At 45.6% G+C, this 144,179-nt stretch overlaps 2 protein-coding genes across 7 annotated transcripts; one reads left to right on the forward strand and one right to left on the reverse strand.

Moving 5' to 3' along the window:
- Positions 1 to 34,394: 34,394 nt before the first annotated feature.
- DCLRE1C (DNA cross-link repair 1C) lies at positions 34,395 to 108,658 on the reverse strand. Of its 4 annotated transcripts, XM_077264644.1 has the most exons (14): positions 108,460 to 108,658; positions 100,841 to 100,892; positions 97,928 to 98,012; positions 93,896 to 93,955; positions 73,696 to 73,751; positions 71,925 to 72,026; positions 71,121 to 71,193; positions 67,354 to 67,494; positions 66,845 to 66,946; positions 65,632 to 65,768; positions 61,804 to 61,858; positions 50,735 to 50,823; positions 37,055 to 37,155; positions 34,395 to 35,987 (listed from the first exon to the last, which is right to left on the reverse strand). In XM_077264644.1, the coding sequence occupies exons 1-14, from the start codon at positions 108,566 to 108,568 to the stop codon at positions 35,080 to 35,082; spliced, it is 2,070 nt and encodes a 689-aa protein (XP_077120759.1). In that variant the 5' UTR covers positions 108,569 to 108,658; the 3' UTR covers positions 34,395 to 35,079. The 4 variants fall into 4 exon arrangements, with proteins under 4 accessions (XP_077120759.1, XP_077120762.1, XP_077120760.1 ...); XM_077264647.1 differs by lacking the exon at positions 73,696 to 73,751 and having other exon boundaries at positions 108,460 to 108,629; XM_077264645.1 differs by lacking the exons at positions 97,928 to 98,012; positions 100,841 to 100,892; positions 108,460 to 108,658 and adding an exon at positions 94,757 to 94,811.
- Positions 108,659 to 108,769: 111 nt separating this feature from the next.
- MEIG1 (meiosis/spermiogenesis associated 1) lies at positions 108,770 to 115,395 on the forward strand. Of its 3 annotated transcripts, none has more exons than XM_077264648.1 (3): positions 108,770 to 108,924; positions 111,797 to 112,000; positions 115,243 to 115,395. In XM_077264648.1, the coding sequence occupies exons 2-3, from the start codon at positions 111,842 to 111,844 to the stop codon at positions 115,369 to 115,371; spliced, it is 288 nt and encodes a 95-aa protein (XP_077120763.1). In that variant the 5' UTR covers positions 108,770 to 108,924; positions 111,797 to 111,841; the 3' UTR covers positions 115,372 to 115,395. The 3 variants fall into 3 exon arrangements, with proteins under 3 accessions (XP_077120763.1, XP_077120765.1, XP_077120764.1); XM_077264650.1 differs by having other exon boundaries at positions 108,853 to 108,958; XM_077264649.1 differs by having other exon boundaries at positions 108,913 to 109,051.
- Positions 115,396 to 144,179: the final 28,784 nt, after the last annotated feature.

Here is a 144,179-nt window from a genome sequence, read left to right on the forward strand (position 1 = left end):
GTTACCTTCATTTCATTCATTACCCTGTCTTTTACATCCATGAGGGGCAGCATTAGCAGGCTGCTGGTTTTAAATATATTTAACCCCTTCAGATGGATTTACAGCGTGGGACATGACTGTACGGCAGACAGGTATGGGATATTGCTTTTTTTCCTTTTTTTTTTTTTTTTTTTTTCAGAAGAACGAGGGTCTTCAGGCGGATTGATCGTGCAATAAAGATATTAAAACCCCATGTGTTTATGAATAAAGTATTTTAATGAAATAATGTGTGTATTTTTAACTCTTTACTATTGGATTAATAATTGGTAGGTGTCTTATTGACATCTCTCCATTATTAACCTTATTAACCTTACTTAATGTCACCTTACATTAGCAAGATGACATTAACCCTTATTACTAATGATGAGCGAGTGTACTCATTACTCGGGTTTTCCAGAGCACCCTTTGGGTGACTTCCGAGTATTTGACTGCTCGGAGATTGTTTTCATCGCGGCAGCTGAATGATTTACAGCTATTAGCCAGGCTGAGTACATGTGGGGATTCCCTGGCAACCCCCACATGTACTCAGGCTGGCTAGTAGATGTAAATCATTCAGCTGCCGTGATGAAAACTAAAGGTCACCTGAGCGTGTACACTCGCTCATCAATACTTATTACCCTATATCCCACTGCTACAGGGGAGTGGGAAGAGAGAGGCTAAGTGCCAGAATAGGCCTTTTCTGGGGTGGCTGGGGGCAGATGTTTTTAGAGGGGGGGGGGGGGGCGCAATAACCATGGTTCCTCTCTAGGCTATTAATATATCTGCCTCCAGTCACTGGCTTTCCCACTCTGGCGGAGAAAATTGCACCGGAGCCCACGCCAGTTTTTCCGTGATTTAACCCTTTATTTTAACACCTAGAGCGCCCAAATTTTACACACACACACACACACACACACACACACACACACACACACACACACACACACACACACACACACACACACACTACTAACATTATTAGTGAGGAATATGTAAAAATATAACGGATATGAAATGGTTTACTGTATGTAAACCATGTCTCATATCCTGTCGGGTTTGGTAAGGAGTTAGTAAAAGCTGACAATTGAATTACCAGCTTTTATACTATCTAGCTCTGTATTAAAAAAAAAAAATACATATATATATATATATATATATATATATATATATATATATATATATATATACACACACACTAGATGGTGGCCCGATTCTAATGCATCGGGTATTCTAGAATATGCATGTCCACGTAGTATATTGCACAGTCCACGTAGTATATTGCCCAGCGACGTAGTATATTGCCCAGCCATGTAGTATATTGCCCAGCCACGTAATATATTGCCCAGTGACGTAGCATACAGCACAGAGCCACTCAGTATATTGCACAGCGATGTAATATACAGCACAGAGCCACGTAGTATATTGCCCAGCCATGTATGTCACAGGTTAAAAAAATAAACATACTCACCTTCCGATCCGAGGGCCCCTTGTAGTTCTAACATACTCACCATACTTGTAGTTCTGTCGCCTGTGCGAGGTACAGGCGCCAGCTTCCAGGCCCAGCCTGCTCGCGCAGGCGTGCATGGCCTGTGATGATGTCGCGGTCACATGACCGTGACGTCACGGCAGGTCCTTCTGCCAGACCATCCGTGCCAACGGAACGTGGCGGTTGCATCGCGAGGAGCGGGAAAGGCGGCGTAGGTGAGTATATAATTATTTTTAACATGTTTTTACTGTTGGCGCTGCATAGGCTGCGTCAATAGTAAAAAACTTGGTGACACAGGGTTAATAGCAGCGGTAACGGAGTGCGTTACCCGTGGCATAACGCGGTCTGTTACCGCCGGCATTAACCCTGTGTGAGCGGAAGGGTGTATGCGGGTGTCGGGCAGTGAGTGCTGGGAGTAAGGAGCGGCCATTTTCTTCCGGACTGTGCACGTCGCTGATTGGGCATGGCAGCCATGACAGGCAGCTGGCGAGACCAATCAGCGAACGAATAACCGTTACAGACAGAAGGACAGACGGAAGTGACCCTTAGACAATTATATAGTAGACACTGTATATATGTTTTCATGAATATTTGAGCCCATGGATCCATTATATGTCCATTTTGCAAGCCGGTGAGAAAATCTCACTATACGGATGACACACGGATACTTTTTGGAGGAAAAAAAAAAATTGCATCCTCGCATTGAATATGGATCACTGTTCAGGAACTTTTCTGCGTATCTCGGCCGTAAAAAAAACGGACCATATTTTTATACGTTAGGTCTGACCCCGGCCTTATTCTTGTATAACGACCAGTGTTTCCATGCTGTAAACATCCAGTCGCCCCTCCCAGTGGTATCGTCCAGCTCAGAAGCATGAAGTCTCACAGCTGTCAAAATAGTGAGACCGTGGAAAGGTCAACTCCAGTCTCCCTGGTTTTAGTGACCAGGGCTATTATCGCTGAATTGGGCTACGTTCACACATCTATTTGAGTTTTACGATCTAATCTAATTTATCAGTTAGACTTCATTTTTTTACTGTTTTATGGTTTTCAATAAATTGTTACTTTTAGCTTTGGTGTCCATTTTTCTTTTGGTTTATTTAATACATGTCAGTCTGGAGCGTCATTCCTAATCGTTGTTTGATAGCCTTGGGTCTGTCATTGCGATACGTCTATAAACACCGAACACAGGCGTAAGAGATCGTCATCTCTGCCATACATATCAGTGCTGATGTATAGCATAAGCTATTGGTGATCACTGTTTTCAGTCCCCTAAAGGGACTATTAAATACAGAGAAAAGTAAATAAAAAAAAGTTTAGGCTAGTTTCACATTTGCATTTGTAGGAGCTGCGGACTTCCTCTGTGAAGCCCCGCCCTCGGCAGCACCTCCGCCGCTAGCTCCGCCTACTTCTGCATGCGGCCTGCGTACCTATCTTTAACATTCGGTACGCAGGCCGTGCGGCTGTATGCGGATGTTTCGCATGCGTCGTTTTGACGATGCGGAAAAAAAAATGCTACAAGCTGCGTTCTACGCTGGTCGTCGCATCGTCAAAACGACGCATACGGAAGCATCCGCATACAGCGGCACGACCTGCGTACCTAATGTTAAAGATGGGTACGCAGGCCGCATGCAGAAGTAGGCGAAGCTAGCGGCGGAAGTGCGGCCAAGGGCGGGGCTTCACGGAGGAAGTCCGCAGCGTCTCCAAACGCAAATGTGAAACCGGCCTTAAAATAAAATTAAAAAAAATTCAAATCACCAACAAGAGTATTGTATAGATCTAATTATATATTTGAGAAGTTTTTATCATTTTTTTTTTTTTAATCTATATATATTTTGCCCTCCTTTTACTTCCAAGTTTTCCAGGAGGTGATAGGTGCAGCAGGTGATGTGCTGCTCCTAATATGTCTTACATTGCGCATCTTACTAGACAATTCCTCAATTTTTCCTTACATTGCTTAAAAATGCTTGTTCAGGTGTTGTGGTCTTTCGCCATGGTTTTTTTTTTCTGCGAAAAAGTTTTAGGGTATGTGCACACGTTGCGGATTCTCTGCGGATCCGCAGCGTTTTTGCAGTGCAGAAATGCTGCAGATCCGCAATTGATTTACAGTACAATGTAAATCAATGAGAAAAAAATGCTGTGCACACTTTGCGGAAAATTCGCTGCGTAAACCCTGCGGTTTAAAAGAAGTAGCATGTCACTTCTTTTTTGTGAATCTGCAGCGTTTTTGTACCCATTCCATTATAGAAAACCGCAGTGGTAAAAAACGCACAAAAAAACGCTGCGGAAACGCACAAAAAAACCCTCAGGTGCGTTTTCTGCCAGGAGAGACAGAATCTGCACCAGAAATTCCTAAGCCTAATCCGCAACGTGTGCACATAGCCTTACAGTACCAGCAAAGAGAATGTGCATGAGGTTTCTGAAATCTCATTCTTTTTTTTTCTTCCTTTTATCTGCAGTGTCAATTCTTTCAGGAATTTTTGCGCAGTCATCCTATAAATTAAGGGGAAAAAACACCAAAAAATGACCGTTTCCTGCAGCATTAAGTTTCATTTTTGCCAACCTCTATTGTATGTAGAAGATTTTTCTGCTACAAAGACAAACACAAGGACATACCTTTATTGGCTTACTGCAACGAAACCAGGTAACATGTTGATCAAATAGGGAAATTAGCACTAGATAGTGCAAAAGAACACAAAACCAGAAAAAAAAACACCAACTCCATATTAAATGCCAAAGAAGGAGAATAAGGGAGTATATAGGTATAAAAAAAAAAAGTTAACTTTTATTATGTTACCAATACATTAAACAGTAAAATACAAAAAGTACAAGATCAATAAAGTGTACAAGGATGGAATAAAGAGGACACCCCCGGTGTGAGGCAGTACATGTAGAGGCAGAGAGCTGCTCATTTAGATATTTGCGCCAATCAAATAAATATCACCGCGAGAGCCAAATGGGCATGAAGAGCAGCACTTACCAGTATATAGCAGGCGGCAGACACCGGGTTGGATCCAAAATAGCCCCCAACGTGCGTTTCGCTTCTTATAGTACTTGCTTTCTCAAGGGGAAGTGCATAACAGAGAGTCATAAGGACCTTAAAATATGATTGGTTCCCGTTCACGTGACCAGTCACGTGCTCTGTCTCAACCAATGAAAACGGTTCCATTGGCGCATGCGCATGGCAATCACCAGGTCCTGTGTTAGAAATCAGTGTCACACATCACTGCACATGCACGGGGGGAGGAAGAATCCGAAAATCCCCCGGTCATGTGTGGGAGGCACTATAGACGCTGCATCAATACAGAAGAAGGCAGATGTACAAGCTGCATGCGCACGACCGCTGAGATGTGTCGGAGACATTACTAAGTTGTGACAGCCAGCAGCATGATAAATAACTAATGGATATAGTCAATGATTAATAAGATTAAATGTGTGCCACCATAATAAAAAGTTACAAATATACAAATATAGATCTCAAAATTTAATCAGGAAACATAGTATACAATAAATAAGTACACGGGATAACAAAAAATAATTCATCCCGTATATTCGATTGAGGAATTAAAATATCGCTTGAGATGATATACGGTTCAACCCAACCACAGATGATACAGTGTGAAATAGGTCAGCAGTGACTTGAAGGTAAATATTAAAACTGAAAAGATAAACAAGAAATTATAAAGATAAATCAGAAAAAAATAAAACCAACAATAATAAAAAGGATCCAAAAGGATTGCCCACAAATAAGGTAAAAAAAGGATGAGAAAAGTAGCTCCTTGCAGGAGAAATACCATTAATAACACTAAGGGAATACCTCTCAGGAATGAAGAAAAACTAAGATTCGTTCAACCCCCTAGGCATCATAGTGTTAAGGCGTATGACCCAACTAGCGTCCCGCCGTGCTAAGGTTTTTTTTGTAGTTGCCACTAGCTCCCAGATGTATAATCTCAATCCCCCTGACTCGAAAAGACCCCGCATCACAATTGTGAAATTGTTTGAAGTGGCGGGGGATCATTTTCAAGTCAGAAGGATCAGCCACCGTCCTTGCCGCTCGAATGTCCCTGACGTGTTCCCGGACACGAACCTGAAGCTCCCTAGATGTTAGTCCTATATATATCAGAGAGCATCCACACGTGGCATAGTATATGACATTTGTAGTGCCACACATGATATGCAGTCTGATATGGAATTGTTTAGATTCGTCAGATGATTCAAAGGTTGAGATCCGTAGGACATTCGCGCATGCAAGGCAGTGGCCACATCGAAAACACCCCAAAAGGGGACCCCTGGTACCAAATGGGTTTGTGATGTGAGGGTTACAGTGGCTCCTAACCAGTAAGTTACCCAAATTTGGAGACAATCTAGCGGTCCTGGACGAGAAGTCTCCCAGGGCAGGCCCCATGAAGGGCTCGGTCATCAATATTGACCAGTGTTTAGTCAAAATATCTCTCACATTGGTCTGTTCATGACTATATGTTGCAATAAATCTGACTTTGTCCCCCCTCTACTCCCCCTTTCCTATTTTTTTGTAGTGTACAGGAGATCCTTTCGTTGTGTCCTCCTGGCCCTGTCATAGCCACGTCTGATGCTCCTGTAACTATAACCATGTGTTTCAAAGCGTACTTTAAGGTCGGCAGACTGAGAGAAAAATTTATCTTCAGTAGAGCATTTCCTCCTCATCCTTAGGAACTGTCCGACCGGGATGGCCCTAAGTATAGCTGGATTGTGAGCCAAGCCAGCATGAAGCAAGGCATTAACTGCAGTTGACTTTCTTTTTCCAAATAATTTATTGGAATTTTAAAGTTTAACTGGGAAGGAAAGACAAGGATGGGGCGGAGGGGAAGGGGTGGGGTATGAGAGAAGGAAAAATCAACCCCTATGGTAATAGGGGAGACAAGCAATCATATAATACTTTGGTATAAATATAGTAGCTGAGACTAAATCGTAATTCCTTAAGGATTTGTTCGTATTAACTTGCTTAAATCAAAATCTAAGAACAAACTTGGTATGGTATGTCTACATATAGATAATGCTGTATATAAACATAATGCGATCAACTCTGAAGCTATGTGAAGTGACATAGTAGGTTATGATTAACATGAATAATGCTACATATAAATTTGCTTATTGTAAATATTACTGGGCGTCAACTTCGATGCTACATAAAGTGATGTAGTAAATTTATGATTTAACATAAATGATGCTTCATGTATGAATTAACAAAGTAATGCTACATGTAAAATTGCCTAAATCAGCAGCTAAAGCTAAATAGAGTGATTTACACAGTAGTATAAATAAAACGACGTAATAAACCTTGTAGAACACTGAAATAACCATTATTTGGCATAAGTGTAGGGAATATATGATGGCCTGTCGAATCCGGATCATCAAATGACCCTCAGACTCTGTTGGGTGGCAATGTTCTGTTCATTCACACGCTATAACGTGGAATATATGGAGAAAAAAGAAAGAAAAATATTTTTCAAGATTCTCAACGAGAGTTTGGCTTAAGTTTAGAAGTGGGGCCAGAAGAAGACCAGGGAAGACTTATACCCATACGGTTCAAGAAGGCCGCTGCCTCTGCTGGAGAAGGAGAGGTGTACCATTTTGCCGCAAAGAAGAACCTCAGATTAGAGAACTGGTACCAATTATACTGTATTCCAGCCTGTTGCAGTCTATGGGTAGTGTGCTGGAACATTCTTCGTTTTTGTAAGGTGTCCCTACACAGATCCCTGTAGAAGGTCAAGTGGCCGTATGGAGAAGAGAGGAACCTTGGTTCCCTTGCGATGTCAAGCAGTGAGTCTCTTAGCCAATTGGGATAAAGTGAGACAATAACATCTGCAGCTATATTCGACGGTAGAGAAGATGGTCTGCGTATCCTGAATGTTTTTACAATCAGATTTTTCCCTTGAGTATCGGGGAACAGATGAGATCATAGAGGAGACGTAATCTCCCAATTGAGATTTTTTTACCGATTCCGGGATCCCTCGGATTTTCAGGTTATTCTTTCTTTTGAAGTTCTCGAAGTCAGCTAAGCTATTCTTGAATGAGGCTATATCATTCTTTAAATTGACCAGTGGGTCTGAAAGCACAGACACGCCCCCTACATCTTTAGAACACATCTTCTGATGTTTGCTTGGAGGATTCACTTTTTCTGGAGTATAGGAAAGTTTATCGGAAGCCATATTAAAATCAGAGAGTGGGGCAGCAATTATTCGTGAAAAGGTGTCTGAAAAGCTTTTTTATGAATTTTTCAGATGTTTTAGCTCCGTTTAAGTCCATAGAGATTATGAGAGCTTTGCATAGCTTGGCCATAAATCTTTCTGAAGGGTGGTTGTCAGAAGCCAAAATATTATCTATCAGTGAGTTATTTAAAGAACGCTGCCTTTGTGACAATTTTTTCCCTAATTTACCAAAGACTTATTTTTGTGGAGGCGTTTCGGCGGTCACAGAACCCCCATATCTTATTATGTCATCCAAAGCAGAACCAGAGTGTGATGAGGTTATTGATGATGATGATGATGACAGAGCACCATCAGGCTCGCTCCCCTCTGAGTCCATCTCCTCTGTGAACTCCTCAGAATGGATGCTCTCTAGCTGCTCCGGAGAGCTGAGGGACCCCTTTGACTGTATCAGGTTAATATGTTTTGCGTAGTCAGAAGAGCCAGATGCTGTTTTTGTTAGCAACTCTTCACTCTCCTCTGAACTGCTGCTTTTGGAAGAGTGGAGGAAGGGGTTAAAAGCCGTTATTTATGTCTCTTTTGATTTGTTTTTTTTAGTCTACAGAGGGGGTTGTCCCCAAGTGGATGACCCTATTGCGAGTCTGCGCCTGACCCCTCATATGGGAGTCTATCCCCCTCTGATGGCTCCCAGTTGCTGCAGTCAGTCTTGGCTGAGGGGATTTCCCCCTTTATTCCGGTGTTTGAAAGGCTCCCCTCTGGTGTATCCTGTGCGGGAAAGTTTCAATAGAGTCTGCTGCTGCCCTGAGTCCCTCTCTCCCCTCACCACCGTACCCGGCATCTGCAATCCCCCTCCTCTCTTACTTCCTGGAACGAACTCAGGTGCGTCATACCTGAGCCCGCCCCTTGAGGTCCAGAGCGCTGTGTAGATCCCTCCGCAGCTGCGCCACAATGATGCCGGTGGGTCAGCCTCTGAATCGTCCTGTGGCCGCACGGCACACGGGACGGTGCTGGTCTCTCGGCACTCCACCTCTCCAGCGTCCGGCATTGATGCTTTTGCAGGGACAGGGATTCGCGTCACCGGGGAAGACCTGTCAGAGATATCCTTCCGCCGCGTCGCAGTAAAGTAGTTCCCCGTGTTTTCCCGGCTTCTCCCCGGTACTTCAGTGACCGGCGCCGGAGTTGTAGTAGTAGGGGTCTTCTTCACTGTTGTCCGATCGGTCCATTGTGCTCTTTTAAGCTGCTGGTCTTTCTTTTTTTGGATCAGCACTTGATTTTTTGTGGAGCAGGCCTGTCTACTCCTCCCCCAGAGGCAAGCAGGCCTCCATTAGGCTTCTCCCAGGGGTTTCTCTGCCCCGGTGGAGTTTTCCTATATATTCCAATAGGTTGTGGAGATTTATAATCCACGAAATAGTAGCTTAAGTAGCCGTAAATAGAGGATTAACAGGAGCCCTGCAAATCACATCCACTCCTGTCCCCTGGCAAACCACGCCCCCTGCAGTTGACTTTCTAAAGACATCAGTCTGGATATGCTGACCACTGTCAATCTCCAGCCTGACATCCAGAAGGTCAATGTGATGGAAATCATACTGGTATGTCAGCCTGATGTTAAAAGAATTATCATTCAGCTGACTCATGAATGTCTCAAGCTGCTATGCCGTTCCTCCCCACATAAAAAAGATATCGTCTATGTATCTAAACCAGTACAGCACATGGTCAGCGGCCTGTGTGCCCACGTCGCCAAAAATTAATCTCTCCTAGGAGCCCAAGAAGAGATTAGCGTATGAAGGTACACAGGCCACGCCCATGACTGTGCCGCGTTTCTGTAAGTAATATACATCCTTGAATACAAAGAAATTGTAGGTCAGATTTTTCTGCTACAAAGACAAACACAAGGACATGCCATTTTGTATCACACATAGATGGGAGATGGATAACAAGTCTTTTTTTTCCTATTGAAAGTGGTTTTTGATTTGAAATTCTTATGTCCTTCAGGAAATAAAATATTCTAAAATAAAGACCTTTTACATAATTGTTAGTGCAACTATTTTCATCCTACTTGTGAACCACTCGCAGGACTTATCACTTTCCTATATGGAGTTTTCAGGTGGAGGAGGCACGTGTGTCCTTGGTTAGATTCTGGCTTCAGTAAGTGAGGTTGTATTTATTAGTAATAAGTTCACTTGTTAAAATACCAGGGCAGATTTACTGTAATTGTCCTAAGTATCCCTATGGTAATTGTCCAGATGTGCTAAATTTATCACTGTGGCTCATGCTGGATGAAAATGTGGCACATTATGACTATGGGGCATTGATGACTGTTTTGTCTGTTTCCACTGTCTAAGGTTTAGACAGTTTTAATAAGAGGACATTTTTTTTATAAGAGTTTTATTCCAGGAAAACCTGTGCTAAGGGAAATAATAGATTAGGTCTCATTTACACTGTTCATTTGTCGTTTTAAATTAAAAGCATCTTTTTATGCCAGTTTAAAAACAAATCTGAAAAATCCAATGCATGACACTTTTCTTATCAAGAAATATACTTACTGTATACTACTTCTGGTAGGCATTAAAGGGAACGTGTCAACTTTTTAGTGTGTGAACCAATGCCACCACCTTTCAGAGTGCCTGTACTATATTACACAATTGTATCCATCATCCCCTAATACCCCTGTATACCACAAAAATACCTTTCCTCAGCATCTGTGCTGCCTCCTTACCACCAAAAACCGTCCTCAGGCTTTGATGTGAATGACACATCCAGCCGTCATCCAAATAGCTGAAAGATTTCACGCCTGCGCATTAGCATCATCCGCTCACGCAGGTGGGCAGAGCACTAAACATAACTGCGCATGTGTCCGGGAAACATCAGTCCGACTCCTTTTTACTGGAGCTCATTAGCTGGAATGGTGTTTCCCTGGTGCATGCGCAGTTATGTTTTGCGAGGTGTGCCCACAGTAGGGCAGAGCAAAGTGCACATGCGCAAACCAACAGTGTTAATGCACAGGAGTGATCTTTAGGCTATGTGGATGATGCTGAACATGTCATCCACATCCGTGAAAGCCGGAGGGCGGCTTTTGTGAGAAAGTAAGCAGCACAAACGTCGAGGAAATGATGCCCATTGGACTGGACCAAATAGCATACAACAGTGAAAATAAAAAAGGTATTTTTTGGTGGTATACAGAGGGAGTTGGAGGATGATTCACACATTTTTATAATACAGTACAGATGGTGGAATTGTTTCACAGACTAATAAACTGACTTGCTCCCTTTAAAGCTTGAAAAGCAGTGCAATTTGTGTCCGTATTGGGCACTGTATTTATAAAGGTCAAAGTATATGTATCAAAGATGAAAAATGATTGACTTACATTTGCTCTCCCGGCAAACTACATCCTAAAGGGGTATTGGTGACCACGTTAGGACATAGTTATCTCACTGGGATGGCATAGGAACAGAACCTTTGCCACCTGCAAGGGTAGCTTGGCTGCAATATATATCTGAGCGTGTGCAGGGACTGGCGCTAGTTCCGATCTCCTTATTTTAACCTCAGGTGCGGTGTTTGACGAGGGAAAATGCTCTCTCGGTCAGTCTATCTTTCCCCTGTAAAGTGAACATGGGATGTCAATTGCTTGCTTTGCCCTTGGAGGATATGTGCGCCTCGTCTAAGGCTATGCTCAGATGGCAATATTTGTATTTTACCTCCAGTATTTGTAAGCTAAAGTTGGGAGTAGGTAAAAAAATGAAGTGCTGCAAATGTATCTATATTACGTTTTCCTCTGATTTTTTCCACCCTTGGTTTTGGCTTCTATATACTAACGTAAAAACCTGTTGTGTGAATGTGGACAAACATTGACAGGTTAAATAATGTACTGCACCACAAGTAGTGTATTTTATCTATGTACGGTAATGATTACATGTACAAGCCTCATTGCAGGATTAAAAAGTAATGAATAAAATAAAGTTTTTAGGTGCAGGGGGAAAAAAAACTATATTTTGTAAAATATATTTTTTTTTTTCACAAATAAGCCATATTTTTGTATTGCTTCATTGGTAACAACCAGTACTATACAACTACATTTACACCACTTGAATGCCGTAAATTAAAATAAATCCAATGCCAAAATTGCTGTTTATGCACATCTTAACTTTTTTTTGCATGCTATCAGTCATAGGTTTCCCGTTTATTGGGTTTAACCTCCCAAGGGGTGGTTTGCATGTTACGGACAGGGCCAATTTTTACAATTCTGCCCACTGTCCCTTTGTGAGGTTATAAATCTGGAACGCTTGCACGGATCCCGGTGATTTTGACATTATTTTCTCGTGACATATTGTACTTCATGTTAGTGGTAAAATTTCCTCGACATTACTTGCGTTTATTTGTGAAAAAAATGGAAATTTGGTGAAAATTTTGAATTTTTTTTAGCAATGACCTTTTGTGGAGTGTGTCAATGACTACCTTATGGACATCTGTGAAGCCAGCAGTCTTCCCCATGATTGTGGAGCCTACTGAAACCGACTAAGGGACCTTTTTAAACACTTAGAATAATTAACAAAGAACACCTGCAAAGGATTCCTAATTTACTGAGAATTACTTTCCAGTTCACCAATCCTGACAGCACCATGGAGGACATCCTTCGTATCCTCATTGAGACAGAAAACGAAAGGTTAAAATGACCCTCCCATCTCCACCCTTCAGTGTTTTTCCTGTCCCACTGAGGATAGAAATGATGAGAGGAAGCTCCTATTCCTGGCCGTACCAGGCAGATCGGCATGGATCAGAGGGCCCAGCCTCTCTCTTCCTGCTGCCAAGAGATTTGTGGCTGACACCCTCTAATGGGGGGTCCTTCAGCCTACCTCAGTGCAGTCCTGAGTTATGAGCTGCTTCCCCCTGCCAGGCGTGCTATAAGCCATGCGGGTGCACTTCCGGCTGCTACATCTCTGCAGACCGGCCAGGGCACTTCCAGGTGACGACCGTCGTGCACTCCGGCATGCATTCCACGGCAGCGTCATCTCTGCAGACCAGGCAGAGAACTTTCAGGTCACCGCCGCGGGATGCATTCCAGCGTGTTTTACGATGGAATACAGGAAGAGGATCTGGCAAGGACCTGCATCTTGCATGGGTATCTTATAAATAGGGTGCCTGTGTGTGTGCTTCCCTACTGTAAGCTGGGACTGCATACCAGTAATTCTAACATGGAGGATCCCACTAAGACAGGCAGTGGCTTGGAGCAAAGCCAGGGGCATGTGAATAATCTTACAAAAAGCAAACAACCACCCTTAGCCCTTACCCTACACTTAGAAACACATGGCATATACTCTGTATTCTGGGGGGAACACCTGTCTTGGCAACCACAAAGAAGAATAGCAAGAAGTCACTGAAAAATCAAGAAATGTGCTATCTGTAGCGCTAAACTACCAGAGTCCTGGCAAAAACACCTATGTGAACCCTGCCCTTCAAAGATCACCATGAGGAACAGACCTCTTTGCTGTCTGACATGAGGTCCATAATTAGTGAGGAGGTCCAGTCATCCATCTACGGGATAATGTATCCTCTTGCTTCACAATCTGAATCCCAGGAGGGTCCTGCAAAAGACCAAGTGAAACGGAAGTGCTCTATGAAGATGAGATGTCAGATGAATCTGACCAAGAGGAAGGGGAAATCTTTACTGACCCTCCAGAAGGAGGAAAGAGGTACCTTTTTTCCTCTGAGGACACGGACGAACTCCGGGCGATACGTGATACCATACAGGTGGAGGAAACCCCAAAACCGCTCACCGTACAGGATGAGATATTTGGGGGATTGCATTCCCAGAGAAGTACAGTGTTCCTGATCAACGCCCACATTTGCTTTATGATCATGGAGGAATGGAAGGATGCGGAGAAGAGGCTAGTCATCCCAAGGGACTTTAAGCTCCACCTACCCTTCAAGCCAGAGGACATCAAAGCCTGGGAAGACATCCCCAAGATAGACATCCCAGTAGCCAAAGTGGCTGAAGGAACCCATGGACCGGAAGTCAGACTGTCTCCTAAAGAGGACTTGAGGAACCTTGGCAAGCATAATCCGAGCTAACATTGCGGCAACCTCAGTGGCACAGTCCATGTACTTATGAGTCGACGACTTACAAGAACATTTAAGATCTAAGACTCCCAGGAACACCATACTTAAATCCCTTTCACTCCTAAAACTAGCAACCGGCTTCATCGCTGACGCGTCTGCAGAATCAGTACGGTTCGCAGCCAGGAATGGATCTTCGTCCAATGATGCCTAAAGGCCTATCTGGTTAAAGACTTGGTAGGGGGACACACATTCCAAAAATAAACTTTGTTCTATTCCCTTTTTGGGTAATTAGGTGTTTGGGCTTGTTCTGGATGATATTCTAGAAAAGGCATCAGAAAAAAAGAAGGTTCTCTGAGGAGAAACCAAAGAAATACCAACCCTTTCTCTAGTCACCTTCCACGACAGCAGGATCAGAGGATGTCTCTCCGCCCTAATAGGGGACAGGAAATCAGAGAGGTTAAATACCCTCCCCTTCCTGCAACCACCAGTGTTTTTCCTGTCCCCTCTGGGGCATGAAAAGGTTCTCAGATGGTGCTGCCGTGGCCGGTGATCGGAGCACTATTACCTGAATTGCCGGGCAGTTGAGGTCGGGGGGCTCCGCTCTCCTCCTTGGTGACTGCTCCCATCTCCGCAGCCTCTGCGTGACTTGGGGCCCTCCAACCTGCCCTTCCTGCGCCTCCCTCGTGGGGCAAAGCAGGGCGGTGAAGCTCTCCGGGGTCCTCCTGTAGCTCCCCGGCTCTCCTCCTCCCTGCCGCTGGAGGCCGTGCGACGTGTACTGGAAGTGACGCTTCCGAACTTCCAGTTTAAGCCTCCATACTCCGGAGCCTGCGCGCCGGCCGGCATCCCAAGCCTGCAGCAGCCAGAACAGTAATAAATAGAAAAACACATATAGCTAGGGAGATGCGGCATATTAGCATTTAATGTCATAAATATATATATATATATATATATATATATATATATATATATATATATATATATATATATATATATATACCCCATAGCAAATCACAGGACGTATGCAGACACACTGAAATTCAACTGAAAAAACACCACAACACTATTCAGTGTAATAAAGTCCAAAAACTAAAAATGTATTGCAAAAAATATTTATTAATAATTACAAAAGATTAATGGCAGAAACATAGCTAAAAGTGACAGATCATACCAGAAACAGCGGTAAGGGAGCATGTGACCGCCCTGGGAGACAACACTAAGTTACAAACATTAGTAAAAAGGCTATGAGTAAACAGAAGCCATAGTACACAGTGGCAGCGTCTCCAATCACATACCTGGTGGTGCAGGGACACACACGCTCACTCACCCGCCCTCCCCAACGCGCGTTTCGGAAGTAAGAACTTCCTTCCTCAGCAGCAATAACAGGCGGTTCAATCACAGCACCCCCTACGGACCCTGGGAGGAGGAGGAGCATGAAATTGGCTGGCGACCTCGATGAGTATATATTCCTGGTCGGGGGAAGCCTCCAGGTAAGGCCTCTGTCTGTGTCCCTGCTGACCGGTGACTGACTGACCCTATGGACGGCGACAAACCCCTGCACTCTGCTTCTGCAGAGCCCAGCGTTCACCCTCCTACTGTAAGTAGAGGATGAGGTCCCTTGCTGTCTAGTTGTTTGTTATTAAAAGACTTAGTCAGCCTCCCTCTCTCTCTTTTCTAGGGAGACAAAGCCTCTGCCCCTAAAAAATCCAGCCGCAAGTGTGGTACATGTGCGACCAAGCTTCCCTCGGCTTACACTGTGTTCCAAATTATTATGCACAAAGAGTTTTTGAGTGAAAAGGTTAGAATTTTTTTGTTTGTCATCTAAACTCATTGATGGTGATGTGTGTCAGGGCTCTTTATATCACTGAAAGCAATTGCAGATACCTGTGCAAATTAGTTTGGCGGGTGTGTCCAAATAAAGGCAAGACTACTTAAGAAGGCTGTTCCACATAATTAAGCAGCCTACATTTTTTACCAAAATGGGAAAGAAAAAGGATGTGTCGGCTGCTGAGAAGCAACAAATTGTGGAGTATTTAGGTCAAGGCATGACTACAATCAACATTGCCAAGACACTTCATCGTGATCATCGCACAATCAAGAAGTATGTAGCTGATTCCCAGCACAAGGAAAAATTGAGGACTCTTTCCAACAGGCAATTGCGTAAGGTTAAAAGAGCAGCTGCAAAAATGCCTTGTCATAGCAGCAGACAAGTTTTTGAAGCTGCTGGTGCCTCCAACGTCCCCAGAACAACAAGATGCAGGATCCTTCAGAGGTTTGCAGCTGTGCATAAGCCATCCTGTCGACCACATCTATCTACTGCAAACAAGCAGAAACAGCTCCAGTGCGCCAAACGATACATGAAGACTGACTTCCAAACTGTTTTGTTCACCGATGAGTGCTGTGCAACGCTCGATGGTCCAGATGGATGGAGTGGAGGATGGCTGGTTGATGGACACCCCATGAAAACACGGCTAAGGCGCCAACAAGGAGGTGGAGTAATGTTTTGGGCTGGAATCATGGGGAGAGAGATTGTCGGCCCCTTTATGATCCCTGAAGGGGTAAAGATGAACTCCATAATCTATGTGGAGTTTCTAAAACAACACTTCCTGCCATGGTTCAAGAGGAAGAAGCATGCTTTCCGCAGCAAGATCATTTTCATACATGATAATGCACTGTCTCATGCTGCAAAAAACACATATGCATCTCTGACTGCTATGGACATAAAAGAGGACAAACTTATGGTGTGGCCACCATCTTCCCCTGACCTCAACCCCATTGAGAACCTCTGGAGCATCATCAAAAGGAGTGTCAATGATGGCGGGAGGCAGTTCACATCTAAGCAACAGCTCTGGGAGGGTATTCTGTCCACATGCAAAACAATTGAAGCAGAAACCATCCAAAAACTGACAAATTCAGTGGACGAGAGAGTTCAGAAGCTTCTTTCGAACAAGGGGTCCTATGTGCAAATGTAACATCAAACAGTTTTCAAGTGAAAACTTTATTCTAGGTGATTTCATTTTGTAATAAGCTGACAATGCTTATAACTTCACAATTGACCATTTTTTTTGTTCAAAATAAAAAAAAAGGTTGAAAACTCTGCTGTGCATAATAATTTGGAACATGCATTTTGAGTGTTTCTTTTTTTTTTTTTAAAGATACTGTTTTCATAGGCAGTTTGTTCCAAAACATTGCAATTATACTTGAATAGTAGATGACTGGAAAATAACAATGACTGCAATTCAGATAGGTAATTTATAGAAAATATGAGGAAATATTATTTGCATAATAATTTGGAACACAGTGTATAAGAAAAAGCTTTGCCACCATGCACGGATGAAGTGCTGCGTAGTGAACAGCCATCCCTCCTGGACAGCATCAGAACCCTCATCAAACAAGAGGTTCAGTCCTCTATGGCGGCCCTGTCCCAGGCCCAGACTCCACAGCCCCCTCCTCCTAAGAAAAGGAAGATGGCTCCTACTGTATCTGATTCTGGCGAGATTCATACCTCGGGTTCAGAGGACGTTTGGGAGAATGAGGGTTCTACTTCCAACCCCAGAACGGACAATAAAAAATATCTCTTCTCTTCCGAGGATATGGAAGAGCTGATCTCCATGGTGAGAGGCACTATGGGGGTGGAAGAGGAGGTAGCAAGTCATTCCGTTCAGGATAACATGTGTGGAGGGTTAAAACCTAGGACCCCGAAAGGTTTCCCCATCCACGAGAATATTGAGAACCTTATCCTTCATGAGCGGGGCCTACCTGAGAAAGCTTTGAGTGTCCCATCAGAATTGAAGAATCGTTTCCCTCTTGAGGGGGACTGTTCTTTATGGGAGATGCCTAAGTTAGATGTACAGGTGTCCAGGGTGACATAAAAAAGGCTCTACCCTTCGAGGATTCCTCACAGCTCAAAATCCTATGGATCGGAAAACTAAGAGCTTACTGAGGAAATCCTGGGACACATCTAATCTGCTGAAGACAAACGTGGCCTCCACATGTATTGCCAGATCTCTATTTCTCTGGTTACGTACCTTAGAAAATCACCTCTCATGGGACATCTAGGGAGGAAATTTTAAATTCCCTACCATTACTCCAGAAGGCAACGATGTTCCTGGTGGATGCTTCCGCTGAGTCTGTACGGGCAGCTGCTAGGTCCGCAGTTCTCTCCAATTCCGCTAGGAGAGCTCTATGGCTTAAGTCCTGGAGAGGTGATTTAACTTCTAAATCCAAGTTATGTGGTCTTCCCTTCCAAGGACATTATATGTTCGGGCCAGCCCTCGATGACATCCTAGACAAAGCTACGGATAAAAAGAAAGCTCTTCCGCAGCAAAAAAGCTCGAGGAAACGCTTTTTTTGCCCCAACCCCCGTGAACAGGTCCCCCAGAGGGATTACAGGGGTAAAGGTAAAACGGGTCGGTGGAGTTACCCCAAAGGGGGTAAAGCTAGGAACATCCTTGTTCCTCAACCCCAGCAGACCCCTGAGAAACAATGACTGCTCTCCAGTCGGAGGCTGACTCTCAGGTTTTCTTCCTTAATGGCAGACCATCACCACAAATCAGTGGGTCATGTGTACCATTCGGGAAGGATTAAGGTTAGAATTCGAGAGTCCTCCTCCTCACTGTCTAACAATTACATCCCTACAATCTCCACACCTTCGGGGATGCAGACATTCTCGATCTGCTTCAGATAGGGGCAATCTCCCGGGTACCTCCTCAGGAAGTAGAAGGCCACTATTCTCACATTTTTGGTGGAAAAAACCCTCTGGGAAACACCGAGTTATCATAAACCTGAAACCCCTGAATCAAGTAATTAAATACCACAGATTCAAAATGGAATCGATCAAATCAGGAATCCCGCTGATTGGCCAGGAATGGGTAATGGCTACGTTGGATCTGAGGGACCCTTACTATCATGTGCCGATACATCACGACCACAGAAAGTTCCTCAGATTCGCGGTGACCCAGAACCATCAAACCAGCCATTATCAGTTCAACATCCTCCCATTCAGGGTCTCATCAGCTCCATGAGTTTTTACCAAGATCATATCAGAAGCAGTGATCTTCATCTGGCATCAAGGGATCTGTATCATCCCAACATGGATCTGTTTGCCAACAGCCAGAACACGAAGTCGAGCACTTTCTTCTCCCTCAACCTCTCAGGCGGGGCTCAGGGATTGGATGCCTTCTCCCATCCTTGGAAGTTTGCCCTGGCATACGCCTTCCCACCAATTCCCATGTTGCCAAGGATGTTACAGAAGATCCGGACGGATCAAGTCACAACAATTCTGGTAGCACCAATGTGGCCAGGAAGAAGCTGGTACGGCGCACTAACAGACATGGCTCTGGAAGGCCCGATACTTCTACCTCAGATAGACCTTCTTCAACAGGGACCACTGCTACACCCAGACTTACACAGGCTGAAACTGGCAGCCTGGTTACTGAGGCCGAGATTCTGAGAGCTAAAGGTCTCTCAGATGACGTCATTAAAACCCTACAAAGTAGGAAACCTATAACTAATGCCATTTATGGCAAGGTCTGGAAAAAAATTTCTTCTTGGTGTTCCCCAAACAAACCTGATCCATTCCATCCCAATATCGCTCAGATATTAGAATTTCTCCAAAAGGGTCTGGTGCTAGGTCTCTCACCTAGCACCTTAAAAGTTCAGGTGTCAGCACTAAGTTCCTTCTTTGATCAGGATTTAGCAGGCCACCGATGGGTTAAACGTTTTATGGTATCCGCAGCTAGAATTCATCCCAGGCTCCAGGATCTGAACCTCATACTAAATAGTCTGACCAGGGACCCCTTATCAGCCATTAGTCTAAAAATCCTGACCCTCAAGACTGTCTTCCTAGAAGCAATCACTACCGCTAGGCGAATAGGAGAGCTGCAGGCCTCATCAGTACAGGAGCCATACCTAACAATAACCATGGATAGCATAATCCTTAAGCTGGACCCTGCCTTTATGCCGAAAGTAGTCTCAGACTTCCACAGAAGTCAAGATATTGTCTTACCCTCATTCTGTCCAAATCCCTCTAATCTGAAGAAAGAGACCTTTCACACCCTGGATGTCCGCAGGGTGGTCCTCTTCTACCTCCAACAAACGGAGGGTTGGAGGATAGACCAAAACCTTTTCGTCCAGTGGTCAGGACGAAATAAAGGCAAAAAAGCGGCTAAAAGTACAATCGCTAACTGGATCAAGCAGGCCATCTGTCTTGCATACTCAACCCGGGAAATTGCTCCCCCAGCATCACTGAAAGCTCACTCCACCTTTTCAGTCTCAACATCCTGGGCAGAGAGAGGCAACGCATCATCGGAGCAGATATGCAGAGCTGCCACCTGGTCGTCAACTACATTCACCAGGCATTAGACTAAATTTCAATAGGGATCTATCGTTTGGCAGACGTGTTCTGCAGGCTGTTGTCCCTCCCTAAAGAAATTAGCTGTTGGTATCACTCCGATCCTGCTGTCGTGGAAGGTGACTAGAGAAAATAGAATTAGTCTTACCGGTAATTCGGTTTCTAGGAACCTTCCACGACAGCACTAATTTCCCTCCTATCTGATATTCTTATTGGATGATTCCTGCACTTAAGTGGTAACTATACATGCTACTGTGTCCAGAAAAAACACTGGTGGTTGCAGGAAGGGGAGGGTATTTAACCTCTCTGATTTCCTGTCCCCTATTAGGGCGGGGAGACATCCTCCGATCCTGCTGTCGTGGAAGGTTCCTAGAAACCGAATTACCGGTAAGACTAATTCTATTTTCGTAGGCCCCAACCAAGCCAGAAGTCAGGCTATAAAAGGGAAAACAGGCAGCTGGAGTTACCCCAAGGGAGGGGGTAGAAACTCTATTTTTGGTTGAGGCTCAGGCAGGAAATGATGCCATGAGAGTAGGGGGATGGCTAGATCGGTTCCTAGGGGGTTGGCAGATCTCTCAAAATCTATGGATCTTGCAGATAGTCTCTCAGGGCTACAAGATAGAGTTCTCCCATCTACTTCCAAAAAGGTTTGAAATCAAGAACTCCGGCTTCACTCAGTCGCCTCCCCCATGTGGACAGACATCCAGGACTTACTAAAGATCGGGGCAATAGTTCTGGTCTCTGAGCAGGAATAATGCAGGGGCCATTATTCCAACCTCTACTCAGTAAAGAAACCCTCAGGAGAGATCAGGACAATAATAAACCTCAGTCCCTTAAACAAATGGATCAGATACAAGAAATTCAAGATGGAATCCAAGTCTACGGTTCCTCTTCTACACAGATATGGTGATGTGTACCCTAGATTTAAAGAACGCATACTATCATGTGCCGGTCCACGCATCTTACCAGAGATTCCCAAGGTTTTCTCTGAGGGTCCGTCACTACCAGTTCCGGTGTCTTCCCTTTGACCTAGCCTCAGCACCCAGTGTATTCACCAAGCTGGTGGCAGAAGTAGTTGCCTACCTAAGGAAATGTGACATTATCATAGTACCCTATCTAGACGACTTCCTGATAATGGCCAGCTCCGAAGAACAGATCAGGCACCATTGCCAGTTCTCGATCTTCATACTTCAGAAGCTGGGATGGGTCATAAAGAAGAAAAACAACACGCCATGGTAGAAATAATTCACCAGTTTTCAAGAAGCCGCTGCTCCATCAGGGGAGCGATGAGAGTTTTTGGGTCTAATGACATCTTGTATTCCCTGTGTAAGGTGGAGTCCGCTCCACTCCCGGGAACGTCAAGGTAGGTCAACTTGGACTCACTGGGGTGCCAGTGCCCTGTTAATGGAATAGGATGTAAGCTTATTTGATCCGGAGCTGGACGCGGTGTCCACCGCTAGTCTGTGCGTGCATGCCAGAGTCCGCAGCTCCGGGTCAAATAAGCTTACAGCCTATTCCATTAACAGGGCACTGGCACCCCAGTGAGTCCAAGTTGACCTACCTTGACGTTCCCGGGAGTGGGTCATTTTTGGGTCATTAGACCCCAAAACTCTCATCGCTCCCCTGATGGAGCAGAGGCTTCTTGAAAACTGGTGAATTATTTCTACCATGGCGTGTTGTTTTTCTTCTTTATGACCCATCCCAGCTTCTGAAGTATGAAGATCGAGAACTGGCAATGGTGCCTGATCTGTTCTTCGGAGCTGGCCATTGTCCAAGTTGACCTACCGACTATACTCACGAAGTGACAGGCTACCTACTCAAAACACGTAACTGAAGGTCATGTGAGACCGAAACGTTTTTGTTGGTTCTACACAATAAAATCCCAAGCTACTAGCATAAAGTTGAGTGCCGGGTTTATTTACACAGGTGGTCAAGGGCAGACACATAACAATCCTGTCTGACATGATGACAGTAGCATTCCTACATCAACAGGGGGGACCAAAACACCCTTCACTGCAACATCTGGCCAAGAGGATCTTCAGATGGGCGGAGGCGACAGTCCTATCCATTTCTGCGGTACATCTGGGGGGATCCAGAAACCAGGTAGCAGACAGAAGTTATCTCCCACGGAGAGGAAGTGTTCAGTATGCTGTGCCAATGCTGGGGGGTGCCACGAGTGGATCTGTTCACTACCAGAGAGAATGCAAAGGTCAAAAGATTCTTCTCCCTAAATCCTCTAGACGGTTCAGCGAAGGTCGACGCACATAACAATCCTGTCTGACATGATGACAGTAGCATTCCTACATCAACAGGGGGGACCAAAACACCCTTCACTGCAACATCTGGCCAAGAGGATCTTCAGATGGGCGGAGGCGACAGTCCTATCCATTTCTGCGGTACATCTGGGGGGATCCAGAAACCAGGTAGCAGACTTCCTCAGCAGACAGAAGTTATCTCCCACGGAGAGGAAGTGTTCAGTATGCTGTGCCAATGCTGGGGGGTGCCACGAGTGGATCTGTTCACTACCAGAGAAAATGCAAAGGTCAAAAGATTCTTCTCCCTAAATCCTCTAGACGGTTCAGCGAAGGTCGACGCACTGTCTCAGCCATGGGGAGAAGGTCTGTTAATATGCGAGGGTGCTCAGGAAAGTACAGGAGGAAAGAGCAAAGATGGTCTTGGTGGTGCCCTTCTGGCCGAAGAGAAGTTGGTTCCCTCTGCTGAGGAAGATAACAGAGGAAGACCCCATCCTCCTTCCAAGAAGAAACGATCTCCTCCACAAGGGCCCAGTTCTTCACCATGACCCAGACAGTCTTCAGCTTGCAGCATGGATCCTGAGAGACAGGTCTTGAAGTAAAAAATGTTATCTGATGAAGTAATTTTTACCCTTCAAGCAAGTAGAAAGCCGGTGACCTCCGCTATTTACAACAAGATTTGGAAGTGGTTCTGTAGCTATTGTGGAGAGACAACAATAGACACTTCCCTCCCGGACATTCCTAGGATCCTTGACTTCCTGCAGTCAGGTTTCAAGAAAGGCCTTAGATCAAGTACTCTGAGGGTACAGATTTCGGCCCCTAGTGTATTTTTTGACTCTCCCCTATCTTCTCATCCCTGGATAACTAGGTTTTCTAGGGCTATGCAGAGACTGAAGCTTTCTGTAAGAAAGTCGGTCCCACCAGGGGATCTAAAGTTAGTGCTAAACGCTCTGTGTAAACACCCATATGAACCAGCAGGAGAGTTGGACATTAGTAGACTCTCAATCAAGATTGCCTTTCTAGTAGCGATCACATTGGCAAAAAGATTAGGGGAACTACAGGCCCTATCTATTCAGGACCCATACTTATAGGTGATTGAGGATCGCCTAGTCTTGAGGCTCGACCCAGAGCTTCTCCCTAAAGTTGTTTCAACTCCAGACATGAATCAGGAGGTTGTTCTCTCCCTTTCTGCCAGCACCCTAGAAACCTGAAGGAAAGACTCTTTCATTGCCTAGATGTTAGAGAGACAGTTCTTAAAGGGAACCTGTCACCTGAATTTGGCAGGACAGGTTTGCGGTCATATGGGTGGGGTTTTCGGGTGTTTGATTCACCCTTTACTTACCTCCTGGCTGCATGCTGACCACAATATTGCAGTGAAGTTCATGCTGTGTCCTCCGTAGTACACACCTGCGCAAGGCAATCTTGCCTTGCGCACGCGCAGTATGCTTTGCCCAACTGCGGGCAAAGCCGAAAAGCATTAGTGTGCATGCGCCGGCGCACTATGTTCCGGAAGTATTTTGCTGTGTTCCGGGACATAGTGCGCCGGCGCATGCGCACTATTGCTTTTCGGCTTTGCCCGCAGTCGGGCAAAGCATACTGCGCGTGCGCAAGGCAAGATTGCCTTGCGCAGGCGTGTACTACAGAGGACACAGCATGAACTTCAATCCAATATTGCGGCCAGCATGCAGCCAGCGGGTAAGTAAAGGGTGAATCAAACACCCGAAAACCCCGCCCATATGACCGCAAACCTGTCCCGCCAAATTCAGGTGACAGGTTCCCTTTAAATACCTAGAGGCAACTAAGGACTGGAGGCAGGACACATTTGTTTCTGCAGCACGGGTTTACAAAGGGTAAAAGGGCGACCAAATTCACAATAGCTAGGTGGATCAGATCCACGATCGCTCTAGCCTACGAGGCTCAAGGAAGATCTCCCCCGGATACTCAGAGCACATTCAACTAGAGCCATAGCTACTTCATGGGCTGAGAAAGGGGGGGCTTCAGCGGACCAGATTTGCAGAGCTGCAATTTGGTCTAGTCTAAATACTTTCACAAAACATTATAAACTAGATGTAGTCTCAGGGCAACTAGCCTCCGGTAGAAAGGTTCTTCATGCAGTAGTCCCGCCCTAGATTATCATACTTTGGTATTCTCCATGGTGCGGTCAGGATTGGTGAACTGGAAAATGGTAATTAGACCTACCGGTAATTGTATTTCCAGGAACCCCTCCTGACAGCACTACTAGTTCCCTCCATGCTGAGAAGATTCTATATCAATGTGACATAATATTTGTATAAAGAATGTCTAATAAAATTTTTGTTGCATCCATCCATATAAGGTACTTTGAAAAGACAATTGTGGGTGAAGATGGAAGGGTCCTTTTAACCTGTCGTAGCTTCCTGTCCCAATGAGTATAAGAAGGACATCTTCCATGGTGCTGTCAGGATGAGTTACTGGAAACACCAATTAGACCAGTAGGTCTAATTACCGTTTTGGGGTTTTCAACAGCTGTAAGCCATAATCATCATTATCAGAAATAAACACTTGAAATAGATCACTCTGTTTGTAATGACTCTATAAAATATATGCTATTCACTTGTAATTGAAGATCTGAAAAATTAATTTTTTGATGATCTTCTAATTTAGTTAGAAGCATCTGTATATATTTTTGTCCTCACAACTGCTTCCACAGCACAGTACTCATGATGATATATATATATATATATATATATATATATATATATATATATATATATACATATATACTCCTCAACATTGCAACTACCAAGAAGGAAAAGATGTGAAATTCTGGAAATCAGAGGCTATATAGACATGTTATTCATATGCAAATGATGAAATAATGTGAACAAAATCTTTGAAACATCTCCGTTTATTCAGTATCGAGTAGGAGTACCATGTGCAGAAATGTACGCATTGACACACTTTTGGCATGCTGTCAGTGAGGTTATTAATGGATGTCTGAGGAATGTTCTGCCACATTAATTGCAATTGGGCACACAAATCTTTGTTTCGCTGCTAACAGTTCCCTTTGTAATTGTTGACAATGACAGTTCAGATGTGCTAGATGGCCTGCAGAGTCTCTGGACTTGTCCCCATGTCAGCAGGTTGAGAAAGCTGCAAGGTCAAAAACAGCACAAGGCTTGGCATTTTTGAAATACTGTTCCTGGGACACTTTGATTTTGTCATGTAACCAGTGGTATGGCCACTTTTCCAATGTAATGTTGAGCTTTTGGTGTACTGGGAATGAAGATCAGAGGTGTCTGCTTCCGTACATCATGCCACAACCCCCCCCCCCCCCCCCTTCCATGGTTGATATGTCTTAGGCTTCAAATCAGTCTACACAAATCATCAGAAGGCATTTGCACGACATTGGGGCTGCAAGTCAAATGTCCAGCTACATGTTCAATTGACCTCATGCCACCGCTTTCAAATGCAACCAACATGCATTGAACGGCAATGGCGGCTGGAATGGAGGCCTATCCTCTTCCGTGAAAAGTTCTATTTTTGCCTTACACACTTCAGATATTGGTCCGAAAACCAGAGGCAAAGCATTCCTCCAACAACCATTAATAACTGCATTGATAGAAGGCCAAGCCATGCAAATGCATGTATCTCTGCGGTGCTCATATTTAACTGAATAATTCAAGTTGTTTAGAAAATATTCTTTTCATTTTTTTTCATCATCAACTTGCACCCGAATGATGGGGGGGGGGGTGTGGAGAAAGCTTGGAAAGGAACACACTCCAAAGCTTACCACATCCTCTGCAATAAATTGACTTTTTAAGGCAAACAAGTGGAATATTCTGTAATGGCCGATTCAGTCATTCAGTCACCATATTTCAACCCCATCAAGCATGCATTTTACAAGACAAAACTTAGACGGGTTTTTTTCACTAGCAAGGATAATATTAATAGATCTTTAATAACTTCCACAATTGGATGTGTTTTTCAATCTCAGCACATGAACATTTAATTTAATCTTATACATGTGCCCCTGCTGTTTACTGTGTAATGGCTGTGTCTGACCGTACAGGAACATGGTCTGATCATATCACAGCTCCTGGGGAAGAGAATACAGTAGAACACGGCTGATTCTTTCAAGGTAAAACATTGTTCAGGCAGTGAAATGCTTTGCCTCACAGAAAGAAATCAGCTGCGATCCCATGCGATATTTTATACAACACACCAGTTTTCCGTATGGCCATGACAAGGACTCGATTTGAAGCAATCTAAATACATTTGCATGATAATGGGAAATGATCCCAATTTTGATTGTCTATAAAAAATTCGGCCAGTAATTGACCACTTTAGCAGAATATTTACTGAGGTATACAACCCCCAAATTTACATATGTATAGATAAATGTCTAATTTCAAAGGGAGGATAATATTCTGACAATACTTGCTTAGTAAGAGGGCCAGGTATGGAATTAAACTATACAAGTAGCTCAGGGTACACCAACAGACTTAGGGTTTATGAATGGAGGAACACGTGGTGACTCCCCCGTGTCCTTGGAAAGAATAGGAAAATTGTGTGGGAGTTGGCCTACATCAGCATTCCACTCTTCAAGACCCTCTCTGCCAGTGGTACAGTTGTAAGCGTCACCATGCAAAAAAAAAAAAAAAATCAGAAAGGCCACCTGTGAAGGATGACACTGGAGAGATCACACAGAATGCCACCACATGTGAGGAACCCGCACCCCGCCTGACATCACTTTTCCATCAGAAGGATCATGCGGTATGGTCTCCTCACTTTTACCAACATGATGTTCCGCATCCCTGGGGACACCTAAGGTCAGAATAGCACAGTTTTACCCAGACACCCCCTGTTCACACGAGGAGTGAGGGAGGGCGGTCTACTCAGTCGCTGACTGTTAGGCAATCCATGCACGTGTTGCGGCTGTTGGACAGCCAAGAGACATGCAGATGCTGGAACTCGAACATATTATTTAAGCACGCCGAAGACACCCGGATAGCACACAAGCATGCCCAACAAATAACACCTTATCCAATCATGTTCGCTCATCACTATTTGGCAGTTAGGAAGTTGAAGGTCCAAGTACTTCTCAAACTGAAGGTACCGATATTGTACCAGTGTAACTTTTTCTTGGCGAGGTTCCCAAAACTACAAGGGAAAAACACAGAAAATGTTAAGAGTATGCTCCAAAAGGACACAATTTACCATCGTGAAACCTGGCCTGTTCATTGAGGATTGCTTCAAATCATGTACCACATATCGAGAAATTGTTACCATTTGGGTTGTTTTTTTTTTTAAGACAGGACCCTTTTATAGCTTGACATACTCGGTACAACTTGCAGATACCATCACATTATAAATTCATACACCAGTAAAACCACAAGCAATATCATAATTATGCCCCAAGATAAATTGCTTGAGGGGTGTAGTTACCAAAATTGGGGTAGGGTAGTTTCCTCTATTTAGGCACATCAGGGGCTCTGCACACAACATCTACCTATTCCAGCCAATTTTGAGCTGCAGAAGTCAAATGGTGTTTTTTTCAAGCCCTGTCATGCGCTCAAACAGTAGTTTTTCTCCACACATGAGGTATCTGTGTACTCTGGAGAAAACGCACATCAAATTTTGGGGGTCCAATTATTCCTGTGGCCCTTGTGGAAATGAAAATTTGGAGTCTAAAGCAATATTTTTGTGGGGAAAAAAATTAAAATGTTTTCCTTCCACATTGCTTTAATGATGCCCCTAAAGGGTTAATAAACTCATTGAATGTGTTTTTTGTACTTTCAGGGGTGCCATTTTTAAAATAGTGTAAGTTTCAGTATTTTCTATCACATAGGCCCCCTCAAAGTCACTTCAAATGTGAGGTAATCCCTAAAAAAAAAAAATGGTTTTGAAAATTGTTGTTGTTAAAAAATGTGAAATTTCTAATACACTTTAAAACCTAACGGAAAACAATGTATATGTTTCAAAAACTATGGTGATGTAAAGTAGACATATGGGAAATTCTATTTATGATCTATTTTGGGTGCTATAACTATCTGGTTTAACCCCTTCATCCCCAGCCTGTTTTCACCTTCCTGACTAGGCCAATTTTTCAATTCTAACCAGTGTCACTTTATGAGGTATGCAAATTGTCTCATCAGAGAGGAAGAGGAGTTGGAACTCTAGTGCCACCTATTGAAAATAGCGATCCTACAAGTCAATATTGACACTTTAACAAGTCTAAAGGTACCTTCACACGAAGTGACGCTGCAGCGATAGCGACAACGATGCCGATCGCTGCAGCGTCGCTGTTTGATCGCTGGAGAGCTGTCACACAGACAGCTCTCCAGCGACCAACGATGCCGAGGTCCCCGGGTAACCAGGGTAAACATCGGGTTGCTAAGCGCAGGGCCGCGCTTAGTAACCCGATGTTTACCCTGGTTACCAGCGTAAAAGTAAAAAAAACAAACAGTACATGCTCACCTGCGCGTCCCCCAGCGTCTGCTTCCTGACACTGACTGAGCTCCGGCCCTAACAGCACAGCGGTGACGTCACCGCTGTGCTTTCACTTTCACTTTAGGGCCGGCGCTCAGTAAGTGTCAGGAAGCAGACGCTGGGGGACGCGCAGGTGAGTAAGCTGTTTGTTTTTTTTACTTTTACGCTGGTAACCAGGGTAAACATCGGGTTACTAAGCGCAGCCCTGCGCTTAGCAACCCGATGTTTACCCTGGTTACCAGTGTAAAATATCGCTGGTATCGTTGCTTTTGCTTTCAAACACAACGATACACGGCGATCGGACGACCAAATAAAGTTCTGGACTTTATTCAGCGACCAGCGACATCACAGCAGGATCCTGATCGCTGCTGCGTGTCAAACGAAACGATATCGCTAGCCAGGATGCTGCAACGTCACGGATCGCTAGCGATATCGTTACAAAGTCGTTTCGTGTGAAGGTACCTTAAGGCTAGGTTCACATTGCGTTAGCAGGAGCCTGTTCAACACATGCGTTAACGGGCTGCTGTTAACGCAAGTGCCAACATTATTATTATTATTATTATTATTGTTTATTTATATAGCACCATTAATTCCATGGTGCTGTACATGAGAAGGGGTTACATCAAAATACAAATATCACTTACAGTAAACAAAACTAACAATGACAGACTGGTACAGCGGGAAGAGGACCCTGCCCTTGCGGGCTTACAATCTACAGGATTGTGGGGAAGGAGACAGTAGGTCAAGGGTTGCAGTAGCTCCAGTGGTGTTGAGGTGGCCGTGTAGTCTTTACAGGCTGTAAGCTTCTTTGAAGAGATGGGTTTTCAGGTTTCTTTTGAACATGCCATCGTGCTAGCGCAGATAGAGCTAGCAGATGCTCTATCTGCGCTAGCAGTGACGGACCCGGAAACGTTGCAGCCCGCGTCCCAGGGTCCGTCACTCAATGACGGCACATCGCTAGCGCACGCCCATTGTGGGCATGTGCTAGCGATGCGTCCGACATTGGACTCAATGGCGGCGTTAATGGACTGCGTTACACCGCATTATGCCGCGATGTAACGTAGTCTGTCTAACGGACGCCTGCAACGCAGTGTGAACCCAGCCTTAGTCTTGTGACTTAGCCAAATCAGATCTATGTACTTTGCACTGATGAGGAGCAAAAGCCCGAAACGCCATGTCTGCAAATGGAGATTCTGATAGGATAAAAGCTATAAGTCATATTGCAAGGCGTTAAAGGGTTGATATTGACTTGTAGGATTGCTACTTCCTATGAGTGGCACTAGAGTTCAAGTTCTCTTCTTCTCTAAAGACAGTTTGCATATTTAATTTCCCAGAAGAGCATGCAGGGCGTTTAAGTCTCCTCATACTGGCCTGCTAAATCTGGCATGTCACTCTCCACAAGGAGAAACCTTAACCCTTTATGAGGTAGTAACTCTGAAACACTTCAACATATGCCAGTGAGGTTGTTTTTCATGACACCGTTGTACTTCATGTTAGTGGTAAATTTTGGTTAATAATGTGTTTATATATGAAAATACACACTGAAGCTTGTTTTCACCTTCCCGACCAGGCCATTTTTTTCAATTCTGACCATTGTCGCTTTACGAAGTAAGAAGTCTGGAACACTTCCACATATACCACTGATTCGAAGACTGTTTTCTTGTGACATATTGTACTTCATGAAAGTGGTAAAGTTTCTTTGATATGACTTATGATTATTTGAGAAAAAAATTGGAGCCATTTAGCTTTTAGAGTGCCTTTGTACTACCAGTAACATTGAAGCCCTCTATATTTCTATTAACAGATGACGGGCCGTAGTGGTGACTTTTTTTTGTGTGGATTGAGTTGAAGCCTTTATTGGGAACATTTTACATAACATTTAGGATCACATTTATCCAGCACTCTACACTGAGCACTTACACTTACTTTGAGGTTTCCATCTAAATCTCCGAGTGACGTGACAGAAGAAATCCTTTCACAGAGTTACTTTGGACTTCATCTGGCCTCTGTTCAGCGTTGTCCTTTTCAGAAGTGCATAAAATTGGTCGACTGCGCTTTTATGCACTCCTAAAAAGACATAGCCAGATCACAGGTCCTACAGTGTCCACAGTGCCTCCATCTGCCTAATTTTAGGGGATTCCATCTGAATCATGTATTTCAGAGAATTACACGGAAACCCCAGTGTAAGCGCTCAGTGTAGGATAAATGTGAGCCAAGTCTTACTGCGATCTTTGGGGGCCAAAAGAACAAATCAACAGCAAGTGAAGAATTGGTTTTATTTTTTATGCCGTTTGTCAAGCGGTGTAAGTGGCTAAACGACTTTATTTTTTGGGTTACTGCGATTACAGAGATCCCAGATTTATATCGGGTTTTCATATTTGGCAACTGTCACACACTGAAAGACACTTTTATTGCAAAAACTAGGTTTTGCATCCCCATATTGACACAGCTATAATTTGTCCATATTTTGGCCAACAGTCTTGTTATTTTTTGCGGGACGAGTTGACATTTTTATTGGTACCATTTTCGGGCACATTATATTTTTTTATTGCTTTCTATTCCCATTTTTGGGAGGAAGAATGAACAAAGACCAGCAATTCAGGAATTGTTTTTATGCTGTTCCTCATTTGATAAAATTGATAAGTCCGCTTTATTCTTCAATTCAGTACGATTACAGCAATAACCCATTTTGTTTTTTTATGTTTTGCCGCTTTCACACAATTTTATAGAAAAAATTATTATTTTTGCATCATGTTACTCTGAGAGCTCTAACTTTTTTACTTTTCTGCTGAGAGTTATATGACGGCTTGCTTTTTGCAAGACATGATGACGTTTTCAGAGGTACCATTTTTATTTAAATTTGTCTTTTTGATTGCGTGTTATTGCAGTTTTTAGAAAAAAAATTGGAGTCCTGCTCAACAGGACTGGATTTTCCTTTTCTTTTTCAAAAGAAATTATAGTGCATACAAAAGAAAAATGTACATGGTCGACATGACCCAGTCGACGCGTTTCGGCTGCACTAGGCAGTCTTACTCATGAGTCATGAGTAAGACTGCCTAGTGCAGTCGAAACGCGTCGACAGGGTCATGTCGACCATGTACATTTTTCTTTTGTATGCACTATAATTTCATTTGTAAAATGAAAAGAAAAGGAAAATCCAGTCCTGTTGAGCCGGACTCCAATTTTTTCTATTTCCCTTGATGTGAGGCCAGGGCGAGGCCGGAGTCTGGTTGAGGTGGATGAGCATGGAGCAACTGGGTGAGTTGGAATCAAGTTTCTATTATTGCAGTTTTTGTATGGCGGTATGATAAAGCATATTTTTTAGCCCTTTTTCTTTTTACGGTGTTCACTGAAGGGGTTAATCAGTGGGACAATCTTATAAGTCGGGTCGTTCCAGATACGACAATACCAAATATGCTAACTTTTTTAGTTTTCTTACACAAATTATTTATTCAAATTAAAAAAAAAAATATATATATATATATATATATATATATATATATATATATATATATATATATATATATATATATATATATATTTTTTTTCATCTTTATGGTGATCTGACGCTCTGCAATGCTTCTGCACTGCAGGGCATCAGAGCAGTGTCTGACAAGCAGGTAGGAGGCGTGTGTCACAGGGCATCTTCCTTGAAGGACCCCTCGGCCATCTTGCGGCCCACGGTCACCATGGAGACCATCAGCACAACGTGATCACATCACGTGGAACTGATGGAAGCAGACAGAGTTCGCTCCTTCTGTGATGCTCCTTGATGTTGCTGTCACTTGATAGCAGCATCAGAGGGGTTAAACATCTGCGATCAGTGCTAGAGCTGACAACCGCATTCAATCAGTGTGAGCCCACACAGTCGAGAAGAAGTAAACTTACAGCGGTTTGCGGGAACGCAGTTCAGTACATATACAACACATATCGGGGAACAGTTATATCAGATAGTTAGGTCACACAAAATAGTTAATAAATAACCTATAACCTTTACCATATGTCTAATTCACATCAGTATAATTTGAAAACATATTTTTTGTTAAGAAGTTAGAAGGATTAAACTTTTATTGGCATTTTTTATTTTTTCCAACAAATTTAACAAAACTATGCATGTTTGCAGGTTAATAGCGTTCCTAGCCTGCCTGGCGCTTGCATGTAGCCAAACGCTGAGGGGAGAAAATTAAAGGGAATCTGTCACCCCAAATTTCACCTATAAGCTAAGCCCACCGGCATCAGGGGCTTATCTATAACATTCTGGAATGCTGTAGATAAGCCTCCGATGTAGTCTTAAAGATGAGAAAAACAGGTTATATTATACTCACCCAGGGGCGGTCCCGCTGCGGTCCGATGGGCATCGCGGTCTGGGTCCGGCGCCTCCCATCTTCATACGATGACGTCTTCTTTGCTTCCTGCCGTGGCTCCGGCACAGGCGTACTTTATCTGCCCTGTTGAGGGCAGCGTAATGTACTGCAGTGCGCAGGCGTCGGGAAAGGTCAGAGAGGCCCAGCACCTGCGCACTGCAGTACTTTACATTGCCCTAAAGTACGCCTATGCAGGAGCTACGGCAGGAAGCAAAGAAGAGGACGTCATCGTATGAAGATAGGAGGCGCTGGAGCTGAACCGTGACGTCCATCGGACCGGACCAAACCTGGGTGAGTATAATCTAACGTGTTTTTCTTATCTTTCAGGTTACATTGGGGGCTTATCTACAGCATTCCAGAATGCTGTAGATAAGCCCCTGATGCCGGTGGCCTTAGCTTATAGGTGAATTTTGGGGTGACAGATTCCCTTTAACTTTATTCCCCCAGCAGCATGCATTTCAGTCACGGTGGCGGCGCTGGCTCAGTTACCACTCTGAGTATACAGAGCGGACGTCGTATGCGAGCCCCCAGCCCTGACTGACACTGGCTCAGTACTGGGGTTCAGCTGTTACTGAAAACAAATGTTGTTGGGGGGAATAAAGTAAATTTTCTCCCAGCAGCATTTGGCTATGCGCAGGCACCGAGCAAGTTAGTCATGCTATTAACCTGCAGCTTAACCCCAAATTTGTAGGTTATTAGTGTTTTTGCTGGTGACAGGTTCCCTTTAATAAATCCTGAGCATGTGACAAGTGGTGTAGTCCTCAGTGCTCCTCACCACAAATCTTACTCCTGTCGGTGACTAGAGTATGCTTTTTGATGTAAGGAGTGTCTCAACTTCTCTAATCAAATTTTGCTGTAGCAGGACAAAACTGATGTGAAAACAAATGCCAAGAATAGCAACATTTTGAGCAACTCCGAGTTGTGCAAACATTTTGCAACTTTTCAAAGCTTCTTTAAGAGCTTTCGCATGCCACTTGCCACAAATCTGAGACTAAAGCAAGATTAGTGGGGTAAAGAATGCTGCCGCTCATCATGAATTGGACTACTGGGGGATACTGCATCCCCATCCCTCTCTGGCCAGTATGTAGGAATTGGGCGAAAATAGCGTAAAAACTCACACTGTGCAAAAACTGTGATGAATTGGGGCCCGCGCTCAAAATTTTTGCTAAGCGCTAAATCCTAAAATACACACCTTTTATGTAAACTTTTTTTTTTACTTGAAACAGTAACAGAAATGGATGAGCATCGTAGTCGGATTTTAGCAATTACAAAACTTGGAATATAAGATACTGCATCAAACTCTGACTGTTTTCAGGATCTCCACTTGCTGTCATTCAATAGGAAAAGTCATTGTTTACTTGTGGATTGAAATCTGTCCTGGTCATGTGAAAAAGGTGCATAGTGGACAGTGTGGCCATCAGGACAGTGCTCAGCCGAGCAAAGCACTTGAGTATCCATCATAACCATGCATGGTCAGATCTTTGGCCTCGGAGAGGAAATTTCTTTCTGAATGACTGCAAGTTGAGCCCTGGAGGATTATGAGCAACTGACGCAGAACATATATTGGAACATTGTGTGAATGTTCGCTTATACAATAATTATTTGCTGATCCAGTATTCCCTGAGCGGTGGCAGATAATTGCACACCTTTGTCTATATCCGAGTCTCCTGTGTAGAGCGCTGCTCCTTGCTTCAGAAATATACACTTCATTTTACTATTTTCATGTAACAAATGTGATTGTCATTACTATGTCATATATTCACAGGAAATTAAGGCACAAAAACTATAAAGTAACTAAACGCTTGAGAATTGTATGGCCCCACATATATAAGCATTTTCCCCAGCCGGAGATGAAATAACAGTACTGAATGATAAAGTGATAGACACAATCTCAGAATGGCTAGGGAATGAACGGCTTACACGGAAGGCACAAGTGCACTTCCCCTGAAGCCAGGCGCTCATACAGATGGTGCAGTTTCTCAGGATGTGGCTGCTCAGCTTCAGGCGTGCATGGAATCTCAAAGTCAGAAGAACTCTGAGAATCTGCTCCGCCATCAGCAGGACGTGCTCCTTGGTCCCCTGGTTGTAGGCTCCGCTTACAGTCTCGGGTGTGACTTGTTCCTCTCCTTTCTCCGTTCTCGCCGTCGCCTTGTGCTCCTTGTGGATTGCCTTCTCCAGGCAGTGTAGCAGCGGTGAGCAGAGAAGCCCCTCCAGTCATACAGTACGGGTCAGCAGCTCTCCGCTCTTGAGATGACAGGAGCACGGTGTCCGCCTGGTTGTCCCATCCTTGGCTACCTTGCTCAGAGATGTGGGTCGACTGGGAGGAGTTTACAGACGATATATGAGTTGAATCATCAGAATCACTGAATATTTTTGGTGACTGAGAATTTTTGTCCCTTTCATCCTCAGAAGTTTCTGGGTTGTCTCCTTCAACAGGGGGTGAATTAAAGAAGAAATTCCATTGAGGCAAAATGTTTTCTGCTATGGTGGTAGTTGCTGGCAATTGTTCCGGTATTCTATTCATTTCATAGTGATCTGTGGATTGTGATGGTGCCCTTGTACCTGTATTAACCAATTTCAGGTCCTCAGCTTCTTCCTCCTCCTCCTCATCCTCTCCATTGGATTCCTCACACTCTAAGAATTCATCCATTGCACCAGTAGGCCCCGGGGTAGTCCTGCAGATCGCTGAGGGCTTATCACCGCAGCTTACAGACACATTTTCCCATGTCCATTTGTCGTCTTTTAGAATTTTGTGCTTCAAATGATTCAATGGATAATCATCAAATAATCCATCAGCACAGTCTTCATCTGCAAAATATGAATGTACAATGTAATTTATTTACTAGAAAAAAAAACAAAAGTGTATGTAAGATCATCAGTATACACATAAACCAGAGAATCCCTACAGCCGGTCCAACACCCTAAAGGAGCTGGCCCATCAGTGGTGTATACCACAACAATCCGAATTTTATTTCCCCTCCCGGATCCCCAGCGCTGCCTCTCTGGTCCCTGTTAATCGGCTGCAGCACTGATGTCGTGTGGGCAGCGCTGCAACCAATCAATACGTTCAAAGGCAAAGCTGCTAACTTTAGTGATCGGCTGCAATGCTATCGATGTGAGACCAGCGCTGTGGCCATTGATTGATAGTCAGGGCTCAAAAGAAAACTTTTCCACGCAGAGATAATTAACCCACATGAGTGGATCTACATATATTATTAGAGTAGAATTTAAATGCATAGCGAACAGCATCATTTCTCACAGAACGGCAGCTGTGCTTTCCTATTAACATTGAGGAGTAAAAGGAGATGGACGTTTCTGGTTGACAACAGCAGCGCAGTCCACCAGAAACATCCATCTCCTTTTACTCCACAATATATCTGCAGATTAAGCTTTCCTTTTATCCGTGGGTGAGACTGCAGCAGCTGTATACTCGTGGGGGTGTGACATGCAGAAATTGGTTAGGTGGCACCCCCCACCTCACCCCAACTTCCTCTACCCTATACTGTATCACATAAGTTCACTTGTCTCACTTTAATCTCTTTCCTATTAACATTAAAGGGGTTGTCCAAGCCAGTGACAGATCCGGAGGTGACATATTGGTGTGGTATCCGACACTGGGGACTTCCAACTGATGAACCATTTTCAGTTCTGACACCATTTACATTCAGTATGAGACCGGAATAGCAAGTCTTCATACAACCGTGTACTGGCCATTCCCAAGTACTCAGCTCTTATTGAAGTGACTGGTAACAGATGATCGTTGGGGGTGCCTGTCAATAACACAGTTTTGGGCAACCCCTTTAAATAAAAAATAAATCATATTAAAAAAAAAAAAACAACTTCCAAGAAACATGCATTACTATGAACAGCCTCACCTGTCGCATTGATACTTAAGTTTCTCGATCTTTTCAGGCTACCCAGTGGCTTGTACTTGACTTCTGTGCTTTCTGAATAAGATCTACAAAACGGCTTCAAGCTGTAGGACACATGACACAAGATAAATGCACAAAAGCGCTACAACAGCACACAACATACAGACATCTAATGGTCAGCACATTTATTTTTTTATTTATTTATTTTTTTTTTTAAGGCCGGCGTCACACTAGCGAGTTTTAACCCCTTCATGACCCAGCCTATTTTGGCCTTAATGACCTTGCCATTTTTTGCAATTCTGACCAGTGTCCCTTTATGAGGTAATAACTCAGGAACGCTTCAACGGATCCTTGCGGTTCTGAGATTGTTTTTTCGTGACATATTGGGCTTCATGTTAGTGGTAAATTTAGGTCGATAATTTCTGAGTTTATTTGTGAAAAAAACGGAAATTTGGCGAAAATTTTGAAAATTTTGCAATTTTCACATTTTGAATTTTTATTCTGTTAAACCAGAAAGTTATGTGACACAAAATAGTTAATAAATAACATTTCCCACATGTCTACTTTACATCAGCACAATTTTGGAAAGAAAATTTTTTTTTGCTAGGAAGTTATAAGGGTTAAAATTTGACCAGTGATTTCTCATTTTTACAACAAAATTTACAAAACCATTTTTTTTAGGGACCACCTCACATTTGAAGTCAGTTTGAGGGTTCTATATGGCTGAAAATACCCAAAAGTGACACCATTCTAAAAACTGCACCCCTCAAGGTGCTCAAAACCACATTCAAGAAGTTTATTAACCCTTCAGGTGTTTCACAGCAGCAGAAGCAACAAATAGGGGAAAAATTAACATTTAACTTTTTAGTCACAAAAATGATCTTTTCGCAACAATTTTTTTATTTTCCCAAGGGTAAAAGGAGAAACTGGACCACGGATGTTGTTGTCCAATTTGTCCTGAGTACGCTGATGCCTCATATGTGGGGGTAAACCACTGTTTGGGCGCACGGCAGGGCTCGGAAGGGAAGGAGCGCCATTTGACTTTTTGAATGAAAAATTGGCTCCAATCTTTAGCGGACACCATGTCGCGTTTGGAGAACCCCCGTGTGCCTAAACATTGGAGCTCCCCCACAAGTGACCCCATTTTGGAAACTAGACCCCCCAAGGAACGTATCTAGAAGCATAGTGAGCACTTTAAACCCCCAGGTGCTTCACAAATTAATCCGTAAAAATGAAAAAGTACTTTTTTTTTCACACAAATTTTCTTTTAGCCTCAATTTTTTCATTTTCACATGGGCAACAGAATAAAATGGATCCTAAAATTTGTTGGGCAATTTCTCCTGAGTACGCCAATACCTCATATGTGGGGGTAAACTACTGTTTGGGCACATGGTAAGGCTCGGAAGGGAAGGAGCGCCATTTGACTTTTTGAATGAAAAATTATCTCCATCGTTAGCGGACACCATGTCAGGTTTGGAGAGCCCCTGTGTGCCTAAACATTGGAGCTCCCCCACAAGTGACCCCATTTTGGAAACTAGACCCCCCAAGGAACTTATCTAGATGCATAGTGAGCACTTTAAACCCTCAGGTGCTTCACAAATTGATCCGTAAAAATGAAAAAGTACTTTTTTTTCACACAAAATTTTTTTTAGCCTCAATTTTTTCATTTTCACATGGGCAACAGGATAAAATGGATCCTAAAATTTGTTGGGCAATTTCTCCTGAGTACGCAGATACCTCATATGTGGGGGTAAACCACTGTTTGGGTGCACGGCAAGGCTTGGAAGAGAAGGCGCGCCATTTGACTTTTTCAATGGAAAATTAGCTCCAATCGTTAGTGGACACCATGTTGCGTTCGGAGAGCCCCTGTGTGCCTAAACATTGGAGCTCCCCTACAAGTGACCCCATTTTGGAAACTAGACCCCCCAAGGAACTAATCTAGATGTATAGTGAGCACTTAAAACCCCCAGGTGCTTCACAGAAGTTTATAACGCAGAGCCATGAAAATAAAAAAATATTTTTCTTTCCTCAAAAATGATTTTTAGCCCGGAGTTTTTTTATTTTCCCAAGGATAATAGGAGAAATTGGACCCCAAATGTTGTTGTCCAGTTTGTCCTGAGTACGATGATACCCCATATGTGGGGGTAAACCACTGTTTGGGCGCACGGCAGGGCTCGGAAGGGAAGGCACGCCATTTGGCTTTTTGAATGGAAAATTAGCTTCAATCATTAGCGGACACCATGTCGCGTTTGGAGAGCCCCTGTGTGCCTAAACATTGGAGCTCCCCTACAAGTGACCCCATTTTGGAAACTAGACCCCCCAAGGAACTAATCTAGATGTATAGTGAGCACTTAAAACCCCCAGGTGCTTCACAGAAGTTTATAACGCAGAGCCATGAAAATAAAAAAATATTTTTCTTTCCTCAAAAATGATTTTTAGCCCGGAGTTTTTTATTTTCCCAAGGATAATAGGAGAAATTGGACCCCAAATGTTGTTGTCCAGTTTGTCCTGAGTACGATGATACCCCATATGTGGGGGTAAACCACTGTTTGGGCGCACGGCAGGGCTCGGAAGGGAAGGCACGCCATTTGGCTTTTTGAATGGAAAATTAGCTTCAATCATTAGCGGACACCATGTCGCGTTTGGAGAGCCCCTGTGTGCCTAAACATTGGAGCTCCCGCACAAGTGACCCCATTTTGGAAACTAGACCTCCCAAGGAACTAATCTAGATGTGTGGTGAGCACTTTGAACCCTCAAGTGCTTCACAGAAGTTTATAACGCAGAGCCATGAAAATAAAAAATTATTTTTCTTTCCTCAAAAATGATTTTTTAACCCACAATTTTTTATTTTCCCAAGGGTAACAGGAGAAATTGGACCCCAAAAGTTGTTGTGCAGTTTCTCCTGAGTACGCTGATACCCCATATGTGGGGGTAAACCACTGTTTTGGCACACGTCGGGGAGCGGAAGGGAAGTAGTGACGTTTTGAAATGCAGACTTTAATGGAATGCTCTGCGGGCGTCACGTTGCATTTGCAGAGCCCCTGATGTGCCTAAACAGTAGGAACTCCCCACAATTGACCCCACTTTGGAAACTAGACCCACAAGGGAACTTATCTAGATGTGTGGTGAGCACTTTGAACCCCCAAGTGCTTCACAGAAGTTTATAACGCAGAGCCGTGAAAATAAAAAATGTGTTTTCTTTCCTCAAAAATATTTTTTTAGCCCAGAATTTTTTAATTTTCCCAAGGGTAACAGGAAAAATTTGACCCCAAAAGTTGTTGTCCAGTTTCTCCTGAGTACGCTGATACCCCATATGTGGGGGTAAACCACTGTTTGGGCACATGGCGGGGCTCGGAAGGGAAGTAGTGACGATTTGGAATGCAGACTTTGATGGAATGGTCTGCGGGAATCATGTTACATTTGCAGAGCCCCTGATGTGCCTAAACAGTAGAAACCCCCCACAAGTGACCCCATTTTGGAAACTAGACCCCCCACGGAACTTATCTAGATGTGTGGTGAGCACGTTCAACCCCCAAGTGCTTCACAGAAGTTTACAACGCAGAGCCGTGAAAATAAAAAATAATTTTTCTTTCCTCAAAAAAGATGTTTTAGCAAGCAATTGTTTATTTTCACAAGGGTAACAGGAGAAATTGGACCCCAATATTTGTTGCCCAGTTTGTTGTGAGTACGTTGATACCTCATATGTGGGGGTAAACCACTGTTTGGGCGCACGTCAGGGATCGGAAGGGAAGTAGTGACATTTGAAATGCAGACTTTAATGGAATGGTCTGCGGGCGTCATGTTGCATTTGCAGAGCCCCTGATGTGCCTAAACAGTAGAAACACCCCACAAGTGACCCCATTTTGGAAACTAGACCCCAAAAGGATCTTATCTAGATGTGTGGTGAGCACTTTCAACCCCCAAGTGTTTCACATAAGTTTATAACGTAGAGCCGTGAAAATAAAAAATAATTGTTCTTTCCTCAAAATTATGTTTTAGCAAGTAATTTTTTTTTTTTGCAAAGGTAACAGGAGAAATTGGACCCCAATAGTTGTTGCCCAGTTTGTCCTGAGTACGCTGGTATCCCATATGTGGGGGTAAACCACTGTTTGGGCGCACGTCGGGGCTTGGAAGGGAGGGCGCACCATTTGACTTTTTGAACGCAAGATTGGCTGGAATCAATGGTGGCGCCATGTTGCATTTGGAGACCCCTGATGTGCCTAAACAGTGGAAACCCCTCAATTCTAACTTCAACACTAACCCCAACACACCCCTAACCCTAATCCCAACTGTAGCCATAACCATAATCACAACCCTAACCCCAACACACCCCTAACCACAACCCTAACCCCAACACACCCGTAACCCTAAATCCAACCCTAATCCTAACCCTAATCCCAACCCTACCCACAACTGTAACCCCAACACAACCCTAACCCTATCCTTAACCCTAACCACAAGCCTAATCTTAACCCTATTTCCAACCCTAGCCCTAATTCCAACCCTAAGGGTACCGTCTCACATAACGATTTACCAACGATCACGACCAGCGATACGACCTGGCCGTGATCGTTGGAAAGTCATTGTGTGGTCGCTGGGGAGCTGTCACACAGACCGCTCTCCAGCGACCAACGATGCTAAGGTCCCAGGTAACCAGGGTAAACATCGGGTTACTAAGCGCAGGGCCGCGCTTAGTAACCCGATGTTTACCGTGGTTACCAGCGTAAAAGTAAAAAAAAAAAAACGTACATACTCACATTTCGGTGTCCTTCAGGTCCCTTGCCGTCTGCTTCCCGCTCTGACTGAGTGCCGCCATACAGTGAGAGCAGAGCGCAGCGGTGACGTCACTGCTGTGCTGTGCTCTCACTTTCCGGCCGGCAGACAGTCATAGCGGGAAGCAGACGGCAAGGGACCTGAAGGACACCGAAATGTGAGTATGTACGTTTTTTTTTTTTTTTTACTTTTACGCTGGTAACCACGGTAAACATCGGGTTACTAAGCGCGGCCCTGCGCTTAGTAACCCGATGTTTACCCTGGTTACAAGTGAACGCATCGCTGGATCGCTGTCACACACAACGATCCAGCGATGACAGCGGGAGATCCAGCGACGAAAGAAAGTTCCAAACGATCTGCTACGACGTACGATTCTCAGCAGGGTCCCTGATCGCTGCTGCGTGTCAGACACAGCGATATCGTATGGATATCGCTGGAACGTCACGGATCGTACCGTCGTAGCGACCAAAGTGCCACTGTGAGACGGTACCCTAACTCTAATTCCAACCCTAACCCTAAGGCTATGTGCCCACTTTGCGGATTCGTGTGAGATTTTTCCGCACCATTTTTGAAAAATCCGCAGGTAAAAGGCACTGCGTTTTACCTACGGATTTACAGCGGATTTCCAGTGTTTTTTTGTGCGGATTTCACCTGCGGATTCCTATTGAGGAACAGGTGTAAAACGCTGCGGAATCCGCACAAAGAATTGACATGCTGCGGAAAATACAACGCAGCGTTTCTGCATGGAATTTTCCGCACCATGGGCACAGCGGATTTGGTTTTCCTTAGGTGTACATGGTACTGTAAACTTGATGGAAAACTGCTTCGAATTCGCAGCGGCCAATCCGCTGCGGATCCGCGGCCAATCCGCTGCGAATCCGCGGCCAATCCGCTGCGTATCCACTGCCGATCTGCTGCGTATCCGCGGCCGATCCGCTGCGGATCCGCTGCATATCCGCTGCCGATCTGCTGCGTATCCGCGGCCGATCCGCTGCCGATCCGCTGCGTATCCGCTGCGTATCCGCTGCGGATCCGCGGCCGATCCGCTGCCGATCCGCGGCCGATCCGCTGCCGATCCGCTGCGGATCCGCTGCGTATCCGCTGCCGATCCGCTGCGGATCCGCTGCGTATCCGCTGCCGATCCGCTGCGGATCCGCGGCCGATCCGCGGCCGATCCGCTGCGTATCCGCGGCCGATCCGCTGCGGATCCGCTGCGTATCCGCTGCCGATCCGCTGCGGATCCGCTGCGTATCCGCTGCCGATCCGCTGCGGATCCGCTGCGTATCCGCTGCCGATCCGCTGCGGATCCGCTGCCGATCCGCGGCCGATCCGCTCTGTGTGCACATGCCATAACCCTACCCCTAACCCTACCCGTAACCCTAACCCTACCCCTAACCCTACCCCTAGTTCTAACCCTAGTTCTAACCCTAACCCTAGTGGAAAAAGAAAAAAAAAAATTTCTTTATTTTATTATTGTCCCTATGGGGGTGATAAAGGGGGGGGGGGGGTTATTTATTATTTTTTTTATTTTGATCGCTGTGATAGAACCTACCACAGCGATCAAAATGTACCTGTAAGGAATCTGCCGACTGGCAGATTCGGCGGGCGCACTGAGCATGCGCCGGCCATTTTCCAAGATGGCGGCGCCCAGGGAGGAGACGGCCGGACACCGGGAGGATCGGTAAGTATGAAGGGGTGGTGGGGGGGGTGATCGGAGCACAGGGGGGGTAATCGGAGCACAGGGGGGGTGAATACTAACAAGGAGGGAGCGGACAGGAGGACGGGGGAGCCGGCAGGCGGACGGAGGGGACCGGACCCCATAACAGAGGCCTGGGGGGGCGATCGGTGGGTGTGGGGGGGGTCACGTGAATATTTCCAGCCATGGCCGATGATATTGCAGCATCGGCCATGGCTGGATTGTAATATTTCACCAGCTTTTTAGGTGAAATATTACAAATCGCTCTGATTGGCAGTTTCACTTTCAACAGCCAATCAGAGCGATCGTAGCCACGGGGGGGTGAAGCCACCCCCCCTGGGCTGAAGCACCACTCCCCCTCTCCCTGCAGATCGGGTAAAATAGGAATTAACCCCTTCACCCGATCTGCAGGGACGCGATCATTCCATGACGCATACGCTGCGTCATAGGTCGGGAAGGCACAGACTTTCATGACGCAGCGTATGCGTCAAAGGTCGGGAAGGGGTTAAGGACGTATGAGCGCAGAAAACACATCCGTAAAATACGCATTACACACGGCCCAATGAATCTCTATGGGGCTGCTCCTATCAGCCGTATATTACTCATCCATAATATATGGTATTGTACGGCCGTAGAAAATCGCAGCATGCTGCGTTTGTCAGCGTATTGCGCCAAAAATACGCCAATGAAAGTCTATGGGGGCGAGACAAATACAGATTACACACGGAGCAGCAGTGTGACTTGCGAGAAATATGCAGCGTGTTCTATAGAAAAGCCGGTAATTCAATTGCCGGCTTTTTCTTTCTCCTTCACAAACCCGACATGATATGAGACATGGTTTACATACAGTAAACCATCTCATATCCTTTTTTTTTTTGTATATTCCACACTACTAATGTTAGTAGTGTGTATGTGCAAAATTTGGGCGCTGTAGCTTGTAAAATAAAGGGTTAAATCGCAGAAAAAATTGGCATGGGCTCCCGCGCAATTTTCTCCGCCAGAGTGGTAAAGCCAGTGACTGAGGGCAGATATTAATAGCCTAGAGAGGGTCCATGGTTATTGCCCCCCCCCCCTGGCTAAAAACATCTGCCCCCAGCCACCCCAGAAAAGTCACATCTGTAAGATGCGCCTATTCTGGCACTGGCCACTCTCTTCCCACTCCCATGTAGCGGTGGGATATGGGGTAATGAAGGGTTAATGTCACCTTGCTATTGTAAGGTGACATTAAGCCAGATTAATAATGGAGAGGCGTCAATTCTGACACCTATCCATTATTAATCCAATAGTACAAAATGGTTAAGAAAACACACACGTGATTACAAAGTCCTTTAATGAAATAAAGACACAGGGTGTTGTAATATTTTATTAGACTCTTAATCCACCTGAAGACCCTCGTTCTGTAAAAAAGGAAAAATAAAAAATCAACAATATCTCATACCTTCCGTCGCTCAGGTCAAGTCCCACGAAGTAAATCCATCTGAAGGGGTTAAATAATTTTACACCCAGGAGCTTTGCTAATGCAATTGTGCTCCTGTGTGTAAAACCCCGGGGAATTAATGAAATGCAGGGGAATGTCCTGTAGTTACCTTGAGTTGCGGTGAGGCGCCCTCTGCTGGATGTCCTCATATGAACTCGAGCGTGGGAACTTTTCCCAGGTAACTGCAGGACATTCCCCTGCATTTCATTCATTCCCCGGGTTTTTACAGGCAGGGGCGGCTGCATTAACAGGCTTCTGCTTGTAAAATTAGTTAAGCTTTTCAGATGGATTTACAATGTGGGACAGAACGACGGAAGGTATGGAATATTGTTGTTTTTTTTTTTAACTTTGTTTCAGGTGACAAGGGTCTTCAGGTGGATTAAGAGTATAATAAAATATTACAACACCCTGTGTCTTTATTTCATTAAAGGACTTTGTAATAATGTGTGTGTTTTCTTAACCATTTCGTACTATTGTATTAATAATGAATAGGTGTCAGAATTGACGCCTCTCCATTATTAATCTGGCTTAGGCTACGTTCACATTTGCGTTGTGCGCCGCAGCGTCGGCGCCGCAGCGCACAGCGCAAACAAAAACGCGGCAAAACGCATGCTAAAACGCTGCGTTTTGCGCCGCATGCGTCGTTTTTGGCCGAAAGTTGGACGCAAAAAAAATGCAACTTGATGCGTTTCTTGCGTCCAACGCTTGCGGCCATGCGGCGCAAAACGCAGCACAACGCATGTCCATGCGCCCCCATGTTAAATATAGGGGCGCATGACGCATGCGGCGCCGCTGCGGCGCCCGACGCTGCGGCGCTGACCGCAAATGTGAACGTAGCCTTAATGTCACCTTACAATAGCAAGGTGACATTAACCCTTCATTACCCCATATCCCACTGCTACATGGGAGTGGGAAGAGAGTGGCCAAGTGCCAGAATAGGCACATCTTCCAGATGTGCCTTTTCTGGGGTGGCTGGGGGCAGATGTTTGTAGCCAGGGGGGCCAATAACCATGGACCCTCTCTAGGCTATTAATATCTGCCCTCAGTCACTGGCTTTACCATTCTGGCGGAGAAAATTGCACGGGAGCCCACGCCAATTTTTTCTGCGATTTAACCCTTTATTTTACAAGCTACAGCGCCCAAATTTTGCACATACACACTACTAGCATTAGTAGTGTGGTATATGCAAAAAAAAAAGGGATATGAGATGGTTTACTGTATGTAAACCATGTCTCATATCCTGTCGGGTTTGTGAAGGAGAAATGAAAAGCCGGCAATTGAATTACCGGCTTTTCTGCTATATCGTGCTGAATTAAACACACACACACACATATATATATATATATATATATATATATATATATATATAGTATATATGTGTCTCAATGACATATCGTATATATGTTTTACCGAACATTTGAGCCCATAAATCCATTAGATGTCGGTTTTGCAAGCCTGTGAGAAAATATCGCAGTACGGATGCCATATGGATTACATACGGAGGATGCCATGCGCAAAATACGCTGCCACACCCTGCCTACGGATGACATACGGATCAGTATTTTGGGAACATTTCTGCGTATTACGGCCATAAAAAACGGACCGTATTGTCTTACGCCTAGTGTGTCGCCGGCCTAAGAATTTAAAGTATAATAGATTTTACAACAATGCGGTTATTAGATTTAAAACTGATCTGGCAATAGGATTACCCAGGTCACTATGACTACACAGATATCAAACATGTATAGTTTTTTTTTTTTAATTTAAGTGGTGAAAAAAAAAGAAATAAATAAACTGGAAACTTGTAAGAAAAAAAACTGCTTTGTTGCCATATTTTCGAGATATAGTGCAGTGTGATGACATTTTTGAGCGCTTTTTATGACATTTTATTCCAATGTTGCGGTGGCAAAAAATATTTATTCTGAAAAAAAAAATGTTTTTCTTGTTACGCAGCAATACCAAATATGTGTATGTTTTATTTTTCATTGTTTTAATGGGGCAAAAGGGGAGTGATTTGAACTTATTTTTTTTATTAAAAAAATATATATATATTTTTATTACTGCACTTAATAGTCCCTTTAGGAGACTTGAAGCTGCGATTGTCTGATCGCTTGAGCTAGACAGAAAACATGACAATCTATGAATGTCAGTCATGGCGACCCACGATCACGTCACAGGCGCGCCGATGGGAGCGTGGAACGACGCGCTCTCTGCCGATACATATTAAAAGCCTCTGTCAGAGATTGAGAGTGGCATTTAACAGGTTAACAGCCTTTTAGAAGCACTTGATGGCTGATTAAATCAGCATGCAAGCCCAAATCAAAGGCAGGGACACAACGTAAGATGTAAGTTTACGTCATATCATGAAGGGGTTAAAATGTATCCTTTATTAGTAACAATTAAAAATACCCTCCCCATTGGTAACAGAATTGCATAAACATTACATATATAAAATTGATAACGTTCAAATAGTGACCTTCTACCACATAAATTGATTTGCAACCCACCAAAGATAATTACTAAAGAGATCCATCTGTCCCTATAAATCCCTTGGTAGATCGCTGCCTTGCCATGGAGGTTGGCACCCTACAATAAGTGTAAAGTTACAGTCACTCTCGGAGTCCTTTCTCCCTCTTACAGCCATAGCTTCCCTTCATGACACAGATGCTGCTGCCACTTTTTATAACACCACAATAACAGCAACACTTGATTCAGCTGCCCCCCTCTCTCATAGCAAAACTCATATAATCAGCAGGCAGCCCTGGCTGACCAGCCTGAACAAAGAACTGAGACGGGCTTCCAGGGTCGCTGAGCGGAGATTGAAGCGATCCCTCTCTGCCGAACACTTCATCGCATACAAGCAGTCCCTCACCAGCTTCAAGTCCACACTCACTGCCGCAAAACAAACTAAGGCTATGTGCACACGTAGGAAATGTGGTGCAGAATTTTCTGCACTAAATCTGCATCTCCTGGCAGAAAACGCAGGTGCAGATTTGATGCAGTTTTTGTGCGTTTTTGTTGCCGTTTTTGTGCAGATTTGATGCAGTTTTTGTGCAGATTTTACTACTGCAGATTTTTATCATGGAGGGGTGCAGAAACGCTGCAGAACTGCACAAAAGAAGTGACATGCACTTCTTTGAAATCTGCAGCATTTCTGCATGGATTTTTCTGCACCATGTGCACAGCTTCTTTTTTTTTTCACATTGATTTACACTGTACTGTAAATCACAGTGCAGATCTGCAGCGTTTCTGCAGCAGAAAAAAACGCTGCAGATCTGCACTAAATCTGCATCGTGTGCACACAGACTTACTTCTCATCTCTCATATCCTCCCTGTCTCACAACCCTAAACAGCTTTTCAACACTTTAAATTCTCTACTCCATCCCCCAGCACCTCCTCCCTCTCCTCTCATTTCTGCAGAAGACTTTGCCTCCTTCTTTAAGCAGAAGATTGATGCGATCAGAGAAAGCTTTGGCCCGCAGCCCCCAATGCCACTCTTAGCTGCTCAGCCCTGTTCCTCCAAAACCAGCTTCTCCACCATGACAGAAGATCAGCTCTGCACCCTCCTGTCAAGATCACATCTCACCACTTGCACGCTTGACCCGCTCCCGTCCCATCTAATCCCTAACCTCGCCAGTCTTCATCCCAACCCTAACACACCTCTTCAACCACTCATTTACAAATGGTGTCTTCCCCTCATCCTTCAAGCATGCCTCGATCACACCCATGCTCAGAAAGCCCTCCCTCGACCCATCCTCTGTATTTAGCCATCGCCCAATATCTCTTCTCCCTTATGCCTCAAAACTACTGGAACAGCATGCCCATCTTGAACTGTCCTCCCACCTCTCCTCCTGCTCCCTCTTTGACCGGTTACAATCTGGCTTCCGACCGCATCACTCAACTGCAACTGCCCTATCTAAAGCCACCACCAACCTACGAACCACGAAGAGCAAGCGACACTACTCTGTCCTTCTTCTCCTGGACCTGTCTTCTGCCTTCGACACTGTCGACCATTCCCTCCTGCTACAGATTCTTTCATCTCTTGGCATCACAGACTTGGCCCTATCCTGGATCTCGTCATATCTAACAGACTGAACATTCAGTGTCTCCCTCTCCCACACCACCTCCTCACCTCGCCCCCTGTCTGTCGGTGTTCCCCAAGGCCCAGTCCTAGGGCCCCTGCTCTTCTCCATCTACACCTTTGACCTGGGACAGCTCATAGAATCCCACGGTTTGCAGTATCATCTCTACGCCGATGACACGCATATATACCTCTCTGGACCTGACCTCACCTCCTTACTGACCAAAATCCCACACTGTCTATCTGCTATTTCAGCTTTCTTTTCTGCTCGCTTTCTAAAACTGAACATGGCCAAAACAAAATTCATCATCTTTCCCCCATCTCACTCTACCCCTCCACGAGACCTATCCATCAATGTCAATGGCTGCTCACTTTCCCAAGCCCCACACTCTCGGTGCCTCAGGGTGATCCTTGACTCTGCCCTCTCTTTCAAGCCACATATCCAAGCCCTTGCCTCCTCCTGCCGACTCAAACTCAAAAATATGTCCTGAATCCGTGCATTCCTTGACCATGAAACCACAAAAACGCTAGTGCACGCCCTTATCTCCCGCCTCGACTACTGCAACCTCCTACTCTCTGGCCTCCCATCTAGCACTCTGGCACCACTCCAATCCATCCTACACTCTGCTGCCCGACTAATCCACCTGTCTCCCCGTTATTCCCCAGCCTCTCCTCTCTGCCAAGCCCTTCACTGGCTTCCTATTGTCCAGAGGATCCAGTTCTAAACCCTAACTATGACATACAAAGCCATCCACAACCTGTCTCCTCCATACATCTGTGCCATGGTCTCCCGATACTTACCCACACGCAAGCTTCGATCCTCTCAAGATATCCTTCTCTACTCCCCTCTTATCTCTTCTTCCCACAACCGCATACAAGACTTCTCCCTTGCTTCCCCCATACTCTGGAACTCTCTACCCCAACATATCAGACTCTCGCCTAACACGGAAACCTTCAAAAAGAACCTTAAGACCCACCTCTTCCAACAACCCTACAACCTGCAGTGATCCTTAGTCTGCTGAACCGCCGCACGACCAGCTCTACCCTCTCCTAGTGTATCCTCACCCATCCTCTGTAGACTGTGAGCCCTCGCGGGCAGGGTCCTCCCTCCGTCTGTACTTGTGTGTGCCTTGTTTTGCTCATGTTTATTGTACTTGTCTATATTTGCCCCTTTCACGTGTAAAGCGCCATGGAATAAATGGCATTATAAAAATGTATAATAATAATAAAAATGGCGCCACCGCACACTGAGAATTATTCCTCTGTCTCTTAGTAAATGCAGGATCAATCTTAAATCAACATGAAGAACTGTAAATCCACATCTAGAGACATAAAGCTAAATTACCCAGCTACATGGATAAAAATATAGGGTTACAATCCAGGCTAGAATGGGACAGAAAAAAAAAGTGGGTTATTCATATCCTAAACTACTTCCAATGAGCATGTGTCCATCAGTGCACTGCTCTACTCATCTGACTTGCATGCTGTGTCGCTACGCGTTTCCCTTCCATCATTCACTTCATCAGGAGACTCTTAGACAGCTGGCATCAAATCATAACATCCTTTGTAAGATAGTAGGGTCTCTGTACTGTTTGTCGGACACAATTTCAGACATCTTAAAAATAAAAAAAAACCTAATTTTTTATTTTTACTCACATTTCCTCAACATATGCTAATGTTCTCCCAACTGGAATCACACTTGGATACACATTCATAGGTTTTATGTGATGCAAAAAGTCTTTAATCTAAATAGAAGAAAAAAGAAAATCAGGTTGTTGAATACAATATTTTTATATTAGGTGCCTATAAGGAAATAATGGTCCAGTTAGAAATAATGTAATTGCAAAAAAAAAAAAAAAATAATGCCCGCTGAACACCCTTAACTTTTTAATTTTGACAATAATGTAGTTGCAATAAGGTGATTGATTGTTGCGACCAAAATGTATTATCCAACGGCATTAATTTGGCATTCATCCAATTTATTGATAAGCTTTTGTTAATAAAGGCAATAAAGTGTGTGAGGCTGTAGCCTCTGATACAGCTAGGGGGCGCTGTTTGTTCTCCCCAGAATGTGCATGCAGACGGATGAAGTCCATAGGTGTGCATGAGAGTCACGGATTTCCGGTCCGGGTTTTCCAGGTGGCTGAAGGCCACAGGTTTGTGTGTGTTTAAAAACCCTGCAGTAAGGGGTTTGGGTTTGTCAGGACGTGTCAGGTGTCCGGCCAGGTGCACGTCAGTGTCAGTTTGGTGTGTGCTGGTCTGCAGAGTGCATGGAGGCCAGCAGAGCCAGCACCCAGGGCAGCTGAATAGCCTGGCACCCGCAGCGTACAGAGATGCAAGTCGTCCATGTTACTGGTCTCGGATGTGGACAGTCCTGTGCCCGGAGGTGGATGTCCTGTACCTGAAGGAGTCGGATGTGGACAGTCCTGTGCCCGTAGGAGTCGGATGTGGACAGTCCTGTGCCCGGAGGTGGATGTCCTGTACCCGAAAGAGGACTAGCATGTGCAACGATTGCAACCAGGTGGATATGGTGCCCGGCTGCTATCCGGAGGATATCCTGAACTGTGTACGACTGTGTGAGTAAAGAATCTGTAAGAGACTGTGATACAGAGATGCAGGACACCCACGAGAACAAGTCAGAGGAGGGCTGGCGTGTGTTGTGTCTGCAACATATGAGGCTGTGTGTATGGAGATGTATAGAGACCGTGAGATGGTTTGCGGTCGCCCAGGGAAACTGGACAAGGGAAGTCTGGCCTGCTTAGGGACCACAAATCTAAAGCCATGTGATATGTATTGCTTTGAACTGGTGTAAACTGGTCACTGATAATATCCACTGAAGTTATATGCATTTATGTGAACTGGACTTTAATGCTGTGAAGAAACATATTAAAAGAGACTTTTGTGTTTGAATTTGTGGGTCACTGCTTCTTCACTGCGTACGATGCTACTGCAGCTTTACAAGTGGGGCAACAATAGTTTTCTCACTGTTTTCCCCATGTGGTATAAAGAAAATGTTAATTTTATTCTCCTTATCAGTACGAATGTAGCCGTACCAAATATATGTGTATATGTGTATATATATATATATATATATATATATATATATATATATATATATATATATATATATATATATATATATATATATATGTATGTATGTATGTATGTATGTATGTATGTATGTATGTATGTATGTATGTATGTGTATATATATATATATATATATATATATATATATATATATATATATATATATATATATATTTTAGTACTTTTGTACAATAAAACACTCAGTTAAAGTAGTTATATGAGGGCTGTGATTTTTGTGAGTGGAGCTTTGCAATTTTTTTACATTAATTTTTATACTTTTTCTTTTGATGCGGAAGAGAGGGGGAGAGGAGGGGGAAAAGAGACAAATCACCCTCATATTTTTGCCCTTTTTAGTTACAATATGTAGTACAAAAAAAAATAGGTTAACTTTATTCTAAGGGTTGCTGGGATTGAGGCGGCTATAGATAGATATATTTATTTATATACAGTTGTGGCCAAAAGTATTGACACCCCTGCAATTCTGTCAGATAATACTCAGTTTGTTCCTGAAAATGATTGCAAACACATTCTTTGGTATTATCTTCATTTAATTTGTCTTAAATGAAAAAACACAAAAGTGAATGAAGCAAAAAGCAAAACATTGATCATTTCACACAAAACTCCAAAAATGGGCCAGACAAAAGTAGCCTAATACTTGGTTGCACAACCTTTAGCCAAAATAACTGCGACCAACCGCTTCCGGTAACCATCAATGAATTTCTTACAATGCTCTCATGGAATTTTAGACCATTCTTCTTTGGCAAACTGCTCCAGATCCCTGATATTTGAAGGGTGCCTTCTCCAAACTGCCATTTTTACATCTCTCCACAGGTGTTCTATGGGATTCAGGTCTGGACTCATTGCTGGCCACCTTAGAAGTCTCCAGTGCTTTCTCTCAAACCATTTTCTAGTGCTTTCTGAAGTGTGTTTTGGGTCATTGTCCTGCTGGAAGACCCATGACCTCTGAGGGAGACCCAGCTTTCTCACACTGGGCCCTACATTATGCTGCAAAATTTGTTGGTAGTCTTCAGACTTCATAATGCCATGCACACGGTCAAGCAGTCCAGTGCCAGAGGCAGCAAAGCAACCCCAAAACATCAGGGAACCTCCGCCATGTTTGACTGTAGGGACCGTGTTCTTTTCTTTGAATGCCTCTTTTTTTCTCCTCTAAACTCTATGTTGATGCCTTTGCCCAAAAAGCTCTACTTTTGTCTCATCTGACCAGAGAACATTCTTCCAAAACGTTTTAGGCTTTTTCAGGTAAGTTTTGGCAAACTCCAGCCTGGCTTTTTTATGTCTCGGGGTAAGAAGTGGGGTCTTCCTGGGTCTCCTACCATACAATCCCTTTTCATTCAGACACCGACAGATAGTAAGGGTTGACACTGTTGTACCCTCGGACTGCAGGGCAGCTTGAACTTGTTTGGATATTAGTCGAGGTTCTTTATCCAACATCCGCACAATCTTGCGTTGAAATCTCTTGTCAATTTTTCTTTTCCATCCACATCTAGGGAGGTTAGCCACAGTGCCATGGGCTTTAAACTTCTTGATGACACTGCGCACGGTAGACACAGGAACAAGGTCTTTGGAGATGGACTTGTAGCCTTGAGATTGCTCATGCTTCCTCACAATTTGGTTTCTCAAGTCCTCAGACAGTTCTTTGGTCTTCTTTCTTTTCTCCATGCTCAATGTGGTACACACAAGGACACAGGACAGAGGTTGAGTCAACTTTAATCCATGTCAACTGGCTGCAAGTGTGATTTAGTTATTGCCAACACCTGTTAGGTGCCACAGGTAAGTTACAGGTGCTGTTAATTACACAAATTAGAGAAGCATCACATGATTTTTCGAACAGTGCCAATACTTTTGTCCACCCCCTTTTTTGTGTTTGTTGTGGAATTATATCCAATTTGGCTTTAGGACAATTCTTTTTGTGTTTTTTTTTCATTTAAGACAAATTAAATGAAGATAATAATAACAAAGAATTTGTGTTTGCAATCATTTTCAGGAAGAAACTGAGTATTATCTGACAGAATTGCAGGGGTGTCAATACTTTTGGCCACAACTGTATACACACCGTAGATTTTTTTTACTGCCTACTATTTTTAAACAAAAATCCTACGGTGGTCAATATTTGCCTTTAGGATTTCTAAATCCAATAGATGGCGTTAAAGTTCCAGTCCTCTTCTTCCTTGAAGACCTTTTTTGCTTATTTTTAAACAGTCCCTTTTTTAATGTAAAATGAGTTGTATTTTTTTTCTTCTGGCGGGGAGGAGTAGAGTGGGGAAATTTCTTTTTTTTTTAATTTAAAGTACATACCGTACCTAGACAGACAGATATATCTATGGGAAAACGTGATTGTTACCATTTCAAAGCATTAATGGCTTGTTATACTTGCAGACAATCCATTACAGGGGTTGTCTGGCCTTAGGCCACAAGTCTGCAATTACTTTTTGTGACTGCAGACTTGTGAATGCTCAAATAGCGCACTTTGTGCGCAGTGAGGATTCTCTGGTGCCAGGAGCGGACAGTCATGTAACTGCAAGTATTTGATTTTTATCCTTCCTACCACATTCTTACTAGACTGTATCTCGCCTCGGCCAATACTCTTGAATTGACAGTCCACAGCTGACCACATGTATGCAAATCACACACTTGTGGTTACATGCCCGCCACCAGAGAATCCTTGCAGTGGGTGCAATGTGAGGATTCACAAGTCTGCAGTCACAAAGTGATGGCAGACTTTTAGCATATCCCCTTTAAGCTACTTGTACACCACCTTATAGACAAAGTGAGTTCCTTAGATGTGACAATTGCGGACCACCAAAAAGTCAGGAGTGGAACACCGGAAATATGTATTGGCACATCTTCTGTACTTTGGCTGAAAATAGACTTAAAGAGTCACCGTGAAAATGCAGTATCCTCTGCAGGCAGCATGTTACAGAGCAGGAGGAGCGGAGCAGATTGATATATAGTTTTGTGGGAAAATATTCAGTACAACCTGTGTATTAATCATTAAAACTTCTCCTCTTTAGGGATTTTGAGTCCAGTAGGCGGTCCTATCCATGACTGACAGCTTTTCTTGTATGAGTGCACATACAGAGACAGCTTTCAGTCACTGACTGAACTGCCCACTGGACTGAAAACCCCAGAAATGGCAAGAGTTTATCGTATTAAAACACAAGCTACACTACATTTTTTTTCTGACAAAAAAGGAGATTTTTGTGTACTCACCGTAAAATCTCTTTCTCTTAGCCTCTAATTGGGGGACACAGGACCATGGGTGTTATGCTGCTGTCCACTAGGAGGCAACACTATGCATAATCTGAAAAAGATTAACTGTGGCTCCTCCTGTGCAGTATACACCCCTGGACGGCATCAGCCTTCTCCAGTTTTGTGCAAAAGCAGTAGGAGGAACGTAACATGAATAACATAATTATGCCTGTAAGAAGGCAACTATGTACGAGCTCAAGAAAACAATATGAGAACTCAACAGTTACAACGGCCCGGAAAGGGCAACAGGGTGGGAGCTGTGTCCCCCAATTAGAGATTTTAAAAGAAAGAGATTTTACGGTGAGTACACAAAGATCTCCTTTACTCTGTCGCCTCATTGGGGGACACAGGACCATGGGACGTCCTAAAGCAGTCCCTGGGTGGGAAGCAATGGACGAATATTGTGCAGACAGGCCCCTATACTTAGGGCACCGCCGCCTGCAGGACACATCTACCCAGGCTCGCGTCCACTGAGGACTGGGTATGAACCCTGTAGTGTTTAGTAAACGTGTGTAAGCTAGTCCAAGTGGCCGCCTTACACACTTGTTGTGCCGAAGCATGGTGCCGAATGGCCCAGGAGGCCCCTACCGCCCGTGTAGAGTGTGCCGTAATGCCGGCTGGAAGAGGAGAATTCTTAAGGTGGTAGGCCTCTTGTATGGTGGATTTGATCCACCTGGCAAGGGTAGCTTTGGAAGCTGGCAGACCCTTGTGGCCGCATTCCGGAAGGAGGAAAAGAGAATCAGACCTCCGGAAGGACGCAGTCCTAGACACATATATACGCAATGCCCTGACAAGGTCAAGCGTATGCAGAGCCTTCTCCACTATGAACCGGAACCGGACAAAGGGATGGTAGTGAAATTTCCTCATTGAGGTGGAAGTCGGACACAACCTTCGGAAGGAAGGATGGGACCGTACGAAGAACTACCTTGTCCTGGTGAAAAGCCAGGAAGGGCCATCTGCAGGAGAGTGCTGTCAGTTCAGACACCCTGCGTAGCGAGGTGATTGCCACTAGGAAAACAACCTTCTGGGAAAGAAGGCGGAGCGGGACCTCCTTAAGGGGTTCGAAGGGTGGTTCCTGCAATGCTGTCAGGACCAGGTTGAGGTCCCACGTTTCTAGTGGTCGTCTGTAGGGGGGAACCAATCGGGAAACCCCCTGAAGGAAAGTCCTTACTTGCGGCTTGGTAGCAATGTGCCTTTGAAAAAGCACTGAGAGGGCTGACACCTGGCTCTTAAGCGAGCCCAATGACAGCCTGGCCTCCAGACCCGATTGGAGAAAACCAAGTACTTTGAGTAGGGAATAAGGGAGTGGGATCTGGCCACGAGATTCGCAACAGGTAAAGAAAGCTTTCCAGATACGGTAATAAATCTTGGCAGAGGCTGGTTTCCGTGCTCTGATCATGGTTCCAATGACGTCCATCGAGAGCCCTGCCTGGGTTAGAACCCAGGTCTCAAGGGCCACGCCGTCAAATTGAGAGCCCCTGAGTTCTTGCGGTAGAACGGGCCTTGTGATAGAAGATCGTGGCGGTCGGGGAGACGCCAGGGGGCGTCTGCTGTGAGTTGTACGATGTCGGCGTACCATGTGCGTCTGGGCCAGTCCGGTGCAATTAGGATGGTTGGAACTCCCTCTTGTTTGATCTTCCTCACCACTCTGGATATCAGGGGGAGAGGTGAAAAAATATACAGAAGCTGGAACTGGGTCCAGTCCTGAACCAGAGCGTCTGCTCCGAGCGACCGCGGATCGTGTGTTCTGGCCATGAAGTTGGAGACCTTGGCATTGAAGTGGGATGCCATTAGGTCCACATCCGGGGTCCCCCAGCGGAGACAGATCTGTTGAAAAATTTCGGGATGGAGAGACCACTCTCCCGAGTCTATTCCTTGTCGGCTGAGGAAGTCTGCTTCCCAGTTGTCCACACCCGGAACGTGGACCGCCGAAAGAACCGACCCTGTGTCCTCCGCCCAGCGGAGGATGTGTGACACTTCTCCCATCGCCTAGGTACTGCGGGTCCCCCCTTGGTGGGGCATTGTCCGACTGTATTCTGATGTGAGAGGCTGCCAGTAAGTGATGGAAGGCCCTCAATGCCAGAAGGATGGCACGAATTTCCAGGATGTTGATGGGCATGGTCGCTTCCACTGGGGACCACTTGCCCTGTGCCCTGTGGTGTAGGTGCACCGCACCCCAACCAGTCAGGCTTGCGTCGGTGGTCAGAACCTTCTATTGACCTGAGAGAAAGGATTTCCCCTTAGCTAGCGAGGTTGGCTTGAGCCACCAGTGCAGGGACCTCCTGGTTGACGACGTTAGCTGGAACTCCCTGTCGAGAGAAAAGGGATTCCTGTCCCAGGACTTGAGAATGGCTAGTTGGAGAGGTCTGAGGTGAAACTGGGCAAATGGGACAGCTTCTATTGCTGCTGCCATCTTGCCGAGGACTCTCATGGCAAACCGGAGAGATCGAGGGGGTTTGCGGAGCAGGGTGCGAACTGCTAGTCGGAGAGCCAGTGCCTGGTCCTTGGGAAGGAGCACTAGACCCCTGGAGGTGTTGAATAGCATTCCCAGGAAGGTCAGGGACTGACTCGGGGTTGGTGATGACTTTTGTAAGTTGATTAACCAGCCCATGCGACAGAGTATCGGTTGTGATTGAGACGCTGAGCTCGCAGTCCTTGAAGGTGGGAGCCTTAATGAGTAGATCGTCCAGGTATGGAACGACTACTATGCCTCTGGAGTGCAGGACGTCCATGCTGGCTGCCATGACCTTGGTGAACACTCTGGGAGCCGTGGCGAGTCCAAAAGGGAGAGCCACGAATTGGTAGTGGTCCTGGCCTATTGCGAACCTGAGAAACCTCTGATGGGCAGGTGCAATGGGTATATGCAGGTATGCGTCTTGTATGTCTATGGAGGCGAGATATCTCCCTTCTCCATGGACGCAATGATGGACCGAAGGGACTCCATGTGGAAATGACAGACCCGTACATATTTGTTGAGCTGTTTTAGGTCTAGTATGGGCCGTACGCTGCCTCCTTTCTTGGGAACTACGAACAGATTGGAGTAGAACCCTCGGAAGCGGTTGGTCGTGGGGACCGGTACTATGACTCCTGCTTGAAAAAGCGAGTAGACAGCTTGGTGGTAGGCACGAGCCTTGGCTGGCAGATTTGGGGGGACAGAGAGGAAGAATCGGTCTGGTGGGTTGGAGGTGAAGTCTATTTTGTATCCGGAAGACACTAGTTCCATGACCCACCTGTCTTCTGTAATAGGCAGCCAGACTTGATGAAAGAGCAAAAGTCGGCTGCCTACTGGTGTGGTATCTTCCGGAGTCCGTGAGTCATGATGAGTAGAAAGTCTGAGATTTTCCTCCTCTGGGCTTAGGCTGGCCTGCTTTTGACTGCCAGGTCTTGTCCGACCTTTGCGTCGATCGTGAGTTGTCCCTGCGTGGGGAACGGTTACGATTTTGTGGTGGACGCAAGACGGACCAGCCGGAGGAATTCCGAAAGGATCGGAATCGAGTTTGGTTACGCTTCTTGTAAGTGCGTTTAAGTTTCAGTTGGGGAAGAGAAGTTCTCTTACCCCCGGTGGCGTTGGATAGCATAGCATCCAACTGTTCACCGAAAAGTCTCCCACTGAGGTAGGGGAGGTGCGTGAGGGACTTCTTTGAGGCTGCGTCCGCTTTCCATTCCCGCAGCCAGAGGATACGCCGAATCGTGATGGCGTTTGATGCTATCCCCGCTTCTTTGCCCAGGCCAGAATGGCCTTGGCGGCCCAAACTGAGGCGAACGCGGGAGCCAGGGATGCCCCTGCTGCCTCGAAAATTGAACGAGCCATGCGTTCTACCTGCCGGTCTGCTGCGTCCCTGAGGGTTGAGCTATCTGGCAGTGAAAGGAGGGTCTGTGCTGCTAGCCTAGAGACTGGGGGGTCCACTTCAAGTGGATCTGTCCATTCCTTGGTGTCCTTCTGTGGGAAGGGGTACCTCGCCTCCAGATATTTGCGATTAGTGAATTTTTTCTCAGGCTGTGAGAGCTGCTTTTTAAGGACCGTCTTAAACTCTGGGTGGTTAGAGAAAACCTTAGGCGGCTTCAGAGGTCCTTCAAAGGAAATCTTATGTTCTGGGGCCTCTGGTGGCGGATCAGAAATGTCCAGCACCCGATGGATGGATGAAATTATGTCTTCAACTAGCGCTGTATTGCTAGGAGGGATTGGGATCAGGGACCCCTCTGTTTCTCTGAGTCAGAGTCGCAGATGCCTTCCGAATCCTTTGTATCACTGAGGCGTCCCCTGCTGAGTGGGCTGGGGCTCCTGCCCTCTCTGGTCGGGGATTGCGGAGATCTGATTGTCTGTCCCTGGAATGGGACGGTCTAGATGACCTGGAGCTACGGTGTCTCTCCCTAGAGGGGGATGACTGTGTGCTATGGGATGACGCAGATGGACTTGATCTATGGGTCCGCTTGCGTCCTGACCTAGACGTGGATGTGCCAGGGTCATCTTGTTCCTGAGTCAAGCTCTCCCTTTGCTGGGTAACGGTCATAGCCGGGGCATGACACTGCAGAGCCTGAAGCAATGTGGAGGTTAGGTTATCTATAGACTGCGTCATAGATTGCGATATCTGAGTAGCCCATTCCGGCGTGGCATTAGACACCGAGGCATTGGCAGGGGCTTCTTGGGGCTCTGACACATTAGTTTGTATACAGTTCTGACAATGCGGGTACCTGCTACTACTGGGGAGAGCGGTCCCGCAGGCTGTGCAGAATGCATAATAGCAGTTCTGCCTGGTTCTCTTGGACCTTGAGCCCGGCATACTGCACAGAGTGCAGAAGTGCTGCCAGCAGAGGACCTTACAGGGGTAGAGAAACCTATAAGGGAGCCTTATAGGTAATATGGATTCACAGCTGAGTAAAAAACCCAGCTGTGATCTTACCCCACCAGTGTGCCCCTAGGTCCAGCGCCAAAGATCCACAGTCCTGTGCCCCCCGGAGACTGGCTGCCTGGTCCTGGTCCTGCAGACCGGGAGATGCAGGGTTAATCTGCAGCCGAAAATGGCTGCTGAGAAAGAGAGGAAAGGAGGAGAAGGGGGCGGAGAGCTGGAAAAAGGCGGCAAGGCTGTGTAAAAACACGCCCTTTCTGTCTCGATCCACCCCCTTTATGACACTGTAGAGTGTCATATTTGTCATCCGGGGGGCGGAGAGGAGGCGGCAGCTTCAGCTAGGCCGAAGCCGGGGCCTAAATTAGATGCCTGAGGCCCAGAAGGGCTCCAGGCCGGCGCGAAAGTCCGGGAGGGGGTCGGATCTGAACCGGACCCCCTCCGGATTTAAAGGCAGGATGGCGGTGGGGCTATAAGCGGAAGGGGGAGCCCAGTAGGGGTCTCCCTGAGGCAGTATAGAGCTGGTGCTGCCGCAGAGACAGGGGCGCAGGGAGCCCTGTGTCTGTATGTGCCATGCCTGCCTGCACCCCCCCCGGCCCCAACAGGAGCCCGCAGCTGGGCTGGGGTCCCTGGATGCAGGCGCAGTGTGCTGGCCCATTGCTGGGAGCTGTAGAATGCTGCCTGTACAGGCCCTACCTGAGGTGTCTCAACCTAATACCCCCAGAGGGGGATAGGGAGGGTGCTGTTGTCACCTTCAGGGGCCTTTATCCTCGCCTCGACCTCAACCCAGAAACCAAAAGGAATTGGGGAAGGAGGGGGGGTCTCGACTTCGAACCAGCACCCGAGGGACTGGGGAAGGAGCAACATGGGGAATAGCCATCTCTACTTCAACTGGGCACCCCATAATAGGGGGCCGAGGAAGGAGCCATGCCGGGAGTCTCACAGGAGACCCTCTTTTCTTCATCTGTAATCCCGTCGGAAAAAACGGAGTAAAAATCTTTTAGGTGTGCCTCCTATGCGACACTAAGCAAAAACTGGAGAAGGCTGATGCCGTCCAGGGGTGTATACTGCACAGGAGGAGCCACAGTTAATCTTTTTCAGATTATGCATAGTGTCGCCTCCTAGTGGACAGCAGCATAACACCCATGGTCCTGTGTCCCCCAATGAGGCGACAGAGTAATATATATATCAACCTGGTCAGCACCCCCTGCTCTATAACATGGCGCGTGCAAATTAGACTGTTTTCATGGTGACAGTAACAATGATGACAAATAAGCCACTTTAAAGGGAGCCTAACATAAGGGTTGTCACCTAGTCGTACAAATTGCGTAACAGCATTGATAAATCCCCCGCCTCTGGCTACCATACTGATGCATTACTAGACTTATTTGCTGTCATAGTAGGAAACATTGGTTAATGAGGGAAGACACAAATAGAGGAACAAAGCCTGACAGGACAAGGGCACATGTAAAACTGGAATGTTTAGGGAAAATGCTAAAAAGAGAAACTTTATCAACATACCTCGCTAAATGATGAATGGAAGGAAAAGCATGCCCGATAGGAGCTGTCTCCTGCTCTAGTAAGGAAAAAAGGACAAGTGATTTACCCGGAGAACAAGAATTTATCAAACTTGATGCGTGACCCCGAATCCTTACATAAGGCAAATATAGCATTGCTTTACTAAATGAGAAAGTGAGAAATACAGATCCAATACGGAGCTGTGCACTTATTCACCACCAGTTTAATATTATGTCCTGATCCCCAGCTCCAAAGCTTATTAGATTCTAGGGTTGCACAGATAATCCTGTACATTGCCATTATGAACAGATCACACACTAAGGCTACGTACACACATTCAGTATTTAGTCAGTATTTTACCTCAGGATCTGTCAGCCAAAACCAGGAGTGGGTTATAAATACAGAAGTGGTGACGTCTTTCTATTATACTTTTCCTCTGATTATTTATAAGCCAAAACCAGGAGTGGAACAATTAGAGGAAAAAGTATAATAGAAACACGTCACCACTTCTGTACATATCACCCACTCCTGGTTTTGGCTTACAAATACTGATGTAAAATACTGACCAAATACTGAACGTGTGAACGTGGTCTTATCATGAGAAACCTAAACGATAAGTTTGGGTTATACTCTCAGCATATCTGTTAAGGAAATGCTCTTGAAATCTATGTATAATGTGTCTGTATACCACCAGCAGATAAATGTGCCCTTTTGCCATACATCTCTATATCTCAACTGTATTCACAATCAAAGTCAATTGAGCGTTTCAATATTAAGGTATAGAAAACAAAGAATATTCGGCCACCAAAGATATTTTCCCGAACTGTGTGTGTACCTATCCCTTAGAGGGTCCAGCCCCAATGAAAACATTATGAAATAGTTTTTAACCCCTTAATGACTGCAGATACACCTTTTCACGGTGACAGTTAAGGGTACTTAAACCACAGCGCCGTTAATTAACAGAGCTGAGGAAAAAAAGTGTATAGTGCCCCCCAGAGTCGGATTTTCTCCAAAGGTGTGATTTGCAAATTAATTTCGCTGTCCTCTGATGTGATCGCACATCAGAGAGAGAAATAGGGTCCTCGATCCCCCCCCAGTACTTCTGTCCGCCTTCTTCTTCTGGGAGAAAATGGCGGGCGCATGTGCAGTGTGCCCGCTGAGATCTGCCAGCCGGCACCTAACAACAATAGGGAGATTTTTCCTATTGGTTCATTTTGGTCACTGTGATAGACCCTATCACAGTGATCAAAATAAAAAAAGAATAGTAAAACAACCCCCCTTTATCACCCCCTTAGTTAGGGAACAATAATAAAATGTAAAAAAAATATTTCCATTTTTCCATTAGGGTTACAGTTGGGCTAAAGTGAGTTGGGCTAAAGTTAGGGTTAGGGTTGGGGCTAAAGTAAGGGTTATGGTTGGGATTAGGGATAGGTTTGTGGTTATGGTTAGGGTTGGGATTAGAGTTATGGTTAGAGATGGGATTAGGGTTAGGGGTGTGTTGGGGTTAAGGTTGGAGTTAGAATTGGGGGGTTTCCACTGTTTAGGTACTTCGGGGGTCTCCAAACGCGACATGGCGCCACCATTGATTCCAACCAATTTTGCGTTCAAAAAGTCAAGTGTAAAAATTTGGGGACGAAAAGATAATTTTTGTGGAAAAAATATTATTTTTTTTTATTTTCACGGCTCTATGTTATAAATTTCTGTGAAGCACTTGGGGGGTTCAAAGTTCTTAAAACACATCTAGATAAGCTCCTTGTGGGGGTCTAGTTTCCAAAATGGGGTCACTTGTTGGGGGTTTCTACTGTTTACATCAAGTGTTGTGCAAAAGGAACATGATGCCCTCAGACCATTCCATCAAAGTCTGCATTTTAAAATCTCACTGCTTCCCTTCAGAGCCCGGAACAGTCGTTCCCCCCACATATGGGGTATCAGTGTACTCAGGACAAACTGGACAACAACTTTTGGGGTCAAATTTCTCCTGTTACCCTTGTGAAAATTGGGGGCTAAAAAAAATCATTTTTGAGGGAAAAAAATGATTTTTTAATTTTTACAGCTCTACGTTATAAACTTCTGTGAATCACTTGGGAGTTCAAAGTGCTCACCACACATCTAGATAAGTTTCTTAAGGGGTCGAGTTTCAAAAATGGTATAACTTGTGGGGGTTTCCACTGTTTAGGCACATCAGGGGCTCTAAAACGCAACATGGCATCCAATCTCAATTCCAGTCAATTCCGTATTGAAAAAAAATCAAACGGCGCTCCTTCCCTTCCGAGCTCTGCCATGCGCCCAAACAGTGTTAATGTTATTTATTAAGTATTTTGTGTGACATATCTCTCTGATTTAAGGGCATAAAAGTTTGAAAATTGCAAAATTTTAAAAATGTTCACCATATTTCCGTTTTTTTCATAAATAAACGCAAGTAATATTGAAGAAATTTTACCACTATCCTGAAGTACAATATGTCATGAAAAAACAAACAATCTCAGAATCAGCGGGACCTGATAAAGCGTTCCAGAGTTAACCTCATAAAATGACAGTGGTCAGAATTTGTAAAAATTGGCCTGGTCATTAAGCTGCAAATTGGCTCGGTCACTAAGGGGTTAAATAACTCAATTCGACATATTCATTTGCTCTCACCGTTGTTGATCCAGTGTAGGCCGCTCCGGCTGTCTGTGCCAGTACAATGATGTTACATTCATTTGGTCCCTTGATCACTGAGGCCAGTGATTGGTTGATCAGACTAAATTTCAATGTTGTCCCATTAATGTCATCTGACCACTGCAGCCAGTCACAGGCCTCAGCAGTCAGGGGATTGCAGACTGGGAGATATCATGACTTCCATTACAGTCACTGACCACAGGAGTGGCCAGAGCTGGATTCATGGGAATGACAGCAGGTGAGTATATCTCATTTTATACGTTTGAACACATCCACTCATCTGTAAAGTTTGCTGGGACCTGAGAACCCCTATAAAGAAGACCTTTAACTAGTTATTGCTCGTTAAACTGGCCACATAATGGAATAGTGGCAGCAAAGCTAAATGAAATATCTTTTTTCATTTCTCATATCCATTCTGGAGATATTCACTTGTAAAGTTTAGTTTATAATTTATGTTCTAGTTGAACTGGGCGTTACCAGAGATTTGTCTCTGGGGGCATGTACTTTTTCTCCTGCAATAGATTGACCAATCAAAGCAGGTAGCAAACACAGTGGGGTAGGGGGGGAAAAGCCCCCAGAATTACTTAAAACAAGCTTTGTCTGTGTGAGATATGTAATGAAAGACAGTCTGCTTTCCTCTTTATGTACTTTGCAGATCCTCCCAGGGATCATAGCCAGAGGCCAGACTAATCTGGCCGTTGCCCTTAGCCATATCTCTCTAGCGCTGCTCCAGGTGATTGACAGGTCTTTCCTTATATAAATGCTTGGGAGAGAACTATCAGGCACCTGCAGTGTCACTGGAAAGAGCCATCCAGGGGCGGAGAAGGACTAATCTGCTCACCAGCTTTGGTCTTTAATGTGTAGCATCTCTGAAACGCCAGAGCGTTTCAGTATATATTATACCGGGGCTGCAATCATAGAGCCAGGCTGCGTTTCATGCTACCTACGGTCTGGCCAGCATGAATTGCCAAACATTTCCTTAAACTGATCTAAAATTTGTTATTCTGAAAATGAGCAAAAAGAAGAAAAGATCTGTAGATTCCTTGGCTGCTTCCTTTTTCATTCCTAAAAGGCTCAACCAACCATCCAATCTTCTGGTGCTAGTATATGGACTCTCTCAAATAATATCAGGTAAAAAATAATAAAACTACAAAAAAATGCAATAGCACTGACCTCACAATGACATTGGTTTTCCTGGACCTCTCACCAAACCACATAGTTGATGGTTTAATACTGATGATGCGCAAAGGGACCCCATCAGAGAAAAACATTCCACAAGGTAGTCGGTTACCCCTCAGAAATTCTTCATTCTTCCAAATAAACAAAAATTAGTATATATGATGGAACCCCTCACACGCCCCTCCAAAAAACAAACCTCTTTAATGAATTATTATGTTGGTCATATAAAAAACAGCTGTTCACCAAGTTATAAGATTTCTTATGCTTAAAAAGTGCGGGTAAGCATATAGAAATTTGGGAGTAGAAAAATGATTATTAATAACGTGAAATTGACAGGTGGCTTAGCTATAGGTGGTGAAGATGAGACAGTCGTACCAATGCTAAGGAGACACAAAATTCCACACACAACAGGTATAATGTAAAATTAGGAGGAGACAGTGCAGTCATATTTCTGGCATTTGCAGCATGTACTTCACACCACCCACTGTAAATATATATCTACATTTGCTCGTATATTACATTCATTAGTCTGCTGCTGATTGTGCCCTCCATAGAAGCCCCAAGAGCAGTATGTACACATACACTTTACAAAAATAAGTTTTTAACCGCTACATAGGCCATTCTCACACATTAAACCAAAGTATGGACCAACTAGGGGTTTAACCACTGATCGTGAATACTGGATGTCTGAAACTAGGCTTCTAATGGGCTGATGGTGAAGATCTCACCTTTTTGGTTGACTTTTGATGGCACTTTTCATTGGAGTAACATGGACCAAATTCATTGAAAGACATGCACCTCTAATTAATTTGGCACATATCTCAACTACCGCATGCCACCACCAGAAACATATACCAATCAGGGGCTGGCATACAATCCAGTTGTAATATACGCCTCTTTTGGGGTGTAAGTTATGATGAATTTGTTAGTTGACCACAGATGAACCAGGGGTCTTTATATTTTTACCCCGGGCCTGCCCCTTTCCCGAGTTGGCATCCCTCACCAAGGGGGGAACTTGGCCAAATAGATCCACTATGCTTTTCCAGAAAGTGGTGTACACTAATGTAGAAGTCCCCTCAGCTCATGGATTGCATAGATTTGATTGTGGTGCACACAGCCAAAGATAAGCTGCATTTAAAAAAAAGGAAAAACTTCTAACTGGTAACAATTATTACAATCAGTTTCAAAACCACAGCAATGCATTTACCACAGGGTGTCGACACGCATGTATCTGCGTCCGCCTGTCTGTCGTCACGTGGCAGAGAATCTCAGGCATATTCCGGAACATATCTAGCTTATTCACATGAACCTGGAAACAAAGAGTTAATGCACATGTGTGGATCTGATAAAATGTACAAAATACATCGTCAAGTACATTCAAAGGTTTTCCATCCCACCATCGTGACCGCTAAAAATCCCAACAGCAAATGCACAAGATTGTAATGGGCAACTGTATACAGGTATTATGTTCGGCTGTGTATTTTCTCATTAGCCATAGCGGAACACTACCTGATAAAGCTCCGATTGGCGATGTACTATTCCTATGGTACAAGACTGACCTGGTCTCAGCATGGAATGCAAAACAAAGTGGTCACTATCGAATACATCTATATCTAATACAATACGTGCGAGAAGGTGCAGGAACTGAGCAGACAAGACATGGAGCCCAGGCATAAATCAATGGCGAGAGGGTCACTTACAATGCATTCACCTTACCTTTGCTCCAAATTCCTCACTCAGGTTTGTGAATAGATATTCATATCCATAAGCTGCTTTGCAGTTAAGCCAGACAACATGGTAAGGACTCAGTGTTATCCAGCTGCGCACCAATTCCAAAATCCCAATCAAGCATTCTTCCTAAAGTAAACCAAAAAAAGAAAAATCAAACACTGTCCAGTGCTTCATAGTGATGTGACATCACATAAACGGTGAGCAATTATACAGAAGATTTGTTTTGGACTTAACAAGTTCAAAAAATTTTTTTTTAACAGGATATTTCCACTGACCAGATGTAAGGCTATAGATAAAAATATTAGGTCAAAATACAATCAATAATCAAATCCACGTAGCTAATGAGCGGCACTGCTCATTATTACTGGTTACGTCACCATCACACCAGTAAATGTAGTGAGCAGGGTTGTGGAGTCGGTAAGCCAAACCTCCGACTCCTCAAATTCCCTGACTACACAGCACTGGTCACTACTGAGCATGTACGTAAAGTGCAGCACAGATTAATCTCAGGTAAAAGCCGAGATCCTTAGATCATGAATAGAACAGACATTTATAGGACATTTCAGAACTTTCCAGAATTCTTATGAAAACATATACAGCACTCTACTACTGTGCCCAATGTATTATAGATTTAAGGAGTCGGTCCATTTTATTCTGACTCCGTGACTGACTCCACAGCCCTGGTAGGGAGGACCACTATTGCAGATCTGCCTTTCCCTGTGCAACTACAGCTTTTCCGGTGTTGCTGCACAGAGTGAGCACGAGCAGCGTACACCACACACCGTCTGCTTACAGAATCTCTGGCTATCAGCAGATGCAGCAAGTAACAGTCATAGCCGAGCGTGCAGTGAAGAAAAATATTCTTGGACGTTCAAGGGGGACTTCTCTAAAATTGTGTATTTAAAAGTACAGATGGGCGGACACCTGGATGTTCGGGTTCGGCCGAACAGTTACAAAAAGTTCGGGTTCAGGTACCAGAACAGTACCCAGACCCAATTCACTTGAATGGGGGGCCCGAACATCCAGTGTTTGCCACGCTGTCATGCACATGACAGCGACAAACCCGAACAGTAACATGGACTTCCTGGTGAGGTCCGTGTTCGATGTTCGTGCCCAAACAGTAGGTATTGGTACGGACGCTGATCTTAACTGTTTGAGTTCACCCATCTCTATTTACAAGTAGAAAAGAAAAAAATCTTAAATGCAAACTTTCACTACTGTGAATGTACACTGCCACTAATGTCACAGAGCAAGGCACAAACCCCAGCAGAACACAAAGCCAGACAGGGTGATTCGGAAGGATGAGAGGGCCCCACTAAATCAATGTACAATGAATCAAGGAGCGAAAAATATTAGAATATAGTGTATTGCAAACGTATGTAGGTAAAGAGTTTTCTATAAAAAAAAAAAAAAAACCACTACTTTTGGGATAATCCATTACCTTTGCTTATTTCAAAATAATTTGGTGGAAATACACAGGTAAGAGAGAAATTTACTTTATGGGAAGTGGGCATGTGAATAAACGCTATTCGTCTCCAGATAGGGGTTACCCTGCTGGTTAATAGCATTCTGAAGCCATACAGCCACCTTACTAAAAGCCCTACTGCTGGGAAGAAATTAACGTTATTCCTCCAAGTAGCCTCCGGCTTTCAGTCATAGACACACAGCCGGTGTGGCTTCAGTCTCCTCTTCCAGCATGTTCCAGCACTGACCGATAGCCGGCTGGACGTTGCACGAGTGCTGAGCCTGCTATCAGTCAGTGAATGGAGGTGGTTAGTCACTCTTCACTATGTACTGAGCGGAGACTAAAGCCGTGCTTCTGACTGAAAGCTGGAGGCTGCTGGGATGAATCAAGTTCATACCTTCCTGGTAGCTGGGCGTTCAGTGTAGCGTTCACACCACTTCAGAATGCCATTAACCTACAGATTAATAGAGTTTTTGACATAATAGGTTCCCTTTATAAGCATAAAAAGAGAAACCCCACCCCCCATTAATCAAGTCCCACAACTCTCTAATATTTTTTCTTTTAAAGGGACTGCCAGCACAGAATGACTGTTCAAACCAACTACAAGTCCTTCACGGCGGGGCCAATCATTTATATGCCATACACTTTCCCACCTACTTGGTTTCCATCTATTTCCATCCTATCTTCTGTGGCTCTATGAAGCCAGAGCTGTCAATCAGAGAAGGGCAGAGATATATGGAAACCAAGCAGGTGGGAAGGTGTATGGTGTATATAATTGTTCGGCCCCGCTGTGAAGCACAGAGCGCCTGTACCTGGTTTGAACATTTGTGATGCCCCAGGGTCCTGGCTGTCACAGTGGCATTGCTTTCCTCACGGGGAGAGTGATGTCACGCTTGGAAGCGAAGGAAGATCTCTTTCACCAGGTAAACACAAGCATACAACATGTTCACACTCCAGGCCAGAAGGGGGAGCTCTGAACCAGGTTTTCAGGGGAACTCCCCTAGATATAAATATTCTGGTCCGGAGGGAAAAGTAGTGGAGTTCCTGTCAGAGAGACAGAGAGGAAGGAAAGCAGCAAGATGTGCTAGAGAGATTGCCAGAAGGGAGCTTGTCGAGGAACTTCAGCTAGCCAGAGCTGGTACGAGAGGAGTAAAGCTGAGCAGACATGGGAGTCTGCAGCTCCTGGCAGACAGTGAAGAAAGATAAAGGACTGAGGGGCCGTGCAGCCAAGAAGGCGCTGCAGCTCCTGAAGGATAGAGACAACACAGAAAGACGAACAGATTTGTAGTGAGGGTGCAGGAGAGCGAAGTACAGGCGAGTGACAACTGAGGAGGACAGCTGCGATTGGGCTACCTCCCTGCAGAGAGCAGACACCGGTAGTATGGGACTAAAACACCACCGTGCTAGTAGGAAGGCTTCTAACTCCACCTGGTAAAGGGGACTCTAAACTCGCTTCCAAGCCGGCCGGACCCTGCCTGTACCTGTGATCTGGTGCCCTGGACTTTGGCTGCCTGAAGTCTTCAGTAAACCAGGTAAAGAGACTGCAAACCTGTGTCCTCCGTTCTTTACTGCACCACTCACCATCTTCACCTATACACCGGGAGCCCTGGGGATATACTTCACCTGTGGGAAGTTATACCATCTAGCTGTCATAACATCACCCCAGAGGACCCCTTTAAGCAGCGTTGGTTACTACTGACTGAATACCACAGGTGGCATCACAAACACAAACTTTATTCATAAAACCCCTTAAAGACTTTTCCTTTAATTGGGCGCCCAGGGCCACGGACCGGGTCTCAGCCACTGTGACATCCCCTTTAAGTACCGGACCCGGTAGTGAGTACCCCACGGCCCTGGCAGGCGACTCACATTCATTCTCTCAAGAATTTGCTCAAAGTTTATATCCCACATTTTGGCCATAACACAAATATTTTATACAGTCCAATACACTGTAGCAAACTAATGTGGACAGGAGAAAAAGAAAAACCTGCGCAGCTGTGAGATGTACTAGATCTGCACGGCTTTTCAAACCTTGAATGAAAACAAGAGTTTCTAATTACTGACAAGAAGCAGAGAATTTGAAAATAGAACATCACTGAAGCACCGAAGAATAGAACGCTATGGAATTTTTATTGTTCATTGATTAAGTTTTATTTATATAAATTCAGAAACACATTTGGCAGTCACAGTACGCGGCCACTTGTTTTTATCTGGCAAACCCAAGGATTCCAAGCCTAAACTGCTAAGGCAAAACAAAACTGCAGGACCCAAAGTAACAACGACTTACCCTACTGGGAATCTGGAAAAATTTAGGGTCACAGAATGTTGTGTCTAAATAAACGCTTTCAATGTCTTTCACTCTGAAAGGAAAAGGCAAATAGGAGTATAGAAGCAGAACACCAGGCCAGGCCCGTCTTTGGTGGGAATACACGTGTACAGACACATCCTCTTACAGCAGGCTCACAGTAAAACATTATTACCGTATTTGTTATTACTTATTTTTAAAGCAACTTTAAAATATATTCACAATATATAGAATATTTATAGAACGGTCACTTCTGGCTAAACCATGGCTGCCCTGGCACACTTGTAAGGATAACTCACCAGGCCTTATTCCACTGTCCCTGTATTCAGTAGTTATCTGTGCTGTATGAGACCTGTCACAGATGAAGCGTTCTGCAGATGTATGACGGTAAGAGAGCGCTGCACTCAGATGTTCCCACTACAGCATCAATTAACAACTTTAATCACATAATAAAACTAAAACTCCTAATTAAATTAAGTGGATCACCTACTGAAAAATACAATCAAACAGCAAGTAATCCCAAGCGACAGTTGCCAACAAATATTATAATTATATGCTGGTGGTTAGGTTACATTGTCGTATAGTACATGTTAAACAAGAACGTACATGTGCAGGACGACGACACATTGTAGGAGACCAGCCATACCTCTAAACTGTACAAAGGAGGCCATGCTTAGAGAAGCAGATCGACTATAGCGGTGTACATCCAGGAACGTATGCACAACTGGGTGAGCCTTACCACACAAGGGATTGCATATGACCAGACTATATATATATGTTACATACCTGCTTCCTGAATGCAAAAGCTCCATACGTGCCACTTCTCCTTTTGCTAGTCTGAAGTCCCCAGTATAGAGAACAGTGCCATTTTGTCCTTGGAACAAAAACCTAAAGAAAAAAAACATGCAACAAAATAAATATTGAACACCTGTGGAGAGACCTTAAAATTGCTGTTGGGAGAAGGCACCCTACAAATATGAGAGACCTGGGGCAGTTTGCAAAAGAAGAGTGGTCCAAAATTCCAGATGAGAGATGAAAGAAGCTTGTTGATGGTTATAGGAAGTGCTTTATTGCAGTTATTTATTCCAAAGGTGTGCAACCAAAGATTAAGGTGAGGGTGCCAACAATTTTTGTCTGGCCCATTTTTGATGTTTTGTGTGAAATTATGTCCAGTTTGCCTTTTTTTTTCCCTCAGTTCTTTGTGTTGTTCCAATACACAGAAATGAAATAAACATGTTTATAACATGTGTAATTGCAAAAATTCTCTGGGAGAAATACTCATTTTTTGAAACAATTACAAGGGTGCCAACACGTTTGACCATGACTAAGTATTACCCTCATTTCACCATCCTGATGCATGACCAGCTCTATCCTCACCCATCCCTTGTAGATTGTGAGCCTTCGCGGGCAGGGTCCTCTCTCCTCCTGTACCAGTCGGGACTTGTATCATTTAAGATTATTGTCCTTGTTTTTATTATGTATACCCCTCCTCACATTTAAAGCGCCATGGAATAAATGGCGTAATAATAATGATAATAATAAATAATAATAAAGCAGACACTAAGGCATGTGCAGGCCTGGCCACGGATAGCGCCTCAGTGCAGCGTCTAGCAGGCAGGCATTCCGGACAGCGATTGCTTGCTGTCACAATCTTTCACATGTCAGTTTACAGTGTAGCCTACAAATAATAACTGATCTTCCAGAATTACCCACACGCCTTTCTCCAGGTTTCTGAGTTTTCACCGTGTCACTAATATATTGTGCAGACCTTAGATACAACACCTGCAACTGCAGCCGTTTATTGTGGCTCTATGAGGACGTTTCCCTTGCTGAAAAGTAGCTAGTTCCTCCTCATTGGGGCCTCTTCCTGCTTTTACCGCCAACCCAACTGACAGAGGGTAGAAAGCTGCACTCTCACCACCAGACTGTCATACAACCCAGGCAGATTATAGATAGATAGAATTTTCTAGGTGCCAGAACTTTTTACATTTTTCAGTGAAAGTAGCTGTATTAGGACTTTTTGGGGGGAGAGGAGTCTTATGCCACCATTTTGTCATTGTTTTTAGGAGCTTATGTGATTCTAGTTTTCCACAATATATTGTTTTCAATTATATTTTTGAAGCACCTTATTGCGATTTTATATACAATTAACAGAGTTTTAAGAAACCTGATAGGGCCCAATAAGCTTACACACAAGAAAGATCTGTGGCCTTTTTTTTAGGCTCCCTGCTGCCATGATAACCCATGATCACTTAGCCGATTGGGTGACAGAGCTTCCAACCTCTGTCTAACCATTTAGATATCATGACCACTATTGACTGTAGCACCTAGATGGTTAAACAGGATTAACATTATATCCAAGCCTCGCTATTCCCGCAGCCTCCATGCCTATTCCCATGCAATCTCTGTATTATATACATTATCAGAAATGATGTGCTGACTGCCTGTCGATCAGCTGTAATGTTTCTAACACACGTTGGAACATAAAGCAATGCTTTCATTGTCAATGTGGTCTACACACATGAAACAAAGTAGTAAGAATTATGGTGTATATTACATTACTGAACCTGGACAATGGCCCGCTGGCAAGAGTGTGATCAGAACATCTTCTTTCTGGAAAAGGAACATATAATATATAATGTATACACACACAGTTAAAGCCTTGGCATCCATGTAACAGTGAAGCTTACTGCCTTCATATACACAGTGCTAATCCTTGTATCTAGCCTAGAAAATCTCATGCACTCGGTAGCAATGAACATTTTACTCCAAGGCACATACACTTTTTACACAAATGCACAGACAACGCTCTAGAGCAGGGGTGGGCAATTCATTTTCCCAGAGGGCCACATGAGAGACGGTAACACTGTTGTGGAGGGCCAAACTGTGAAGGAAATATAATAATATATATATATATATATATATATATATATATATATCAGTAAAATAACTAGCTAAAGGTACCGTCACACTAAGCGACGCTGCAGCGATAGCGACAGCAATGCCGATCGCTGCAGCGTCGCTGTGTGGTCGCTGGAGAGCTGTCACACAGACCGCTCTCCAGCGACCAGCGATGCCGAGGTCCCCGGGTAACCAGGGTAAACATCGGGTTGCTAAGCGCAGGGCCGCGCTTAGTAACCCGATGTTTACCCTGGTTACCAGCGTAAAAGTTAAAAAAACAAACAGTACATGCTCACCAGCGCGTCCCCCAGCCTCTGCATCCTGACGCTGACTGAGCTCCGGCCCTAACAGCAGAGCGGTGACGTCACCGCTGTTGCTTTCACTTTCAGTTTAGGGCCGGCGCTTTAGTGTCAGGAAGCAGAGGCTGGGGGACGCGCAGGTGAGTATGTACTGTTTGTTTTTTTAACTTTTACGCTGGTAACCAGGGTAAACATCGGGTTACTAAGCGCGGCCCTGCGCTTAGTAACCCGATGTTTACCCTGGTTACCAGTGTAAAATATCGCTGGTATCGTCGCTTTTGCTGTCAAACACGGCGATACACGGCGACCTAGCAACCAAATAATGTGCAGACCTTCTAGCAGCGACCAGCAATTTCACAGCGGGATCCAGATCGCTGCTGCGTGTCAAATACAGCGATATCGCCATCCAGGTCGCTGCAACGTCACGGATTGCTGGCGATATCGCCTAGTGTGACGGTACCTTAAGCCTGATCCACACGACTGTTTCTACACAACAGGACATTAAATCTGTCTACTCTTATCGCAGGAACTCCAATCCACAAAGGGGGGGGGGGGGGGGGGGTGTCCTCCAGGGAGAATACTGAGAGATGTCAAACATAGCACCTTGGCTCCTGGACCCTTAGCATCAAAAAAACCTAGCAGATGGTTTGCAACATGACAGAATATTCCCTATTGACTGTATAGAGAAGAGTGGGGGAGATGCAGGATCTATAAAATGCAAGGCCACAACTTAGACCAACGTCCAGTCACAAACAGCAACTTTTAAATGTGCCAATCTGGGTCATCCTGGAAATATGAGCCTATGGTCAGGACTATAAAAGTCTCAGTGGCACAAAAGAAAGTTGTTCACATGTGGTCGCTGCCTATACTGCTGGTGTGATCCATAATTCATTTTCTCCTGCCCATGAGGAAACAGAAGAATGATAGGTATTTCTGTGATTTCTCTATTTTTATTTTAGAACTGGTTTCCATATTGGTTTTGTTTTATTTTTATCTTTATATATCTGTTATTATAAGCACTATTTTTATATTAAAGCTTAAAATCTCTATATATCTATGTAAAACTCAAAATCTGTAGCAGCCCGCTCTATACAAATCCACAGTTCTCGCCCCATTTAGGTGAAATTTGGCACGCCCCCTCTCCACCCACAGGAGCAGAATACTGCGCACGTTACATCTCGCTAACATCCCCGAAGTTAGGCCCTATACATATAATGGAGAAATGTGAATGTGAAAGTAAAAGTGCTGAAGGGAAAACAGTTGTGACTGACAGGGACAGATTATAGCGATGGCGCCAAAGAGTCGCTGCTAAAGGGGCTGCACCAACACACACAACCCACAAACATTTCACAAACACCACACAGACAGCACACATACACCAACCCACAAGCACAACACCACACAAATGCCACAACACACCACACAAACACCACCCCACACATACCACAACACCACCCCATAAATACCACACACCAGCGCACGCAAGGACCACACACGCATGCAAACACACTCAGATAGATGCACCCTATGCACACGGACGAACATTACTAAGCAGCAATACTGGTCAGGCGAAAAATGCCTCTTGGTAAGATTGTCATTATTGCTTACTATACAGGGAGCTTTCATTATACTAACGCTGCTGAGGTAAAGTGAAAGCTGAACTCTGATTGGTTGCTATGGGCAACTAGACAAGTCTGCCTGTGAGGCAGTTTTCCTTACTGAGATGTGAGCTCCTTCAGGTGATACTGAAAATGTTACTTTAGCTTCCATAACCAACAATTTAACATGTTTTCCGTGAGCGAAGCCGCGGGTATTCTACTAGTCTTTAATAAGTTTTATCCTAGTATGCTGTAAAAATTCCATAGCCTTTCAGGGAATGTGAGACCTTTTGATAGTCTGACAGTAACATATAGCTCTGGCAAAAAGAGGGATTTTTGGTTCTTACCGTAAAATCTCTTTCTTGGAGCCTTCATTGGGGGACACAGGTATCCATGGGTGTATGCTGCTGTCACTAGGAGGCTGACACTATGCAAATAAAGAAGTAGTAACTCCTCCCCGGAAGTATACACCCTCCGACAGGCACCAGGCAACTCAGTTGGTGCAAAAGCAGTAGTAGGAACAGGTAATATAAAACTCAACCTATGTACCAACCCACAACAACGGCCCGTTGGCCAACACGGTACAACTTCAAGGGAGGGTGCTATGTCCCCCAATGAAGGCTCCAAGAAAGATTTTACGGTAAGAACCAAAAATCTCTTTTTCTTTCTCGCTTCATTGGGGGACACAGGTAACCATGGGACGTCCAAAGGCAGTCCCTAGGGCGGGATATTCTGCAGAAAAAGAGGAGTTAGGTCGGCCGGTGAGAAACCGCCGCCTGCAGTATCCTCCTACCCAGGCTCGCGTCCGCAGAAGCCTGAGTATGCACCTTGTAGAATTTGACAAAGGTGTGAATGGATGACCACGTTGTGGCCTTGCAAACCTGCGAGGCCGAAGCTTGGTGAAAAACTGCCCAGGAAGCTCCCACAGCTCGGGTAGAGTGAGCCTTGACCCCCGAAAGGAGGCCGTTTGTCTTGGACACGGTATGCCTCCAGAACCGCCGAATGGATCCAACGAGCAATTGTGGACTTGGAGGCGGGGAGCCCCTTTCGCCGCCCTTCCGAGACGATGAACAGAGGATCAGCCTGACGAAAAAAGGCAGTTCTGGTGAGATAAATCCTGATAGCCCTGACCACATCCAACTTGTGAAGAGATTTCTCCAAGGGGTAAACCGGGAAAGGGCACAAGGAAGGGAGGACAATGTCCTCATTGATGTGAAAAGCCGAAACTACCTTTGGTAGAAAAGAAGGAACCAGACGAAGAACCACTTTGTCCTGATGCAGGACTAGAAAGGGAGAACGACAGGATTAACGCCGCCAGCTCCGACACTCCTCTAATGGAGGTGATGGCGACCAAAAAGGCTACCTTCCAGGATAGAAGCGAGAAGGAAATGTCCTGAAGCGGTTCAAAGGGCGCACGCTGGAGGGCGTCTAACACGAGGTTGAGATCCCAAGGCTCAACAGGAGGACGATAAGGGGGAGCTATATGAGCAACCCCCTGGATGAAGGTCCTCACCTGAGGCAGGGAGGCCAGGTCTCTTTGAAAAAGAATGGACAGAGCGGAAATCTGACCCTTCAAGGTGCTAAGGGAAAGACCCGAATCTAGACCCGCTTGCAGGAAACGGAGAAGGGATGGAAGGGAAAAGGTCATAGGAAACAGATTGTTGTCCTGACACCACCGGAAAAAGGCCTTCCAACATCTGTAGTAAATACGCGAGGAAGCCGGTTTTCTTGCTCTTATCATAGTCTGGATGACGCTATGAGAAAAACCTGCGTCCTTCAGGACCGCGGCCTCAACGGCCATACCGTTAAATTCAGAGACCGAGGATTCGGGTGGAAGAGGGGCCCCTGCGAAAGACGGTCCGGACGATCCGGAAGCCTCCACGGAACGTCCGATAGCATGTTCACCAGTTCCGCATACCAGGCCCTGCGAGGCCAATCTGGAGCTAACAGAGTACGGGGACCCCTTCTGTCTTGATCTTTTTTTATGACCCTTGGGATCAAGGGGAGGGGTGGGAACAGATAGGGCATCTGGAACTGGGTCCACGAGATCACGAGAGCGTCGCATCCGACGGCCATCGGATCCCGAGATCTGGAGACGTATAGGGGAACCTTGTGGTTTGCCCGGAAGGCCATCAAGTCGACGTCTGGGACACCCCACCGCTGGCAAATCTGTCTGAAGATTGCGGGAAGAAGAGACCACTCGCCCGCCACGATGCCCTGGTGACTTAGAAAGTCGGCTTGCCAATTGTCCACCCCTGGGATGTGGACGGCTGACAGAGAGGGAACGTGACCCTCCACCCAACGCAGAATTTTTGCCACTTCCTTCATGACTTGTCTGCTGTGAGTCCTTCCCTGATGGTTTATGTAAGCCACAGCTGTGGCGTTGTCAGATTGAATGTGGACCGGTTTTCCTGAGAGGGGAGACTCCCAGCGGATGAGGGCTAGGAAGATGGCTCTGATTTCCAAGAGGTTGATAGGGAGGCACACCTCCTGAGCTGTCCAGCGGCCCTGGGCCGTGAGGTGGAGAAAAACAGCTCCCCAACCTTGGAGGCTGGCGTCGGTGGTGATAACCTGCGGGGGGGAGAAATGACCTCCCGCGCAGAATGGAGGTGGACAGCATCCACCAAGAGAGAGACTGTTTCACCCTGGGAGAGGCAAAATGGCCAATCCAGGGAGAGTGGGTCCCTGTCCCAGGCAGACAGAAGGGCGAGCTGGAGGGGACGAGAGTGGAACTGGGCATAGGGGACCGCTTCGATAGAAGCGACCATTTTCCCCAGAACCCTCATAGCGAGGCGGAGAGACAGAGGCTTTGGGCTCTTTAGTGCTCTGACACGACGAAGAGAAAGGAACTTCTCCTTGGGGAGAAAGACCTGAGCCTGAGAGGTGTCGAATTCCATGCCCAGGAACTCCAGACGCTGAGTTGGAATCAAGGAAGACTTCTGGTAATTGATTATCCAGCCAAGGCGAAGAAGCGTGTCCAGAGTAAACTGGAGGCTCTGGCTGCAATCCCGACGGGATGGACCCTTGATCAAGAGGTCGCCGAGGTATGGGATTACCAGAATCCCCTTTGAACGTAGAATGGCCATGACAGCTGCCATGACCTTCGCAGACGCCAGACCGAAAGGGAGAGCCGTGAACTGATAATGATGTTCTTGGATCGCGAACCGGAGGAATCTCTGATGCCATACGCAAATAGGAACGTGAAGGTACGCATCTCAGATGTCCATGGAACACAGAAACTCTCCCGGTTCCATGGACGCGACCACAGAGCGTAGAGATTCCATCCTGAAGCGCCGAATCCGGAGATGGCGGTTCAACCGCTTGACATCCAAAATTGGACGGAGAGAGCCGTCCTTTTTTGGAACCACGAACAGGTTTGAGTAAAAACCCGAAAACATCTCGCGATAAGGCACCGGAACTACGACTTCTGAGGCGAGGAGCGAATCGACGGCCTGGAGAAGCCCTGGGAGATGAGAGGGCTGTTTGGGAGGACGAGAGAGTAGGAAACAAGTTCCTGGGGGCGAAGAAAATTCTATTTTGTAGCCTGACGTGACGATCTCCCTGACCCAGGCGTCGACTACCGATAGCCAAACCTCTGAGAATAGAAGAAGCCGGCCTCCTACCCTGGAGGGATTTCCAGGTGGGGGCGACCCATCATTTATTAGAAAAGCTGTGGCCCCGAGATCCAGATGGTTTCGCGGGGTGGCTCTTAGCTCTCCAGCGCGGTGGAGGCCTGAAAGAAGGTTTCCTTCGGTCCCCTTGTGAGGAAGAACGGTCCTGGTTGGGGTTTCCTGAGGAGGCGAAGGACCGAAAGGGACGAAAGGACTAGGGGCCCCTCCTGTTGAAGGAACGTTTAGGCTTGGACTGGGGTAAGGAGGTACTCTTACCACTTGTAGCGTCCGAGATCATTTGATCCAGCTGCGTGCCAAAGAGTCTAGAACCCTGGAAGGGCCGACCAGTGAGGAATTTTTTTAGAAGCGGGGTCAGCGTTCCACACTTTTAGCCAAAGAATCCGGCGAATGGCCACAATGTTGCTGTTAACCCTGGTGGAGCAGGCCGCCGCATCAAGGGAGGCATTCATGAGGTATTTACCCGCAAGAGAAATCTGATCCGCCAAATCAGACAGTTCCTCAGCAGGAGCAGAGGCCAAAATGCCCCTGCGCAGGGTTTTGGCCCAGGCTGCCACCGCCTTGGCTACCCAGGAGGAGGCGAAACTAGGGCAGAGGGAGGCTCCGGAAGCCTCAAATGCCGATTTTGCTAATGCCTTGATTTGTCTGTCCGTGGGGTCCTTAAGGGAAGCCACATCCGGGATAGACAGAACCGTCTGAGAGGATAGCCTGGACACAGGCGGGTCGACCTTAGGAGACTCGGACCATATGGAGACAAGGTCGGAGTGAAAAGGGTATAACATGTCTAGCCTTTCCTGCCCGGGAAACGCTTACCAGGGTTTTCCCAGTGTGTAGAGGTAGTGTTGTTGAACTCCCTGTGATTAGGAAAAACTCTAGAGGGACGTTTAATCCATTTAAACGCAACGGAGAAGTCCTGAGAACTTGCCTCATCCTCTTTAAGTTCAAGCGTCTGAATGATAGCTGAAATAAGGCTATCGACCATCTCCTGTGTTCCGGAAGTCTGATCTGCATCAGAGTCAGATTCCGACTGAGAGGATAGATCAGACCCGACGTCTGCCTGCAAGGAGGGGGAACGGACTGAGAGGATAGATCAGATCCGACGTCCGCCTGCGAGGAGGGGGAACGGGCAGATAGGGGAATCCCGGGGTGGTCCGGGGAACTGGAAGAGGATCCAGATAGGGTCCTTTTTCTGTCTCTTTTGTCCAGTCTGCCTCTGTGAGGGTCTTGGACAGGTGCGAGCGAATCGCCGTGTGAGGCGTTCGTGGCACTGGTGGCATTAGACAGAAGCGGGATACATTCAAGTGCCTGGACCAGGGACCGAGACACCTTAGTCAGGTCAGACACTGATTGAGACATTGCAACAGCCCACTCCGGGGGAGGGGGGGTGCACTCATCCCGAGACCTAGGAGCTTCCTGAGGGGCTGACATGATGGGAGGAACGCAGGACAGGCAGAAAGGAGAAGACTGACCTGAGGCCCACTTTTTCTTACAGAGAGCGCAGGCGTAATGGATGGCCGTAGTGGCAAAGGCCGAAGTGGGGTCGGACATAGGTAGAGATATTACCTTGTCCAGGAGCGGAAAAGTACTGCCGGGAGGAGTAGAGCCCAAAAGAGCAGTAGTGCTGAGCCTGGTGACAGAACAGCAACAGCAGTAGCCGCAGGAGACTGTGCCTGTGTTCCCCCGAGATCCTCGTGTCCCACGCGGTGAGGAGACGCTGACGGGAGCAGGAACAGCGCGACGCTGTGGGCGTGCACAAGCGCCGAAGGGGGAAGCAGAAGAAACACCCCCAATAGCGCTGAACTCCCGGACGCGAAATGCAGGGCGCCGCAAGGGGGCGTGTAAGCCGGCGCCGAATGAAGGAGAAATAGCCGGGAGAAAAAAAAATGGAGGGCGCGTGCGCCCGCAGGTTTGTGTAAAAGGAGGGAAAAAAGAAATGCCAGCGTGCGTTGATAGCGCATCCTGACGCCAGAAAATATCGTAGTTACTCACCGATAACGGTATTTCTCTGATCCCATGACGGCACCACGGAGAGAGAGGGATCCGCCCTCAGGGACAGGAAACCCACAGGTTAAAAAGGAGGGACCTCTTCTCCACCCCAGTTGGTTTACAGAGCCTTAACAGGACTTCAGCTGTAATTTAATTTGGTTATTTCCATTATACATTATACATATGTATCTATTTTTTATTTTTTTTGCGCACCGCGTACCGCACTAAAGCAATAGTAGTGTGCACACCCACACGTGAAGGGAGGGAATATACGGGTGCCGTCATGGGATCAGAGAAATACCGTTATCGGTGAGTAACTACGATATTCTCTTACCCCCATGATGGCACCACGGAGAGAATTTCATAGTATGTATATTAGGGTGGGATTACCGCCTCCAGAACTCTCCTACCGAAGGTTAAGTCTGAAGAGGAAGATAGGTCAAGTTGGTAGTGCTTAAAAAATGTGGAAGGTTAGGACCAAGTGGCTGCTCTACATATCTGATCAATAGATGCTCCAGCTCGCTCTGCCCAAGAAGTTGCCACCGATCTGGTCGAGTGAGCCTTAATTGTGTCTGGAACCGTTTCCTTAGATGAGGTATATGACAGGGTGATGGCGTCCCTTACCCATCTTGCCAGCGTGGCTTTGGATGCTTTCTGCCCCTTGTTTGGCCCCTGAAAACAGACAAACAGAGCCCTCCCTTTCCTACACTCCCTCGTGGCTGATATATAATGGGTCAGACACCTTTTCACATCTAGGGTGTGCAGTGTCCTTTCTTTTCCATTTTTGGGATTTGGGCAAAAGGATGGTAATGATATTTCTTGGTTTCTATGAAATTTTGACGCCACTTTAGGAAGGTAGGCTGGGTCAGTTCGGAGGACTACTCTGTCTTCTAATATCTGGGTTAAAGGTGGATAGGCTGATAAAGCCTGTAAGTCACTAATCCTACGGGCTGAGGTTAGTGCTACTAGCAGACAAGTTTTCAGGGAAATTATCTTTAGGGGTGCTTGTGATAAGGGTTCAAAAGGCGCCTTAGTTAGTGCCGAAAGCACCAGATTCAGATCCCAGGGAGGAGAAGTGTGATGTATGACGGGTCTAGATCTGGATGAAGCCCTAATGAACCTTTTTACCCAGTGGTTCCCTGCCAGGTCCTGGTTGTAAAGGGCCCCTAATGCCGCGATTTGGACTTTTAGGGTACTAGTTGCCAAGCCTTTTTCTAGCCCTTTTTGGAGGAATTCTAGAATCTCCTGAATTGGGATCTCTTCCGATAGACTGACACCAGAACTAGAGAGGAATTTTTTCCAGACTTTGCCATACGCCCTTGTAGTTACCGGCTTCCTACTGGTCAATAGTGTTGAAACTAGATTTGGAGAGAACCCCCTCCCAGTTAAAAGTTCCCTCTCAAATTCCATGCTGTCATGTGTACATTTTTTATTGGTGGATGGTTTATTGGTCCCTGGTACAGGAGATTTGGAATATCTGGGAGAACCCAAGGCTCTGATATGGACATTAGACGCAGCCATGGGAACCACGTTCTTTTTGGCCAAAACGGGGCTATAATTATCACTCTTGCTCTGTCCTCCCTGATCTTCTTCAGAACTAGCGGAACTAGAGCTAACGGAGGAAAGGCATAAGCCAGTTGGAAATCCCATGGAATTAGAAAAGCGTCTAGGGTCACTGGATTCCCCCGTGGATCTATTGAGCAGAATGCCTGAGTTTTTCGGTTTTGACTGTTCGCGAACAGATCTATATCCAGGGCCCCCCAACGATCTATTATGAGATTGAATATCTCTTGGTTTAACTCCCATTCCCCCTGTTTTAGTCGTGTTCCGCTTAAAAAATCTGCCTTCTGATTTTCTGTCCCTTTGATGTGAAGGGCTGTCAGGGAGAGCAGGTTGGCTTCTGCTTGTGACAGAATGGATTTCGTCACTTTCATCAGAGGTTGTGACTTTGTTCCCCCCTGATGATTCAAATAGGCAACTACTACCCTGTTGTCCGTCAGAACCCTTACGTGATGTGAATGGAGGGAGGTTAGAAAGTGGTTGAGGGCATATTTTACAGCTAATAGCTCTTTCATATTTGAAGTGAGGGGATTCTCTTCTGCTAACCATGGATTTTGAGCCACTTGGCCTTTTAGGTGAGCTCCCCAACCCCATGGGCTTGCATCTGTGGTCAGGATTATTGAGACTGGCCATACCCATGGTACCCCTTTTTTGAGATTGGCCGGGACTGTCCACCAAACTAAAGAGGCTATTGTTTGAGAAGATATTTTTAACTGCTTCTCTAAATCTCCCTTTAAGCGGTATTCTGCTTCCAAGATTTCCCACTGGAGTTCTCTGGAATGACCCTGAGCCCATTGGACCGCCGGAATGCAGGCTGTCATTGACCCTAGTACGGACATGGCTTTCCTCAAGGTAACTACTGGGGAACGTCTTAAATTGTCCACTAGTTTTATTATGTTGGACACTTTTACTTCCGGAAGACGACATTCTTGTTTTATTGAATCTATTATTATCCCCAGATATTGTTGTATCTGAGTTGGGATAATTCTGGATTTTCCCAGATTCAATAACCACCCCAGACTTGATAGGGCTGCCATCACTTTGTCTAGCTGCTGACTGCAATGGAGATGAGATCTGCCCATCACTAGGAGGTCGTCCAGATAAGGGACAATCAATACATCTTGCTCCCTTATGTGGGCCATTACTTCTGCCATTCGTTTTGTAAACACCCTCGGGGCTATGGCAAGGCCGAATGGAAGCGCTCTGTATTGGTAGTGTTTCAGCTCTCCATGCATCATTACTGCCACTCTGAGATATTTTTGAAAATCTGGATGGATCGGCACATGGTAGTATGCGTCTTTCAAGTCTATGACAGTCATGAAGCAAGACGGATGAAGGGTTCTGACACATGATTTTATTGTTTCCATTTTGAAACTTTCTGTCACTAGGTATTTGTTCAATTTTTTCAGGTTTATTATCATTCTGAAACTCCCATCCGGCTTCGTCCAAAGAAAGAGAGGGGAGTAAAAACCTCTTGCTTCCTCTTGTTGTGGGACTTCCTGGAGGACATTCTTTGTTAGGAGATTGTGGACTTCTTCCTGGATGCTCAGCTGTTCGATCTCGGACTTCCTTTGCGGAGTTATAACGAATTGATGGTGTGGCCTTGTATGAAATTTCAGCCTCAAGCCCTTCTTTATTATGTTCAAAGTCCAGTTGCTCCCTGATATTTTTTCCCAGGCTTGGAGGAAGTATGTCAGTCTCCCTCCTACCTGGGGCGCACCTTCATTGGGGCTGTTTTTTATTATCTGGCTTGTTGAACATGAAGCCTATGCCTTTGAATTTTTTATCTTCCCATCCATCTTTTTGATTCTTTTGGCGGACGTCTTTGCATAAATTTCTTCCCTTGAAAGGGCCGCCTATAGGATTGGTTGGGAAATCCTGGGAAAGCTTTTTTCCTGTCTACGGCTTTTTCAAGTATATCATCAAGTGTAGGTCCAAACAAAAATTCCCCTTCACACGGTATGGAACACAATTTTGCTTTTGTTTGTAAATCACCCGGCCAGCATTTCAGCCATAGTGCTCTTCTGGCTGCATTGGAAAAAGAAGCTGATCTCGCAGTTAGCCTGACCGAATCTATGGAGGCGTCCGCCAAATATGCTGCAGCTCCTCTCATGACTGACACGGAATCTAATATGGACTCCCTTGGGGTTTTATTTTTAAATTGGGTGTCCAGGTGATCCAGCCACACCATTAAGGCTCTTGCTGTGCATGTGGCAGCTATCCCAGGTTTTAATCCTCCGCTAGCTGCCTCCCAGCATCCTTTTAAAAAAACGTCAGCTCTTTTATCCATGGGGTCTCTAAGGGTTCCCATGTCTTCAAAGGGTAGAGCGAATTTTTTCAATGCTTTTGCAATAGCGACGTCCAACTTTGGCGCTTTACCCCACGAGGAACAGGCTGGATCATCAAATGGATATTTCCTCTTAGGGGTTAAAAGGACTTTTTTATCTGGTCTTTTCCACTCTTTCTTTATTAGCGCCTGTATTTGGTCATTTAACGGAAATACCCTACGCTTCTTTTGTTCAAGGCCCCCAAACATGAGGTCTTGTGCGTTTTTTTTAGTACGAGTATCTGTCAACCCCATGGTGGTTCTAACCATTTTAATTAGCGCATCTGTTTCCTCAATAGGAAAACAGTTATGGCCCCCTTCTGAGGATGTAGATGATGAAGCCGAGGAAGACGTAGAGCTATCTGAACTACAATGGATACTATCTTCCTCACTGGAACTATAATTTGGGGATTTATACCTGCGTTTTCTCTTACCACTTTTAACCCCTTTTAGCGCATCCTCTACTTGAGTTTTTATTAAGTCTTTGAGTTCAGATGCGAATCTTGGAGTCTCTTCATTTATAGTATCCTGTATGCATACGGCACAGAGTTTTTTTGTCCATGTGGCTGGTAAATCTGCCTCGCAGAGTGGGCACACTTTATTTGTGGTTTTCGCCTTGCACATCCTCCCCTAAAAATATACAATAAACCACTATTTAGTGTATATACATTCACGGAGGTCACTTACCCTCCTAACGTGAGGGAGATACCGGTTCTGGTCTTGGGGATGCCTCCTCCATCTGAACCGCTGTTCTTCTCCCGGATCCACCAGAGCCTCGGCTGCGCTGGGATCCTGAGCTGAGGCGTTGTGCTGGTTGGTCCTGCTTCTTTGTGCGACGGCGCTCCTGCAAATCTTTTTTCCGTGGGGTCTGTGGAGTCTCCTCCACCGACTGCTCTTTTCCACTCATGTTGGTGGTTTTTTTGAGCAGCGGTGACAGGCTCCCCGCCGTTTTTATCTTGAAGAGTGCGGCGCAAGGCAACTTCGGGTTTACCCAGAGGTGCCCTGCGCCTCCCCGGAAGTGACCCCTACGCCTGCGCATTAAGCGCCGCCGGACCTCGCGCACGTCCTCAGCTGCCGGCACCCAGGAGAGACGGAGGGATCGCTGCAGCCGCCGCTGCTGCTCCTTTCTCGTGCCTCCCGTAGGTGACCGCCGTCACCACCTCCATGGGGCCCAGAATCGGCGGTGCTACACCAGGTAGCCGCCGCTACCTATTACCGGTAGCTTTTGAAGGGGAGAGGCAGGCTTGGATCCCCTTCACTGCTTCTTCCCCGTACGTATCTACAGGGCCCGCCGACCCCGGAACCGTGCCTTCAGGGCTGTCATCCATCTGGGACCGCGGCAGGGCCCCCCGCTGCCTGGATTCGGCCCGAAGGTCCCTGGTATCCCGCGACGATCTGGTAAGCTGTGGGTCCCCCCGTCAGGGACAGGAAACCGAACTGGGGTGGAGAAGAGGTCCCGCCTTTTTAACCTGTGGGTTTCCTGTCCCTGAGGGCGGATCCCGCTCTCTCCGTGGTGCCGTCATGGGGGTAAGAGAAAGAAGTGTTGCAGTCCACTCCCCTATTAAACAGAGGCCCTGGTAAGCTCTGACACCCTGAGGAGATCGCTTGCAGGGCGGGAGGGGGAGGAGAATCGTCCTGTACTGTTGCTTGAAGATTCCCTACCTGCAGTTGAGGAACACATCAGGATCCCTTGTAGAGTAGAGGGTCCTGGAAGAAGTCCTCCTTCCCGCGCCATGAACTCCGGCGCAGAAGACGGCGTCGACCCCTAAACAGGGGGAGAGGGTCACTGGAAGTGACCGCCGTCTTCCTCTCAGCCCTCTCCAAGGAGAGGGATGAGGAGGGGAAACGGGCAGGACTGGCCACCGAGGAAAAGTCACCCTGAACAACCGAATGGGTGACAGGGGATAAAGTCCTGCCCAGCGGGTCCGAGAGGGTGCGATGTGGGTGATACCACACTGCTCTCTCGGTCACTCAAAGTGGGGAAAACAGGGTGAGAAAAAAACTGCACCGTTACCCTGAAGAAAAGTATCTGAAAAAGAAAGGGGAAAAGGTTAATAAAACACAACAAATCCCTGTAAAAGAAATGCGGATCTGGTGTTAGATCCAGGTCCGCTTCCTACGGACACTAAGCAAAAACTGAGTTGCCTGGTGCCTGTCGGAGGGTGTATACTGCCGGGGAGGAGCTACTTCTTCTTTATTTGCATAGTGTCAGCCTCCTAGTGACAGCAGCACACACCCATGGTTACCTGTGTCCCCCAATGAAGCGAGAAAGAAATTAAGAGACCACTGCAAAATGTTCAGTTTGTCTGACTTTTCTCTTTATAGGTATATTTGAGTAAAATGTTAATTTTTCATTTATTCTATAAACTACTGACAACATGTCTCCGAATTTCCAAGCAATACATTTTGTATTTTTTTTTCTGAAAAGGAGAAATGGTCAAAATAATAAAAAAAAAAAAACCAAAAAAAAAAAAGTGCTGTCAGACCTCAAATAATGCAAAGAAAACAAGTTCATAATCATTTAGAAACAACAATACTAATGTTTTACCTCAGGAAGAGTTCAGAAATCAATATTTTGTGAAATAACCATGATTTTTAATCACAGCTTTCATGCGTCTTGGCATGCTTTCCACCAGTCTTTCACACAGATTCTGGCACAAGAATGTAAGCAGTTCTTCTTTGTTTGATGGCTTGTGACTATCCATCATCCTCTTGATTACATCCCAGAGGTTTTCAATGGGGTTCAGGCAGTGGCGTAACTACAAAGTGAGGGGCCCCGGTGCGAACTTTCAAATGCCCTCCCCCCCCGCACCAAAATATTTCCCACCGAAACTCACATTTTCCCTATTCATTTCGCACACTATAGTTTTGCTGCAATGTTGTATAGTCTAACCTAATACTGCCCTGTAATCGCTGAGAAAAATGATTTTTTAACTAACATGTCCCTATACTAATTAGGGTGATGTCTTCGGAAGTGCAGACTCTGGGCGTTCATGTCCTTCCTCGCTCTAATTCCAAGCGCACTCCCGGTGTTTGACATCTGTGTGCTGTTTCTTCCTGGTTTGACGCTGCAGTGCATCATTTCCGGACCTGTGCAGTGTGGGGGTGTATTGGGTGTACTGGTCGGCTCCGGAGCATACGCACTGCACATTCTGACGCTGGCGAGTACACCCAATACTCCCCCACAGTGCACATCCTGGGCTCTGCCCACAGCCGTGTACCATTCTTCCAGACTCGGAAGTTTACAGCCCGTATACACACGGCTTCGCTCCGTGAACCCCGTACACACACACGGCTCTGCTCCGTACGCCTTGTACACGCGGCTCCGCTTCTTACACCCACGGATCTGCTCCGTACACCTCACACACAGCTCCGCTCCATACACTCCATACACACGCGGCTCCGCTTCGTACACTCCATACACACGCGGCTCCGCTTCGTACACTCCATACACACACGGCTCCGCTCCATCCACACGCAGCACCACTCCATACATACACGACTCCGCTCACCTCTTTCACACTCGGCTCAGCTTTGTACACTTCGTACACACCTGACTCCGCTCCGTACACATTGCTCCACTCCACACATACACGGCTCCGCTCTGTACACCTTGTACACACACTGCTCTGCTACATCCACACTGTAAACCCCTCCTGACCCCACACATAAACTTCCCCTCATTCAGCACCATGAAAATCAGAACAGCAGAGTCCCGCATACACTGAGGCCACTGATAATGTGACCACTGTGTCGAGATGTGATTTATGCTCACTTTACAGCCTAGAAGAGAAGTTAAATGCGAGGAGATAGGGTGCACCTGAAGGGGTTAATCTGTTTCATGTGCTGAGAAGTGTGTAATTGATAACTTTTACTCCAAGGCATATACACTTTTTACACAAATGCACAGACAACGCTCTAGAGCAGGGGTGGGCAATTAATTTTCCCCAAGGGGCCACAGAGACAGAGCGAATAGGCTGAAATGAATTCTGCTCAATATAAATAGTAACATGTTAATTATAGTTATGGTAGTTTATATTAATATTGTACCACTTAATATTGAACAGAATTAAGAGTATTATCATCTCAGAGATTGTATCCCAATATGTAGCAGGTGTAATAATAATAATAATAATAATAATAATAATAATAGCAAATACTTCCAATTAGAAATGCAGTATAATTCTTCTGATAAGCCACGCTACTTACCCCATATGCAGGGCACTGCAGTTGCTTACGACCACTAACAACTAACTAAGGCTAGTTTCACATTTGCGTTTAAAAACGCAGCGTTTAAAACGCAAACGCAGGTGGTGAAAAAACGCATGTAAACGCGTGCAAACGCTGCGTTTTTTTAGACGCATGTGTTTTCGCATGCAGTAAAAAAACGCGGCGTTTTGCTGCGTTTACATGCGTTTTTTCCTGCGTTTGCGTTTTTGAAACGCATGCTGAGAAGTGTGTGACAGCTGCCAATCATCAAAATCAACTAGAAAACCCACTATAAATAGAAATAGCTAGGGTTTGGGTTAGGGTTAGGATCCCTAGGGGTAGGGTTAGGGTTAGGATCACTAGGGTTAGGGGTAGGGTTAGGATCACTAGGGTTAGGGGTAGGGTTAGGATCACTAGGGTTAGGGGTAGGGTTAGGATCACTAGGGTTAGGATCACTAGGGTTAGGGGTAGGGTTAGGGTTTGGATCCCTTTATCACCTTGATGGTGGGGGGTGGCTTATCAGTGTGTATTCTTGTTTTTTTCTATTGAAACGCATGCGTTTAAAAACGCAACCAAACGCATGTGCTTAAAAACGCATGCGTTTACATAGACAGCAATACGTTTTTTTGCGGCAAAAAAACGCATGCATTTTTTTGCGGCAAAAAAACGCCTCTAGAAATTACTACATGTTGCATTTCCGCAACAAAACGCAAGCATAGAAAAGACGCATGCGTCGTCAAACGTGGCAAAACTCATACAAAAAAAACGCATGCGTTTTTAATGTTAAATATAGGGAAAAAAACGCATGCTTTTTTGTGCTAAAATGCAGCGGCAAAAAACGCAAATGTGAGACCAGCCTTACACTGCATGAGTGGTCGTAACCATGGATACCTAAGCTACTGCAATGCTCTGCACATGGTTTAAGTGACATAGCGAATCAAAAGAACTACCAAATTTTCAATTGTAGACATTTGTAGATAATTGTACTACATATTGGGATAGAATCCCTGAGATGAAAAATACCCCTTTAATTATGCCGATATCCCTCTATAAACCGTATGAGCCCCCCATAGCCTCCTGTATACAGCATGTGCCCTCACATAGCCTGCTATGTACATACAAACATGACACACACACACGAAAAAGACAAAACAAAACCACAACACCACATACACATCTTGCTCCCGTTCCTCCACCGCTCTGCCTCCGTTCCTGACCAGTGCACAGCTGACGTGATTAAATGAAGTAATCGTGTCAACCATGTCACATGCTGATTGGTGGAAGAATTGGTCGGAAGCCCTGTCCTCCACCAATGTTTTCCCTGCTGTCTGCATCCAAATGATGCACATGGAGTGACGGTGGGTGGGGGGAGGGCATGGTGCGGCACGTGGGCCACAGTTTCAGCCCTTCGGCTCTGTCCACAGGCCGGACTAGGACAGCTAGAGGGTTGGATGTGGCAAGCACTTTGCCCAGGTCTGCTCTAGAGACATTTTACATGAAAACATACAGGTGCTTCTCACAAAATTAGAATATCATCAAAAAGTTAATTTATTTCAGTTCTTCAATACAAAAGTGAAACTCATTATATAGAGTCATTACATTTTAAAATCTGAAATGTTGGCCTACTGAAATGTATGTTCAGTAAATGCACTCAGTACTTAGTCGGGGCTCCTTTTACATCAATTGCTGCATCAGTGCGGCGTGGCATGGAGGCGATCAGTCTGTGGCACTGTGAGGTGTTATGGAAGCCCAGGATGGTCTGATAGCAGCCTTCAGCTCATCTGAATTGTTGGTCTGGTATCTTTCATCTTCCTCTTGACAATACTGCATAGATTCTCTATGAGGTTAAGGTCAGACGAGTTTGCAGGCCAGTCAAGCACACTGTTGTTTTTAAACAAGGTTGTCACGATGTGACTGTCCTGGTGTGACACGACCTGGCGGGTCGGTCACAAAACGGCGAAACACACAAGGGTACACCGGGGACACTTTAACAACGGTGGGCCCTGTCGGTAGGGAACGGGGAATGGGCACCTCCTGCACTCTCCGGAGGCTGTTCCCTGATCTTGCTACCGTCCCTATACGGGTTCTTTCAACCCGTCGCCGACCAGGATACCTTGTCCCTCACTTGCCCTGCTCTAATCCCTATGTAGGGAACTGGCAGGTGAGCCCACTGGTCCCACCGCTGCACTAATACAACACAGGGGAAGTTACAAACAACAAAGAAACAATAACACCACACTTTGCTGTGTGGTGCATTGGAGCAGAGAAAGCTGAGTAGGCACCAGGAAAGAGTATTCAGCTGTAGAACCACAGCACTCAGCAAGCTCCTATTCCAGCAAGGTTGGTATCCAAAGGAACTGTATAACCAACAGTCAGCTGATGCACCAGGTGACCTTTTAAAGGAAGGTGGGAGTGGTCACCACCCACATCAGCAAAACAAGCAGCAATACAATTACACCAGCGGCCACCGGGGAAAAAACTGCATTAACCCCCGATGACCTGAAAGGAAAAAAGGTTTTAATCTGAGGGAAACCAGATCTGCTACAGATCCAAACATGGATAGTGACAAAGGTATTGGTACTTTTGGCAGTGTGGGCAGGTGCCAAGTCCTGCTGGATAATGAAATTTCCATCTCCTAAAAGCTTGTCAGCAGAGGGAAGCATGAAGTGCTCTAAAATTTCCTGATAGACGGCTGGGCTGACTTTGGTCTTGATAAAGCACAGTGGACCTACACCAGCAGATGACATGGCTCCCCAAACCATCAGTGATTGTGGGAACTTCACACTAGACCTCAAGCAGCTTGGATTGTGGCCTCTCCACTCTTCCTTCAGACTCTGGGACCTTGATTTCCAAATGTAATGCAAAATCTACTTTCATCTGAAAACAACACCTTGGACCACTGAGCAACAGTCCAGTTCTTTTTCTCCTTGGTGCAGGTAAGACGCTTCTGGCGTTGTCTATTGGTCATGAGCGGCTTGACACAAGGATGTGACACTTGTAGCCCATGTCCTGGATACGTCTGTGTGTGGTCGCTCTTGAAGCAATCACTTCAGCAGCAGTCCACTCCTTGTTAATCTCCCCAAAATTTTTGAAAGGTATTTTCTTAACAATCCTTTCAAAGCTGTGGTTATCCCTTTGCTTGTGCACCTTTTTCTACCACACTTTTCCCTTCCACTCAACTTTCCATTAATATGCTTGGATACAGCACTCTGAACAGCCAGCTTTTTTAGCAATGACCTTTTGTGGTTTACCCTCCTTGTGGAGTGCGTCAATGACTGCCTTCTGGACATCTGTCAAGTCAGCAGTCTTCCCCATGATTGTGGAGCCTACTGAAACAGACGAAGGAACCTTTTTACACGCTTAGGAAACCTTTGCAGGTGTTTTTTGTTAATTATTCTAACTTACTGAGATAATGACTTTTGGGATTTAATTGGCTGTAAGCCATAATCATCAACATTAACAGAAATAAACACTTGAAATAGATCACTCTGTTTGTAATGACTTTATAATATATGAGTTTCACTTTTTGTATTGAAGAACTGAAATAAATTAACGTTTCGATGATATTCTAATTTTGTCAGAAGCACTTGTATCAGCAGAAAAAAAAGGAATTAAAAGCTATGTTCACACTCCCCTGAAATGTACATCAGAAACGAGTCTAAATGGAGTTTCCAACCCATTGATTGGGGCTACAGTGAATGTGCAGCATACATTTCTACCCTGGCAGTAGTTAGTTATAAAATATCAAAGTGTGCTGTACTCACCTTCCCCGCATCCACCAAACAGTCTCTACTGTTGTTCCCAGTGTCTGGAATTGGCTGTGGAGGGCATCGGACTTTCAGTGTGCCGACTGGCTCTGCCAGTCTAGACAGGACACCCCCTTCAGAACCAATGAACTCACAGATTGACTGCAGAGCTTTCAATTGGACGTCAGTGTCGCGGCCAATGCCAGGTACGGAGACTCACTGATAGAGCTAGAGGAAGGGGAGTACAGTACGGTTTGTCATTTTAGGACAATCTTCAGCCAGGCTACAAACTTCTTTTAAGTATCATAAAAAATGCAGCACAATGCTTTATATGATTTCTGGCTAAGGACTACTACAGTAATGATCTTGGGCAGCCAATAAAGTCTCAGTGGTGCCCAAATAGAAAAAGCAGACTATATTATTAGCAATATGGGGATGGTATTGTAGCATTTCTGTATTTCTTCATGCAAACATTTGCCATATTCAGGTAAAGTGATACTCACATCATCGGTAGCTTCATCGATCAAAGATATCTGTGTTGGCGTGTCCACTTCAATTGCTCTCTGAACACAAATCATAAAAGGAAAAATATGAGAAATTCTGGTGCTAATTCTATGCCATATTTACAGTTAGGTCCAGAAATATTTGGACAGCGACAAGTGTTAGCATTTTAGCTGTTTACCAAAGCAAATTCAAGATATAATTATATTATCAATTTGGGCTTAAAGTGCAGACTCTCAGCTTAAGGTGACGTTCACACTTTTAGTATTTGGTCAGTATTTTACAGTATTTGTAAGCCAAAACCAGGACTGGGTGCATGTGTTTCTATTATACCTTTGCTCCAATCCTGAATTTGGCTTACAAATATCAATCTAAAACACTGACCACATACTGAACATCTGAACAAGGCATACATTCAAGGCTAATCACATCCTAATTGGAGTAAAGGTTTAGGAATTACAAGTCTTTATTATGTAGCTGCCTCTTTTTAAAAGCACCAAAAGTAATTGGACAATTATGTGAAAAAAAACAACTCTTAAATGGGCTATTCCCTAGTTAATTCATCATCAATTAAGCAGGTAAAAGGTGTGGAGCCGATTCCAGGTGAAGCATTTGCATTTAGAAGCTGTTGCTGTGAACCCACAACATGTGGTCAAAGGTTCTCTCAATGGATGAGAAATAAACAATCAATAGGCTGAAAAAAAAAATATGAAGAAATACATCAGAGAGATAGCAGAAATGTTAGAAATGGCCAAATCAACAGATTGGTACATTCTGGAAAAAAGGGCAGTGGTGAGTTTGTGACTTCATAAAGGCCTGAATGCCCACGGGAGACCACAGTGGTGGATGATCACAATCCTTACCATGCTGAAGAAAAACTCCTTCACAGCCGCCACCCAAGTGAAGAATGTTCTCCAGAAAGTAGGTGTTTCATTATCTAACTCTACCATAAAGAGAAGACTTAATGAGAGCAAATACAGGGGGGGGGGGGGGGGGGGGGGGGTTCAGCACAAGATGCACACCATTAATCAGCCTTAAAAATAGAAAGGCAACATCTAAAGAAGCCAGCCCAGCTCTGGAAAAGCATTCTTTGGACAGATGAAACTGAAAATCAACCTGTACCAGAATGATGGGAAGAAGAAAGTATGGAGAAGGCTTGGAATGGTCCATGACCCAAAGCATACCACACCCTCTGTAAAACACGGTGGAGGCTGTGTGATAGCCATGCTTGCCCAGGCTTCTAATGACACTGGGTCACTAGTGTTTATTGATGATTTGACTGTACACAGAAGCAGCTGGATGAATTCTGAAAAGTACAGGGCTATACTTTCTTTTCAGATTCAACCAAATGCAAGAAAGTTGATTGAATGGTGCTTCACAGTACAGATGTCCCAAAACATACTGAGAAAGCAACCCAGGAAAATTTTAGGGCAAAGAAGTGGAATATTATGAGAGTCAACCACAGATACCAACCCCACCAAGCATGCATTTCACATGCTTAAGACAAAATCTAAAGCAAAAATACCCACAAACAAGCAGCAACTGAAGTCATCTGCAGTAATGGCCTGGCAAAGTATCACAATGGAGGAAACCCAGAATTTAGTGATGTCCATGGCTTCCAGACATCAAGCAGTCATTGCCTGCAAAGGATTCCCTACAAAAGATTAAAAATGAACATTTTATTTATGATAAAGTTAATTTGTCCAATCACTTTTGAGCCCCTGAAATGAGGAGGCTTTGTAGAAAAATGGTTGCAATTCCTAAGCGTTTCACAGGATATTTTTTCCAACCCCTTTAATTAAACCTGAAAGTCTACACTTCAATTGCATCTCAGTTGTTTCATTTTAAATTCAAATTAGCAGCATGCAGAGCCCAAATCACGAAGATTCGGTCACTGGCCAAATATTTCTGTATCTACTGTAACTGTAGCTTATGTATTCTCTCTATATATTCCAAGGTCTTCTTTAGGCCAGGCAAAATGGTTGTACTATGAAAACAATGCCTGTCTAGGTGTCCAGCTCCACCTGGGACCCTCCACTAGAAGCCAATATAGAAAACCAGTCCGGTGGCTCAGTGGTTAGCACTGCAGCCTTGCAGCACTGGGGTCCAAATCCCACCAAGGACAACATCTGCAAGGAGTTTGTATGTTCTCCCCATGTTTGCGTGGGTTTCCTCTGGGTTCTCTGGTTTCCTCCCACATTCCAAAGACATACTGATAGGGATTCTAGATTGTGAGCCCCATCAGGAACAGTGATGATAATGTCTGTAAAGCGCTGTGGAATGGCGCTATAGAAGTGAGTAAAATAAATAGATATTAGGGTCCTCCTATTTTGTCAGTCTTGGTATTACCGCTGATCTGCATGAACACCATGTACCACTACATCTCCCCTACATGTAACGTCTGGCTGGCCATGAACTCCCATAGTAAAATCAGCTGTTTGCTGGGTGCCGATCCTGCAGCCGATTTAGGCTACGTTCACATTTGCGTTGTGCGCCGCAGCGTCGGCGATGCAACGCACAACGCAAACAAAAACGCAGCAAAACGCATGCACAACGCTGCGTTTTGCGACGCATGCGTCCTTTTTTTGGTTGATTTTCGACGCGGCAAAAATGCAACTTGCTGCGTCCTCTGCGCCCGGACGCGTGCGCCGCAGTGACGCATGCGTCGCAAAACGCAAGTGCAACGCATTTCCATGCGCCCCCATGTTAAATATAGGGGCGCATGACGCATGCGGCGACGCTGCGGCGCCCGACGCTGCGGCGCAGACCGCAAATGTGAACGTTGTGTTTTGATCTGCAGCGTTTTAGCGCTAAAAAATGCATGCGTTTTTTTCCCTATACTTAACATTAAAAGACGCATGCGTTTTTTAGCCTGCGTTTTGGCGCGTTTTCGGCAACGCATGCGTTTTTTGACGCGTGCGTTCATTTGCAGAAATGCAACATGTAGTAATTTCTAGCGGCGTTTTTTTGCCGCAAAAAAACACATGCGTTTATTCGCGGCAAAAAAATGCATTGCTGTCTATGTAAACGCATGCGTTTTTAAGCACATGCGTTTGCTTGCGTTAAAAACGCATGCGTTTTTACCGAAAAACACAAGAAAAAACAAGAAAACCCTAACCCTAAACACAAGAAAAAACAAGAAAACCCTAACCTTAAACACAAGAAAAAAAAACAAGAAAACCCTAACCCTAACCCTAGGGTTACTAGGGATCCTAAACCTAACCCTAAGGTTAGGATCCCTAGTAACCCTAGGGATCCTAACCCTAACCCTAGGGATCCTAACCCTAACCCTTAGGGTTAGGTTAGGATCCTAACCCTTAGGGTTAGGCTAGGATCCTAACCCTTAGGGTTAGGCTTAGGATCCCTAGCGTTAGGGTTAGGGTTACAGTTAGGATCCCTAGGGTTATGGTTAGGGGTAGGGTTAGGGGTAGGGTTTGGATCCCTAGGGTTAGGGTTAGGATCCCAAGGGTTATGGTTAGGGTTAGGGGTAGGGTTAGGGTTTGGATCCCTATGGTTAGGGTTAGGGTTTGGATCCCTTTATCACCTTGATGGTGGGGGGTGGCTTATCAGTGACCTGGTGACCAGGACATTCTAATAAAAAGCTACCCCTAACCCTAACCCAAGGGATCCTAACCCTAACCCTAGCTAATTCTATTAATAGTGTGTTTTCTAGTTGATTTTGATGATTGGCAGCTGTCACACACTTCTCAGCATGCGTTTCAAAAACGCAAACGCGGGAAAAAACGCATCTAAACGCGGGAAAACGCCGCGTATTGCCGCGGTTTTTTTTTGGCGCAAAAACGCATGCGTCTAAAAAACGCAGCGTTTGCATGCGTTTTTTCACCACATGCGTTTTTTTTAAAAACGCTGCAGATCAAAACGCAAGTGTGAAACCAGCCTAACGCTAATTTGATCAAAGGCCAGCTCTGGTATTCGTGGATACAAGGGGCTTCCCTAGTATCATTTGCCTTAAATACATGGCACTGATGTTATATTTGTAGCACTTAAGCTTTACTTGAAGGATAAACACTTACAATGCGTTTTTCCCAAAACGCATACTTAGGACTTGTCAACAGCAATTCCTTAGTGACTGGAGAACAGTACAGGAAAACTTTTAGGCTGTAATATAGAAAGTAAAAGAGAATTTTAATTCTTATGGCCATTATACAAAATAATTTCTGAACATTCAGTGTAAAGGACAATGTGCCGCATCTACACAGAGTATTGAGGTCGATGAACTCAGAGCACACAAGTGCATTCCTGGAAATGTGACCCTTGACCACCAGCTACAACCAAGGAGGGTACAGTCATGGGACTCCACTGAACAAGGTGGTCAATTACACAGTGCCAACTTACCTAGGCCAGGAACATAATGCACTTTTGAGCCACAGTAAGTCCCGTTCTGCAGATAGATGTAAGGCTGGGTTCAGACAGCCATATTTTCAGGCGTCCGTATTCTCAATGGACAGCACATGCATCCAATAATAACCAATGTGTCTGTGCATACCAGTGATTTTTCAGATGGTCCGAGTTAAAGAAGCACTCCTCCCATCAAAGTTTTTATCCTCTTAATACACTGCTCAAAAAATAAAGGGAACACTTAAACGAAACAATGTAACTGCAAGTCAATCACACATCTGTGAAGATAACCTGTTCATGTAGCAACACAGATAGTGAATAAATATCCTGCTAGTGTGCAAATAGAATAGACAACAGGTAGAAATGATAGGCAATTAGCAAGACAACCCCTATAAAAGGAGTGGTTCTGCAGGGGGTGACCACAGACCATTTTTCTACTCATCTTTTTTGGCTGTTTTGGTCACTTTTGCATTCTGTCATTGCTCTCACACTAGAGGTACTATAGCAACCCACAGAAGTACCTCAGGTGGGACAGCTCATCCAGGATGGCACATCAATGCGAGCTGTGGCAAGAAGGGTAGCTATGTCTGTCAGTATAGTGTCTAGAGCACGGAGCAGATACCAGGAGACATGCTAGTAAACCTGGAGACGTCAGGGGGGGGCGCAGGAGGGCAACAATTCAGCAGCAGGATTGTTACCTTCTCCTTTGTGCAAGGAGAAACAGGAGGAGCACTGCCAGAGCCCTGCAAAATGACCTTCAGCAGGCCACTAACATCCATGTGTCTGCTCAAACTGTCAGAAATGGACTCCATGAGGATGGTATGAGGGCCCGATGTCCACAAGTGGGTGCTGAGCTTACAGCTCAACACCGTGCAGGGCGATTGGCATTTTCCAGAGTACACCAAGATTGGCAGATTCGACATTGGTGCCCTGTGCTCTTCACGTTCTGCTGCCTGCAACATCCTCCAGCATAATGAGTCAGTAATGGTGTGAGGAGGGATTTCTTTGGAGGCCCGCACAGCCCTCCATGTGCTAGCCAGAGGTACCCTGACTGCCATTAGGTATAGGGATGAGATCTTCAGACCCATTGTGAGAGGCCATATGTAGGTGCACTGGGCCCTGTGTTCCTTCTGATACACGACAATGCTAGACCTAATGTGGCTGAAGTGTGTCAGCAGTTAGTACATGATGAAGGCATTGATGCTATGGACTGTCCCGCCCGTTCCCCAGACCTGAATCCAATCAAGCACATCTGGAAATCATGTCTTGTTGCATCCACCGCCATGTTGCACCATAGACTGTCCAGGAGTTGACTGATGCTTTAATCCATGTTTAGGAGGAGATTCTTCAAGAGGACATCTGCAGACTCATCAGGGTGTGCGTGCGTGCGTGCGCGTGTGTGTGTCATACAGGCACTAATGAGCATCATTTCTTTGTCTTGATGCATTTCCACTGAAGTAGGATCAGACTGTAATTTGATTTTCCACTTTGATTTTGAGCATCATTCCAAATACAGACCTCCATGGGATATTAGTTGTGATTTACATTGATCATTTTTATGTTTTATTGTTCTCAATTCATTCAACTATGTAATGAATAAAGATTTGCAACTGGAATATTTCATTCAGTGATAGCTAGGATGTGGTATTTTAGTGTTCCCTTTATATTTTTGAGCAGTATATACTGCAATCATCATATTATATAGCTCTGTGTACTTACAAGTTCTCATTTTCCCTTTCTTCCCATCTAATTCTTCCTCTTTCCCTTTAGGTCTATGACATCCCGTTACTAAAAACGGACTAACTGAATCCTTCTAAGCTCTATGTAGAAATAGGAGATCAATTTTCCCTGTTTGAGTCGTAAATCATTGCAAAAATCTGTGGCCGGTGGGGGGGTTTACGGAGCAGCTGGGGTCGGGAGTTGAAGAGGGAAATTATTTTTTGCGGGGCAGAGAGACTTCCTGTTTTTACATAGAGCAGAGAAAAGAGAACAATTAGCTGGGTAGAAAGGCAAAATGAGCAAGTACACAGAGCTATATATGATGATTGCAATATATTAAGAGAATAAAAACTTTGACGGGAGTGCTTAAGTGTTTGGCCACGCAAGTGTGCACCGAGAACCTGTGCTTGGTCTGAGAAGTCATTCTGTTCTGACAGGTTCCCTTTAAGTGAATATCCCTGGTCACAATGCAAGGATTGTCAAAGGGTTGGACAATGACTTATAAGATGGTTATCTCCAACTAGTGAAATTCTTTTCTGCCTTTTGGGAGTCAGTCATTTTTTTTTTTTGTTTGTTTTCTCAGTGGAACATTGACAATTGTATCCCATGTTCTACTGGTCTCCTCAATGAAGGACAGTACCACCAAAACCTGTAAGAGACTGTCGTGAACAGAAATCTTCCCCTGGTGCAACTGTGTACATTAAATAAAGTATAACGAGAAACATACAAAGTGGAAATCTGTCACACGTACGGATAAACACTAAGGCAAAGAAATCTATCGGTATAATACATGAAACTTAGTGATACGTCTTTCATTTTTAGTATGAAGGACACAGACTATACAGTCTACATGGAGGCATTTCACGTACCACGACTGCAGTTTTCGTTTTAAAAGAGGAGCTCGAAGTCCTTTCATATGATCTACAAAAGAAGGAAAACAAAAACAAAATCATGTTTTTGTTTGTTCATAATATTTGTTTTCAGACACGTTCCAGTATAGGCAGAATGCTATAGTCATGAACACAACGCTTTAGCCATAAGTGCATCTGTTGGAAAAAATGAGCATGACTTCAATGGGTGACATCTAGACAGGTGATAATTTATAGATCAGTCTGGGTCCTACTGGTAGTATGGTCACCACTCACCAGAACCCTCTCCATCCTCAGGACTGCCGCTAGTAAAAGGGGAAAAGAGCAGTGACCATTGGGCTTCCTGGAGGTGGGATCTACCCTGATATAACACTGTATCTGTTGAGTAACCTGTACAGACACGAAGCCATCTTCAATGGTCTTTCCAAGAAGGAGTTATGAAAAATCTCCTCCCAAAGAAAACATGACAGTACCATCTTAGCAGTAACATCTTAGCACGGTGTATTGATAAATCGCTCTCAAGTGTTATGGAGCTACCCTTTAAAATTTCAAATGTGTGCCAGGAATAATTACAGAGAACAGGACAGCGGACCCATGCTGTCCAATCCATGGGCAACATATCAGAAGATGGATGTGTGATCTCAGAGTCAAACATACTTGGCGGAGTTCATATAGCCAGAGCCTGACACATGATAGCCACAGATGGGGCAGCATGGATCAGCTGTTCGTTCACTTTAAAGCAAACCTGTCAGCAGGATTTTGCTAAGTAAACTACAGACATTGTCATGTTGCTGCTGTTACAATGATTAAAATGATACCTGGGATGAAGAAATCCGTCCTGTGGTTGTTGTGTAATCGGTGTAAGAAGTTTTCAGCTAATGATATGCCCTGGCTCAGGGCGGCTGCAGGCAGAGTCTTATCTTCCTGCTCTAAAGGTACCGTCACACTAGGCGATATTGCCAGCAATCCGTGACGTTGCAGCGACCTGGATGGCGATATCGCTGTATTTGACACGCAGCAGCGATCTGGATCCCGCTGTGAAATTGCTGGTCGCTGCTAGAAGGTCTGCACATTATTTGGTCGCTAGGTCGCCGTGTATCGCCGTGTTTGACAGCAAAAGCGACGATACCAGCGATATTTTACACTGGTAACCAGGGTAAACATCGGGTTACTAAGCGCAGGGCCGCGCTTAGTAACCCGATGTTTACCCTGGTTACCAGCGTAAAAGTTAAAAAAACAAACAGTACATACTCACCTGCGCGTCCCCCAGCCTCTGCTTCCTGACACTAAAGCGCCGGCCCTAAACTGAAAGTGAAAGCAACAGCGGTGACGTCACCGCTGTGCTGTTAGGGCCGGAGCTCAGTCAGCGTCAGGATGCAGAGGCTGGGGGACGCGCAGGTGAGCATGTACTGTTTGTTTTTTTAACTTTTATGCTGGTAACCAGGGTAAACATCGGGTTACTAAGCGCGGCCCTGCGCTTAGCAACCCGATGTTTACCCTGGTTACCCGGGGACCTCGGCATCGCTGGTCGCTGGAGAGCGGTCTGTGTGACAGCTCTCCAGCGACCACACAGCGACGCTGCAGCGATCGGCATTGCTGTCGCTATCGCTGCAGCGTCGCTTAGTGTGACGGTACCTTAAGCCAGAGAAACCAAGGAGAGGCCTGCCCACAGGCCGCCTGAAGCTCAAGCATGTTCCTCATCATAGAGACAGACTGTTTGGGCTTTAGAGTGGCCTGTGGACAGGTCTTTCATTGGTTTCTATAGCTTAGAGCAGGAAGATAAGACTCTCCCTACAGTCCCACCCTGAGACAAGGCATATCATTAGCTTAAAACTTCTACCACTGATTACACAACAATTACAAGACGGATTTCTTCACCCCAGTTATCATTTTAACCAGGTAAAACACTGCTAACCTGACAATGCCTGTAGTTTACCAAGCACAATGCTACTGACATGTTCACTTTAAGTGAAGATACTACTTTGTCACACTTTGTGTTCTTTTTCAAAGGATGAGTGTACTGCTGTGAAGTACTGAAATCACTACAAAACAAGGCATACAGTACAGACCAAAAGTTTGGACACACCTCATTTAAAGATTTTTCTGTATTTTCATGACTATGAAAATTATACATTCACACCGAAGGCATCAAAACTATGAATTACCACATGTGGAATTATATACTTCACAAAAAAGTGTGAAACAACTGAAATTATGTCTTATATTCTAGGTTCTTCAAAGTAGCCACCTTTTGCTTTGATGACTGCTTTGCACACTCTTGGCATTCTCTTCATGAGCTTCAAGAGGTAGTCACCGGGAATGGTCTTCCAACAATCTTGAAGGAGTTCCCAGAGATGCTTAGCACTTGTTGGCCCTTTTGCCTTCACTCTGCGGTCCAGCTCACCCCAAACCATCTCGATTGGGTTCAGGTCTGGTGACTGTGGAGGCCAGGTCATCTGGCGTAGCACCCCATCACTCTCCTTCTTGGTCAAATAGCCCTTACACAGCCTGGAGGTGTGTTTGGGGTCATTGTCCTGTTGAAAAATAAATGATGGTCCAACTAAACGCAAACCGGATGGAATAGCATGCTGCTGCAAGATGCTGTGGTAGCCATGCTGGTTCAGTATGCCTTCAATTTTGAATAAATCCCCAACAGTGTTACCAGCAAAGCACCCCCACACCATCACACCTCCTCCATGCTTCACGGTGGGAACCAGGCATGTAGAGTCCATCCATTCACCTTTTCTGCGTCGCACAAAGACACGGTGGTTGGAACCAAAGATCTCAAATTTGGACTCATCAGACCAAATCACAGATTTCCACTGGTCTAATGTCCATTCCTTGTGTTCTTTAGCACAAACAAGTCTCTTCTGCTTGTTGCCTGTCCTTAGCAGTGGTTTCCTAGCAGCTATTTTACCATGAAGGCCTGCTGCACAAAGTCCCCTCTGAACAGTTGTTGTAGAGATGTGTCTCCTGCTAGAACTCTGTGTGGCATTGACCTGGTCTCTAATCTGAGCTGCTGTTAACCTGCGATTTCTGAGGCTGGTGACTCGGATAAACTTATCCTCAGAAGCAGAGGTGACTCTTGGTCTTCCTTTCCTGGGGCAGTCCTCATGGGAGCCAGTTTCTTTGTAGCGCTTGATAGTTTTTGCCACTGCACTTGGGGACACTTTCAAAGTTTTCCCAATTTTTTGGACAGACTGACCTTCATTTCTTAAAGTGATGATGGCCAATCGTTTTTCTTTACTTAGAATTTGCATTATGGCAAGCTGCTTTTTTCTTGCCATAATACAAATTCTAACAGTCTATTCAGTAGGACTATCAGCTGTGTATCCACCAGACTTCTGCACAACACAACTGATGGTCCCAACCCCATTTATAAGGCAAGAAATCCCACTTATTAAACCTGACAGGGCACACCTGTGAAGTGAAAACCATTCCCGATGACTACCTCTTGAAGCTCATCAAGAGAATGCCAAGAGTGTGCAAAGCAGTCATTAAAGCAAAAGGTGGCTACTTTGAAGAACCTAGAATATAAGACATATTTTCAGTTGTTTCACACTTTTTTGCTAAGTATATAATTCCACATGTGTCAATTCATAGTTTTGAAGCCTTCAGTGTGAATGTACAATTTTCATAGTCATGAAAATACAGAAAAAACATTAAATGAGAAGATGTGTCCAAACTTTTGGTCTGTACTGTAAGCTCGGGGTCCAATCTCACACACACACACACACACACACACACACACACACACACACACACACACACACACACACACACTGTAACATACGCTCGGGCTCCGAACACACACACACACACACACTGTAAGATACGCTCGGGGTCCAATCACACACTGTAAGATAAGCTCGGGATCCGTTCACACACACACTGTAAGATAAGCTCAGGGTGCGATCACACACGCTGTAAGATAAGCTCGGGATCCTATCACACACACTGTAAGATAAGCTCATGGTCCGTTCACACACACTGTAAGATAAGCTCAGGGTCCGTTCACACACACTGTAAGATAAGCTCATGGTCCGTTCACACACACTGTAAGATAAGCTCAGGGTCCGTTCACACACACTGTAAGATAAGCTCAGGGTCCGTTCACACACACTGTAAGATAAGCTCAGGGTCCATTCACACACACTGTAAGATAAGCTCAGGGTCCGATCACACACACTGAAAGATAAGCTCAGGGTCCGATCACACACACTAGAAGATAAGCTCAGGATCCGATCACACACACCGTAAGATAAGCTCGGGGTCCGATCACACACACACACACACACACACACACACACACACAAACACAGATAAGCTCGGGATCCTATCACACACACTGTATGATAAGCACAGGGTCCGATCACACACACTAGAAGATAAGCTCGGGGTCCGATCACACACACACTGTAAGATAAGCTCGGGGTCCGATCACACACACACACACACACACACCCTGTAAGATAAGCTCAGGGTCCGAACACACACAGGGTAAGATAAGCTCGGGGTCCGATCACACACACTGTAACATAAGCTCGGGGTCCGATCACACACACTAGAAGATAAGCTCATGGTCCGATCACACACACTGTAAGATAAGCTCATGGTCCGATCACACACACTGTAAGATAAGCTCGGGGTGCGATCACACACACTAAGATAAGCTTGGGGACCGATCACACACACACACACACACACACACACACACACACACACACACACACACACGCTAAGATAAGCTCAGGGTCCGAACACACACACTAGAAGATAAGCTCAGGGTCCGAACACACACACACACACACGCTAAGATAAGCTCAGGGTCCGAACACACACACACACACACACTAAGATAAGCTCAGGGTCCGAACACACACACACACTAGAAGATAAGCTCAGGGTGCGATCACACACTGTAAGATAAGCTCAGGGTCCGATCACACACACTAGAAGATAAGCTCGGGGTCCGATCACACACACTAGAAGATAAGCTCAGGTGTTATGAACCGGTGACCTTGGAGCCGCATGAAACTTTCTCTGGAGTCGGTGGAACCTGTACTGACCGCAATCCTGAACTAACACCGCAACTAGAAGTAGCCGTGGGGTGTGCCTAACAAACCCTAGACACCTCGACACAGCCGGAGGACTAAATACCCCTATAGATGGAAATAGGAATGCTACCTTGCCTCAGAGCAGACCCCCAAAGGATAGGCAGCCCCCCACGAATAATGACTGTGAGTAGGAGAAGAATAGACACACGCAGGTAGAAAACAGGATTTAGCAAAAGAGGCCACTCTAGCTAAATAGGAAAGGATAGGACAGATTACTAGGCGGTCAGTATTACAACCCTTCCAAAAATATCCACAGCAGATAATACAAAAAGTTCCACAATCTAACTAAAGACATGGAATGTATATCTGCCACTCCAGAGAATCCAACAAGACTGAGAAAATACTGACACAATCTAAGCTGGACAAGAAAACACAAAGAATAGCACTGAACTGTTAAGCACACAGCATGTGTGCCACAGAAAAAAAAACCAGACACTTATCTTTGCTGATTTGGCAGAAAGGCAGGAGGAACCAGGCAGAGGTCCAACACCTCCCAACAACAATTGACAACTGGCAAGGACTAATGAATCCTGCACGCCTAAATACCCCAGTCAGAACTGCAATCAGCAGACACACCTGACCAGGACTGCAACCCAGGGACAATTGCATTACCACCTACTACCACCGGAGGGAACCCAAAAGCAGAATTCACAACACTCAGGGTCCGATCACAAACACACTGTAAGATAAGCTCAGGGTCTGATCACAAACACACTGTAAGATAAGCTCGGGGTCCGATCACACACACACTGTAAGATAAGCTTGAAGTCCGATCACACACACCGTAAGATAAGCTCAAGGTCCGATCACAAACACACTGTAAGATAAGCTCGGGGTCCGATCACACACACTAGAAGATAAGCTCAGGGTCCGATCACACACACTAGAAGATAAGCTCGGGGTCCGATCACACACACACTGTAAGATAAGCTCAGGGTCCGATCACACACACTAGAAGATAAGCTCAAGGTCTGATCACACACACACACTAGAAGATAAGCTTGGGGTCCGATCACACACACTGGAAGATAAGCTCGGGGTCCGATCACACACACTAGAAGATAAGCTCGGGGTCCGATCACACACACACTGGAAGATAAGCTCGGGGTCCGATCACACACACACTGTAAGATAAGCTCGGGGTCCGATCACACACACTAGAAGATAAGCTCGGGGTCCGATCACACACACACTAGAAGATAAGCTCGGGGTCCGATCACACACACTGTAAGATAAGCTCGGGGTCCGATCACACACACTAGAAGATAAGCTCGGGGTCCGATCACACACACTAGAAGATAAGCTCGGGGTCCGATCACACACACTGTAAGATAAGCTCGGGGTCCGATCACACACACACTAGAAGATAAGCTCGGGGTCCGATCACACACACTAGAAGATAAGCTCGGGGTCCGATCACACACACTGTAAGATAAGCTCGGGGTCCGATCACACACACTGTAAGATAAGCTCAGGGTCCGATCACACACACTAGAAGATAAGCTCGGGGTCTGATCACACACACTAGAAGATAAGCTTGGGGTCCGATCACACACACTGGAAGATAAGCTCGGGGTCCGATCACACACACTAGAAGATAAGCTCGGGGTCCGATCACACACACACTGTAAGATAAGCTCAGGGTCCGATCACACACACTGTAAGATAAGCTCGGGGTCCGATCACACACACTGTAAGATAAGCTCGGGGTCCGATCACACACACTAGAAGATAAGCTCGAGGTCTGATCACACACACTAGAAGATAAGCTTGGGGTCCGATCACACACACTAGAAGATAAGCTCGGGGTCCGATCACACACACACTAGAAGATAAGCTCGAGGTCTGATCACACACACTAGAAGATAAGCTTGGGGTCCGATCACACACACTGGAAGATAAGCTCGGGGTCCGATCACACACACTAGAAGATAAGCTTGGGGTCCGATCACACACACTGTAAGATAAGCTCAGGGTCCGATCACACACACACTATAAGATAAGCTCGGGGTCCGATCACACACACTAGAAGATAAGCTCGGGGTCCGATCACACACACTGTAAGATAAGCTCAGGGTCCGATCACACACACACTATAAGATAAGCTCGGGGTCCGATCACACACACTAGAAGATAAGCTCGGGGTCCGATCACACACACTGTAAGATAAGCTCAGGGTCCGATCACACACACTGTAAGATAAGCTCAGGGTCCGATCACACACACTATAAGATAAGCTCGGGGTCCGATCACACACACTAGAAGATAAGCTCGGGGTCCGATCACACACACTAGAAGATAAGCTCGGGGTCCGATCACACACACTGTACTCGGGGTCCGATCACGGCCGTCATGTTGTGACGCCAGACAGTCCGTACTTGCTGAGGAAGCACCGTGCCTGTCAGCCTTCCCAGGAATAGCAGCTCCCCCTGCTGGTCACTAGGTGCTAGGATCCCGTCCTAGGACAGTGCAGACACATACAGAACCGTGGGCGCCGCTTACCCTTGTGGCAGTGGGAGAGGAAATACGCTTTTGCGGAGAGATTCTCTCTATCAAACCTATCGATGGAAACAGAGGGATATTCCTTCATCCGGCCCTGGAAGGAGCTCATGTTATCAGCACAGGCAGGAATCAGGAGAAGCTGCGGACCAGGCAGCCGGAAGAAGCTGTGCAGTGTGCACAGCTCTGCATGTTACTCCATCATTTGAAGCCTAGCCAATCACCGCGTTGCTGTGCGGACTCAGCAACCAATCAGCTTTGAGCGCCGCTGTATTCTCAGGCCAAAAGAGCAGAGGGGCGCGGTCTCCGCTGTGCGGCTCCTCCCAGGGAAACATCACATCGGCCAGCTACAACGTCTGGTTCCGCCTACAAGCCTTGGGTGTGCAGGTTTGGCCTTTTCTACTGAGACAGCGCGTCAGCTGTTGCTAGGATACCGGAGCTGCCACTGCTGCTGATCGGTGCTTGCCGGTAGGTCGGGGGTAACACTTCCCGGACAGGAAAGGTTAATGACTGTCAGCCTTACTCTCCGTGTTACAGCAGTAGTGTGTGCGGGGGGACAGGGCGAGCGGTGTTTTCAGGACCCCCCCAGGGGAAGGTGAGTCTGTGTATGTAACCGCAGTGCGCACGGCTTTCTCCCTCCCGGTGACTTTCCCATGGAGACGTATGTGATTGTGTCCATGGGTTATTCCCAGAATCGCAGCTTATTCCCTATCTGCAGGGATGGCAGGTGTGTACTGGTCCCTGGGGATCAACATTCTAACCAGGATGAAGGCCATAACCACCACCCATCTGCAGGGACTGGCACTAACTATCATTGCCTGAGCGCACAGCTGTGAGTGAACTGTGGCTGGGACCCCCAGTGATCCCAGGACCCTCCCCCAGTGATCCCAGGACCCCCCAGTGATCCCAGGACCCTCCCCCAGTGATCTCAGTATCCCCCCAGTGATCTCAGGATCCCCCCAGTGATCTCAGGACCCCCCCAGTGATCTCAGGACCCTCCCCCAGTGATCCCAGGATCCCCCCAGTGATCTCAGGACCCCCCAGTGATTCCAGGACCCTCCCCCAGTGATCCCAGGACCCTCCCCCAGTGATCCTAGGACCCCCCAGTGATCCCAGGACCCTCCCCCAGTGATCCTAGGACCCCGCCCCCAGTGATCTCAGGACCCTCCCCCAGTGATCCCAGGATCCTCCCCAGTGATCTCAGGACCCCCCAGTGATTCCAGGACCCTCCCCCATTGATCCCAGGACCCTCCCCCAGTGATCCTAGGACCCCCCAGTGATCTCAGGACCGTCCCCCAGTGATCCTAGGACCCCCCTAGTGATCTCAGGACCCTCCCCCAGTGATCCCAGGACCTTCCCCCAGTTATCTCAGTATCCCCCCCCAGTGATCTCAGTATCCACCCCAGTGATCCTAGAACCCCCCCAAGTGATCTCAGGACCCTCCCCCAGTGATCTCAGGACCCTCCCCCAGTGATCTCAGTATCCACCCCAGTGATCCTAGGACCCCGTAGTGATCCCAGGACCCTCCCCCAGTGATCTCAGTATCCCCCCCAGTGTTCTCAGTATCCACCCCCAGCGATCCCAGGACCCTCCCCCAGCGATCCCAGGACCCTCCCCCAGTGATCCCAGGATCCCCCCCAGTGATCCAAGGACCCCCCAGTGATCTCAGGACCCTCCCCCAGTGATCCCAGGACCCTCCCCCAGTGATCTCAGTATCCCCCCCAGTGATTTCAGTATCCCCCCCAGTGATCCCAGGATCCCCCCCAGTGATCCCAGGATCCCACCCAGTGATCCCAGGACCCCCCAGTGGTTCCAGGACCCTTCCCCAGTGATCCCAGGACCCTCCCCCGTGATCCCAGGACCCTCCCCCCAGTGATCCCAGGATTCCCCCCGGTGATCTCAGGACCCCTCCCCCGTGATCTCAGTATCCCTCCAGAGATCCCAGGACCCTCCCTCCAGTGATCTCAGGACCCTTCCCCCAGTGATCCCAGGACCCCTCCCCCAGTGATCTCAGTATCCCCCCAGTGATCCCAGGATCCCCCTAGTGATCTCAGGACCCTCCCCAAGTGATCCCAGGATCCCCCCCAGTGATCCCAGGACCCCCCAGTGATCCCAGGACCCTCCCCAGTGATCTCAGTATCCACCCCCAGTAATCCCAGGATCCCCCCAGTGATCCCAGGACCCTCCCCCAGTGATCCCAGGACCCTCCCCCCAGTGATCTCAGGACCCTCCCCCCAGTGATCCCAGGACCCTCCCCCCAGTGATCCCAGGACCCTCCCCCCAGTGATCCCAGGACCCTCCCCCCAGTGATCCCAGGACCCTCCCCCCAGTGATCCCAGGACCCTCCCCCCAGTGATCTCAGGTCCCCTCCCCCAGTGATCTCAGTATCCCCCCCAGTGATCCCATGATCCCCCCAGTGATCTCAGGACCCTCCCCCAGTGATCCCAGGACCCTCCAGTGATCCCAGGACCCTCCCCCCAGTGATCTCAGGACCCTTCCCCAGTGATCTCAGGACCCTTCCCCAGTGATCTCAGGATCCTTCCTCAGTTATTCCAGGACCCTCCCCCAGTGATCTCAGGACCCTCCAGTGATCCCAAGACCCCCCCAGTGATCCCAGGATCCCCCTAGTGATCTCAGGACCCTCCCCCAGTGATCCCAGCACCCCCCCCCAGGGATCCCAGGACCCCTCCCCCCAGTGATCTCAGTATCCCCCCCAGTGATCCCAGGACCCCACCCCCCAGTGATCTCAGTATCCCCTCAGTCATCCTAGGACCCCCCCAATGATATCTGCCCCATCCACTGTCTATGAGATCACTGGAAATAGCCGAATGCTGAGCTTCACTTTCTCCAGCAGTTCCATAGTCAATAATTGGAACAAGCACCCCTCTGCTCAACTCAGGGTGGTTTGGGAACCAAGACCAAGATTCATTCTGGGAATACCCCTTTAAAGGGAATTTATCACCAGGTTTTTGCAGCCAAATCTGATAGCAGCATGATGTGCGAGCAGAGAACCTGATTCCTGTAAGATTTGTGGCTGCATTGCCCATGGTACGGCCAATCTATGCGCTAAGTACCTTTTTTTTTTTTACTGTGTTTTTCATAGCAATTTTGCGGATCAATATTTCATATATACACTATATATCGCTTTTTTCCCATTTTCTATGGCAGTAGTGCAGTTTCAATGCTCTAGAATATAATCATTCTTGTATATATTCGGATAGATACGATATAATAACAATTCATGTTTCTCTGTATTTCATGATCGTCATCCTTGCTTGATACATAAAATATGTGAAGTGCAGCAAAGCTGCTTTTCCCACGTTCTCACTTCTCTCTTCAGAGATCAATCTGACATAACTGAATCCGGCCAGGAGCTCTTAGTACGATGTCGGAAGCAGAATCTGGTGCCATTAGCTCTGAAGTTACACCAAGATCAATGACTCGTGCCAAGAAGTGGTCGGATGAGATCGAAAACCTGTACAGATTCCAAACCGCTGGCTACAGAGATGAAGTGGAGTACAGACATATCAAGCAAGTGGACACGGTGAGAGCTGGGCGCAGGTCTGAGGGAATGCAGCCTGCTAGAAGATGAAGCTGGAACTGGGGTAGAAACACTATTCGCCTAGCACCCGAAACATAAGGGCAGATTACCGGAGTAACTGACAACCAGATCACAGTAACCAGTCTGTGGGTGGGATGTGGCATCAGTCTGTGGGTGGGATGTAGCCCAATCTGTGGGTGGGATGTAGCCCAATCTGTGGGTGGGATGTAGCCCAACCTGTGGGTGGGATGTAGCCCAACCTGTGGGTGGGATGTAGCCCAATCTGTGGGTGGGATGTAGCACCAGTCTGTGGGTGGGATGTAGCCCAATCTGTGGGTGGGATGTAGCCCAATCTGTGGGTGGGATGTAGCACCAGTCTGTGGGTGGGATGTAGCACCAGTCTGTGGGTGGGATGTAGCACCAGTCTGTGGGTGGGATGTAGCACCAGTCTGTGGGTGGGATGTAGCCCAATCTGTGGGTGGGATGTAGCACCAGTCTGTGGGTGGGATGTAGCCCAATCTGTGGGTGGGATGTAGCGCCAGTCTGTGAGTGGGATGTAGCATCAGTCTGTGGGTGGGATGTAGCGCCAGTCTGTGGGTGGGATGTAGCCCAATCTGTGGGTGGGATGTAGCATCAGTCTGTGGGTGGGATGTAGCACCAGTCTGTGGGTGGGATGTAGCATCAGTCTGTAGGTGGGATGTAGCGCCAGTCTGTGGGTGGGATGTAGCGCCAGTCTGTGGGTGGGATGTAGCACCAGTATGTGGGTGGGATGTAGCAGCAGTATGTGGGTGGGATGTAGCAGCAGTCTGTGGGTGGGATGTAGCACCAGTCTGTGGGTGGGATGTAGCGCCAGTCTGTGGGTGGGATGTAGCGCCAGTCTGTGGGTGGGATGTAGCGCCAGTCTGTGGGTGGGATGTAGCGCCAGTCTGTGGGTGGGATGTAGCGCCAGTCTGTGGGTGGGATGTAGCGCCAGTCTGTGGGTGGGATGTAGCGCCAGTCTGTGGGTGGGATGTAGCGCCAGTCTGTGGGTGGGATGTAGCGCCAGTCTGTGGGTGGGATGTAGCGCCAGTCTGTGGGTGGGATGTAGCAGCAGTCTGCGGGTGGGATGTAGCGCCAGTCTGCGGGTGGGATGTAGCGCCAGTCTGCGGGTGGGATGTAGCGCCAGTCTGCGGGTGGGATGTAGCGCCAGTCTGTGGGTGGGATGTAGCGCCAGTCTGTGGGTGGGATGTAGTGCCAGTCTGTGGGTGGGATGTAGCGCCAGTCTGTGGGTGGGATGTATTAGCCAACAAGATAAAATTCAATTCTTGAAGTCAGTGTGTTGGAATCAGGAAACATGGGTAAGTGTAAAGATCTGGGTCACATTGAGCTAAATTGTGAAGTCTAGATACCTCGGTCTGGACACCTCCAACAGAGCAGTGTCACGATTCCTCCACTCAGTGAATGATTGCTATGCTGTTCTGCGGAACTGTCTTGCTGAGCTTTCTGTGTCTTGATTGACAGCTTGGTTGTCCAATCCTGTGATGGGCTTGCTGGGCTGTTGGTGCCTTGATTGATAGCTCAGCTATCCAATCTGTGACTGGGAGGTGCTGGAATTTCTCCAGGTGTCCTGGTTATTGCCCAGCTACATAACTGAGCTGTCTGCCCCTGATCCCTGCGAGACGTAGTTTGTGCTTCTTGGTGAGAGTTAGCCTGATTCTGTTATTCTGAGTTCTGATCTTCTGCTGCCTGACCCTTTGGACCATGTTCTGACTACCCCTTTGTCTTGACCTTTGATCTGCTATCTCTAGTTATTGACCTTAGGCCATGTGCACACGTTGCGGATTTCTTGCAGAAATTTCCTGAAGAAAACCGGAAATTTTCTGCAAGAAATCCGCATTTTTTTTTTGCGGTTTTTTTCAGTTTTTTTCGCGTTTTTTTAGCATTCTGCAAGCGTAATTAGCTTGCAGAATGCTAAAGTTTTCCAAGCGATCTGTAGCATCGCTTGGAAAACTGACTGACAAGTTGGTCACACTTGTCAAACATACTGTTTGACAAGTGTGACCAACTTGTTACTATAGATGCTGCTTATGCAGCATCTATAGTAAAAGATAGAATGTTTAAAAATAATAAAAAAAATGCTTATACTCACCCAGACATCTCATCAGCGGCGTCCGTTCGTCTTCCTATAGCTGGTCTGTGCGCACAGGGCCTTCCGTGACGTCACGGTCACGTGAGCGGTCACATGACCGCTCACGACCAATCACAGGACAGTGACGTCATCGGCAAGGTCCTTCGCCGCACATCAGCTACAGGAACCGAACGGCAGCGTGCAGCGGTGAGGCGGGAACACTGCGCGGGACATCGAGGGTGAGTATAGGACTATTTTTTATTTTAATTCTTATTTTTTATCACTTATATGGTGCCCAGTGCGTGGAGGAGAGTCTCCTCTCCTCCACCCTGGGTACCAACCGCACATAATCTGCTTACTTCCCGCATGGTGTGCACAGCCCCGTGCGGGAAGTAAGCAGATCAATGGACTCCTAGGTGTGCGGAATCCCTGCAATTCCGCATTTTTAATGAACATGTTGATTTTTTTTCCGCTATGCGATTTTTTTCGCGGAAAAAATCGCAACATTTGCACAAAAAATGCGGAATACCTTGTAAATAATAGGAGGCATATGTTAGCGTTTTTTTTCGCGTTTTTATCACGTTTTTATAGCGAAAAAACGCGAAAAAAACGCTAAAAATCCTGAACGTGTGCACTGCGACTTGACTTGCGCTTTCATCTTTTCCCTTGGCTATCTACGTACTTTCTTGGTATTGACCCTGGAACATCTGACTCTCCTACCTCACGGTCTGTCCGTGAGTAGTGATTAGCATCACCAGCAGGTCTTTGGTTTTTCCAGCTATGCAAAGGTTTAGACCGGCTAAAAGTGCTTCAAAGAAGGACAACTGGTGAACCAATGGCAATAAAATTTGATGATACATGTGGAGAGCAAAGGCTTGCGCAGTGGTGTGTCTAGGATTTATGGCAAGAATTCAGTTTGCAGTATGGCAGATCCCATAGTAACCTATGCGGTCAGTGCAGGACAGCTGGATACGTTGCTGTGACTGCACCACCCTGTTCTCGTTGTCCCCCATCTTTTGTAATTGTAGCCCAAACGTGACATAAAATGAATATCAGGACTGCTGCTCAGACACAGACTGTATTGGCACTGACTCTCCAGATTTGATAGTAAGAAACAAGTAATTTTTTCTTTTCTTAGGTGGATCGCTGGCCGGATACTGGATTTGTAAAAAAGTTGCAAAGAAAGGACAATACATTTTACTACTACAACAAGAGCAGAGAATGTGAAGATAAAGAAGTCCATAAAGTAAAAGTGTATGCCTACTGAATAAATGTCCTTGCATTGCCCTAATCTATTCTTCTTGGTTTATTTATGCATTTATTACATCTTAGGTATGTGTGCCAGACTTCATTATGACAGGTATACCCCATACCCATGCTCAGGTTTGTATTATGCATAGCGGCAGACCATGCGGCTGTGGTGGGGCCTGGGCCGCTCTGCACTGAGCCCCCTACTCCTGTCATCACAATTTCAGTCATATCCTCTCCCTGATCCACCATTTTGCCTGTTCCTGTGAGTCTGAGATTCCCCCTGTATAGAACAGAATGAGGCAAGGTGAGTAATGTTTATTTTTCTTTTTTAAATGTCACTAGTTGTAGGTCTCATTATACTGAGTGAGGCGCTATGGGGGCCATCATACTGTGTGAAGTGCTGTTGAGGTATTATATTGAGTTGGGGACTTTGGTGCCACCATATTGGGGGACGTTAGGGGCCATCATACTGAGTGGGGGCTGGGGAGCATCATACTGATGAGCCATCGTGTGGTGGGATGTAAACAAAGAGGACAGCAAGTACAATGAAACCCGTTTTTTAAAAATTACAAAAATCTTTTATTAAATAATAGCAATATCATAGCATCATGATCAAAATGACTATGCCACATACTGTATATGGACAAAAGGAATTAAACATGAAGGACTCGAGCAATGAAAGATCTGAGGCAAGCACAAACTGTATAAGGACCAGGAGATCCTAAAAACGCTGTCACAATAGTACATATCATAGTAATCCCACATAAGTACAACTACGGCAGTATATACCGTAAACTTCTATATACTGAGCATGATTCAGCATGAAGGCAAAAATGCCTCTAGTTCAACGCCGCATTTAGAAGGGGACAAATTAGATCTAATGAAAAAATGACAGTGCAATAGGAGAGATCCTTACCCATGTAACTCCCTGTGAGATGTCAGACCACTCAGCCCCAACGCGCGTTTCACATGGGCTTCCTTCCGTGTGTGGGAGGATGTGCAGTCCATGATACTCTGTTGTGGAGACATCATACTGAATGGGGACTGTTGGGGTACCAAACTGAGTGGAGGGATTTTGGGGTACCATACTGAGTGGAGGGCTGTTGAGTTATCATATTGGGGATATCTGGGGACCATTATACTCAGTGGGGGCTGTTTGAGCATAATACCGAGAGGTAATTATACTGTGGCTGTGTTACTGTGTGGAGTGCTCTGGGGGTGTAATACTGAGTGGGCAATGTGGGAACATCATAGTGAGCGGGGGCCATTATACTGATAGGTCATCATACTGTATGGAGGCTATGATACTGTGCGTGGGGGATCTTTGGAACCATATTTATCCATATTAACTTCCTGTTTGGGAAAAACCCTTTATGTGTATTATAGATATAACTGAAACCTGTGACCTGTCCTTTGTTTTTGTGAACCAAACTTAAAGCATCTACGGTGCTTTGATTTAATCTCCACAATAGTCCCGTATGGTTGGGGCCTAAGGCAGAGCCTACATGGACGCTTCGGCCCTGATTCATCAAACCTAACATTTTGAACGTCAGTCTTGATGGGTGACTTGTTCACTGGACTAAGATTTACCAAATAAGAGTATAAGTATTAAGCGGTGTGCATCTCCTAATGCATTCACATTTCATTGGGTTATATAATTATATGCAGCAAATAGAACATTTCAGTTGACTCAAGAGAATAATCAGAGCGTAATGAATATAAAACAAGGGCAATTAAAAGCTAACAAAGGCATATAGGGGGTAAAAAAATAGAAAGAAGTGAGTAGGAGTGGAAGGAAGTGGGGGATTTCCAAAGATAAATGAGTAGGGATGGATGGAGGCAACTGGGGAGACTTCCAAAGATTATCTCAGTACAATACAAAAATTAATTATATCACAGAACCGTAAGTCCATCCGCTTTTTATCTAAAGGTCATAAGAAACGAATGGCACTATATAACTGTAAAGTAAAGCTCAAAAGTGTAGACTATCTGATTGTAGTGAAAGGCATAGGTCAGCCAAGGCATCCATGTCTTAAGAGGCCATGGGTTCTGCAGGACCAGCTACAAAAATCCTCCAGTCTATGAATCTCATGTACATTGACAGACCATTTTTGTGGTGATGGGGGGGCCTCCACTATGCGCTTTAGCTGCCACGTGTGTAATAAGCTTCTCCCTGGATGGTTTCTAAGTGGGATAAGGTCTACTGAGTGCAGTCATTTCTAATAAATCCTTAAAATCAGATTTTGTGATCTTGGTTTTTTTTTTTCAACAAAGGTCCAAAAGGATTTAATAAATATGGTTTTCCACTACTTGGACAACCCCCTTCTCAATCCCTGTAAAATAACACCTATACTCACCTCCAGTTCCAGCTCTGTGCCAGCAGTGTTAGCATCGGCCCTCCCGGGTATTGTGTCACATTGTGATGTCACCCAATCCATACCGCCACTCTGCCCTGGCTTCACTTTCCTTCAGATAAATCAGACATCCGGAGAAAGCGAGAGCTGCTCTCACACTTCCTCCAGATGTCCATCACATACGAATGAGTGGAGAGTGAAGCCAGACTGGCCTCAATGAGCCATAGGAGAGCTAGTGCCAACACTGCTGGTACGGAACAAGAGGTGAGTATGGGTGTTATTATTCTACGGAGGGAAGCATAGGGGTTGTCTGAGTAGTAGACAGCCCCTTTAGGGGACAATGTCACTAAATATGGGAAAGAGGGCCAACTTAGGAGCAGCCCCTCCAACAAAGATATGAGTTGGATATTTTGTAAACATATCGTCTGGGGTTTTATAGGATTTGGCGCCTCTTTCAGCTCCTCTACAGCATTGCCAGAATTGTATGCCACTCCAGGGCTGGAGGACGTTTCTGTCATAGTATTTGCCCCTTTTGTAGGCTACATTATGATTTGTTGAGTGTGCTCGTGCGTGGCCATGGATTGTTTTTAAAAATGTTGTAATTGGCCAGGATTGGTGAAAATAAAACGCCAAAAGTCACCACATTTTTGCAACGTTTCAAACTATTTTATGCCAGAAACCTACAGTGAACTGCTTGATGAATCAGTTCCTTGGTCTTTAGCAACTTTCCAATTTTGTAGAAAGTCTTGCCATCTCCGTGTGCTGTTTCACCATTACTCCCAAGCACCATGCCCGCTGCCTTAGGGTCATACTTGATTCCAAGCTTTCATTCACCCCCCACATCCGATCACTGGCTCGCTTTTCTTATCTGCATCTCAAAAACATTTCTAGAATTCGCCCTTTTCTTACTTTCGACTCTGCAAAAACTCTTACTGTTTCACTCATTCATTCTCGTCTGGACTATTGTAACTCTCTACTAATCGGCCTCCCTCTTACCAAACTCTCCCCTCTCCAATCTGTCCTGAATGCTGCTGCCAGGATCATATTCCTCACCAACCGTTACACCGATGCCTCTACCTTGTGCCAGTCATTACACTGGTTACCCATCCACTCCAGAATCCAGTACAAAACTACTACCCTCATCCACAAAGCACTCCATGGCTCAGCTCCACCCTACATCTCCTCCCTGGTCTCGGCCTACCACCTGTTGTGAATTCTGCTCTTGGGCTCCCTCCGGTGGTTATAAGTGGTAGTGCTGCTGTCTTTGGATCGCAGCATTCATCAGGTGTGTCCACTTATTGCAATTCTGACTGGGCTATTTAGTCTTGCTTGACCCTTTAGTTAGTGCCAGTTGTCCATTGTTTCCTGGAGGATTCATTTCCCTGCCTGGTCTCTCTTGCTTGCTGTTCATTTCAACAAAGATAAGTTCTGGCTTTGTTTTTTGCAGTCCACATGCTGTGGGCCTGATCGTTCAAGTTATTTTCCATGTTTTGTTTTGTCCAGCTTGGTCTGTATAAGGATTTGCTCAGCCAAGCTGGTATCTCTGGAGATGCAGATATACCCTCCATATCTTTAGTTAGATGTGGAGATTTTGTATTTTCTGTGGTGGATATTTTCTAGTGTTTTAATACTGACCGCATAATACTCTGTCCTATCCTTTCTATTTAGCTAGAAGTGGCCTCCTTTGCTAAATTCTGATTTCAGTCTGCGTATGTTATTTCCCTCTCCTCTCACAGTCAATATTTGTGGGGGGCTGTCTATCCTTTGGGGATTTTCTCTGAGGCAAGATAGTTTTCCCTTTTCTATCTCTAGGGGTAATTAGTCCTCCGGCTGTGTCGAGATGTCCAGGGAGTGTTAGGTACATTCCACGGCTACTTCTAGTTGCGGTGTTAAGTTCAGAGTCTGCGGTCAGTACCGATACCACCTTCTCCAGAGTACGTCTCATGCTGCTCCTAGGCCACCAGATCATAACAACCACCCTACCAGTGCCCTCCGCTCTGCTAATGATCTGTGGTTAGCATCCTCAATAATCAGAACCTCCCACTCCCGTCTCCAAGACTTTTCACGTGCTGCGCCAATTCTTTGGAATGCACTACCTAGGGTAATATGATTAATCCCCCATCCCCACAGCTTTAAGCGTGCCCTATAAACGCATTTGTTCAGACTGGCCTACCGCCTCAATGCATTAACCTAACTATCCCTGTGTGGCCCATTCAAAAAACTTAAACCATAATCAGGTTCCACGCATCATGCTCTCATACACTTTATACAGTTAATAGCCCTCTGTGTCTGTACTGCTACATACTTAGGCAGTTAACTGGTTCATGCAGCTTTACATGAACACCTGATCCTTACACTATGGCTGGTCCGAACAACGAAAGCAATTGTTACCATCCACCTCTCGTGTCTCCCCTTTTCCTCATAGTTGTAAGCTTGCGAGCAGGGCCCTCATTCCTCCTGGTATCTGTTTTGAACTGTGATTTCTGTTATGCTGTAATGTCTATTGTCTGCATAAGTCCCCTCTATAATGTAAAGTGCTGCGGAATATGTTGGCGCTATAGAAAGAAAATTATTATTATTATTTTTTCCCAGAGAAGTGGAAGCTTTTACAGCTGCAAGCTAGTAATACTTGTAGATTTATTATTGGATGTGATAGAAGCCCCTCGGTGTAATGTGTAGGGGTCCCACCTCTTGTGTCCAATCACTGGCATCTACCATGTCATGTAGGACAGGGCATTTCTTAATGAATATACTTTCTGAAGAGGGGAATTTTTATTATAAAAACGAAGACACTGGCGCTCCTAACCAAAAATTAGAAGTTTGGAAAAAAAAAGAGGTAGTCCTTTGTGTAGAATGCTGCTGGTGAATGCCACAGGTTCTGTGTGCGCCTGTTAAAATGAATGGTGGGTTACTAATTGGAATAATATTCACCTGCGCTGTCTACAATAAAGTAAGAATATGGAGATAAATATGGGTTCAAAAACACTTACAATTTGTTATCATTGGAGAAAGTATGGGTAAACTCCGGATCCTATATGGTGCCCGTTGCAGGTGGCGTTGAAGTTATTAGTGCCAATATGGGTGCCGTGCTACTTGCAGATACTCAGATGTTTGGGAATGTAGGTTCCCGTATCGTCTTACGGTTCTGTTGTGAATTCCGTTCTCGGGCTCCCTCCTGTGGTCATGAGTGGTACTGTGTGAGTTTGTTCTTGGGCTCCCTCTGGTGGCCTTTAGCGATATGGCTGGGCTCAGCTGCTTCATTTCCTTCTATGCTGGGCCTATTTAACTCACCTGGACCTTCATTTGTTGCCTGCTGTCGGTGTATTCAGTCCTGTTTCTGAGAGCTCCTGAATATTCCTTGTGACCAGTCTCCTGCTGGAGAAGTTAAGTTTGTTTGTTCATTTTGCTCATTATTTCCTTGAAAACGTTTCTCTGTATATGATGAGTTCAGTCCAGCTTGCTTATATGTGATTTTTCGCTTGCTGGTTAGTTCTGGGGTGCAGAGTGCGCCCCTCACATCGTGAGTCGGTGTGGGGGTTCTTGTATTCTCTGCATGGTTTATTTTTGATAGTTTTGTACTGACCGCACAGACTCCTATCTATTTTCAGTCTATCTAGTGTTAGCGGGCCTCATTTGCTGAACCTGTTTCATTTCTACGTTTGTCCTTTCCCCTTAACTCACCGTTATTATTTGTGGGGGGCTGACTATAACTTTGGGGTTATTTCTCTGAGGCAAGTGAGGTCTTTGCTTTCTCTCTAGGGGTAGTCAGTTTCTCAGGCTGTGAACGAGGCGTCTAGGATTTTATGAACGCTCCACAGCTGCCTTTAGTGTTTGTGGATAGGATCAGGATTGCGGTCAGTATAGCTTCCACATCCCCAGAACTTGTCCTATATTCTGGTCATATGTGTCAGGTCAGTTTTGAGATCCTACCACCGGATCATAACAGTACAGCAGGCCCCAAAGTGTTAATGCAGCAGAAGAGGGAGAAGAGAAATCCTGAAGTCATTTTTTTTTTTCCTCTGCACTGTGTTTAGTTTCTCTCCTCCCCTTAATCTCTGGGTGGTTCTGAACTCAGCTGCAGATATGGACATTCAGAGTCTGTCTTCTAGTGTGGATCATCTCACTGCTAGGGTACAAGGCATTCAGGATTATGTAGTCCGCAGTCCTATGTCAGAGCCTAAAATACCAATTCCTGAGCTGTTTTCCGGAGATAGATCTAGGTTTTTGAACTTTAAGAATAATTGTAAGTTATTCCTTTCTCTGAGACCTCGCTCCTCTGGTGATTCTGTTCAGCAAGTTAAAATTGTTATTTCTTTGTTGCGTGGTGACCCCCAAGATTGGGCATTCTCTGGCGCCAGGAGATCCTGCATTGCTAAATGTGGATGCGTTTTTTCTGGCGCTTGGAGTGCTTTATGAGGAACATAATCTGGTAGACCAAGCAGAGAAGGTTTTGCTGGCTCTCTCTCAGGGTCAAGGTGAAGCAGAGGTTTACTGTCAGAAGTTTAGGAAGTGGTCTGTGCTCACTCAATGGAATGAGTGCGCCCTGGCGGCGATTTTCAGAAAGGGTCTTTCGGAAGCCCTTAAAGATGTTATGGTGGGGTTCCCCACGCCTGTGGGTCTGAATGAGTCTATGTCTTTGGCCATTCAGATAGATCGGCGTCTGCGGGAGCGCAAACCTGTGCACCATCTGGCGATATTTTCTGAGCAGAAACCTGAGCCTATGCAATGCGACAGGATTCTGACCAGAGTTGAACGGCAAAACCACAGACGTCAGAATGGGTTGTGCTTTTACTGTGGTGATTCTACTCATGTTATCTCAGAGTGTTCTAAGCGCACAAAAAGGTTCGCCAAGTTTGTCACCATTGGTACTGTACAACCTAAATTCATTTTGTCTGTTACTTTGATTTGCTCTCTGTCATCCTACTCAGTTATGGCTTTTGTGGATTCAGGTGCCGCCCTGAATTTGATGGATTTGTCATTTGCCAGGCGCTGTGGTTTTATCTTGGAGCCTTTACAGTTCCCTATCCCACTAAAGGGAATTTATGCTACGCCATTGGCCAAGAATAAACCTCAGTACTGGACTCAAGTGACCATGTGCATGGCTCCTGCACATCAGGAGGTAATTCGCTTTCTTGTGCTACATAATTTGCATGATGTTGTCGTGTTGGGTCTGCCATGGCTGCAGGCTCATAATCCAGTCCTGGATTGGAAAGCTATGTCTGTGTCAAGTTGGGGTTGCCAGGGAATTCATGGCGATGCTCCTTTGGTGTCAATTGCTTCTTCTACTCCTTCTGAAGTCCCTGAATTTTTGTCGGACTACCAGGATGTATTTGATGAGCCCAAATCTAGTGCTCTACCTCCTCATAGGGATTGTGATTGTGCTATAAATCTGATTCCTGGTAGTAAGTTCCCTAAGGGACGACTTTTTAATTTATCTGTACCAGAACATGCCGCTATGCGGAGTTATATAAAGGAGTCCTTGGAGAAGGGGCATATTCGCCCGTCCTCGTCTCCTTTAGGTGCGGGGTTCTTTTTTGTGGCCAAGAAGGATGGTTAAATAAACAGCAATTGAGACTATAGCGTATTGCTCTAGATAAACTGACTATCAAATTTCGTATACTACAGCATAGACAGAAAAATTCTTAAAACTTAACCTTTAATATATGTACCTAAAAGAAACCAACTTTAAAATCAATAAATTGAGAACAGTGCTCATGATTACCAGGGCATTTAGAAAAATGGCACGATCTCACCCATTTGTCGCTTCCCGATTTTCTGAAGGTTCCTGTGGCCTCAGGATCCGTGAAGCTTGTAGTTATGGGGAGAATAGAATAACTAAGAGGGGGGAGAAAGGGGACAGGACCTGTTTTCCCTGTCGTGCCCTGTGTGGAAAGCTCCCGCCCTCACAAGGGCAGTACCCAAATATGAGCCTGTTGCAGTGACACCCTTGGCGAATGTAGCCACCCTGGAAATGTGTTTCCCTAACTCTTCCCAACGCGTTTCCTCCCCTGTTCAGGGGTTTCATCAGGGGAAGTTGCCCAGGTTAAAGGGGGTATTCTGCAGTGGCAGAGATACCCTCCAGTAATAACAAATTCTTCAGTGTGAGGAGCAAAGTGGTCTCTCCTGAGGCCACAGGAACCTTCAGAAAATCGGGAAGCGACAAATGGGTGAGATCGTGCCATTTTTCTAAATGGTAATCATGAGCACTGTTCTCAATTTATTGATTTTAAAGTTGGTTTCTTTTAGGTACATATATTAAAGGTTAAGTTTTAAGAATTTTTCTGTCTATGCTGTAGTATACAAGAAGGATGGTTCTCTGAGACCCTGTATAGATTATCGCCTTCTAAATAACATCACGGTCAAATTTCAGTACCCCTTGCCACTGTTGTCCGATCTGTTTGCCCGGATTAGGGGGGCCAGTTGGTTCACCAAGATAGATCTTCGAGGAGCGTATAATCTTGTGCGCATAAAGCAGGGCGATGAATGGAAAACAGCATTTAATATGCGCGAAGGCCATTTTGAGTACTTGGTGATGCCTTTTGGGCTTTCTAATGCCCCCTCTGTGTTTCAGTCCTTCATGCATGACATCTTCCGAGAGTACCTGGATAGATTTATGATTGTGTACCTGGATGATATTTTGGTCTTTTCTGATGATTGGGAGTCTCATGTGAAGCAGGTCAGGATGGTATTTCAGGTCCTGCATGCCAATGCCTTGTTTGTGAAGGGCTCTAAATGTCTCTTCGGAGTCCAGAAGGTTTCCTTTTGGGCTTTATTTTTTCTCCTTCTACTATTGAGATGGATCCAGTCAAGGTCCAGGCTATTTATGACTGGACTCAACCTACATCTGTGAAGAGTCTTCAGAAGTTCTTGGGTTTTGCTAATTTTTACCGTCGCTTCATCACTAATTTTTCTAGTGTGGTTAAGCCTTTGACAGATTTGACCAAGAAGGGTTCTGATGTGACGAATTGGTCTCCTGTGGCCGTGGAGGCCTTTCAGGAGCTGAAACGTCGATTTTCTTCGGCTCCTGTCTTGCGCCAGCCCGATGTCTCTCTTCCCTTTCAGGTCGAGGTTGATGCTTCTGAGATTGGAGCAGGGGCTGTCTTGTCGCAGAGAAGCTCTGATGGCTCTGTGATGAGACCATGTGCTTTCTTTTCAAGAAAGTTTTCGCCTGCCGAGCGGAATTATGATGTTGGTAATCGTGAGTTGTTGGCAATGAAGTGGGCATTTGAGGAGTGGCGACATTGGCTTGAGGGAGCCAAGCATCGTGTGGTGGTCTTGACGGATCACAAGAACTTGACTTATCTCGAGTCTGCCAAACGGTTGAATCCGAGACAGGCTCGATGGTCGCTGTTTTTCTCTCTTTTCAATTTCGTGGTTTCATATCTTCCGGGTTCGAAAAACGTGAAGGCTGATGCCCTTTCTAGGAGTTTTGTACCTGACTCCCCGGAAGTTTCTGAACCAACTGGTGTCCTCAAAGAGGGGGTAATTTTGTCTGCCATCTCCCCTGATCTGCGACGGGTGTTGCAGGAGTTTCAGGCCAATAGACCTGACCGTTGTCCACCGGAGAGACTGTTTGTCCCGGACAGATGGACCAGTAAAGTTATTTCCGAGGTTCATTCTTCGGTATTGGCAGGTCATCCTGGGATTTTTGGTACCAGGGATTTGGTGGCGAGGTCCTTTTGGTGGCCTTCCTTGTCGCGGGATGTGCGTTCTTTTGTGCAGTCCTGTGGGATTTGTGCTCGGGCCAAGCCTTGCTGTTCTCGTGCCAGTGGATTGCTTTTGCCTTTGCCTGTCCCGAAGAGGCCTTGGACGCATATTTCCATGGATTTTATTTCGGATCTTCCTGTCTCTCAGAGGATGTCTGTCATCTGGGTGGTTTGTGATCGTTTTTCTAAAATGGTCCATTTGGTACCTTTGCCTAAGCTGCCTTCCTCCTCCGATTTGGTGCCACTGTTTTTTCAGAATGTGGTTCGTTTACATGGTATTCCGGAGAACATTGTGTCTGACAGAGGATCCCAGTTTGTGTCCAGATTTTGGCGGTCCTTTTGTGCTAAGATGGGCATTGAATTGTCTTTTTCGTCGGCCTTCCATCCTCAGACGAATGGCCAAACCGAACGAACTAATCAGACCTTGGAAACTTATTTGAGATGTTTTGTTTCTGCTGATCAGGATGATTGGGTGACTTTTTTGCCATTGGCTGAGTTCCCCCTCAATAATCGGGCTAGTTCTGCTACTTTGGTTTCACCTTTCTTTTGCAATTCTGGTTTTCATCCTCGTTTTTCCTCGGGTCAGGTTGAACCCTCTGACTGTCCTGGGGTGGATTCTGTGGTGGATAGGTTGCAGCAGATTTGGAACCATGTGGTGGACAATTTGACGTTGTCCCAAGAGAAGGCTCAGCGCTTTGCTAACCGCCGTCGCTGTGTGGGTCCCCGACTTCGTGTGGGGAATTTGGTGTGGTTGTCTTCTCGTTGTGTCCCGATGAAGGTTTCCTCTCCTAAGTTCAAGCCTCGTTTCATCGGTCCTTATAAGATTTTGGAAATCCTCAACCCTGTGTCATTTAGTTTGGACCTCCCAACATCGTTTGCCATTCATAATGTGTTCCATAGGTCATTGTTGCGGAGATATGTGGTGCCTGTGGTCCCTTCTGTTGATCCTCCTGCTCCTGTCTTGGTCGAGGGGGAGTTGGAGTATGTGGTGGAGAAGATCTTGGATTCTCGTATTTCGAGACGGAAGCTTTAGTACTTAGTTAAATGGAAGGGCTATGGTCAGGAGGATAATTCCTGGGTTGTCGCCTCCGATGTCCATGCGGCCGATTTGGTTCGTGCCTTTCATTCGGCTCGTCCTGATCGGCCTGGGAGCTCTGGTGAGGGTTCGGTGACCCCTCCTCAAGGGGGGGGTACTGTTGTGAATTCCGTTCTCGGGCTCCCTCCTGTGGTCATGAGTGGTACTGTGTGAGTTTGTTCTTGGGCTCCCTCTGGTGGCCTTTAGCGATATGGCTGGGCTCAGCTGCTTCATTTCCTTCTATGCTGGGCCTATTTAACTCACCTGTATTCAGTCCTGTTTCTGAGAGCTCCTGAATATTCCTTGTGACCAGTCTCCTGCTGGAGAAGTTAAGTTTGTTTGTTCATTTTGCTCATTATTTCCTTGAAAACGTTTCTCTGTATATGATGAGTTCAGTCCAGCTTGCTTATATGTGATTTTTCGCTTGCTGGTTAGTTCTGGGGTGCAGAGTGCGCCCCTCACATCGTGAGTCGGTGTGGGGGTTCTTGTATTCTCTGCGTGGTTTATTTTTGATAGTTTTGTACTGACCGCACAGACTCCTATCTATTTTCAGTCTATCTAGTGTTAGCGGGCCTCATTTGCCGAACCTGTTTAATTTCTACGTTTGTCCTTTCCCCTTAACTCACCGTTATTATTTGTGGGGGGCTGACTATAACTTTGGGGTTATTTCTCTGAGGCAAGTGAGGTCTTTGCTTTCTCTCTAGGGGTAGTCAGTTTCTCAGGCTGTGAACGAGGCGTCTAGGATTTTAGGAACGCTCCACAGCTGCCTTTAGTGTTTGTGGATAGGATCAGGATTGCGGTCAGTATAGCTTCCACATCCCCAGAACTTGTCCTATATTCTGGTCATATGTGTCAGGTCAGTTTTGAGATCCTACCACCGGATCATAACACGGTTCCCCTTGAGAGATAAATTTACACCTTTTTAATTTATAAATTCACTAGTCCAAATAAAGCCTGGAACGGTGGGTTTAGGTGTACTCACTCTTGATGGGCGGTCAGAGTGCTGATGATCATCAGCTGGTAGAAGGTGCTTAGAGAAGAGTTTGTCATGTGCAATTCAATTTTGGAGAATTGTCTCCCTGATAGAGTGAATGTGCCGATATAATATACAGGTCAACATGCACACATGATTATAGTGCCGTATAGTTAATACTCACTGATTCCCCGTGCTGCAGGGTTTGAAATCGTGCAGATTGTGAGCGGGTCACCGCTGTGATTTGTGAGGTAGACTGCGAGTGAAGCTGCAGCAAGAGCCGCAGGACCGCGAAAAGCCTCGCGTGCCCCGGCCAGAAGCAACGCCGAGGTGGCGGTCAAAGGTGGTGGGAGGAGCTGGGGGTGACGCCACCAAGCTACGTAGGACAGGTGTGCTGTGGACAGCCAACCAACGCGTTTCAAGGGCTCTAGCCCTTTTGTCACGGTAATGACTGCCTACGCCCCGACCTGACCTTATATAATAATATACCTTCCCACCCTCCTGTCCTTGTGCAGCCTCTGTCGGCTCAATTTCATTAATTAACTAAATTGGGTTACTAGAGTGATTAATTATGACCCAATTAACCTATAAAAGGCAGTGTACTGACCATATGAGGTGGTTAATAGTATGCTAATTAACCTGGAATGAACAGTGTGCTGGACATGTACCTTGTTTTGATCCACTACTAATTGGGGCTATGATGTGTGCTCTATATGGTCTACAAACATAGGATGTGGTTAAAAATATATTTATATATAAATAAATACATGGAAAACTTTATTAGTAAACATTAAATTATATAAAAATATAAATATATGGATGGACATGGTTAAAATGGGTTTTGCACCCTTATACATTTATTTAAAAATCTATAACTACCTAAAGTAGCTGAGAGATAAAATAATTATTAATGTTTGATTAACACCACATATGCTGTGTATATTAAGTCAGGAAATATATGTCATATAAAAAATTAAGAAGAAGATTACCAAATAGAAAAAATAAGTATTAAAATTAATCTTATTCTTAATTTTTTATATGGCATATTTCCCGACTTAATACACACAGCATATGTGGTGTTAATCAAACATTAATAAATATTTTATCTCTCAGCTACTTTAGGTAGTTATAGATTTTTAAATCTAATATATAAAGCTGAATGTGTATGTGTGTATGTCCGGGATTGGCATCTGCACCGTCGCAGCTACAGCCACAAAATTTTGCACAGTCACACATCTGGACCCTGAGAGCGTCATAGGCTATGTTGTGAGGCGAAATTTTAACCCCGCACGTTCCAATTCACCAAACAATTTTGCCCCTATCTACATAATGGGGAAAAGTGAAAGGAAGAGTGTTGGAGGCAAATTGACAGCTGCCAGATGTGAACAAGGGGGACTTAAAGAGTGAGAACGATGGCGCCAAAGAGTATATACCGTACAGTTGCTAAGGTGGGGCCCCGACATGGGATACTCACCACACACAGGGATATGAACACACACACAAAATGCGCCACACACTACCACGTGCTTGAACACATATACCACCCTCAGCACACATTTCACCACACATACACCAACCTCGCCACATAAAAGTCGAAACACAAAAGTCGCCGCTCAAAACTCGCCACGCGCAAAACTCGCCACATGCAAAACTAGGTCCACGCAAAACTCACCACGTGCAAAACTCACCTCATGGAAAACTCGCCACACGCAAAACTTGCACATGCGGAAAAATTGCCACATGCACAAAAGTTGCAACACATGCAAAAGTTGCCTCACACAAAACTCGCACATACTCAAAACGCACCACACATAAAACTCGCCATGCGCAAAACTTGCTGCACACAACTTGCTGCACACAACTTGCTACACTAACCTGTCACATGCAACTCGACACACAAAAAGTTGCTACACGCATGTCGCCACACAAAACTCATCTCACAAAAGTCGCTACATGCATGTCGCCACATGCAACTCAACACACACAACTTGACACATGAAACTCGCCCTAAAACACACAAGTCTGGTATTATCCTTCAAAAATAAAAATCTGATTAATAAGCAGACAAACTACAAGAGCAACATCTGTACCATATAGGAAATACGGCAGCTGTCAGTCACATAACCTGTCTATTATGTGTATGTGGGAGATAACATACAGATATATACTATATTAGATGGTGGCCCGATTCTAACGCATCGGGTATTCTAGAATATGTATGTCCACGTAGTATATTGCCCAGCCGCGTAGTATATTGCCCAGTGACGTAGTATACAGCACAGAGCCACATAGTATATTGCCCAGTGACGTAGTATATTGCCCAGTGACGTAGTGTATTGCCCAGTGACGTAGTATACAGCACAGAGCCACGTAGTATATTGCACAGCCCATGTAGTATATTGCCCAGCTACGTAGTATATTGCCCAGCCACGTATGACACAGGTCAAAAAAATAAAAAATAAACATATACTCACCTTCCGCAGGTGCGTTGTAGCTCTGTCGCCTGTGTGGGGTGCAGGCGGCAGCTTCCGGTCCCAGGGTGTGATGACGTGGCGGTCACGTGACCGTGTCACGGTCACATGACCGTCACAGCAGGTCCTTGTCGCACAGGACCTGTGATGACGTCGCGGTCACATGACCGTGTAGCGGTCACATGACCGTGACGTCACGGCAGGTCCTTTCCGCGCAGGACTTGTGATGACGTCGAGGTCACATGACCGTGACGTCATGGCAGGTCCTTCTGCCAGACCATCCTTGCCACCGGAACGTGCCGCTTGCATCGCGAGGAGCGGGAAAGGCGGCGTAGGTGAGTATATAATCATTTTTTATTTTAAATTATTTTTAACATTAGATGTTTTTACTATTGACACTGTATAGGCTGCATCAATAGTAAAAAACTTGGTCACACAGGGTTAATAGCAGCGGTAAGGGAGTGCGTTACCCGCGGCATAACGCGGTCCGTTACCGCCGGCATTAACCCTGTGTGAGCGGTGACCGGAGGGGTGTATGCGGGCGCCGGGCAGTGAGTGCGGGGAGTAAGGAGCGGCCATTTTCTTCCAGACTGTGCGCGTCGCTGATTGGTCGTGGGCGTTTTGCCACGACCAATCAGCGACTTGGATTCCATGACAGACAGAGGCTGTGACCAATGAATATCCGTGACAGACAGACAGAAAGACGGAAGTGACCCTTAGACAATTATATAGTAGATACTGTATATATAATATATATATATTGTTTTTAATATTTATTTCCAGCATGGAAAGTTATGCAACTTTGCAAATCACTTTATTTTGATTAGTCTTCAGTTCTTTAAAAAAAAAAAGCATTTAAATGGCTCCCAGACCTTTGCTTTTCCACATTGTGTTTGCCTTCTTTAAGCTGTATTGATATGAGATGGTGGCCCGATTCTAACGCATCGAGTATTCTAGAATATGTATGAGTAGTATATTGCACAGCCCACGCAGTACATTGCGCAGCCACGCAGTACATTGCACAGCAAAACGCAGTACATTGCACAGCCCACGCAGTACATTGCACAGCCCACGCAGTACATTGCGCAGCCCACGCAGTACATTGCGCAGCCCACGCAGTACATTGCATGTCCACGTAGTATATTGCCCAGTCACATAGTATTTTGCCCGGTCACGTAGTATAATGCTTCATGCAGTTATGGCCCCATAGATGCCCCATATAATGCTCCATGCAGTTCTTTATGGCCCCATAGATGCCCCATATAATGCTTCATGCAGTTATGGCCCCATAGATGCCCCATATAATGCTCCATGCAGTTCTTTATGGCCCCATAGATGCCCCATATAATGTTCCATGCAGTTCTATATGGCCCCATAGATGCCCCATATAATGCTTCATGCAGTTATGGCCCCATAGATGCCCCATATAATGCTCCATGCAGTTCTTTATGGCCCCATAGATGCCCCATATAATGTTCCATGCAGTTCTATATGGCCCCATAGATGCCCCATATAATGCTTCATGCAGTTATGGCCCCATAGATGCCCCATATAATGCTCCATGCAGTTCTTTATGGCCCCATAGATGCCCCATATAATGCTCCATGCAGTTCTTTATGGCCCCATAGATGCCCCATATAATGCTTCTTGCAGTTATGGCCCCATAGATGCCCCATATAATGCTCCATGCAGTTCTTTATGGCCCCATAGATGCCCCATATAATGCTTCATGCAGTTATGGCCCCATAGATGCCCCATATAATGCTCCATGCAGTTCTTTATGGCCCCATAGATGGCCCATATAATGCTCCATGCAGTTATGGCCCCATAGATGGCCCATATAATGCTCCATGCAGTTCTTTATGGCCCCATAGATGCCCCATATAATGCTCCTTGCAGTTCTTTATGGCCCCATAGATGCTCTATACAATGCTCCATGCAGTTATGGCCCCATAGATGGCCCATATAATGCTCCATGCAGTTATGGCCCCATAGATGCCCCATGTAATGCTCCATGCAGTTCTTTATGGCCCCATAGACTCTCCATACAGCATTGTGCCACATGTAATGCTGCTGCTGAGGCAATAAAAACAGAATATCACATACTCACCTCTCGTCGCTGCTCCACAGCGTCCCTTCTCTCCGCACTGACTGTTCAGGCAGAGGGCGGCGCAGTTATATACTGCGTGGGCTGTGCTATATACTATGTGCCCTGTGTTATATACTGCGTGGCCTGTGTTATAAACTGCGTGGCTGCTATATACTGCGTGGGCTGTGTTATATAGTAAGTGGGCTGTGTTATATATAGTGCGTGGCCTGTATTGTGTAGTGTGTGTTCCTGTCGTACAACAGTTTGTTGTGGTGTCTCCGGTTGGTGACGGTGTCTGTGAGATTCCACATCCTGGGCTTGTCTGGCGGCAGTTTGTTGTGGTGTCTCCTGTTGGCGACGTTGTCGTTTTCTTGTTGCTGCTGCTTTTCTGTCATCCTCATTGGCGTATTTTCGTTTACGACCCATTCTAAGATAGAAACACAGGGAGATGCCGCCCATACAGGGAGACGCAGGCACACACCATACACAATGGCGGCACTTGACAGCAGTGGAGGACAATGATGATTCCAGAATTCGCAGCAGACTGTGCCCGTCGCTGACCAATCAGCAAGGCGGGATTTCCGAGACAGACAATTAGACCCTTAGACAACACAATGGCGGCACTTGACAGCAGTGGAGGAGAATGCCCGTCGCTGATTGGTCAAGGCCTGGCGGCCTCGACCAATCAGAGACGCGGGATTTCCAGGACAGACAGACAATTAAACCCTTAGACAATTATATATATAGATACAGGAGGAGATGACACACAGGTATATACTATATACAGGGGAGATGACACACAGGTATATACTATATACAGGAGATGACATACAGGTATATACTATATACAGGAGGAGATGACACACATATATACTATATACAGGGGAGATGACACACAGGTATATACTATATACAGGAGGAGATGACACACAGGTATATACTATATACAGGGGAGATGACACACAGGTATATACTATATACAGGAGGAGAAGATACACGGGTATATACTATATACAGGAGAGATGACACACAGGTATATACTATATACAGGAGGAGATGACACACAGGTATATACTATATACAGGAGAGATGACACAGGTATATACTATATACAGGAGGAGATGACACACAGGTATATACTATATACAGGAGGAGATGACACACGTATATACTATATACAGGAGGAGATGACACAGGTATATACTATATACAGGAGGAGATGACACACAGGTATATACTATATACAGGAGGAGATGACACACAGGTATATACTATATACAGGGGAGATGACACACAGGTATATACTATATACAGGAGGAGAAGACACACAGGTATATACTATATACAGGAGGAGATGACACACAGGTATATACTATATACAGGGGAGATGACACACACGTATATGCTATATATAGGGGAGATGACACACAGGTATATCCTATATACAGGGGAGATGACACATCCAATATATAGGGGAGATGACACACAGGTATATACTATATACAGGAGATGACATACAGGTATATACTATATACAGGAGGAGATGACATACAGGTATATACTATATACAGGAGGAGATGACACACACATATATACTATATACAGGGGAGATGACACACACGTATATACTATATACAGGGGAGATGACACACAGGTATATACTATATACAGGAGATGACATACAGGTATATACTATATACAGGAGGAGATGACACACACATATACTATATACAGGGGAGATGACACACAGGTATATACTATATACAGGGGAGATGACACACAGGTATACTATATACAGGAGATGACATACAGGTATATACTATATACAGGAGGAGATGACACACACATATACTATATACAGGGGAGATGACACACAGGTATATACTATATACAGGAGGAGAAGATTCACTGGTATATACTATATACAGGAGGAGATGACACACAGGTATATACTGTATACAGGAGATGACACACGTATATACTATATACAGGAGGAGATGACACACGTATATACTATATACAGGAGAGATGACACACAGGTACATACTATATACAGGGGAGATGACATACAGGCACATACTATATACAGGGGAGATGACATACAGGTATATACTATATACAGGAGATGACATACAGGTATATACTATATATAGGAGGAGATGACATACAGGTGTATAGTATATATAGAAGAGATGACATACAGGAATATACTATATACAGGAGGAGATGACACATAGTATATACCTGCTGTATGTCATCTCCTCTTGTATATACCTATGTGTCATCTCCTCCTGTATATAGTATATTCCTGTATGTCATCTCTTCTATATATACTATATACCTGTATGTCATCTCCTCATATATAGTATATACCTGTATGTCATCTCCTGTATATAGTATATACCTGTATGTCATCTCCCCTGTATATAGTATGTGCCTGTATGTCATCTCCCCTGTATATAGTATGTACCTGTGTGTGATCTCCTGTATATAGTATATACCTGTGTCATCTCTCCTGTATATAGTATATACGTGTGTCATCTCCTCCTGTATATAGTATATACGTGTGTCATCTCCTGTATACAGTATATACCTGTGTGTCATGTCCTCCTGTACATAGTATATACCCGTGTATCTTCTACTGTATATAGTATATACCTGTATGTCATCTCCCCTGTAAATAGTATATACTGTTATGACCCCAATGGCAGAGGGTCTCAGAAATAATTACTAAGTCTGCAAACACAAAAAACCAGCTCATAGGGCAGTGGTAACTGAGCTGACCATATATCTAATCCTAGCACCACAAATAGCAGCAGCCGGGGAACGTGCCTACGTTGGTTCTAGACGTCTCGCGCCAGCCGGAGAACTAACTAACCCTAGAAGGGAAAAGAAAGACCTTTCTTGCCTCCAGAGGAAAGACCCCAAAAGTAGGATACAAGCCCCCAACAAATAATAACGGTGAGGTAAGAGGAAAAGACAAACGTAAGAATGAGCTAGGTATTTAGCAAAGAGAGGCCCACTAGCTAATAGCAGAATATAGTAAGATGACTTATATGGTCAGCAAAAACCCTACCAAAATATCCACGCTGGATATTCAAGAACCCCCGAACCGTCTAACGGCCCGGGGGGAGAACACCAGCCCCCTAGAGCTTCCAGCAAAGTCAGGAATCACATTTAGTACAAGCTGGACAAAAATAAAAGCAAAGCAAATAACCAAAAAACAAAGAAGCAGGACTTAGCTTAATTTTGCACGAACAAGGAGCAGCAGACAGGAGCAAACAGAAAGGATCTGATTACAACGATGCCAGGCACTGGACTAAGGATCCAGGAAGTTTATATAGCAACACCCCTGGGCTAACGACCCAGGTGGGTGCCAAACTGAGGAAAGACAATCCCAGAGTCATATCACTAGTAACCACAAGAGGGAGCCAAAAAGTCTAATTCACAACAGTACCCCCCCCTTAAGGAGGGGTCACCGAACCCTCACCAAGACCACCAGGGCGATCAGGATGAGCAGCGTGAAAGGCACAAACTAAATCGGCCGCATGCACATCAGAAGCAACCCCCCAGAATTATCCTCCTGACCATAGCCCTTCCACTTGACCAGATACTGAAGCCTCCGTCTGGAGAGACGAGAATCCAAGATTTTCTCCACCACGTACTCCAACTCGCCCTCAACCAACACCGGAGCAGGAGGCTCAACAGAAGGAACCACAGGTACAACGTACCGCTGCAACAAAGACCTATGGAACACGTTGTGAATGGCAAACGACACCGGAAGATCCAAGCGAAAGGACACAGGATTAAAGATTTCCAATATCTTGTAAGGACCGATGAAGCGAGGCTTAAATTTAGGAGAGGAGACCTTCATAGGAACAAATCGAGAAGACAGCCATACCAAATCCCCAACACGAAGTCGGGGACCCACACCGCGGCGGCGGTTGGCAAAACGCTGAGCCTTCTCCTGTGACAACTTCAAGTTGTCCACCACATGATTCCAGATCTGCTGCAACCTATCCACCACAGAATCTACCCCAGGACAGTCAGAAGGCTCCACATGTCCCGAGGAAAAACGAGGATGGAAACCAGAGTTGCAGAAAAATGGCGAAACCAAAGTAGCGGAACTAGCCCGATTATTAAGGGCAAACTCAGCCAACGGCAAGAAGGTCACCCAATCATCCTGATCTGCTGAAACAAAACACCTCAAATAAGCCTCCAGAGTCTGATTAGTTCGCTCCGTTTGTCCATTAGTCTGAGGATGAAAGGCCGACGAAAACGACAAATCAATGCCCATCCTAGCACAAAAGGATCGCCAGAACCTGGAAACAAACTGGGATCCTCTGTCAGACACAATATTCTCAGGAATGCCGTGTAAACGAACCACATTCTGAAAGAACACAGGAACCAGATCGGAAGAGGAAGGCAGCTTAGGCAAAGGCACCAAATGGACCATTTTAGAAAAGCGATCACATACCACCCAGATGACAGACATGCCCTGAGACACCGGGAGATCCGAAATGAAATCCATGGAAATGTGTGTCCAAGGCCTCTTCGGGACAGGCAAGGGCAAGAGCAACCCGCTGGCACGAGAACAGCAAGGCTTAGCTCGAGCACAAGTCCCACAGGACTGCACAAATGACCGCACATCCCGTGACAAGGAAGGCCACCAAAAGAACCTAGCCACCAGATCTCTGGTGCCAAAAATTCCCGGATGCCCTGCCAACACCGAGGAATGAACCTCGGAAATGACTCTGCTGGTCCACGTATCAGGAACAAACAGTCTGTCAGGTGGACAAGAGTCAGGTCTACCAGCCTGAAATCTCTGCAACACACGTCGCAAATCAGGAGAAATGGCCGACAAGATAACTCCCTCTTTAAGAATACCAACTGGTTCTGCGACTCCAGGAGAGTCAGGCACAAAGCTCCTCGAAAGAGAATCAGCCTTCACATTCTTTGAACCTGGTAAATACGAGACCACAAAGTCAAAACGGGAGAAAAACAATGACCAGCGGGCCTGTCTAGGATTCAGGCGCTTAGCAGACTCGAGATACATCAAATTTTTGTGATCAGTCAAGACCACCACACGATGCTTAGCACCCTCGAGCCAATGACGCCACTCCTCAAGTGCCCACTTCATGGCCAGCAGCTCCCGATTGCCAACATCATAATTCCGCTCAGCAGGCGAAAACTTCCTAGAGAAGAAAGCACATGGTCTCATTACCGAGCAACCAGGGCCTCTCTGCGACAAAACAGCCCCTGCCCCAATCTCAGAAGCATCCACTTCGACCTGAAAGGGAAGTAAGACATCAGGCTGGCACAAAACAGGCGCCGAAGTAAACCGGCGCTTCAACTCTTGGAACGCCTCCACGGCTGCAGGAGCCCAGTTAGCAACATCAGAACCTTTCTTGGTCATATCCGTCAAAGGTTTAACAATGCTAGAAAAATTAGCGATAAAACGACGGTAGAAGTTAGCAAAACCCAAGAACTTCTGAAGACTCTTAACTGACGTGGGTTGAGTCCAATCATGAATAGCTCGGACCTTGACTGGGTCCATCTCCACAGCAGAAGGGGAAAAAATAAACCCCAAAAAGGGAACCTTCTGTACTCCAAAGAGACACTTTGAGCCCTTAACAAACAAAGCATTCTCACGCAAAACCTGAAACACCATCCTGACCTGCTCCACATGTGAGTCCCAATCTTCAGAGAAAACCAGAATATCATCCAGATAAACAATCATAAATTTATCCAGATACTTCCGGAAAATATCATGCATAAAGGACTGAAACACTGAGGGAGCATTAGAGAGCCCAAAAGGCATCACCAAGTACTCAAAATGACCTTCGGGCGTATTAAATGCTGTCTTCCATTCATCTCCTTGCTTAATGCGCACAAGGTTGTACGCACCACGAAGATCTATCTTGGTGAACCACTTGGCACCTTTAATCCGGGCAAACAAGTCCGACAACAGAGGCAAAGGATACTGAAATTTAACAGTGATTTTATTCAGAAGCCGATAGTCAATACAAGGTCTCAAAGATCCGTCCTTCTTGGCCACAAAAAAGAATCCCGCACCAAGAGGGGAAGAGGATGGACGGATATGCCCCTTCTCCAGAGACTCCTTGATATACGAACGCATTGCGGCATGCTCAGGTACAGACAGATTAAATAGTCTTCCCTTAGGAAATTTACTACCTGGAATCAAATCTATGGTGCAGTCACAGTCCCTATGAGGAGGCAGAGCACTGGACCTGGACTCGCTGAATACATCCTGATAATCAGACAAATACTCAGGAACTTCCGAAGGAGTAGAGGAAGCAATAGACACCGGCGGGGAATCAGCATGAATTCCCTGACAGCCCCAACTTGACACAGACATTGCCTTCCAATCCAAGACTGGATTGTGGGTCTGTAACCATGGCAGACCCAAAACGACCAAATCATGCATTTTATGCAGAACAAGAAAACGAATCACCTCCCGATGTTCAGGAGTCATGCACATGGTTACCTGCGTCCAAAACTGCGGTTTATTTTCCGCCAATGGCGTAGCATCAATACCTCTAAGAGGAATAGGATTTACCAACGGTTCAAGATCAAAACCACAGCGCTTGGCAAATGACAGATCCATAAGACTCAGGGCAGCACCTGAATCCACAAACGCCATAACAGGGTAAGAAGACAATGAGCAAATTAAAGTCACAGACAAAATAAATTTAGGTTGCAAATTACCAATGGCGACAGGACTAACAACCCTTGTTAGGCGTTTAGAGCATGCTGATATAACATGTGTAGAATCACCACAGTAAAAACACAACCCATTCTGACGTCTATGATTTTTCCGCTCATTTCTAGTCTGAATTCTATCACATTGCATTAAATCAGGTGTTTGTTCAGACAACACCACCAGAGGATTAGCGGTTTTGCGCTCCCGCAAACGCCGGTCAATTTGAATAGCCAGCGCCATGGAATCATTCAGACTTGTAGGAATGGGGAAACCCACCATCACATTCTTAATGGCTTCAGAAAGGCCATTTCTGAAATTTGCGGCCAGAGCACACTCATTCCACTGAGTAAGCACGGACCATTTCTGAAATTTTTGGCAATACACTTCAGCTTCATCCTGGCCCTGAGAAATAGCCAGCAAGGCTTTTTCTGCCTGAACTTCAAGATTGGGTTCCTCGTAAAGCAATCCAAGCGCCAGAAAAAACGCATCAATATTTGCCAATGCCGGATCTCCTGGCGCTAGCGAGAAAGCCCAATCCTGAGGGTCGCCCCGTAATAAAGAGATAACAATTTTAACTTGCTGAGCTGAATCTCCAGATGAACGGGGTCTCAGAGATAGAAACAATTTACAATTATTCCTGAAATTCCTAAACTTAAATCGGTCTCCAAAAAACAGTTCAGGAATAGGTATTTTAGGTTCAGACATTGGACTACTGGTAACAAAATCTTGTATGCCCTGCACACGAGCAGCAAGCTGGTCTACACTTGTAATCAAGGTCTGGACATTCATGTCTGCAGCAAGCACAAGCCACTCAGAGGTAAAGGGGAGGAAGAGAGGAAAAAAAAACAAAAAAAAAAAACCTCAGAATTTCCTTTCTTATTATCCCACTTCTGCAATGCATTAAACATTCAATGTTGGCCTGGCATACTGTTATGACCTCAATGGCAGAGGGTCTCAGAAATAATTACTAAGTCTGCAAACACAAAAAACCAGCTCATAGGGCAGTGGTAACTGAGCTGACCATATATCTAATCCTAGCACCACAAATAGCAGCAGCCGGGGAACGTGCCTACGTTGGTTCTAGACGTCTCGCGCCAGCCGGAGAACTAACTAACCCTAGAAGGGAAAAGAAAGACCTTTCTTGCCTCCAGAGGAAAGACCCCAAAAGTAGGATACAAGCCCCCAACAAATAATAACGGTGAGGTAAGAGGAAAAGACAAACGTAAGAATGAGCTAGGTATTTAGCAAAGAGAGGCCCACTAGCTAATAGCAGAATATAGTAAGATGACTTATATGGTCAGCAAAAACCCTATCAAAATATCCAAGCTGGATATTCAAGAACCCCCGAACCGTCTAACGGCCCGGGGGGAGAACACCAGCCCCCTAGAGCTTCCAGCAAAGTCAGGAATCACATTTAGTACAAGCTGGACAAAAATAAAAGCAAAGCAAATAACCAAAAAACAAAGAAGCAGGACTTAGCTTAATTTTGCACGAACAAGGAGCAGCAGACAGGAGCAAACAGAAAGGATCTGATTACAACGATGCCAGGCACTGGACTAAGGATCCAGGAAGTTTATATAGCAACACCCCTGGGCTAACGACCCAGGTGGGTGCCAAACTGAGGAAAGACAATCCCAGAGTCATATCACTAGTAACCACAAGAGGGAGCCAAAAAGTCTAATTCACAACAATATACCTGCTGTATGTCATCTCCTGTATATTGTATATACCTATTTACAGGGGAGATGACATACAGGTGTATTCTATATATAAGGGAGATGACAAATATGTATATACTGAGGGGAAAATGAGAGGTGTGAGGTGAAAATGAAAAGGTGTGAGTGCAAATTGAGAGGAGTGAGGGAAAATAGTGGAGTGATCGGAAAATGACAGATGTGAGGTCAAAATGACAAGAGTTAGGGGGAATGAGAGGAGTGAGGGGGGAAATAAGAGTGAGGGGGAAAATGAGAGGTGTAAGGGAGAAAATGAGAGATGTGAAGGGGAAAATGAGAGGCGTGATGGGAAAATAAGAGAAGTGAGGTGCTATAACTAACCACAGATATTTACTATGCCCAGGCAACGCCGGGCTCTTCAGCTAGTAAATGTATAAGGGTGCAAAACCCATTTTAACCATGTCCATCCATATATTTATATTTTTATATAATTTAATGTTTACTAATAAAGTTTTCCATATATTTATTTATATATATTTTTAACCACATCCTATGTTTGTAGACCATATAGAGCACACATCATAGCCCCAATTAGTAGTGGATCAAAACAAGGTACATGTCCAGCACACTGTTCATTCCAGGTTAATTAGCATACTATTAACCACCTCATATGGTGAGTACACTGCCTTTCATAGGTTAATTGGGTCATAATTAATCACTCTAGTAATTTAGTTAATGAAATTGAGCCGACAGAGGCGGCACAAGGACAGGAGGGTGGGAACGGCATATTATTATATAAGGTCAGGTCGGGGCGTAGGCAGTCATTACCGTGACAAAAGGGCTAGAGCCCTTGAGACGCGTTGGTTGGCTGTCCACAGCACACCTGTCCTACGTAGCTTGGTGGCGTCACCCCCAGCTCCTCCCACCACCTTTGACCGCCACCTCGGCGTTGCTTCTGGCCGGGGCACGCGAGGCTTTTCGCGGTCCTGCGGCTCTTGCTGCAGCTTCACTCGCAGTCTACCTCACAAATCACAGCGGTGACCCGCTCACAATCTGCACGATTTCAAACCCTGCAGCACGGGGAATCAGTGAGTATTAACTATACGGCACTATAATCATGTGTGCATGTTGACCTGTATATTATATCGGCACATTCACTCTATCAGGGAGACAATTCTCCAAAATTGAATTGCACATGACAAACTCTGCTCTAAGCACCTTCTACCAGCTGATGATCATCAGCACTCTGACCGCCCATCAAGAGTGAGTACACCTAAACCCACCGTTCCAGGCTTTATTTGGACTAGTGAATTTATAAATTAAAAAGGTGTAAATTTATCTCTCAAGGGGAACCGTAAGACGATACGGGAACCTACATTCCCAAACATCTGAGTATCTGCAAGTAGCACGGCACTCATATTGGCACTAATAACTTCAACGCCACCTGCAACGGGCACCATATAGGATCCAGAGTTTACCCATACTTTCTCCAATGATAACAAATTGTAAGTGTTTTTGAACCCATATTTATCTCCATATTCTTACTTTATTGTAGACTGCGCAGGTGAATATTATTCCCATTAGTAACCTACTTTCTGAAGAGATTTTTTGCCTTGGAATAACACAAGAAAGGTGGATCATTTGCTTAATATAATCCATTTGCCAGCAGTAAGAGCAAAAAATAGAACTGTGTTCAGACTGAGCACCATAGTTATGAAGCCTCCCACAGGTTAGAGGGCTCCACATAGCCATGAGAGTAGTTGGCATTGGTATGACATGGATCCCGAATCCTGCACACCAGCTTGTGGACAAGTGTGATCAGTGTTGGACCAGGGTGGTAAAGGCCCACCAGTCACACTGTCTCTGGGGGGCCACTGTACAGGCTCCTGCAAATATTACAATACTCAGTCACAAATTTACCTCTATATAATAATACAGTCATGGCCGCTTTTAGACAATGCGGGGCTCTGTGCAAAAGTTTAAAGTGGGGCCCCTAATGCTCACATATTGCTCCATCACACAAACATTTTGGTTGTATGTACATGCGCCGAGTTCAGGCCAATAAAAAAAAACGTGATTAACAGTATAGAAGTCCTTCGGTGCATATTTCCCAGCCTCTTTACACCGGCTGAAGAAGAATGATGGGCACAGAACGATCACTAGTAGATCAATCTGTCCCCTCAAAGTATCATGTTATCAGCCGCACTTTTATTTACACCGGCGATGTGCTGCTGAGGACAATGACTTCTGTATCGTCATAAACAATCCAATCACTCGATGAATATGCAGCATTTTGCTAGTTTAGTATAATGCACCCCATAGTCCTACATATAGTATAATGCACCCCATAGTCCTACATATATTATGTGCCCCATAATCCTCCATACACAGAGGTGTATCTAGGGTTTCTGGCAACCGGGGCAAGAATTCATTTTGGCGCCCACCCCCCTACCTAAGGACATATGCAATGTGCACACTTAGTCATGTACCCACAAGCTCCTCTCCCTAATGCTCTCAATATTTAGTGAAAAACTGAGAGAAGCAGAAGAGAAGCTCGTTGTCACAGGACCACAAGTATGAAAGTCGCATATGAGTGACGTGTCCATGTGACGACTACTGGAACCTACAGAGCTGAATCCTAGCATCGCAGGTTTCTGAATTCTCACAACTAATGCACTGCACACTTTTTGGATTCTCTCCTGCCGGTGAACAGTCATGTCTGCACAAGCATGTGATTTGCCTCTGAACACATTCCGACTAGATGTGCCCGGCCTCACTCAGTTCCTTTTCATTGAGTGAGGCCACACATGTCTAGTCAGCATGTGACTGCATGTATGTAAAATCGCCAGCACGAGAGAATCCTGACACAGTGCAGTGCGCACTGTGAGAATTCAGAAGTCTGCAGTCACAACGAATGACTGCAGACTCATCACAAATCTGGACATCCCCTTTAAAGCTCCTAATATAAATAAAAACATGAGAATTAGTATCACAAATAACATTTACATCCAGGTACCTTATAGATGACGTCGTCTCTGGAGTCGTTCTCCTTCTTTTCTTCATCTTGTCCAGACCCCATGATGAGTTTTCTCATCCACAGCTCGTCGCTGCAGACTTCCATCTTCTCCGCTCTTTTGCAGAAAAAGCCGGATTACTTACCGGTAATGCTCTTTTAATGAGTCCACGACAGCACCCCACATGAGAGAGAGCGATCCGCCCATAGGAACAGGAAACCTACAGAATAAAAGGAGGCGGTCCCCTCTCCTCCTCAGTTTAGTTTTCAGAGTATAAAGGGAACCGCAAAGTTTTAGTATTAACTCATAATCAGCAATTAAAATTGTCTTAAACTCTATACAACCATTATTTGTGAGCTTAAAAGAAGGAAATTGTGCAAAATTTGGGAGGGTAGTAAATGGGTGCTGTCGTGGACTCATTAAAAGAGCATTGCCGGTAAGTAATCTGGCTTTTTACCCTTCGCCACGACAGCACCCCACATGAGAGATTTTCAGAGAGTCATTATCTGGGTGGGATTACTGTACTAAGAACAGCTCTACCAAAGGTAAGGTCAGAAGATGTAGATAGATCAAGTCTATAATGGTTGTAAAAAGTAGAAGGTGTAGACCAGGTTGTGGCCTTACATATTAAATGGATTGGTACATCTGCTTGTTCCGCCCAGGAGGAAGCCATGGCTCGTGTGGAATGTGCTTTTATACCCACTGGAGGAATCTCGCCTTTTGATGTATAGGCCAAGCAGATAGC

The sequence above is a fragment of the Ranitomeya variabilis genome, chromosome 5, assembly GCF_051348905.1.
Source record: "Ranitomeya variabilis isolate aRanVar5 chromosome 5, aRanVar5.hap1, whole genome shotgun sequence".
Classification (NCBI taxonomy): Eukaryota; Metazoa; Chordata; class Amphibia; order Anura; family Dendrobatidae; genus Ranitomeya; species Ranitomeya variabilis.

Coding starts and splice junctions, on each gene's coding strand:
- DCLRE1C (XM_077264644.1), bottom strand. CDS start 108,568: ATGAGCTCCTTCCAGGGCCGGATGAAGGAATATCCCTCTGTTTCCATC. Junction 67,495..71,120: donor TTTTCCAGATTCCCAGTAGG/GTAAGTCGTTGT, acceptor GGTTTACTTTAG/GAAGAATGCTTGATTGGGAT. Junction 50,824..61,803: donor TCCATTCATCATTTAGCGAG/GTATGTTGATAA, acceptor TCTTCTATTTAG/ATTAAAGACTTTTTGCATCA.
- MEIG1 (XM_077264648.1), top strand. CDS start 111,842: ATGTCGGAAGCAGAATCTGGTGCCATTAGCTCTGAAGTTACACCAAGA. Junction 112,001..115,242: donor ATATCAAGCAAGTGGACACG/GTGAGAGCTGGG, acceptor TTCTTTTCTTAG/GTGGATCGCTGGCCGGATAC.